Consider the following 122107-nt stretch of genomic DNA (forward strand, 5'->3'; position numbering starts at 1 on the left):
CAAGGCCCTGCTGCAATCTCTGATTCAGAGGAGCATGGTTTAGACTCCACGAGTCTGTGCATTTTGAGAAGAAACCTGATGACAGATCTTGTGAAACGGGGGGGAGGAAGCCACCTAAGCCATGGATAGAAGCTCTGAACTGGATGCAATTTAAAAAAGACACGAATTTCCAAAAGTGCATTTGCTAGTTTTCTTTTCACTTTGCACGTGCTTTAGTATCGGTGGTGCTAATATGCAGCTGTTGCTTTAAACGCAGGAGTTGCCCCGATCCAATTACCTTCAGCCAAAAATATATCGCATGTGGACCTTTAACTGTTCTTTAATTGTGTCCTTTTATGGGAATGTGAAGTATCAAATGGCAGCTTTATTTTGCTGCAGAGATAATGTTCTTGCATGCACAAGTCACATTCGGATCTGAGTTACCACACTTTTAAAACTTTCTTTTATATAAAGTAAGAATCTCAATGACAGTCATCTTGCAGTAAATGTTACTTCCAGATGAGACACAGCGGCTACACAAAGGCTTCTGGGATTTGAAGTTGATCATGTGACCTCTCGCGTTCCGGCGCAGCGAACAGTGTCATAGATGGACTACAAATCCCAGCAGGCATTGCGCGGGCAGCCGCACTGCGTCCAGCGCTCGCCGGTGCCTTCAAGCTGCATGCTGATTGGCTGGTGAGCCCTAGCCCGCCCACTGCACACGATGATTGGGTTAGACTACTAGAGAGCAGACTAATCATAAGCCAGTCCTTGCCCTTCCGCGGTCTGATTGGCCAATGAACAGACCGACGAGCTGATTGATTGCTGATCCACCAATCGCCGCGGAAGATGGGCTCGGGTGTGCAAGTGCATGCGACGGCGATGCTCCGGTAACCGGCGGGTGAAACTGCGGCGAGGCCGCTCCGGTGACCCTGAACGGTGGGCGAACGAGGTGACGGCGGGGTCTCGCCTGAGACCGAGCGCGGAAGATGGTGAGCGGTGAATCCGGGGCCGAGGACGGGCGCAGCTTCACCGCCGCTGCGGCCCAGGATGAAGCGTGGGGGTGGGGAGAGGGGTGGGGAGAGGAGGGGGAGAGAGAGAGAGGGGGGGAGGGGAGGGGGAGAGAGAGGGGGGGGGGGAGGGGGAGAGAGAGGGGGGGGAGAGAGGGAGGGAGGGGGAGAGAGAGAGAGGGAGGGGAGAGAGAGGGAGGGGAGAGAGAGGGAGGGGGGAGAGAGAGGGAGAGAGGGGGGAGAGAGAGAGGGGGGAGAGAGAGGGAGGGGAGAGAGAGGGAGGGGGGAGAGAGAGGGAGAGAGGGGGGAGAGAGAGAGGGGGGGAGAGAGAGAGGGGGGGAGAGAGAGGGGGGGGAGAGAGAGAGGGGGAGAGAGAGAGGGGGGGAGAGAGAGAGAGGGAGGGGAGAGGGGGGGGAGAGAGAGGGGGAGAGAGAGGGGGGGAGGGAGAGGGAGGGGGAGTGAGAGAGAGAGGGAGGGGAGAGAGAGGGGGAGAGAGGGAGGGGAGAGAGAGGGAGGGGAGAGAGAGGGAGGGGGGAGAGAGAGAGGGAGAGAGGGGGGAGAGAGAGGGGGGGAGAGAGAGAGGGGGGGAGAGAGAGGGGGGGAGAGAGAGAGGGGGAGAGAGAGAGGGGGAGAGAGAGAGGGGGGGAGAGAGAGAGAGGGAGGGGAGAGGGGGGGAGAGAGAGGGGGGGAGGGAGAGGGAGGGGGAGAGGGAGGGGGAGTGAGAGAGAGAGGGAGGGGGAGAGAGAGGGAGGGGGAGGGAGGGAGGGAGGACGAGGAGGGATCTCACCCCCCCCCCCACTTCCCCAGAGGTCGACTGGAAGAACACAGAGTCAAGGGGGAGAGGGCCAGACGCCACACCACACGGATCCAGAGGAGGGCCCGGATCCCCTGGGGGCAGGGGTCAAGTGGGGGCACAGACAGTCTCGGGGACGGGCCAGTAGCCGGTCAAGAACCAGACTGTGCAGGGGGCAGACGTTGCCCCATCTGTGAACCCCTCCGCCCATGTGGTGCCACTGCCCCACCTCCAGTCCACGGGTCAGGGGCAGAGGTAAAGCTCGGCCTGGTGGCATCTCTGTGCCAACTGCTCCTCTCGCATCAGGAATAAGTGCAAATTTTGGATATTAATTTGATGTTGAAATCTAAAAAACTGCAGGAAGTTGCTGCAGAGAAATGAAGGAATGATGCTTAACCCAGAAAGTGATAAAGGTGTGGAGCCTGCTGCCCGGGAGTATTTTGGAAGCCTCGGCCTTCGTCACTTTGGGGAAATACTGGGCTTGGTGCTGTCTGTGCTCCATGTCGTGGAATCTGGCATCTTCTCCCACCTGGCACTGATGAGATAGGATTCCACAACTATATATCTTTATAATTCAATGAAATTGCTGCATTTTCCAAGTTTGTGCATATTACTGGGCTGTAAGTCTTGGATTAGTTGTGCATTGACAGGTCATGTGATGGATGTGTCCACACTTCAGTTAATGCTAAGATAGACACAAAATGCTGAAGTAACTCAGCAGGACTGGGAGCATCTCTGGAGAGAAGGAATGGGTGACGTTTTTGGTCGAGGCACTTCTTCAGACTGAAAGTCACGGGAAAGGGAAATGGAACTGACATCTGCAGTTCCTTCCTACACATTTAACGTTGATGTGTTTGGCCCCCTATTTATGTAGCGATTCGTTTTTCATCCAGCGATCTGAGTGGCAGAGGCAGTGGTACAGCACATGTGCTGCTGGCTTTCCGTGACTAAGTGCACTCGGTGTATGTCAGTAGTGCAGGACAATAGTGTGTCCATGTGGTTAATGATAGCAAACTCTGAAAGTGATGGCATTTCAAAAGTATCTTTCCCAACCTCGGTCCATCTCAGTGTAGTACTTAGGCCTTGTAAGGATGGATTTGGGAATAGTTATTAAAAAATAAATCAGTCACATTTAGTCAGAGGAATGGATTGGAACTGCAAGAACCTTGGTGTTCTCCCTATAATTTATGACGTTTGTATCCCACCAGGGTATAATTGGGGTCCAGCTTGTTGTGAGCCTCCTGATGGCATCTCTCATGCAGAAGTTGGTTCCTCACTATTCCATTGGCCGCTGGCTGCTCTGCAACGGCAGGTAAGATCTATTTTCTAAATTGTTTTGGGATTTGGGCTTTCACTTTTAACTTCTCTGCCTTCTGTAGCTGCTTCTTGCACAAGTCCTGGGATTTTCAGAAACCCTCTGACTTGATGGGATTAGATGAGATGTCAATGTGAGGGTCTTCCTGTGTTTGTGGATGATTATAGAAATCCTACGCTGTTATTACCAAGTTCAGAATCCTGGTCCAATATCAATCCCTTGGTCAACTTCACTAAACTGATTATCACATCAAAGTTTTAGTGATGATGCTCAGCAGGAATCTGCTCCTACATTTCTCCCATCTTGCAGAGCTGATTATGTTTCAAAAGGTGCCTCCATTGCACGGAAGGCACTTTGCAATGCCCTGAGATTGTGACTGGTGCACGTCTGTCTTTCAACGGCCTGTGTTCTTCATGCATGAGGCGATGGCACTGCAGCAGCTCAGTAATTTGACTGTGGCAAGCTGCAGAGCTGGTTCTGGATCGCTCCGATATCCATGACTGGAAAACCTTGGAGTGTAAGCAAGACCCTGATCTATATTTGTATGGGACTGCAGTTACAAACAAGCCCGAAGCAAGTAAAGATTCTGGTTCGCTCCCCAAACCAAAAGGTGGGTGAGCCAGCTGTATCTTGCGTGCTATCGTGGAACAGTGAAGTGTCTAACATTTGATTTGATATCCTGGTGTGTTGAATTTGCCATCAGAACAAGAGCAGGGAAATATATAGTAGACTCCTCCACTGCTGAACGATATCCAATGATGAAGCCTACCGCATCCCTGTCCTTCCCATTTGCCCCACCACCCCATCTGCAAGACCCCCCCCCCCCCCCAATAATCCCACAACAATGGCTGGATCATGCAAACACAGAGGTACAGTGCACCTATCGACTTTCTATCTGTTTTGTCATTTTTACATTTAAAGCATCTGTAACCTCACTGGTCCCACAGGTTCATGAGTACCGCTGACTGTGCATTCCATTTTCTTGCAGTCTCCTCCGATTCAGACATCCATCAGATGAAGAACTTCGAACTCTAGCAGGGAAGCAGAAGCCCAAACAGAGAAGAGACAGGTTGGTAAAGCATGCACACCACCACACTCAACCTCGCAGTAATCCCTCTGATTAGATCTGCTTCACTCTGTCCCCACCGACCACGATAATCATCACTGACTGCACTATCTCAGCTTGGACTAACCCTTCACTCTTGGGAACATTAAAATAAAGTAATGGCCAGTTTTTCTCAATCTGAAATCCTTAGTGAAACCAAGGACATTCCATAGAAGTTTGCAGTTGCTAGGGTTAGTTTCATGCAGTGTCAAAGAGCCTGATGGTTGTTAGGAAGAAGCTGTTCTTGAATCTCCTGGTCGTGGTTTTCAACCTCCTGTACCACCTTCCTGATGGCAGGAGTGAAATGAGAGTGTGACCAGGATTGTGTGGGTCGTTGATGAAGCTGGCTGCCTTTTTGAGGTAGCATCTCCTATATAACTTTTCAATGATCTCCACTTCAGTATCAGTCTGAATCCGCAGATTATTGCTTTGGTCCACTCCATAGTCTTGAGCATGGAACCCAGGCCTTCACATGGACGGTGTTGCACTGTTTGATAAGTCGATAAGCAGTGAACCCACCTGTCCTGCCACTTGAAGGTTTAAAATGACATTTAACATCACTTAACTTTGTGAGATTATGTTCAGATGAGTTCCAAGTTTGCTCTTAAAACTTGCTGCACAGGTTATTTATCATGAATTGCTTTGGGGCATTGAGGCCACGATAATAAAATACTGTCTCAATACAAGTTTCCTGCTGCAACATCTCTGCCTCATAAACAACCCAGATTGTGGAAAACCCTTCCCCGAGGAGTTTGTAGTGCTTTTGGGGAGGGTTTCAACTAATGTGGGAGAAGAATTCTTCTGAATTTTAACTTCTTCACAGGAGGCAAAATGGCGTAACTGAGAGCAAACCAGAGACAGTCCCCAAAGATATTAAGCTGTCGTTGGAGTCCACGCCCATCAAGCCTCTTGATGCCTTGGGTAAGCAGCAGATTCATTTTTTTAGTTTAAAGATACAGCGTGGAAACAGGCCCACCAACCAGTGATCCATGCACACGTACACTATCCTACACACACTAGGGACGATTTTACATTAATACCAAGCCAATTAACCTGCAAACCTGTATGTCTTTGGAGTGTGGGAGGATATCGAAGATCTCGGAGAAAACTCACACAGGTCACGGGGAGAACGACCAAACTCCGTACAGACAAGCACCTGAAGTTAGGATCGAATCCAGATCTCTGGTGCTGTAAAGAAGTAGTTCTACCGCTACGCCACCATGCCGCCCCTGATGATGAGTCAAGTTTCACAGATGCCGCACTTGCCCACCTGCACTCTGAAGTTTAGATGGGATGGATTGTGGGAGAGATACCATCCATGTCCTGTCATAATTCTGAAGTTCACAGGCATCCTCCAACACTCCTCCATCTTGATTCTTGCCCATCATTGACCTCCGTAGCCCCTCATCTAAGCTGTTGACCAGTTCAGCACTAAATCCCTTTTGAAATGTTTTTTATCCTGATAGAAGTACGTAAAATTATGAGAGGCAAAGATAGAGCAGACAGTAAAAATCTTTTTCACAGGATGGAAAAAGGAAATACTGAAAGGCACAGCTTTCTGGTGAGAGGGGCAAAGTTTAAAGGAGATATTCGTAGCAAGTTTTTTTGCAGAGGGTGGTGGGTGCCTGGAACGGTGGTTGAAGGAGATACGTTAGTGGCATTTAAAAACCATTTGGATAAGCATATTGATGTGCAGGGTTTTGGGTTATGTGCGGGTAGATAAGTGATGGTCTTGGCATCATGTTCGGCACAAATATTGTGGGCCAAAAGACCTGTATTCGTGCTGCACTGTACAATGTTCTATCCATTCCCTGTTCTCCTGTCTAACTCATCCCCAATAACCTTCCTTCATTCTCTGTTTCTGGCTACCTGGTTTTCCTACATTCCCATTGCCGCTCTGTTGGAGGAAGTCCAACACAATAGTCCAAATGTTGCCCAACAAAAGTTTTATAAAGCTGCGTCATGACGTCTTGACTCTTCCATGCTCAATGTCCCCACCTATAAAGGCAAGCATACCAAATGCCTCCTTTACCACTCCACCTGCTTGTGTTACGACTTTCAGGTAGTTGTGGACTTGGACACCAAGATCCCTTTACATATCAATGCTGTTAATTGTCATGACATTAATTGTATATTTTCCCCTTGTGTTTGACCTCCCAAAGTGCAGCACCTCGCACTTGCTCAAGTTAAACTCCACTAGTTTCTGATAACCCCTCCTGTACAGCTCCTTCAGATGTTTTGCCATTTTGAAAGCATATCCCTTGAGCATATTGATGGTTGGATACTGATTGGAGGAGCACGGGGAGGTGAGAATGTTGTGAATGGTGGGGTTCAGAATACTAGCTGAGTGAAGAACTGGTCGCAGTGTTGCCAGGCTTGACCAGCACGCCAAATGACTTCTGTGTACTTCTGGTAAACGTCCTTCTCCCTTTGTCTCCTTTCTTTAGTCCTGCGCTACTACCTGGACTACCAGTGGCTGGTGGACTTTGTCATGTATGCGACCCTGATTTACGTGTTCACAGAGGTCTACTATAGTCTGCTCAGCGTTCAGGGCGAGGTCAACGTAGGCGTGCTGTGGTGCCTGCTCACATTGGTCTTCGGGCTGTATCCTTGTGTCATGGCAACAACCCCATCCTTCAATCTGTGCGCAAAGAACCTCTCCTGTCAAACAGCTAACAGGCTGACATTACGGAGCAGGTCACACTGAGCACAGCCTGTGGGTGACGCACCGTTTGGGTGAGGTGTACAATTGAGGTCCTGAATACTCTTTCAGCTGAAGGTAAAAGATAGGTATTTACCTATCTTATCTACCGAGATAAGAGGTAAAAGATGCTATTTTCAAGACCAGAGGAACAATGTTCTTCAATGGCCAATCTCTCAGCTAACATGTGTAACAAAGAACTGCAGATGCTGGTTCAAAGGGGAGACACAAAATGCTGGAGTAACTGAGCGGGACAGGCAGCATCTCTAGAGAGGAGTGGGTGATGTTTTGGGTCGAGATGACTGTAATGAATTGTGCTGTTTACAGCCCTACTTGATTCCCTCCTCCAGAAATCGCCAGGGATAAACAAACTCGACCTGCCTCTGACACCATTATAAATGTAAAATAACAGTCAACAGGGCAACCAAGTGGATCAGGCCCTCCCCTGTGACTGCCAGTGCATCTCTGCCCCCCCCCCCATGAACCCTCCACTGCCCCTCCCAATGGATCTCTGCCCATTGAACCCTCCCCTGCACCAACCAATGGATCTCTGTCCCCTGCCCCTCCCAGTGGATCTCTATCCCCTGCACCTGCCAGTGGTTTCCTGCCCCCTGAACCCACCCCTGCACCTGCCAGTGGTTCCCTGTCCCCTGAACTTGCCCCTGCACCTGCCAGTGGTTCTCTTACCCCTCCTCTGTGCCTGCCATTGGTTGCCTGCACCTGCCGCTGGATCCCTAGTGGCCTGCCCCCTCCCCATGTGCTGTGGCCAGGGTCACTGGGGGGGACTGCTGACGCTATTCAGGTAGAGTCTGATAGCAATAGCAAAGTGCCATTTCTTAAGTCTGGGATGTCCCTGGATTTCAAGCTCCTGTATCTTCTCCTAGAAGGTAGAAGAGAGAAAAGGGAATGGCTGGGGTGGCATCCTTGATGATACTTCTAGGAACTGTGAAGATGGACTGGGTGGAAGCAAGTGACAAGCCTGAGATGTTAGCCAAAAGGTAAGATGTGGTCATTTAATTCAGGGGTGTGTAGAAAGTTCTTGCAGTGGGCACTGAACGTCTGGGATTCGCTAGCCCAGCGAGCTTTGGAAGCCAGATCAGGAATATTTAACATGGAATATTTAACATCGAACAATCCCTGTTTCAGGTGTACACTGGCCCTATCCCCAAACTCTACCTCCGCTACATTGACAACTGCATTGGTGCTAACCCACTGTCTTCATCAACTTCACGACTAATTTCCATCCTGCACTCAAATTCGCTTGGACCATCTCCGACATCTCCTGACCGTTTCTACATCTCTGTCTCCATCACAGGAAACAGACTATTGACTGACATCTACTACAAACCTACTGACTCCCATAGCTCTCCCAAACACTTCTTCCCACCCAATATCCTGTAAAGACTCTATCCCCTACTCCCAATTCCTCCGACTGTGCCGCATCTGTGCCCAGGACAAGGTGTTCCATACCAGGGCATCGGAGATGTCGTCGTTCTTTAGGAAATGGGGATTCCCCTCTTTCATCATAGATGAGGCTCTCACTAGGGTCTCGATATCCCGCAGCTCCGCTCTTGCTCCTCCACCCCCCATTCGTAACAAGGACAGAGTCCCCCTTGTCCTCACCTTCCACCCCATCAGTCGTCGCATACAGCATGTAATCCTCCAACGTTTTCGCCACCTCCAACGGGATTCCACTACTGGCCACATCTTCCCACTTCCACCCCTTTCTGCTTTCCGCAGAGACCGTTCCCTCCGAAACTCCATGGTCGGCTCGTCCCTTCCCACCCAAACCACCCCCTCCCCAGGTACTTTCCCCTGCAACCACAGGAGATGCAACACCTGTCCTTTACCTCCCTCCTCAACTCCATCCAAGGACCCAAACAGTCTTTATTTCTCTACATCGGCGAGACCAAGCACAGGCTCGGCGATGTTTCACTGAACACCTCAGTCAGTCAGTCTTAAATTATCTGATCTCCCGGTGGCTCAGCACCAACTCCCCCTCCCATTCCAAATCTGACCTTTCTGCCCTGGGCCTCCTCCATTGTCAGAGTGAGGCCCAGCACAAATTGGAGGAACAGCACCTCATATTTCGCTTGGGTAGTTTACACCCCGGCAGTATGAACATTTACTTCTCTAACTTCAAATAGCCCTTGCTTTCTCTCTCCATCCCTTCTCAGTTCTCCCTGTGTATATTTTAATGCTAGGAGCATTGTAAGAAAGGTGGATGAGCTTAGAGCCTGGATTGACATCTGGAAGTATGATGTTGTGGCGATCAGTGAAACGTGGTTGCAGGATGGTTGCGATTGGCAATTAAATATTCCAGGATTTCATTGCTTCAGATGTGATAGAATCGGAGGGGCAAGAGGTGGAGGTGTTGCATTGCTTGTCAGGGAAGATATCACAGCAGTGCTCTGGCAGGATAGATTTGAAGGCTCGACTAGGGAGGCTGTTTGGGTGGAACTCAGAAATGAGAAAGGCTTAGCAACACTTATTGGGGTGTATTATAGACCGCCAAATGGGGAACGAGAATTGGAAGAGCAAATATGTAAGGAGATAGCAGATATTAGTAGTAAGCACAGAGTAGTGATTGTGGGTGATTTCAATTTTCCGCACATAGAATGGGAATCACATTCTGTAAAAGGGCTGGATGGTTTGGAGTTTGTAAAATGTGTGCAGGATAGTTTTTTGCAGCAATACGTAGAGGTACCTACCAGAGAAGGGGCAGTGTTGGACCTCCTGTTAGGAAATGAGACGGGTCAGGTGACGGAGGTATGTGTTGAGGAGCACTTTGGGTCCAGTGATCACAATGCCATTAGTTTCAATATAATTATGGAGAAGGTCAGAACTGGACCAAGGGTTGAGATTTTGGATTGGAGAAAGGCTAACTTTGAGGAGATGAGAAAGGATTTAAAAGGAGTGAAATGGGACATTTTGTATTATGAGAAGGATATAATAGAGAAATGGAGGACATTTAAAGGCGAAATTTTGAGAGTACAGAGTCTTTATGTCCCTGTTCGGTGGAAAGGAAAGAATAATAAGTTGAAAGAGCCGTGGTTTTCTAGGGAAATTGGACACTTGGTTCGGAAAAAGAGGGAGATATACAATAAATATAAGCGGCAGGGAGTAAATAAGGTTCTTGATGAATATAAAGAATGTAAAAGGAATCTTAAGAAGGAAATTAGAAAAGCAAAAAAAAGATATGAGGTTGCTTTGGCAAGTAATGTAAAAGTAAACCCCAAGGGTTTCTACAGATATGTCAATAGCAAAAGGATAGCGAGGGACAAAATTGGTCCATTAGAGAGTCAGAGTGGACATCTATGTGCTGAGCCGGAATAAATGGGGGAGATATTAAACAATTTCTTTTCTTCGGTATTCACCAAGGAGAAGGATATTGAATTATGCGAGGTAAGCAAAACAAGTAGAGTAGTGATGGAAACCGAGGATCAAAGAAGAGGAGGTATGGACACTTTTAAAAAATATAAAAGTGGATAAGTCTCCAGGTCCTGACAGGATATTCCCTAGGACATTGAGGGAAGTTAGTGCAGAAATAGCAGGGGCTATGACGGAAATATTTCAAACGTCATTAGAAACGGGGATGGTGCCGGAAGATTGGCGCATTGCGCATGTTGTGCCCTTGTTTAAAAAAGGTTCTAAAAGTAAACCTAGCAATTATAGACCTGTTAGTTTGACGTCTGTGGTGGGAAAAGTAATGGAAAAGATACTTAGGGACAATATATATAAACATATGGATAAACAAGGCCTGATTAGTGTTGTGTTCTTTAAAAAGATACAGTGAGTCCGACTGTGTTTTTACGCGAGTGTTTATTCAACCGCCATCTGCTCCGCCGGGCTCCTCCCTGTCGCCCTCTGATGACCCCCTACCAATAGACCTGTGTAGTCTTAAAGGCACATTGCAATAACACCACATCTCCCCTTTCTAGAATCAATCGGTAGACTGCGGTTGATTCACCAGACCTTAGAGGATTATTCTGCCTCTTTAGCTGGAAGGTCTGTTCCTATCTGAACTAAATTAATTCAACATAAGTACATGTAAATACATTGCCTTAGTGAAAAGGATTTTACCCTTTTCACTAAATTAGAAAAACATTTTTCTTTAGAAACTCTCTTTTTTTTTCACTTATAGTTCAACCTATCTGGTCTCACCACTCTTCTCCCAAACCTGGTTCTGGGAGTGGATGGCAGTTCTGGAATGTTCTCTTTTGGTGGCTCTGCTGAGCTCTGCTCTGGAATGTTCTCTTTTGGTGGTTCTGCTGAGCTCTGCTCTGGAATGCAACCCGGGAGTTGCTCTTTCATACCACCCCCACTCTGGTCCGGCAAGGGTTTCATGGGAATTAGATGGCGACGGTTTCGCCTGACCGTCCCGTGAGGTCCCTCCACGATGTAAGAGCGGGGGGGCGGTGTGGCTGCCGATCACAGCTCCAGCTTTGCCTTGATCCGTGACCCACACTTCTTGTCCGGGAAAGAGCCTGTCGAGACTCCGTGCACGATGCCGCAGGTTGTACCGTTGTGCATCTCTGATTCTCTTCTCCTTTTCCTTCCACGCAACCACTTCATTGTCGGGAAGAGCAGGATTCAGCAGAGCTGGAAGTGTTGGTACCGTAGTGCGAAGCCTTCTCCCCATAAGGAGTTGGGCTGGGCTGTACCCGTTTTGCAGTGGGGTCGCTCTATATGCAAGTAAAGCGAGGTAGGGATCCGCCGCTTTCTTCAGGAGACCCTTCACTGTCTTGACTGCACGTTCGGCCTCCCCGTTACTCTGAGGATATCTCGGGCTGCTTGTGACATGGCGGAAACCATACGACTTTGCAAACGCAGCAAAGGCGGTTCCGGCAAACTGAGGCCCATTGTCTGTGACCAATGTCTCCGGAATGCCGTGACGTGCAAACATTGATTTGAGGTGGTGGATTACATCTGTCGACTTGGTGGGGCTGAGTGGAGCGATTTCCACGTATCTCGATGCATAATCCACTACCAGCAGGTAGTTCTTGCTTCCCAGCATGAACAAGTCAGCTCCCAGCTTTTGCCATGGTCGGCCTGGGTATTGTGATGGCATCAGCGGCTCTGTGTGGTTCTGTCTCTCTTTGCTGCATGTCCGGCAGTTGAGGACCAATTCGTTCAGCTGCTGACTTAGTCCAGGCCACCACACTGACCGTCGTGCACGCTCTCTACACTTCACCATTCCCTGGTGACCTTCATGTAGTCTGGTCAGCACGTCGTTCCTCATAGTTGAGGGTATGACTAATCTGTCCCCTTTGAGTAACAGTCCGTCATTTACCGTGAGCAATGCTTGTTCTGCCCAGTACAGCCTGAGTGCCGGTTCACTGTTGCTATTCGTTGGCCATCCTTCCTGACACAGCTGCATTACGCGTGCGCACACACTGTCCCTTTTTAGCTCCGCTCTCAACTCATCCAGGTAGGCAGTGCTTGCCGGCAGGTTCTCTATTATCATGTCCACATAGATGTTTGTATTCTCAAACAACTCCTTTTCGTCAGGCGTTTCCCCCATTTTCACAGGAGCACGCGACAGCGTATCAGCTGTCCACAGACACTTTCCTGGCACATGAGAAATGGAGTAAGAATAGCGCATGAGGCGCATCCGGAAACGCTGAATCCGTGGAGGGAGAGCATCCAGTGCCTGTGACCCCAGCAGACTCAGGAGAGGCTTATGATCCGCCTCCATCTGGAAGTGTTTACCGATGAGAAAGTTGCGGAACCTTTCACAAGCCCAGGTCAGGCCCAAGGCCTCTTTCTCCACCTGCGCGTATCTCTGCTCCGTCTGTGTGAGAGATCGCGACACGTAGGCTACCGGTCTCCATTCCTCATCCCATTTTTGGAGAAGTACACTTCCCAGGCCATAAGATGACACGTCTGCTGAGACTTTGCATTCACGGTTCGTGTCGTACATGGCTAGTACAGGTGGGGATACCAGTGCATTTTTCAAATCTTGAAACGCTCTTGCCTGGTCGACGCCCCACAGCCAGCAGTTCCTCTTTGACAGGAGGTCTCGCAGAGTCTTGTCTCTCTCTGCTAGTTGCGGGATGAACTTCCCCAGCTGGTTAACCATTCCGAGAAAGCTCCTCAGCTCACTCACATTGGTCGGCTCCTCCATCTTCCTTACAGCCTCAGTCTTGCTCGGGTCAGGACTAATGCCACTGGAGGAGAGGACATGACCAAGAAAGGTCACCTCTTCCTTCGACAGGTCACATTTGTCAATGTTAAGCGTAATGCCCGCCTTTTGGATCCTCGCCAGCACAGTATGCAGACGAGCGTCGTGCTCCTCTCGTGTTTGGCCCCAGACCAGTACATCATCCATGTGACAGACGATTCCCTCGAGTCCCTCCGTGACCTCTGACACCATCCTATTTTGAAAATGTTCGGGGGCAGAGGCAATGCCGAAGGGCAGCCGCTTGAAGTAGTAACGACCGAAGGGTGTGATGAATGTTGTGTATTTTGCTGAGTCTTCGGTCAGGGGTATTTGCCAAAACACCGTGTTGGCATCCAACTTGCTGAATATTCTGGCTCCAGCCAGCATCCCCAGTGTTTCCTCCACCGATGGCAGGATGTACTTTTCTCGACACACCGACTCGTTGAGGTTAGTGAGATCGACGCATATGCGTACGGCTCCTGTCTTTTTCGGCACCACCACCATGCCTGAACACCAGTCAGTAGGCTCTTCAACCCTGGTGATCACCCCTAGGCCTTCCATGCGGGACAGTTCTCGCTCGACTTTACCCATCAGCGGCAACGGAATCCTTCTGGGTGTCTTCAATGAGAACGGTTGGGCCCCTGGTTTCAGCTTGATGGCATACTGCTGTCGTACCTCCCCGAGACCGCTGCATAGCTTCGGGTAGCTAGTCTTAAGTGTCTCTATGGTGATGCTGTCTAGCCGAACCACAAGCTCCAGCTTGCCGATAGCAGGCCTCCCCAGCAATGCAGTGTGCAGGTGTCGTGTGACGTACACATCCTCCATCACCCTTTTCTCTCCTTTCACCAGGAACAGCCCAGCGAAGCCCACAACTTCTAGTGGACTCCTCCCGGGTCCCAGTAGTGGCTTGGTTGCTTTACGGAGGGTAGGTGGATCGCTGTCTCTATAGATCTCTTTAAACACGGTGTGGGGTAGGACTGTAACATCGGCGCCGGTGTCAATTTTGAATGACACGTTTTTATCATTTATGTCGATGTTTACCAGGAGCCATGGCTCTCCATCGGCTGTGACGCTGCCTAGGAACATAACATCCTCGTCCTCTTCAACTTCCTGCACGGTTTTGGGTGATCTACACACACGCTTGTAGTGTCCATTTCTCCCAAATAAATGGCATTTCGCATCCTTTGCCGGGCAATCCTGCCTTGGATGGGACGGAGAGCTGCCACATTTATGGCACTGTACACTTTTCCCCCTGCTGTGTTGGGCGCTGTGTTTTTTGAGTTGGTGGCCATAAGCCTGGTGAGGTTTGTTTTTGGCACCTTTACTACTGCTCTTATACACTCTGTCCACAGATTTAGCGTCACTTGTCTCTGTCCTGGTGTCACCTCGCAGAGAAGATTGTTGCAGTTTCACCTCCTCACTCTGCCTCGCCATATTGACGGCCTTTTCGAGCGTCAATTCTGCGTCAAGCTGCATACGTTCGGACAGCCGCTTATCCATCAGTCCGACAACAAGCCTGTCGCGTATCAGCTCGTCGTGTAGCACCCCGTAGTTACAGTGCTCTGCCAGCGCATATAACGCAGTGACAAAGGCATCCACTGTTTCATGTTCTCCCAGCCTGCGCATGTTGAACTTGGCACGCTCATAGATTATATTTTTCTTTACTATGAAAAATTGTTGGAAGCCATCGCGCACCCCTATGTACGTTCCGCTTTGTGCTACTGTCAGGTTTAACCCGCGCAGAACATCGTCCGCCTCATCTCCCATGCAATAAATCAGCGTGTTAACTTGATTATCTACGGAGCTGGCATTCAAGTTACTTGCCAGACGGAACCTTTCGAACCTCCGTATCCATTTGGCCCACTCTTGCGGCTTTGAAAAGTCGAAGGACTCCAGAGGCTGGATGCTAAATGTAGCATTTGGTCCTACCGGGGCCCTCTGTGCGTTGTCGTCTTGCATGTCGCACTCTTCTTTCTCTTTTGCCGTCAACGAGCTCCAAACGATAGTTGTTCGACTCAAAGTACACTTCACGCACCCTACAGGACTTCTGACACCATGTTGTGTTCTTTAAAAAGATACAGTGAGTCCGACTGTGTTTTTACGCGAGTGTTTATTCAACCGCCATCTGCTCCGCCGGGCTCCTCCCTGTCGCCCTCCGATGACCCCCTACCAATAGACCTGTGTAGTCTTAAAGGCACATTGCAATAACACCACAATTAGGAACAGTCAACATGGATTTGTGCCTGGAAGGTCATGTTTGACTAATCTTCTTGAATTTTTTGAAGAGGTTACCAGGGAAATTAATGAGGGCAAGGCTGTGGATGTTGTCTATATGGACTTCAGTAAGGCATTTGACAAAGTTCCACATGGAAGGTTGATTAAGAAGGTTAAATCGTTGGGTATTAATAGTGAAGTTGCAAGATGGATTCAACAATGGCTGAATGGGAGATACCAGAGGGTAATGGTTGACAACTGTATGTCAGGTTGGAGGCCAGTGTCTAGTCGAGTACCCCAAGGATCTGTGTTGGGTCCGCTGTTGTTTGTCATTTACATCAATGATCTGGATGATGGTGTGGCAAATTGGATTAGTAAGTATGCAGATGATACGAAGATAGGTGGTGTAATTAATAATGAAGTAGATTTTCAAAGTCTACAGAGAGACTTGGGCCTTTTGGAAGGGTGGGCTGAAAGATGGCAGATGGAGTTTAATGCTGATAAGTGTGAGGTGCTGCATTTTGGTAGGACAAATCAAAATAGGACGTACAGGGTAAATGGTAGGGAATTGAGGAATGCAGTGGAACAGAGGGATCTGGGAATAACTGTGCATTGTTCCCTGAAGGTGGAATCTCATGTGGATAGGGTGGTGAAGAAGGCGTTTGGTATGCTTGCCTTTATAAATCAGAGCATCGAATATAGAAGTTGGGACGTAATGTTAAAATTGTACAAGGCATTGGTGAGGCCGAATCTGGAATATGGTGTGCAGTTCTGGTCGCCAAATTATAGGAAGGATGTCAACAAAATAGAGAGAGTACAGAGGAGATTTACTAGAATGTTGCCTGGGTTTCAGCACTTAAGCTACAGAGAGAGATTGAACAGGTTGGGTCTTTATTCTTTGGAGCGCAGAAGGTTAAGGGGGGACTTGATAGAGGTTTTTAAATTTTTAAGAGGGACGGGCAGAGTTGACGTGGGTAAGCTTTTCCCTTTGAGAGTGGGGAAGATTCAAACAAGGGGACATAACTTCAGAATTAAGGGACAAAAGTTTAGGGGTAACATGATGGGTAACTTTTTTACTCAGAGGGTGGTGGCTGTATGGAATGGGCTTCCGGTGGAAGTGGTGGAGGCAGGCTCGATTTTATTATTTAAGAGTAAATTAGATAGGTATATGGATGGGAAGGGATTGGAGGGTTATGGTCTGAGAGCAGGTAGATGGGACTAGGTCGGAGAAAGTGTTCGGCATGGACTAGAAGGGCCAAACTGGCCTGTTTCCGTGCTGTAGTTGTTATATGGTTTTAAAAAAATAGTCTTACAGTCTCCGACTACATTCTCTCTTTGTCTCGCCCCCTCCCCTGACATCAGTCTGAAGAAGGGTCTGGACCCGAAACGTCACCCATTCCTTCTCTCCAGAGATGCTGCCTGTCCCGCTGAGTTACTCCAGCATTTTTTGTCTACCTTTGATTTCAAACAGCATCTGCAGTTCTTTCCGACACAGGAATATTTAAAGGTGGTTGTAGATACATTTTTGAAAGATCGAGGAATTATCTCTGACCATTGATCACCTGTTCACACTTCGAAGGTATCACAAAATGCTGGAGTAACTCAGCAGGTCAGGCAGCATCTCAGGAGAGAATGAATGGGTGACGTTTCGGGTCCAGACCCTTCTTCAGACTGATGTCAGGGGGGCAGGACAAAGGAAGGATATAGGTGGAGACAGGAAGATAGAGGGAGAACTGGGGAGAGGAAGAGAGGGACAGAGGAAGTATCTAAAGTTGGAAAAGTCAATGTTCATACCGCTGGGCTTCAAGCTGCCCAAGCGAAAAATGAGGTGCTGTTCCTCCAATTTCCGGTGGGCCTCACTATGGCACTGGAGGAGGTCCATGACGGAAAGGTCAGAGTGGGAGGGGGAGTTGAAGTGCTCAGCCACCGGGAGATCAGGTTGGTTAAGGCGGACTGACGAAGGTGTTGAGCGAAACGATCACCGAGCCTGCGTTTGGTTTCGCCAATGTAAAGAAGTTGACATCTAGAGCAGCGGATACAATAGATGAGGTTGGAGGAGATACAGGTGAACCTCTGTCTCACCTGGAAAGACTGGGTCCTTGGATGGAGTTGAGGGGGGAGGTAAAGAGATAGGTGTTGCATCTCCTGCGGTTGCAGGGGAAAGTGCCCGGGGATGGGGTGGTTTGGGTAGGAAGGGACGAGTGGACCAGGGAGTTACAGAGGGAACGGTCTCTGCGGAACGCAGAAAGGGGAGGGGATGGGAAGATGTGGCCAGTAGTGGGGTCCCGTTGGAGGTGACGGAAATGTTGGAGGATGATTTGTTGGATACGCTTTGCATCCTACACACTAGGGGCAATTTACAGTAGCCCGTTAACCAATTAACCGGCACATCTTTGGTATATCCAGATGCCATTTTCTTTCATCTAGATTAGTAGCGGGAAAGGCCCAGCATGAACGACTTCCACAAGCAAGATACATGGCCACGAAATTTGGTTCTTGTCCGTTCTCGCTACACCTCCCGAACGTGTTTGATTACCAAACTGGGGCAAGTTCATCGACAGCCACTATGAGTGACATTATGTTAAAAATGAACCACAGAATGTCCTTATTTTAGATTGGGTCTTTTCCTACAAATCTCTTGCTTGCCTTGACACTGCATTCAGTAAGGTTCTGGCCTCTATGATGACTCACTACTTCAAGAGTGAGGAAGGAGCAGAGCGCTCTGTCTGCCTGATCTTTGCCTTTCTCTTCCTACTCATCGCCATGTTGGTGCTGGTGGTGCGAGAGGAATATCTGGAATTTGGACTCGAACCTGGTGAGTTTGTTGAAAATAATTTTCATAAATTGTCTGTTCAAGGAGTGTAACGACAGTGCAGTCAGATAGACCTGTGGTTGCTGTCATTGAGTGCTCTGACATTAAGTACATCAGCTGTTGAGGAGACATTTGACAGAAATATATGAAAATTATGAGAGGTATAGATAGGGTGGGCAGTCAGAACCTTTTTCCTCAGGATGGAAATGTCCACACTGCAGGACATAGTTATACGGTGAGAGGGGAAAAGTTGAATGGTGATGTGCGGTTTAAGTTTTTTTACAGAGAGAGTAGCGTGGGCCTGGAACGCATTGGTGGTGGTGAAGGGAGATACAATAGTGCCACTTAAGAGGATTTTAGATAGGTACATGGAAGTGCAGGGAATAGAGGTATGGATCATGTACAGGCAGATGAGATCAGCTTAACTCGGTACACATGTACAAACATTGTAGGCCAGGGGCTCATTCCTGTGCTGTCCTGTTCTATTTTCAATGTACAGAACAACTGAACCCTTGACCCACTGCCTGCAACCCTCCTGATCCATTGCCTGCAAGGACCAGGACAGCAGGTACAGGGGAGCACCCTTTTATAGTTCCCTGTCATCATTGTAGACTTGGATGAGGGGCACTGCATGCCACTTGTGTCAGCTTGCTGAGGTCCATGGGGGAGCTCAGACTGGCATCTTACTTGTCTGCCACCCACTAGACACTGGGTGAAGTAAGTACCAAATGACTGTGAAACTACAACTGCCTCTTGTATCTGCGAACACTGATTGTTCTTTGTCTTTGTTCCCCACACAGGGTTTGCCAACTTGTATGAAAACCTGCAGGTCTTTTTCAGACAGCTAGGACTGGGCAACATCTGGCCGTAAGTGCCCCTCCTTTCTTGTCAAAACAAGTTTTCCCTTTACAAAACTGTTTTTGAATTTTTCTTTCATCCATGGTTTAGAGGATAACGTTCTTCCCTCAGGTGTGGTCATGGGTCACTGCTCGTTGCAGAGATGGGTGGCAGATAGATAGACTACTCTGATGGAGCAGCGAATGTTGGATGTACCTGCTGTGAAGTTATACCTCACATTAAGGCCCCTCTGCCCCTTTGAAGGGAACTCTCTTCCCCCATTGACCCAGCCAACATTTAGTTCTCTGCCAAAGTCACCATAAAGCAACCTAGCTGCTGTAAGTTTGCTGTTTTGTTGTGCATAGATAGGTTGCTACTGCAGAACAGGCAGCACCTCCAAAGACTGCATCACCTTTAAATGCCAACCAGAGCACGATTCCATGATAGGCACTGTGGACACGCAGGTATTAGTAGTGATTTGCACACGTAGGCCAGTTTTTACACAAGGGCACTCCTAAAACTTTTCCCTTTGAGGAAGAAGTTTAACAAAGGCCCCTCCTCTCTGTAACACTTCAAGGTCCAAATGCATTGTCGGAGATGAATGTATAACAATCATTACCTGCCCGCAGCAAAACTGGACAGCACTCAGGCAGGGGATGATAAGCAACAAGTAACAGTTACACCACATCAGTGCCAGAGAGTATGCCCATCACGTTCAGCACTTTTGCCAAATTGAAAAATGGATCGAACGCTTTGATAGTTTGAAGGATGCAATTTGGAAACAGGCCCTGTCATCTCAGTCCATGCCAACCATCAATCACCTGCTCACACTAGATCAAAATTATTCCACTTTCCCATCCACTCTCTACACGAGGGACAATTTACAAATGCCTAGTAACCTTCAAACCTGTACGTCTTTGGGATGTAGGAGGAAACCAGGGCACACGAGGAAACCCACACGGTCACAGGGATAACGTGCAAATTCCACACAGACAGCACCTGAGGTCAGCATTGAACTCGGTGCTCTGGTGCTGTGAGGCAGCAGCTCTGCCAGCTGTACCAGTGTGCCACCCAAATCGACATCCTATAAGTGATCTTAGATTGAACCAGCCATGGGAGTAATGGCTGCAGAAGTTGGTTAAAGGCTGACGCAAGTTCCTTTCCGTTGCAGGTACTCGGTGGCCAGACTGATCTTTAAGCTCTCGCTGGTTGCACTTTCCTCATTCATTGGAGCATGTCTAACGTTCCCAGGGCTCCGCTTGGCTCAGACTCACTTGGATGCTCTGAAGATGACGGCAGACAAACCTCTGACACAGTGAGTAGCACTGCGCAGTGGGATGGGCCCTGTGGGAGAAGCCGATTGCAGAACAGTGAGAGTAGGCTGTTCAATCCCGCACAGTTGTTCCTGTATGGCTCTGTCCAAACGCCTTATGTAATTGAGCTCCAAGTTTGCGAAGGGACCTGATAGGTTCACTGAACCACTGAGCGGCGGCTTCACTGACAGAGGTGCTGTCTGCCAGGTAAAGTAAAACACAACATCTGGATCCCCATTCAGGTGTCCATTAGAACCCATGGAACATTCTTCAACTGATGGTGAAGTAAAGTGAATTTTATTTAGCCTTTAGTAAACTTTTATCTAACCTTTTGCTAATCAAGTATCTAACTCTGAGACAGATAATTAGAGTTAGCTACTTGATTACCAAAGGGAGACATATTTACTAAAGAATGCAAATATGCACTCTAACAATCCTGCTTCAAACCCAGCTCCGGCTCTCCTCTCCCCTACTCGATTAAGTATTTACTTCTTGCCTGCACAGTCTCTGCCTCGGCGGGGAGCTTGCTGTGCTGCCCATACTGTGTGTGGCGTGGTGGGGCGTGGAGCGGTGAGGTGTGAAGGGGTGCGGTGGGGCATGCTGGGATGGGGCGCGGCACGGTGGGGTCTGGCTCGGCAATCCTCACATTGACGTGTCCATTTTCCAGGTTTCTGCTGTACACCAACTTCCTGTCGCCTGTCATCATGTTGTTGCTCTGGGTGAAGCCCATCAGCAGAGACTTTGTGATCAACGCCCCATACGGGAGTGAGAGGATTCAGCTGTGAGTACCTGCTAGCTTCACACTGGCCTTTGCCACGTCAGAAGGGTCTCGACCCGAAAGTCACCAATTCCTTTTCTCTAGAGCTGCCGCCTGACCTGCTGAGTTACTTTTGTGTCTTAACTTCACTTTATCCCTCGGAGCAGGGGAGGGACCACAAGGATAAACTCAACTCGTGTACATCACCCCTGAGATGTTCTCCACAGATGCTGCCTGTCCTGCTGAGTTGCTCCAGCACTGTGTCCTTTCGTACATCAGCCCAGTCCTCCTCCTATCCATGCCTTTCCCACATGCTGCCTGACCTGCTGAGTTACTCCAGCACTTTGGGATCTACGCAGGATTCAAGAATGCAGTTCCTTGTACCCCCAGTGTTTGTGCTCATTCCAATTGTATCTGGAGGGATACTTCAGAAGCCAGTGAATCAGTGAGAGTCCAGAATTGTTCTGGCCATAACTCTGCAAGGGACTATGGTTCTAATGACGGTTGAGTCCATGGTCACTGAAGTTGAGCTCTGTAACTCCTGATATGTTTTTAAATTAATTGATTGGAATTCACCATAATAAGATTGGAACATTGTGACTTGTCCTGGATTTCTCGCCCAGTAATGTAGCCGTTACGCTACAGTTTTTCTTTCCTGGGGTAGTGTAGTGTTCTCTGCATTGTTCCATCATACACCACCTTTCCATCTTCCAGGTGCACTGACTTATAAGACTATAAAACATAGGGGCAGAATTAGGCCATTTGGCCCATCGAGTCTGCTCTGCCATTCTATCAAGACTGATCTATTTTTCCCTTTCAACCCCATTGTGGTCTCAATTTTGACAGTTCCAAATCCTGGGTTCCAACTGTGTGGTGGGCAGAGATGTGTATTGGGTAGGGAGTGTGAATGTAGGCCAGCTATGGGTATGCAGGGATGTGGTTGGGGGAGGGAGGGCTGAGATGTCGCTGAACCTTTGTGCTTCCTGAATGCCCTGACTCTCCTTCGCGATGAATGCCCTGACTCCTCTCAAGGTATTTATTGCTCTGGGCTTTGGCCTCTCCAAACCAGACATGAGTCAATTCCTCTCCTTCAATGCTGCGTGGTTTGTCCCTGCTGCACAGCTCCTGCAGTGATGTGACTGCTCTGACGCTGCCTCTGTTTTTACTCCCGTTCCCGTAGGATGTCCGACTCGACGTACAACACGGCCCGCCTGTGGGTGGTGCTGGGACTTTGCGCGCTGCGTCTACTGATGGTGCGATATCACCTACAGGCCTACCTCAACCTGGCCGAGAAGTGGGTGGAGCAGATGGGGAAGGAGGCTGGATCCATCACCATGATCGAGATTCAGCGCAAGGTACAGTGCATGCCACATTGTGGGAAGGAGGAGGACTTGGCACTCCTCTATACAGAAGCCAGTGTGTAACAATGTGTAAGAAAGAACTGCAGATGCTAGTTTACACCGAAGATAGATACAAAATACAGGAGAGATGCTGGAAAACTGGAGGGTAGCGAATGTTGTACCTCTTTTCAAGAAGGGTTGCAGGTAAAATGCTGGGAACTATAGGCCGGTGAGCATAACATCTGTAGTTGGTAAGTTACTGGGGAGTATTCTAAAGATAGGATATACAGGCATTTGGATGGGCAAGGGCTGATTCGGGATAGGCAGCATGGTTTTGTACGTGGGAGGTCGTGTCTCACAAATCTGATTTTTTTTGTGAAGAAGTGACCAAAAAGGTCGATGAAGGCAAAGCTGTAGATGTTGTGTGCATGGATTTCAGTAAGGCGTTCGACAAGGTTCCACATGGTAGGCTGCTCTGGAAGGTTAGATCGCATGGGATCCATGGGATAGCTGCATGGATAGCAAATTGGCTCCATGGAAAGAAGCAGAGGGTAATGGTGGAAGGTTGCTTCTCAGACTGGGTGCCTGTGACTAGTGGTGTGCCTCAGGGTTAGTGCTGGGCCTATTACTATTTGTCATCTACATCAATGATTTGGGTGAGAACATATTGGGCAAAATTAGCAAGTTTGCAGATGATACATAAGTTAGTGGTTTTGCAGATCGTGAAGATGGTTGTGAACGATTGCAGCAGGATATGGATCGCTTGGGGAGGTGGGCGGAGCAATGGTTGATGGAATTTAATACAGAGGTGTGAGGTGTTGCATTTTGGGACATCGAACAAGGGCAGGACCTACACAGTAAATGGTAGGCCTCTGGGTAGTGTTGTAGAGCAGAGGGATCTAGGAGGACAGGCGCATGGTTCCTTGAAGGTTGAGTCGCAGGTAGATAAGGTGATCAAAAAGGCTTTTAGCACTTTGGCCTTCAGCAGTCAGAGTATTGGGTATAGAAGTTGGGAGGTCATGTTGCAGTTGTATAAGATGTTGGTGAGACCGCATTTAGAATATTTTGTTCAGTTCTGGGCACCATGTTAGAGGAAAAGTATTGTCAAGCTTGAAAGGGTTCAAAAAAGATTTACGAGGATGTTGCCAGGACTAGAGGGTGTGAGCCATAGAGAGGTTATGTGGGTTGGGTCTCTATTCCATGGAGTGCAGGAGGATGAGGGGAGATCTTATAGAGGTATACAAAATCATGAGAGGAATAGATCGGGTAGATGCTCAGAATCTTTTGCCCAGAGTAGGGGAATTGAGGACTGGAGGCCATAGGTTCAAGGTGAAGGGGAAAAGATTTAATACGAATCCGAGGGGTATCTTTTTCATACAAAGGGCGGTGGGTGTATGGAACAAGCTGCCAGAGGAGGTAGTTGAGGCTGGGACTATCCCATCGTTTAAGAAACAGTTAGACAGGTACATGGATAGGACAGGTTTGGAGGGATATGGACCAAGCGCAGGCAAGTGGGACTAGTGTTACTGGGACATTGTTGGCCGATGTGGGCAAGTTGGGCCGAAGGGCCTGTTTCCACACTGTATCATTCTATGACTAAAATACTGGAGTAACTCCGCGGGTCAGGCAGCATCTCTGGAGAAAAGGAATAGATGACGTTGCGGGTCGAGACTCTTCAGTCTGAACATGAGTCTCAGCCCAAAATGTCACCTATTCCTTTCCTCTAGAGGGTGCCTGACCCGCTGAGTTCCTCCAGCATTTCGTACCTCTCCCCACTGTGTAACAAGTTCCATCTCATGAACTTTGTTGATCAGAATTTCTTCTCATTTTTATTTTAATTTGTGCAAAAATTCTGGACCAAAAATCAACTTGACCTCGGTGGAAATGGTGGGCAATTACTGATGAAGGGGAGGGATTAAGAGGGACGTTAGGGGCAACCTTTTCACTCGGAGGGTAGTCCATATGGAGTCAGAGCATGGAAACAGACCCTTGAGCCCAACCCGTCCTTGCCAATCATATGCCCCTTCTAAGCAAGTCCCATTTGCTTGTGTTTAACCCATATCCCTCTCTGTTCTTATCCATGTCCCCATCCAAATGTCTTTTGCATACTGTTATTGTACCTGCCTCAACTGCCTCCTCTGACAGCTCGTTCTATATACCCACCACCCTTTGTGCAGAAAAAATCTGGAACAGAGGAAGCTATAGAAGTATATCCAATTACAAATTTTAAAAGAGATTTGAATAGATTATGGATAGGATGGGTTTAGAGAGCTCTGGGTCAAATTCAGCAGAATGAAACTAGCCCAGATCGTCAACTGGTCGGCATGAACAAGATGGGTTGAAGGGCCTGTTCCCGTGCTGTACAACACTATGACTCTATGAAAGCATCCTTCTGTTTTTACTCTGTTTCCACAAGTATTAGGCTAGTTAATGCACAGCATTATTAATCTCTGCAGCATGCTTAAAATCTAGCACGCTTCCTGTCAACAATATAATTCTTTCTTGTAACCATTTACAATCACTTAGCCAGCATTTCCCATTTAAGCCCCTCATTTCATCTTCCTGATGCAAACGTCAGTGTGACGCTAACAGCGGTGGGCCCGTTGTGCGGCACTAATCCCCAGCTCCACATCCCTGACGTTAAGCAGCTCCAATGTCTCAATTACGCAACGTCTATGCCCCTCTGTGTAAACCTCAATCTGAGCCCAGTGCCTGGGAGCGCTTGGTGGGACTGTGTCACTGTGCAAGGGATACAAGGAAAACATTTACACAATTCCTCCTGAGCAGGCCTGAAAGATCGAAGTTGTGAGAACAATGGTTTCTTCATTGAATTAGTTGATTGAGAAAGTAGTGGCTCTAAGATGATGATGCATCTGGTGCTCGGGCAGTTTCTCTTCTTAAATACCCAAGCTTGGAGTCTACTCTAGTTCTGTGGAGATATGTATAGAATAACTGGTAACCAGGCAGCAGAATATCAATGTCTGGGGTGAGTTACAGGTTGGAGAGTTTCAAGGCTTATGGGGCTGGAGTTGAAGGTTCTGTTAAAACACATAACAAAGACCCCATTGTCAATTGGAAACTATTTGAGTTTGAGATTATTATATTAAAGAAATAGCTACCTGAAGTTGATATTACCTGGTGCTTGTGCCAAGATCTTTGCGAGTCCAGGGATTTTCTGGATCCTTATCCCAAGGGATTCTGATGCCGCTGTGAATCCCTGTGAATATTCTGTCGACAGTGTCTTGTGTTGTGACTAACGGGGTGTGTTTCTTCCCCTTGTGCAGATTTCACGAGTGTTTTGCTACCTGTGTGTGGTCACCATGCAGTATCTGGGCCCAGTAATCCTCATCTTCCACTCCACTCTGCTGCTTAAAGTCCTGGGTAAGGACCTGCAAATAGTCCACGTGTCTGTATTGTCCTTGTGCCAGTCAAATCTCTGTATATCACCTTGACTCTATCCATCTTGGATACGTTCCATCGATGCCCAGCAGAGCCCATCGATCTCCGCCTCAGAAGCTTAGCTCCCTCTTAGAGAAGGGAGTCCTTGATTTTGATCCGTGTGAGTTCTGGCTCAGATTTGTTCTGGATTCTCCCGGCACATGCTGTGTTCACTCTGGGCAGCCTGTGTTGTGGGCCAGAGAGACAGGTTAAATTGTCAGTGCTGCTCTCAGCAGCTGCACCTCCTTGCTTCATCCCAGTCAATCACAAGCCAACCACAACAGGCAGGGGCCCCATGGTCTGCTGAGTGGTTTGGAGACCCGGCATTCCTGCCGAGTCACACAAAGCACAGATTCCCAGTTGGCCGGCTGTCTGCCGACTTTGGTTCCTCCCACACTGGGTGACACTATATTCCCTGCCTGTGGGGAGAGCAATCTCTCAAACTCCCAAACAATGTAATTTCTCTGTACCTCTGTTCTAGTTGCTGCCCCCTTCCTCAGAGACCGTGCCCCTGGATCTGGTTCCACCCAGAACCAGCCATCCTGTCAATCGCTCCCAAATTCAGAGTCTGAACCCACAACAGTACAACACAGGAACCTACAATGTCTTCAGCCCACAATGTCTGTGCCAAACTTGCCAAGTTAAACTAATCTCTGCCTACACAAAATCCCTGTCACTCCATTCCCTGCATATCCACACACCCATCTAAGAGTCTCTTAAATGGCACTACCATATCTGCCTCCATAACCACCTCAAACAACACGTTCCCAGCACCCATCACTCCGAGTATTAAACAAAAACTTGCCCAGCACATCAGCTTTAAACTTCCCCCTCTGGCCTGAAAGCTATGGCCTCTCCTAACATTTCCACCCTGGGGGGGGGGGGGGGGGGGAAGGTTCTGATTGTCTCTCATACCTGATATCATACCTCTCAGAATATTGTATAATCTTCTACCAGGTCTCCCCTTGGTCTCTGACATTCCATAGAAAACAATCTAAGTTTGTTCAACCTCTCCTTATAACTAATGTCCTCTAATCCAGGCATCATTCCGGTAAATCTGAAGAAGGACCCTGACCTGAAAAATCACCTATTCCTTTTCTCCAGAGATGCTGCCTAACCAGCTGAATTACTCCTGCATTTTGCATCTATCATTCTGGTAAACTTCCACTACACAATCACCGAAAACTCCACATGCTGTCTGTAATGGTGCGACCAGAACTGCAGACACTACTCCAATTGCAGCCGAACCAAAGTCCTATAAAGCTGCAGCCTCTTATACTCTGCCCAACCTATGAAGGCCAGCGTCCCATACATGAGTGCGTTTCCCGTCTCTGAACTTGGTGAGCCTGGGGCAGTCAGCTGTTCACTGAAGCAGCTCACCCTGTCCCTGGTTCCGAGCCCAGACATCTGCTTCCCCCTCTCCCTCTGACCCGGCCAGAAGCCTCCTCCCGCTCCCCGGCCCACAGTAATTGTGCGTGTCCCGTGTTTTTCAGGAGACTATTCCTGGGGTCTGTTCCCGGAGACGCCCATGGCTTCACCGGTGGTCGACGTCAGCCCTCCTACCTTGGACGATGTCCCCGAAGAGGAGGGCGACTATCGAATAGCTGTCTCACAGATCATGGCGGCACTGGGCGCCCTGCGCAGTGTCTTCACCCCCCTTTTTTACCGGGGCCTCTTCTCCTTCCTGACCTGGTGGCTGGCGGCTTGTCAGGTGGTGACCAATCTCTTCGGCCTGTACTTCCATCAGTACCTGATGGCCTCATAGGAAGGTGGAGGGACGGCGCAGGACCACATCTGCTCTCAAGTGCCTTCCCTCCGTCTCCTCGCAACGAGCTCACAACAAAGCTCTTCACTCTGTGATCCCTGTCTGCAGCCCCTGCATCTCTCTCCCCAACGTGCTGACTCCTGCAGCAGGACTTCCCCACGGTGCTGGCTGACTTCTCCACCAGTCCCGGCTGCAAGCAGAAGCCATAGGACTGTTGTCCCTGCCTGATGCCCTGGTACTCGAGGCTCCAGGTGAAAGGACAGCGGCTCCATGACAGGCTCTCCAACGGCAGATCTATCTGTCAAACTCCTCCGGCGGCTTCCATCACCCCGTCAGGTCAAGCCAAGGCTGATGGCTGGACGAACAGCGCTGGATGCTCCTGCCGCCCTCTGCCTCTACCCCGTGCCTGTGGGGGGTTGAGGGGGGAGTCAGTGGCTCGAGATGCTTCCATTCAAAGTACATCATCCACCTCAAGCTCGCCTGCTCTCGCACTGGATCTTGGGCCTTGTCCTAAACCATGGGGGCACAAAGAGTCTAAACGTATTCCGGCAGCCGCCTTGTACGTAATTGTGTGGAGGGAGGTATCGCGGGGTGGGTGGGTGGGGGAAGGTATGTGGGAGAGATATTCCAGGGAGGGGAGGTACCTGAGGGGGAGGAAGGAAGGGAATGAGCAAAGTGTCCTGGGGGGGTGGTGTCCCAGTCGGGGAGAGGGAGCATGTGTGGTTGCACCAAGGAGGGGGGGGGGGAGCGGGGAATTGAGTGTGGTTGCCCCAGGGGGATGCGAGTGTGGATATGCTGGTGGGAGGGGGTGGGGGGGAGAGGTTTGAGGCAGTGGTTCAGACTCTCCACTCAGACAGTGGGATAAAATCTGTTGCATTTGTGCAACTCGTTGGTGAGGTTGCACTTGGAGTACTGAGTTCAGTTTAGGTCACTCTGCTCTAGGAAAGATGCCATCCGGGTAGAAAGTTTGCAGAGAAGATTTGTGAGGATGTTGCCGGGATTCGAGTGTCTGAACTACAGGGAGTGGTTGGGCAGTCTATTCCTTGGAGCGCAGGAGGGTGAGGAATGGTGTTATAGTTGTGTATAAAATCATGAGTGGAATAGATAGGGTGAATACACAGTCTTTTACCCAGGGTAGGGAAATCAAAAATTGGAGAACATAAGTTTAACATGAAAGGGGAAAGATTTTATGGGAACCTGAAGGGTAACTTGAGAGGAAGTACTATAGGCAAGATACTATAAACAACATTTAAAAGACATTTGGTAGGTACATGGATAGGAAAGCGATAGGGGCCAAATGTGGGCAATGGGACTTAAATGAAGTATCTTGCTCGCTACGGATGTGCTCGGCTGAAAGGCCTGTTTCTGTGCTGTATGACTCAACCTTGAAACCTTGGCAGCTTATTTTACCCCGAGCAGTTTGGGGGGCTCCGATGGGGTTGTGACCAGAACAGGTCCCAGTGATGGTGGGTTGAACAAGGCTGGAGTCAGAGGTGATTGAACTCCCTGCTGCTCTCGGAGAGAATGGTGGATGGACCTGCCAGCATCTGAAGGCAGTGGAACCTCGGCGTGGTCTGATCTGAGGGCCAGTGCCTCTGACGAGAAGCTGCGACGTTGCACTGCCTGCTGAGGCAGAGGGAATATGTGGGGCGAGCGAGTGGTGTTTACAGTGGCAACTGTCCTTGCCAGCCAGGGATCCCCTCCAGAGAGTGCCATCTTCATGCTGTCATCATGCATCTGTGTCAGATGTTGATTATGTAATTAATCCGTATGGTTTTCAAACCAGGTCTGTGTCTGAATGTGCACCTGTAGTTGTGGGTATTACTCACACTGGTCATATAATAGAAGGGGAAATGTTTCCTTAACAGCTTTGCATCAGTCTGTACTAAACAAAGATGCAGCATCTTGTAAGGTCATCACTGGTGGTGTGGCTGCGAAGAAAGGGGATGCAGGTTTCTGCAGCAGAAATGGTCACCCTGCTCCTTTCCCCTCTATATCATCTCCCATTCCCATGTTTCCTATTTCCTCTTTATCCCTCCCTCCCTCTGACTTCACATTTCACTCCTCTTCTTTGACGCCCTTTTTGTTTCCAGCCTTTGTCACTTTACCCATTTTCTAATTGCCTCCCTCGGCTGTATCCACCTATCACTTGCCAAAGTTTGTCCCACCCCTACCTCTTTCCAGCTTTCTAACCCCTCCCTCCTCCCCCCCCCCCCGCTCTCTGTCTGAGGAAGGGTCCCAGCCTGAAAAGTCGTCTGTCCATTTTCCTCAACAGATGTTGCCTGACCCGCTGAATTCCTCCAGCACTTTGTGTTTGTCTCAGGATTCCAGCCTCTGCATTTCCTTGTGCCTCCACTGCAGTCCTGCCCTCTGCCCAGCCGGTGGCCGCTGGTTAGATCTGGGGCTCCAGGGAGATTCCTGCTTCCACACGGTGACTACTCGGGCTGGGTTCGGGAGGGGTTATCTGTCCGGAGCTGCTGACCAAGGCCTCGCCTGTCTGCTCCCCCCTCCCCCCGGAGTAGGAGAGGATGGAATGTGTTCTCACACTGACCACTCACCCTGAGGCCCCCGTCTCCCTGAACATAAAACAGTGCAGACCGACCCAAATCATCACCAATCCATGTTCTCCAGAGATGTTGCCTGACCTGCTGAATTATTCCAGCACTGCATGTCTCTTTTTTGTACACCAACATCTGCAGTTCTTTATTTCTACATAGAACAGTACAACACAATACCAGGCCCTTCAGCCCACAATGTCCCTGCCTAACACGATGCCAAGTTTAACTAATCTCATCTGTCTGCACATGATCCATATCCCTCCATTCCCTGCATATCCACGTGTTATCTAAAAACCTCTTAAATGCCAATATGATAACCGCCTCCGCCACCACCTCCCGCCCACCAGGCACCCACCTCCCTCTGAAATAAACTTGCATCTCCTTCAAATCTTGCCTCTCGTCTTAAAGTTATGCCCTTTAGGGGGATAGCACGACAGGTGTGGTCACGACCCCTGACTCCTACTGTCGCCACGCAACGCCCACTGGGGGGCAAGCCGTGTACTGCAAGCAATCACTATGGCTTTCAGTGCAGCTTTGCTTAGTCTTTTTCATCTATTTTATGTTTGGAACGTCTTCTGCTGCGGAACAATTTGTCAGTCCTAATTTGAGAGGGTGTTGCAGTTGAATGTTGCGGCTGCACTTAGCTGCAGCTCGGCTTCACCCGTCTGCACGTCTCCGGCGCTCCGTGTCCTGACCCCTCTCCCCGTTCCTGCGCTCCTTGCTCCTCCAGGCTCGGCGCCCCTGCTCCGCGCCTCGCTTCCTGCGGTTCCTGCCGGGCTCCGCTTCCACTTGACGACGCTTAACACCTCGTGGCTGGGGCCGCCGAACAGAGCCGTGGCCTGGTCCTCTGCTCCCAGCGCCCAGCCTACGTTCCTCGTCCTCCGCCCGATCCTCCAGCTTCCCCATTGTTTACAGCACAAAAATAGACAATTTTGGCGTTTTTGTAAAGGTGAGAATGTACCTGTTGCATGTGTTGCTAGTGTATGCCGGAAACGGCTATGTCCTCCAGAAGGCTTGTGCATCACCCCCTTTGACCTTGCGTGCAATCCCCCTATAGTCTAACATTTGCCACCCTGGGATAGAGGTTCTGGGTGCCTTGAGACGCGATGTGCTGGAGTATCGCTGTGGGTCAGGCAGCATCTCCAGAGAAGTTGCCTGACCCGCTAAGTTATTCCAGTACTTTGTCTTTATCTGTAAACCAGCATCTGTAATTAATTCTTTGTGTCTCCCCAATCTACGCCCCTTAGCCTCATACGCTCCAAACCAAGTTTGTCCAACCTCGTAGCTAATACGCAGCCGGCTCTCGGTAGTGTGATTGCCCTAATTGTAAAAGCGCACACCTCTTCACTTCTGAACGTCTACTGTAAAGCAAATTGCCTTCAGTTCGGGTTCAGTAAACCATCTGATCCATGTCCCTCTGAGACCCTCTTGTGTGTGTCAGTGTCTGTGCAGAAGTCTCTGTCTCCGCCCTCTAATGTGTGTCTGGGGCACTCACTGGTGTTCAGAGATCAGCCCATACAGACTCCCGGAGGACTCGCATTTCACCGATCTGTCTGAGTCCCGCTCAAATGACTTCATTATGAAGCTGTGTGTGTGTGTGTTGAAGGGCCAGTCCGCCCCGGCCAGAGGCACATTAAATATTAATCCCTCCCATTAGTCGCCCTCTGCCGCTGCATTTCATCTTCACACCCCACTCGTGGTGCTGCTGGGATTGTCTGAGCTACGGGGAGAGGGAGGGCTTGTGTGTGGGTGTGTGTACTCCCTCTGGGCGAGGGGTGTGTGTACTCTCTGGGCGAGGGGTGTGTGTACTCTCTCTGGGTGAGGGTGTGTGTACTCCCTCTGGGCGAGGGGTGTGTGTATTCTCTCTGGGTGAGGGGTGTGTGTACTCTCTGGGTGAGGGGGGTGTGCACTCTCTCTGGGTGAGGGGGGTGTACTCTCTGGGTGAGGGGTGTGTGTACTCCCTCTGGGTGAGGGGTGTGTGTACTCTGGGTGAGGGGGGTGTGTACTCTCTGGGTGAGGGGTATGTGTACTCTCTGGGTGAGGGGGGGTGTGTACTCTCTCTGGGTGAGGGGGGGGTGTGTACTCTCTGGGTGAGGGGTGTGTGTACCCTCTCTGGGTGAGGGGTGTGTGTACTCTCTCTGGGTGAGGGGGGGTGTGTACTCTCTGGGTGAGGGGTGTGCGTACTCTCTCTGGGTGAGGAGTGTGTGTACTCTCTCTGGGTGAGGGGTGTGTGCCGTTCCGCTCTGTCCCAGCCATGGTCGCACTCACTGGTTTTAACACGAAGGGATGAAGAATTGCAGGCATTTTTACAGTGCTGTGCGCGTGTGTGTGTGTTTGGATTAATTTAAAAAGTATAATATTTTGAAATCTCGAGTGAGTTCTCATCATTTTTCTCCGCTCTGTTACACCCGGGGTGTCCCAATAGCGAGGGAGCTGAGCTGGGAGAGACTTCTTGGAAACATCTGTCCATTCCCTCCACAGACGCTGCCTGACCATCTGAGTTTCTCCAACACTGTACCCCGTTGTTTTGGGTGCGTTGCTGACCGCCTGGCCACTGAGGTGTGACAGAGTGGCACAGCTAGTAGAGCCGCTGCCTCACAGCGCCGGAGACCCGGGTTCGATCCTGACCTCGGGCACTCTCGGTGTGGAGTTTGCACATTCTCCCTGTGACCACGTAGCTTTCCTCTGGGTGCTCCAGTTCCTTCCCACATCCCAAAGACGTGCGGGTTTATAGATTAATCGGCCTCTGTTAATTGTCCCAAGTGTGTAGGAAGTGGATGAGAAAGTGGGATAACATAGAACGCCTTATCTCTAAACTGTCCAGGTGAGACAGAGGTTCACTGCTCCTTGTTTCATAAAACTAAACTGGGTTGTGTGTGTGTGTGTGTGTGTGTGGTTGGGGGGGGGGGTGGTGTGGGGGTGGAGGGAGCATTCACCTGTGCTGGTTAACGGAGACAGTAGCTGTGGTGTTTGTGGCCGGGGTCTGATGTTACGGATGGTGGCTCGGGTTCAGTTATCCCGGTCTCTCTGTGGGGCATCTGACGGCGGCACCTCTGAGACTCTGCGCCTCCCTCCGTCTGCCAGGTTCTGTGACCCACGGAGCGGCTCCGGCTCTTCGTTGCCTCCCAGACTGTCCGCTCGGGCCGAGGGTGAACCACTGAGCAGCGCTGCCCGTCCCTACTGCATCGTGAGGTTAATGTCAGCCGCTCCTGTCCACCACCCACTCCCTCCCAACCGCTCTGAGAAGAACCAATAACCCCCAGGATTGTCGCACTGGGAGGGGGTCTCTATGCACTGGGTGCAGGAGATGGGATGATGGTCTGGGTGAATCAGACTAGCATAGATGGGGCATCTTGGTTGGCATAGACAAGTTGGGCCAAAGGGTCACTTTCAGTGCTGAATGGCTCTGTGACTGGGGAAGGGACTGGAACAAGGTATCTGCCCCACCAGTAGGATGTGAAGGCCTGAGCTACAGGGAGAGGTTGAACAGACCTCTTATTCCTTGGAGCACAGGAGGATGAGATGTGGTCTTACATAGGTGTACTGTATAAGATCATGAGAGGAATAGATAGGGTGAATGCCTTACCCAGAGTAGGTGAATCACAAACCAGAGGACATGATTTTAAAGGAAGGGAGGGGGGAGATTTAATAGGAACCTGAAGGGCAACATTTTTCGCACAAAAGGTGATAGGTGTATGGAACGAGCTGCCAGAGGAGGTAGTTGAGGCAGGTACAATCGCAACGTTTAAAAACATTGGGACAAGTACGTGAAAAGGTAAGGTTTAGAGGGAAATGAACCAAACACAGGCAGGTAGGACTATCTTGGAGGGGGGGACAGACGGCCAGTGGGTGACGCCACTCGCGGCTGAATAGCTGGCGTCAAAACCGGCCATAAAGGTGCTGGTTGAACTCAGCGGGCCAGGCAGCATCTGTGGAGGGAATGGACAGGCGACCTTTCGGGTCGGGGCCTGTCTTCAGACTAATGGAGTGGGGGAAGAAAGCCTGGCAACTGATGGGTGGATACAGGCGAATGGGGTTTTAGAGGGAGGTATCGGTGGTGTTCACACAGACCCACGAGGGATGGTGGGGGATCGGGACGGGATGGGGTCCGGGGGGATCGGGACGGGATGGGGTCCGGGGGCATAAATCCAGCGATGGGGCAGAGAGCAGACTGACAGATGATGACCGCTACAAAGAGCCTCACACTGAGCGTGGGACCGTCTGCGCTTCACAGATCATTTATAAGCGGGTGTTGTTCAACATCAGACATTGATTTAGAGCGTCACAATAGTGTGGCCTCACACACACAGAAAGGCCGGGCCATTCTTGCAAATTAATTAGATTACCAGCAATACTTTCAGACCAGTTTAACTCAGAAAAGATGAATTGCTGTCGCCTGATTTTAATATCCCTTATTTATCGCGGAACTGAATTTGCAAAGTAAATCCAGGCTCTGGTTTGTGGCGGCGAGGTGGGATTAGGATGAAAGTACTGAGCCCGGCGAGGACTCCAGGCCCCCGAGTCTGCAGAGTTTGGAACAAGAACGACGTCCTAATTTCACCAAAGGAAACAAATGGCAGGTATTTTTTCATCAGCTGCTGAATGACAAAACCATGACATCACAGTGTTGGATCATCTACAGTGCAGATTGACTGAGCAGGAAGAGTGGGGTGGAATGGGAAGGCGGGGTGGGGGGGGGGACCAATCTCACTCAGTAGGCTGGGCCTGTGCTTTCCTGGATCCTCCTGGCCTTTGGACCAAGGCCTCACCAAGCCTGTGTTCACCCAAGGGCCACCCTCCACCTTGTTGGTGGAGAGTTCTCCCAGGTCTCCTGATCCCTAAGACATCACAACAAACCATGGACACGCATATCTGATTAGTTAGTTTAGAGGTACAGCGCAGAAACAAGCCCTCCTACAAAATCCATCCACACATCAACGTTCCTGCTGCTGCTGCGCTGGCCAAGAAGGCACAGCAAAGACTGTTAGAAACATAGAAAATAGGTGCAGGAGTAGGCCATTCGGCCCTTCGAGCCTGCACCGCCATTCAATATGATCATGGCTGATCATCCAGCTCAGTAGCCTGTACCTGCCTTCTCTCCATACCCCCTGATCCCTTTAGCAAAAAGGGCCACATCTAACTCCCTCTTAAATATAGCCAATGAATTGGCCTCAACTACCTTCTGTGGCAGAGAATTCCACAGACTCACCACTCTCTGTGTGTAGAAATGTTTTCTCATCTCGGTCCTAAAAGACTTGCCCCTTATCCTTAAGCTGTGACCCCTGGTTCTGGACTCCCCCAACATCGGGAACAATCTTCCCGCATCTAGCCTCTCCAACCCCTTAAGAATTTTATATGTTTCTATAAGATCCCCCCTCAGTCTTCTAAATTCCAGCGAGTACAAGCCCAGTCTATCCAGTCTTTCCTCATATGCAAGTCCCGCCATCCCAGGAATTAATCTGGTGAACCTTCTCTGTACTCCCTCTAAGGCAAGAACGTCTTTCCTCAGGTTAGGAGACCAAAACTGCACACAATACTCCAGGTGCGGTCTCACCAAGGCCCTGTACAACTGCAGCAGAACCTCCCTGCTCCTAAACTCAAATCCTCTTGCTATGAATGCCAACATACCATTCGCTTTCTTCACTGCCTGCTGCACCTGCATGCTTGCTTTCAATGACTGGTGCACCATGACACCCAGGTCACGTTGCATCTCCCCTTCTCCCAATCGGTCACCATTCAGGTAATACTCTGCTTTCCTGTTCTTGCCGCCAAAGTGGATAACCTCACATTTATCCACATTATATTGCATCTGCCATGCATTTGCCCACTCGTCTAATCTATCCAAGTCACTCTGCAGCCTCCTAGCATCCTCCTCGCAGCTAACACTGCCACCCAGCTTCGTGTCATCCGCAAACTTAGAGATGTTGCATTCAATTCCCTCGTCCAAATCATTAATATACACTGTAAATAACTGGGGTCCCAGCACTGAGCCTTGCGGTACCCCACTAGTCACTGCCTGCCATTCCGAAAAGGACCCGTTTATTCCTACTCTTTGCTTCCTGTCCGCCAACCAATTTTCTATCCACCTCAAAACTGAACCCTCAATACCGTGTGCTTTAAGTTTGTACACCAATCTCCTATGTGGGACCTTGTCGAAGGCCTTCTGAAAGTCCAGATATAACACATCGACTGGTTCTCCCTTATCCACTCTACTAGTTACATCCTCGAAAAATTCTATAAGATTCGTCAGACATGATTTGCCTTTGGTAAATCCATGCTGACTTTGTCCGATGATTTCACCACTTTCCAAATGTGATGCTATCACATCTTTAATAACTGACTAGCATTTTCCCCACTACCGATGTTAGGCAAACTGGTCTATAATTCCCCGTTTTCTCTCTCCCTCCCTTTTTAAAAAGTGGGGTTACATTAGCTACCCTCCAGTCCTCAGGAACTACTCCAGAATCTAAAGAGTTTTGAAAAATTATCACTAATGCATCCACTATTTCTGAGGCTACTTCCTTAAGCACTCTGGGATGCAGCCTATCTGGCCCTGGGTATTTATCTGCCTTTAATCCATTTAATTTACCTAACACCACTTCCCGACTAACCTGGATTTCCCTCAGTTCCTCCATCTCATTAGACCACCGGTCCCCCGCTACTTCTGGCAGACGGTTTATGTCTTCCTTAGTGAAGACAGAACCAGAGTATTTGTTCAATTGGTCTGCCATCTCCTTGTTCCCTATGATCAATTCACCTGTTTCCGACTGCAAGGGACCTACATTTGCCTTAACTAATCTTTTTCTCTTGACATATCTATAAAAAGCTTTTGCAGTCTGTTTTTATGTCCCTTGCCAGTTTTCCCTCATAGTCTATTTTCCCTTTCCTAATTAAGCCCTTTGTCCTCCTCTGCTGGACTCTGAATTTCTCCCAGTCCTCTGGTATGCTACTTTTTCTGGCTAATCTGTATGCTTCATCTTTTGTTTTAATACTATCCTTGATTTCCCTTGTTAGCCACGGATGCACTACCTTTCCTGGTTTGTTCTTTTGCCAAACTGGGATGAACACTTGTTGTAGTTCATCCATGCGACCTTTAAATGCCTTCCATTGCATGTCCACCGTCAACCCTTTCAGCATCAATCGCCAGTCTATCTTGGACAATTCACGCCTCATACCCTCAAAGTTACCTTTCTTTAAGTTCAGAACACTTGTTTCTGAATCGACTTTGTCACTCTCCATCTTAATGAAGAACTCTACCATATTATGATCACTCTTGCCCAAGGGGCCTCGCACAACAAGACTGCTAACTAACCCTTCCTCATTACTCAATACCCAGTCTAGAATGGCCTGTTCTCTCGTTGGTTCCTCGACATGTTGGTTTAGAAAACCATCTCTCAAACATTCCAAGAAATCCTCTTTCTCAGCACCCCTGCCAGTTTGGTTCACCCAATCTATATGTAGATTGAAGTCACCCATTATAACTGCTGCACCTTTAGTGCATGCATTTCTAATTTCCTGCTTGATGCCATCCCCAACCTCACTACTGCTGTTAGGTGGCCTGTACACAACTCCCACTAGCGTTTTCTGCCCCTTAGTGTTTCGTAGCTCTACCCATATCGATTCCACTTCCTCCAAGCTAATGTCCTTCCTTTCCACTGCTTTAATCTCCTCTCTAACCAGTAACGCTACCCCACCTCCTTTTCCTTTCTGTCTATCCCGCCTGAATATAGAATATCCCTGGATGTTGAGCTCCCAGCCTTGGTCACCCTGGAGCCATGTCTCCGTAATCCCAACTATATCATAATCATTAATAATTATCTCCACATTTAATTCATCCACCTTATTACGTATACTCCTTGCATTGAGACACAAAGCCTTCAGGCTTGTTTTTACAACTCTCTTACCCCTTATACAATTATGTTGAAAAGTGGCCCTTTTTGATTTTTGCCCTGGATTTGTCTGCCTACCACTTTTACTTTTCACCTTGCTACCTGTTGCTTCTACCCTCATTTTACACCCCTCTGTCTCTCTGCTCCTGCTCCCATCCCCCTGCCACATTAGTTTAAATCCTCCCCGACAGCACTAGCAAACACTCCCCCTAGGACATTGGTTCCATTCCAGCTCAGGTGCAGACCGTCCTGTTTGTACTGGTCCCACCTCTCCCAGAACTGGTTCCAATGTCCTAAAAATTTGAATCCCTCCCCCTTGCACCATTTTTCAAGCCACGTATTCATCTGAAATATCCTCCTATTCCTACTCTGACTAGCACGTGGCACTGTTCTACCTAAGAACTGAAAAAGTCTGGTCTACCCCGACAGCTGCACCATAGAGAGCATCCTAACGCATGGCATCCCTGTGTGGTACCTCAGCTGCACGGAGGCAGAAAGGAAAGCTCTTCAGCGGGTAGTCCATAGAGCTCAGAGGACCATCGGAACACAGCTACCAGACTTGGAGGGCATCTACAACACACGATGCCTCAGAAAAGCCACCAGCATCCACAAAGACTCTTCACACCCCTGCAACAGTCTGTTCGAACTCCTTCCATCGGGCAGATGATACAAGGCCTTCTACGCCCGCACCTCCAGACTCAGGAACAGCTTAATCCCCAGGGCCATAGCTGATATGAACCGCACATCGCACAGTGATCCGGCACAGATCTACTTGCACTTTATTCTGTCTTAAAACTGCTACAATTTGTTTCGTTGGGTTGTTGTTTAAATTAATTAAATTATTGCATCGTATGGGAGGCGCATTCCCAATCTCGTTGTACCCCTGTACAATGACAATAAAGATATATTGTATTGTATATTTGGCCCAACGATAAGTTCTTGCTAATCCTGGTAAGGCTTCCAAAGGCCGCGCTTTCCCCGGCTGCCCAACTGCTTGGCCCCATCAAACTGACTTGCGTTCATTACTGATAAAGTCCTCAAATTCTGCTATGAATGCACGGTAGTCATTTGTAGCTCCCTAGCGATTTTTCACTTTGCTTTGCCCACAATCACCAACGGATTAGTTATGGCAACAGGCCCGTCCCCCAACCTACCCATGCTGACCAAGATACCCATCTAAGTTAGATCCATTTACCCATGTTTGGCCCATATCCCTCTTAACCTTCCCTATCCATGCACCTGTCCAAACGTATTTTAAATGCTGTTATAGTACCTGCCTCAACTATGTCCTCTGGTACCTTGTTCCATATACCCATCACCTTCTGTGTGAAAAAGTTGCCCCTCAGGTTCCTATTAAATCTTTCCCCTCTCACCCTAAACCCATGTTCTCTGTTTCTTAATTTGCCCTACTCCGGTTAAAAGACTCACCCTGCATTCACCCAGTCTATTCTCCTCTTGATTTTCTTATGCCTCTATAAGATCACACCTCATCCTCCTGTGCTCCAAGGAATTAAGTCCTAGCTTGCCCAACCTCTCCCGTTAGCCCAGGTCCTCGATTTCTGGCAACATCCTCATAAATCTTCTCTGCACTCCTTCCTGCTTTGTCCCGGTGACTCCACTGGAGATTTATATTTAGTTTTGGAGATACAGCGCGGAAACAGGCCTTTCGGCCCACCGGGTCCGTGCCGCCCAGCGATCCCCGAACATTAACACTATCCTACACCCTAGGGACAATTTTTACATTTGCCCAGCCAATTAACCTACATACCTGTATGTCTTTGGAGTGTGGGAGGAAACCGAAGATCTCGGAGAAAACCCACGCAGGTCACGGTGAGAACGTACAAACTCCGTACAGACGGCGCCCGTAGTCAGGATCGAACCTGAGTCTCCGGCGCTGCATTCGCCTTAAGGCAGCAACTCTACCGCTGCGCCACCGTGCCGGAGGTTGGCAATCAATAGACTTCTTCAGTGCTCAAAGGGTTAACAATGTTGCCTCAGCCTGGGCTTCCACATTAAAAGCATCAGTGTTTAAGTTAATGAAATGCTGGGACCCCAGTCTCCCCCTGCTTGGCGAGGTTAAATGGTGCATCTGTTTTTGGGCCTAGTTAGGGGTTTGTTGTAGCGACGGTTGCTAGGGTGGGGGCAGCAGGCGTGTCTAACACACGTCCCAGACAGTATCCCCTGGGGGTAGCACAATGAACCATCCACTGTCTGGAAAAATAAAAAAGAGTTATAATCTAATCGTAGATTTTTAATGCAAGCTCCATTATAACCCAAACCCATCAACTCAAAACATTTGATGCCACTGTGGAATAAAACCCCAAGCAGTGACGTTTTTATGGCCACCTGAGCTTTGTGCAGTTGGGGGGGTTCCAGCCACGATATTTCACCTGAGCAAAGAGAGCCTTGACCCAGACACAGCAGGGTGAGTCCCCCTCACGCTTTCTCAGTGTCTGTAAAGCAGGAGAACAGATGAAGTCTGGAGCTGACCACTCAGCCCCTCAAGCCTACCCTGCCTTTCAATATGATCTATGCTGGCTGGCGATGAATCAAAGACATGTCCCAACCTGGTCATTCTTTCTGCTCCCTGCTCCGTCCAGCAGAAGGTAGAGAAGTTTGAAAGCACGTACCACCCAACACAGGAACAGCTTCTTCCCCTCTGCTATCATTCTTCTGAGTGGTCCTGCCATAAGCTAGGATACTGTCCAATACATGCAGAGGGTTGTGGGTGTATGGAACGAGCTGCAATAGGAGGTAGTTGAGGCAGGGACTGATGATTCGCATGGTCAATTGGTTGTTCATTGGGATGGAGAGAAAAGCAGGGTGATCGTGGCACTTGCCCGTGATAATTGGACTGCTCACCAGTTCAGTTTACATTTCATAGCAAAATTTAAGCTACATGAATAGGAAAGGTTTAGAGGGATATGCACCAAATGTGGACAGATGGGGAATCTTAGTCAGCAAGAGCAAGTTGGGCCGAAGGGCCTCTTCCTGTGCTGTATGACACTATGTATGATTTTACCCCGTTGTGGACATAGGACTTTGTCCCTGGAACTGGTGCGCAACAATTCTGAGAATTATATTCTGCACTTTGTATCTTCTCCTTTGCTCCACCTATTGTGCTCAAGTTTGACTTGATTGTTTTTATCTTATCTGATTGGATAGCATATCAAACAAAGCCTTTCCCTGTACCTTGGTACACATGACAATAATAACCCAAAACCTCAACTCTTCTTCTTTGCCACATTTGCAACAACCCTCAAATCATTGAAAAACCAAAAAAATATCTGCTTCGTTTAATGCCCCCCAAAGATCCAGCCTCCCCAACCCTGTAGGAACATAAAACTCAGCACTGAATTTGGGTAGGAAATTTGTTCATGAACTCCATCTCCCTGTCCCCCACAATCAGGAATGCATATGGGCTTCACTTCTTTTTTTAAATCAAGATATATGGTGTAGGGAATCTTGTCCCACATAAGTAACAATGGTGCAACGTTCTCTCTCAGGACAACCTTTTAGCAGTTAAACTGGCCAGGAGCTTACAAAGATGATGTCTGAAATGAAGGCTTAGCATTGGGACAGTCCAAGCGAATGGAGGGCTTCACGATGGAAGAGAGATGATCAAAGGATGCCAAAATGTCCAACAGATTACAGAAGGGTTTGAGGAGATGGTACTTGTGGGGCAACCAGACCATGAAGCAGGGAGTGATTGATTGCAATTGTAAAGATACATTGAAGGGAAACCTGGATTAATTTGGGAAAGAGGGAGAGAGGGATAAAAAGAATATTGGCAGGGTGAGATGTGGGTCAAGAACACCATCAGATGGACAAGGGCAAGGACAAGTTGGAGGTCAGAAATGCCATTGATGTAGTTCTGTAGGAGTGATGTGGTCATGCGAGGACTGTTGCTGTTATCTTAAACTCTTTCACCCTTGAATTACATTTAATCAAAATTAATATTTTCTGTCAAAGTATATTTAGTCTATCACTCTGCCCAGGCCATTGCAGAGCCACACCTTAAGACCACATATTAGTGAGTAAGACATTGGGCCAAATCATGCAGATGCAATCCAATCCGCATTCTCCAACCACACTTTATGTCCTATTTTTTCAGATTAATATTTAAAACAGAAAATTATATGGCCATGTGGAATCTCTCCGGTATCACAGTTCATGTATACTGCTACACTGAGACAATATACTTCCAGCAGTGTTTCGGGATTGCTACATAGACTACCTGCTTACATAGACCTTACTGTAATTATTGGAGATGGATTTATTACAGGGCAAAAAAGATATATATGTATATAAATTTTGCAAGTGTGGAGGTTTTGAAGATACCAATGATTTGAATGCTAGTTTCCATTTCTTGCTCATCTATCACCTGTCTCTACATAAAATTAGAACAAGTACGCACTCCCTCAAGTTTGAATGCATCAAGTACTTCCTGCTGGGTAGTGAATAAGGTTCCACTTGTCCTGCCTTGCAGTAGCCTCATGGCATCCAGAAACCAATCAGGTATCAGCAATAACTATATGAGAGAAAAGAAGAAAACAGTTTTCATTTGCACAGTATTCTGAAGACATTCTAGAGGGATATGGGCCAAATGCAGGCAAATGGGAATAGCCCAGTATGCGAACTTGGTCAGTATGGACAAGAAGGGCCGAAGGGCCTCTTTCCATGCTGTATGCCTCGAAATCTGGGAACATCAATTTCATTACTTGGCTACAAAACTGCAGCATAATGAAACAATTATTACATGCATTTACATAGTGCAATAATAAAAGGTACCTGAGAGGAAGTATAAGGTGAGGGGGGATGATTTGAAAGAGACTCGAGGAACAATTTATTCACGCAGTGGGTGATGTGTAGAAGGAACAATCTGCTAGAGGAAGCTGCAGAAGTGGATACAATGGCTCTGTTTAAAATACATTTAGACCGGTACAAGGATAGGAATGATTTAGCGGGAGATGGGGTAAATGCAGACAAATGGGACTAGCTCAGCTATAAAACAATAGACAATAGACAATAGACAATAGGTGCAGGAGTAGGCCATTCAGCCCTTCGAGCCAGCACCGCCATTCAATGCGATCATGGCTGATCACTCAATCAGTACCCCGTTCCTGCCTTCTCCCCATACCCCCTCACTCCGCTATCCTCAAGAGCTCTATCCAGCTCTCTCTTGAAAGCATCCAACGAACTGGCCTCCACTGCCTTCTGAGGCAGAGAATTCCACACCTTCACCACCCTCTGACTGAAAAAGTTCTTCCTCATCTCCGTTCTAAATGGCCTACCCCTTATTCTCAAACTGTGGCCCCTTGTTCTGGACTCCCCTAACATTGGGAACATGTTATCTGCCTCTAATGTGTCCAATCCCCTAATTATCTTATATGTTTCAATAAGATCCCCCCTCATCCTTCTAAATTCCAGTGTATACAAGCCCAATCGCTCCAGCCTTTCAACATACGACAGTCCCGCCATTCCGGGAATTAACCTAGTGAACCTACGCTGCACGCCCTCCATAGCAAGAATATCCTTCCTCATGGACAAGTTGGGCTGAAGGGCCTCTTTCTGTGCGATATTACTCTATGAATCTAAACAACAGAAAACAAAAGATGCTGAAAGTCCTAAATTTAAAAAAACAGAACAGTCCGCAAAAACTCAGCAGGTCAGACGGCATCAGTGGAGAGAGAAAACGTTCATGTTTCATTTCTGGGATCCTTCCTCAGGTCTGAAAGAGGAGGAACATTAGTTTAGATGCAGAAAATGTGAGAGGTGATGGGTGAACCATCGTGGTGGGTGATTTCGTGGTGGGTGAAATCATATGACAGTTAAATTCAGATTAAGTTTTGTTGTTTGTGTAATGTGTTGTTAATGTGGTTCCCAGGTCATGCAACGTTGTCTGCAGCCTCGTGAACTATGACAGACTGTGCAGATGAAGGAAAAGCAACAAAGGACAGCAAGCAAGAATGCCTGTTTGCAGACAAACAATAAGAAAGTATCTAATCCAACATACATTGTTGTAACATTGAAGTCTCCAATTTTAAGTAAACCTCCCTCCTGACACACACCCATTTGTCCCCACTATCCCACCCCACCCCTCCCCATCCCCTTCCCTCAATATCCCTCCGACTTTATATTTTGCTCCTCTCCTTTTCTGACACCCTTTTTCTCCTTTTCCTCCTTTTCACCCCTAACCTTTTGTCACTCACTCTGTCCATCAATCACCTCCCCCCCCCCACCTGTACCCACCTCTCTTTTACAGCTTTCTCCCCCCGCTACAATAACTGAAGGTCCCGATCTGAAATGTCTGTCCATTTCCTCCACAGGTGCTGCCTGACCCGTTGAGTTACTCCAGCGCTTCGTGTTTTCCTCAAGATTCCAGCATCTGCAGTTCTTTGTGTCTACACCTTCATAAGAGCTTGGTCTTTATCTCAGATTTCCAGCATCTGCAGTTTTCCAGATTCTCAGGCCATGTCCTGTGAAACAGTGCCCTCTGCTGTTGAGCAGGCTAAGATCTGGGGCGGCGAGGTGATTCACCAGCACACAGCCCTCTCACTCCAGGGGCCCTGTGAAGGTCTGCAGTTGAGCCTCGTGCTGTGTCGACCGACTGCCTTACCCCTCTCCTTGTCAGCCTTACACTTATCCAAAACTCTGCTAACCCAGTCAGATGTGCACCAAATCCCCCTCCCCTCCCCATGGACAGCACCAGCCTGGCAACAGCTTGAATTGGGAGTGTTGATCCTTGTTTGCATTGTAACATGCCTACCACTAACAACCCACAACCCCCCACACCGACTAGATTTCTGCTCAACCACCTCTGTAATTGCACCCACAGCTCCCTCTACAAACCTGAATATTACACTGTCATTAACAAAGACAGAAAGTGCCAGAGTAATCAGAGTCTGAACAAGGGTCTCAACCCAAAACGTCGCCTATCTGTGTTCTCCAGAGATGCTGCCTGGCCTGCAGAGTTATTGCAGCAATTTGTGTCCTTTTGCTGGAGTAACTTAGTGAGTCAGGCAACTCTGGAGAACACAGATAGGCGATGTTTCAGGTCGGGACCCTTCTTTCATTCCTGCTTTTGGACATTTTAAACTCAACCCTGTTTTTGGTTACCGGTCGCTATCATCTCCACCATGGTTCATTGTCGAAACGTGGCCCATCGTAGCACTTTGTGTTTGGTTATCCTTGTCCCAGTGTCTCCACTAGCCTGGGAGGAAGAGCCCAGATTTGTTGATCCCTTCACCCCACTGCCACCGCTTCTTTGCCCAGGGGTGGCACCAATGGCAACTCCAGCGATGGGATGTGAGGACAGGCTCGGTATTCACTTGATAGATGGGCAGTCGATGGTGACAGTAGGGTTGGTGCAGGTGACCCCGGTGGGTAACAGTGCCAGAGGGCAGCGTAGGTTCACTAGGTTAATTCCCGGAATGGCGGGACAGTCGTATGTTGAAAGGCTGGAGCAATTAGGCTTGTATACACTGGAATTTAGAAGGATGAGGGGGGATCTTATTGAAACATATAAGACAATTAGGGGATTGGACACATTAGAGGCAGGAAACATGTTCCCAATGTTGGGGGAGTCCAGAACAAGGGGCCACAGTTTAAGAATAAGGGGTAGGCCATTTAGAACGGAGATGAGGAAGAACTTTTTCAGTCAGAGAGTGGTGAAGGTGTGGAATTCTCTGCCTCAAAAGGCAGTGGAGGCCAGTTCATTGGATGCTTTCAAGAGAGAGCTGGATAGAGCTCTTAAGGATAGCGGAGTGAGGAGGTATGGGAAGAAGGCAGGAACGGGGTACTGATTGAGAGTGATCAGCCATGATCGCATTGAATGGTGGTGCTGGCTCGAAGGGCTGAATGGCCTACTCCTGCACCTATTGTTTATTGTCTATTGTCGGACCGCGGTGCCCATCAACCCTCAGAAGGTTTTACCTGTAAGGAGAGGTGGGACAAACCTGGATTGTTTACTCTAGAATGTCGTAGACTGAAAGGAGACATGATAGAAGAATATTAAATTATGAGAGACATCGATAGGGTAGACAGTCAGAACCTTTCTTGCAGAGTGGAAATGTCAAAGCCTAGAAGGCATAGCTTTAAAGTGAGATGAGCAGAGTTATTTGGGGCAAGTTTTTTTTACAGTGAGAATGGTGGGTGCCTGGAATGTGCTGCCAGGGGTGGTGGTGGAGGCAGATATGATAGTGGTGTTTAAGAGGCTTTTAGATAGGCACATGGAAATGTAGGGAATGGAGAGGGATATGGATCATGTGCAGGCAGAGGAGAGCAGTTTAGCTTGGCATCATGTTTGGCACAGACACTGGGCTGAAGGGCCTGTTCCTGTGCTGTACTGTTCTATGTTTCTTGGTATTTTTAAACAAAAGCAAGATTTTCTTTTATTTAAATAATTTTATTTTGTATTAACAAAAATCATTCAAACAGTTGCATACAGTTTAACACTTTGAATTGAAGCCACTTCTGGGAAGGCAAATCCCCGACTTCTCAGCCTCCAAACCTCCCAGAAGATATTGCACTCAAAACCAGCTGATGGGCGGTAACCACCATGATATCGTGGAACAGTAGCACTGCTCCACACAGCCAGCTCCCACAAACAGCTACGAGATCAAGGGCGGGTTCAAAGTCACAGTGCGAGAGGCTGAATGATGGACATTGATCACAACATACAGCACCTCTTCCCCTCAGAGAGCAGCCACACCTGTAATGTTTCCCACCGTTGGGCACCCCTTGAGTACCAGCCTGGATTACTCTGCTCTGGATCCTTGAGTCACTGAGTTACTGAAGCACGACTGACACCACCTTCCACTGCCCGGTCTTACCATTACTCTGATAAGGGAGAAAGTTCCCTCTGACAGCTCTCATTCCTGTCGTATCATTAAGGTCTTTTGAGATGTGGTCCGTTCTACACAGAAAACAGTTTACTCAAATTAGCTCCCCAACAAAGCATTAGCCGTAACCCAGTGTGACCTCAGTGAATGTAGTTGGTTCAAGCCAACAAGGGAGGGAGTGCTGCCCTGTCAGAGGTGCTGTCTTTTGGTGAAGACTTTAAACTGTATCCCCACATTCCCTCGCAGAATCCAGGCCATTATCTATCCCTTCACATTGCTGCCTGTGTGCAAGCTTCATACATTACAATGGCACAGAGGTACATGACTGGTTATAAAGGACTTTGGGATGTCTCGAGCAGTGAGTGGCACATGTAAACACGGAACAGAAGGAGGAGTTACTGAGAACAGGAACTCAGGAGTCATTGACCTCCAGAAGAGGCCCATCAGGCATTGAGCAGCAGCTTGCCCCCAACAGCAGTACCTTCACGTGACCCGACTCCTCCGCCCACGCCTGGTGACATCCCCATTGCTCCGCACAGCAATAGTTACCAGGTCCTCTTGATATGCAGCTCCACTGCTGGCTGATGAGAAGCATTGGAGTCCACCCTGTTTCCCGACACAGCCACCTGAAGGCACATTCCAGCCACAGACACTAATCTGGCAGCAGCAGGCCTGATGACCAGCCCAGCCCAGCACGCTCAGGACAGCTGCTGAGTCACGAGGTGGCCGTTACCAAAGTGAAGATGCCAAAGATTCCTTAAAATGTCAACAGCTCCTGAAACTTAGTGTTCTACACAAGGTCAGGTCAAGAGCTTGACAAAAAGCCCTTACCAAATACCAAATGTTATTAGTGCAATTTCTTACAAAATCTTTCAACCAAGAGAGGCAAATGTTTGGCAACAATAAATGTTTTATCACAAGTGGGAGAACGGAGTAAGAGGCAATTACTGGCTGCTTGTACGGATTGAAGTAAAAGTCCAAAATGGAAAGGTTCAGGTCAGCCACCACATCGACCACTTCAGGAGAGAACTTTGTCCAGTTCACAGTGCAGTCGGGCAGTATGTAAGTAGTTTGTAAAACTAAAATAAATTACTTTAAAACCAAAATAAAGATCAGCTGGAGAACTGCACCCTGGCATCAGTCCACTCCTGCAATGGGAACCTGCAAACCCTTCACTTGAATGCCTCACCCTAATCAATCCAGGCCCCTCTGAAGGCATCGAGTGCGCCACTGGGATACAGCAGTAGAGGTATTAGTCCTCAGGAGCTGGTTCGAGACCGAGGGCCGTGGCTGGTGCGATTCTCCCACTCAGCCCGACAAACAGCGGCCATCCCTCTCCTCCCCAGTCCTCACCCTCCTGCAAAACTAAGTTGCTGGTTGGCGACAAACCTGTGTGCAAAACTCCAAGCCGCCCCTCCCTTCACAGCTGGGCTAGCAGGGGAGCCACTCCCTGTCACTCAGAGCTGCCGGGAAGTCGTGCGGGGAGCGATCAGCATTCCAGTATTATTTTAACTCATTACAACTTTAAATTGAAAAGCTGGCAACCGAGAGCCTCAACAAAGATCAATACTAAATCAGGTTATGTGATTGTGCTCGGAGGAATGTGCTACAAGAGCTATCAGTACCACCGACCTCCGTAGCACAGCACACTGTAAATCCAGTTGATAAATACCGGTCCAGTCATTGTCAATTCCCACCCTGGACACTGTAGTGTACACGTGCGGATGTTGATCCAGTTCTCGGGTTCCTGAGGCCTTGGCCTTCCCATTACTACCTCTACAAGGTGTGGTGCTCCTGATATTTGCGGAGCAGGATCTGCATGAGGTCGAAGGTGGTAAAGCTGGTGCCCACAGCAATGGGGCCCTTGACCCAGTTCATGCTGAGGCCTTTGTACAGGCCACCGATCAGACCACCCTCCTTCACAATGTGCTTCATGGTCTCCACAATGCCGCCTTTCATGTGGCTCTTCACACCCGCTGTCTGCATCCGCCGCCGCACTACGTCCAGCGGGTAGGAGGCTGACTGACCGATCAAGCCAGCACAGGCTCCGAACAACAGCCGCTCATGGGGGTACGGGTGCAGCCTCTCTGTGTACTCTGAAAGCAAGTGTGATAAAGAGTGGCACAGTGGGTTAATGCTCCAAAACACCATAGAGTCATCAAACATGGAAACAGGCCCTTTGGCCCAACTTACCCATGCTGACCACAATGCCCCTCTACATTAGTCCCACCTGCCCGTGTTTGGCCCATATCCCTCTAAACCTTCCCTATCCATGTGCCTGAGCAAATGTCTTTTTAATGATGTTATAGAACCTGCCTCAACTACTTCCTCTGGCAGCTCATTTCATGTACCCACCACCCTCTGTGTGGTAAATATGTGACAGTGTGTCCCATTTACTCCCCACTCCTGGGGCAGTGTGTTCCAGGTATTCGCCACTCCCTGGGGCAGTGTGTTCCAGGTATTCGCCACTCCCCGGGGCAGTGTGTTCCAGGTATTCGCCACTCCCTGGGGCAGTGTGTTCCAGGTATTCGCCACTCCCCGGGGCAGTGTGTTCCAGGTATTCGCCACTCCCTGGGGCAGTGTGTTCCAGGTATTCGCCAATCCCCGGGGCAGTGTGTTCCAGGTATTCGCCAATCCCCGGGGCAGTGTGTTCCAGGTATTCGCCACTCCCCGGGGCAGTGTGTTCCAGGTATTCGCCACTCCCTGGGGCAGGTGTCCCATTTACTCTCCACTCCCTGGGGCAGTGTGTTCCAGGCATTCCCCACTCCCTGGGGCAGTGTGTTCCAGGTATTCGCCACTCCCTGGGGCAGGTGTCCCATTTACTCTCCACTCCCTGGGGCAGGTGTCCCAGGTATTCCCCACTCCCTGGGGCAGGTGTCCCATTTACTCTCCACTCCCTGGGGCAGTGTGTTCCAGGTATTCGCCACTCCCTGGGGCAGTGTGTTCCAGGTATTCGCCAATCCCCGGGGCAGTGTGTTCCAGGTATTCGCCACTCCCCGGGGCAGTGTGTTCCAGGTATTCGCCACTCCCTGGGGCAGGTGTCCCATTTACTCTCCACTCCCTGGGGCAGTGTGTTCCAGGTATTCACCACTTTCTGGGGCAGTGTGTTCCAGGCATTCCCCACTCCCTGGGGCAGTGTGTTCCAGGTATTCGCCACTCCCTGGGGCAGGTGTCCCATTTACTCTCCACTCCCTGGGGCAGTGTGTTCCAGGTATTCCCCACTCCCTGGGGCAGGTGTCCCATTTACTCTCCACTCCCTGGGGCCATGTGTTCCAGGTATTCGCCACTCCCTGGGGCAGTGTGTTCCAGGTATTCGCCACTCCCCGGGGCAGGTGTCCCGTTTACTCCCCACTCCCTGGGGCAGGTGTCCCGTTTACTCCCCACTCCCTGGGGCAGTGTGTTCCAGGTATTCGCCACTCCCTGGGGCCATGTGTCCCATTTACTCCCCACTCCCTGGGGCAGTGTGTTCCAGTTATTCCCCATTCCCCGGGGCAGGTGTCCCATTTACTCCCCACTCCCTGGGGCAGTGTGTCCCATTTACTCCCCACTCCCTGGGGCAGTGTGTCCCATTTACTCCCCACTCCCTGGGGCAGTGTGTTCCAGGTATTCACCACTCTCTGGGGCCATGTGTTCCAGGTACTCTCTACTCTCTGGGTGAAAAGTATCTCCCCCACTCAGATCCCTTCTGGATTGCTTCCTCCTTACCCTAAACCCAGATACCCTAAGATTTATCCACCTCTGATATGGGGAAAAGTTTCTTGCAGTCTACCTTAATTTTTATATACAGACCCAGGGAGAACAGACTCAGCCTCTCCAGTCTCTCCTCATAACTGAAACACTCCATCCCATGCAACATCCTGGTGTAAATCAGCTGAGTTACTCCAGCGCTTTGTTTCTTCTTTTATAAACCAGCTTTTGCAGTTCCTTGTTTCAATGTCCAAGTGAATCTCCTCTGCAGCCTCTCCAGTGCATCACATCTGTCGTGCAGGGTGGTGACCCGAACTGCATGCAATACTCCAGGTGAGAACTGAACAAGGTTTTATAAAGCCGGAGCATAACCTCTTTACTTTTGTATTCAATGCTCCAAATTACGATGGCCTGCATCCATCTGCCTCACTAACCATGTGGGCTCTAGTGCGTTGTCAACTTCTTCCGGGTCTTTGACGTACTCCGAGGTCTCTCTGCCCCTCACTGCTCCAACACCCTGCCATTCATGGTGTCTGTTTCAGCCTCATTAGCGCTCCATTGCTGCCACCATGAAATATTTATAGAAGCTTCTGCCATTATTTATTTCCCATCGTATTTTATAATCTAACTTCCCAATCTATCTTGGCCAGCTCATCCCGTCTGCTAAATGCTTTAAGCATGTGTTTTTGGTTTGTCACAGTAAATGGAATTCTATATTTCGATTAGGATTACCCCTTACGACCCAATGCCATAAAATTACAAATGATTCCTCTCTCAGTACACTCAGCCACATCTAAAGTAGCCTCTACCCTGGTTAGATTCACAACTTAGTTCCAGTGAACTGCAGATGTTTATTGTTAAATTAGCATGCATGGGATATGGATGTCACTGGCTCCCTGGTCCTTCACCAATCCCTGGAACATCTGGTTAGCTGGGATGCCTACGTCAGTCTCCTGTTTATTGACTCGAGCTCTATCTCCCAACCAAACTCATCTCCACACCCTTTGACCTGGGAGTCCGCCCTCCCCTCTGCAACTGCATCCTTGACTTTCTGACCTGCAGACCATAATCAGTGAGGATAGACAACAACGGAGATGAGGAAGAACTTTTTCAGTCAGAGAGTGGTGAAGGTGTGGAATTCTCTGCCTCAGAAGGCAGTGGAGGCCAGTTCGTTGGATGCTTTCAAGAGAGAGCTGGATAGAGCTCTTAAGGATAGCGGAGTGAGGGGGTATGGGGAGAAGGCAGGAACGGGGTACTGATTGAGAGTGATCAGCCATGATCGCATTGAATGGCGGTGCTGGCTCGAAGGGCTGAATGGCCTACTCCTGCACCTATTGTCTATTATCTCGTCCACAATAATCTTCAACACCAGTGCCCAGCAAGGATGCACATTCAGACCATTACTATATTCACTATACTCATGACTGCGGCCAAATTCTACTCCAACTCCATCATCAGGGCTCTGAACTCAAAGCCATTCCCAAAGCCCAAGGTCTCACAAGCTGCTGCCTTACCTGCATGTAATTTCTTGCATGTCTCATAAGTGAAGAAGCTGAGACCAGAATAAGGAATGACTCCAAGGATGGTTGGTGTAAAGCCGCTGTACAAGGTCTTCACTCCTTCTTCTCGTTTTATCCGGATGAAAACATGCAAAATGTTACAATACCTGTGGGTACAAGTCACAGACACAACATAGTTCCAGCAGGAAGCCACGATCAGTTGATAACCAAGAACTGTTTCTTGGCGCACAAGAACGGACTCCAAAGACAGTTCAAACGATATTGGCAAAACAAAACCAGATGTGGCGTGTGCAAATATGCTGCTCACACGATGTGTGAAAGAGCAAATGTAGATACAATAAAAACTTTCAAGTAGACTGTGTGGAAGGTTGACAAAGTATACAGCGAGATATAGATCTGTTTTGCAGAAAATGGGCAGATGGAGTTTAAACCAAGCTAGTGTGGTATGGCACTTCAAGAAGTCAAATCTAAGGGGAAAGTATACAGCATAGAGTAATAAAGAAGGCATATGGTATACTGCCTTCTTTGGTCAGGGCATTGAGCGTAAGTGTCAGGAAGTCATGATGCAGCTTTGGTTCGGCTGCATTTGGTATATTGTGTGCATTTCTAATTGCCCCATTACAGGAAGGATGTGGACACTTTGGAGACAGCAAAAGAGGTTTACCAATAGTGGATATGAGGTTTTAGACAGGCCCATGGATATAGATGGAATGGAGGGAGATGGATCATGTTCAGGCAGACGAGATTAGTTTAACCTGGCATCATGTTCGACATGGACACTGTGGGCGAAAGGGCCTGTTTCTGTGCTCTACTCTTGTATGCAAACACAACATGAAAGCACTTTGAGGGCTGTCGGAAAAGAGCAGGAAGGCATTTAATGCAATTATTGCACAGGCATCACGTAGTGCTGTACTTAACCCACTGGTTAACTGAGTAATTAAAACTGCCATGTATGAACACACACCAAGTGCACCTTGTAAATTTCCCCGGTGTGGGACGAATAAAGGAATATATTATTGCAGCCTGATTTAGGTGGAGCCATGGCAGGGAGCAGTAGAACGGGCATCCTGTCATTCCGAATGCTTGGCCACAAGAGATGGGAATGTGAGGGGCAGGTTGAGAAGGTAGATCATGATCACAGAGACAGGGAGGGGGTTGAATGTGGAGAAGCTGACTTTCTGCTGGCTGGTTAGCACGCAACAAAAGCTTTTCACTGTACACGTGACAATAAACCAAACTGAACTGAGAAATCGGCGAAAGAGAATGTGACTGTTTAATGCGGTTGTTGTGGGGAACAGGGGGCACGGTGAGTGATCAAGGCTCGGTGCGAGTCGGTGCGTGGTGGATGCGCTCAGGTTTGTGATAGTGTGAGGGTTTGCTGGGCAGCTGCAGCTCACAAAGTTATTCACTGACTACTCACATCTCCTTGGGGGTGATAGCCATTCGTGCTCTCACCAGGTCCAGTGGGTAGGTTAGTGTGGTGGCAGTAGTACCTGCCATTGCACCCGCCAGCAACCGTGGTAAAGGAGGGAGCGGCCTGGCACAGAGCAAAGGGATAAATAGAAACTCAATGTTCTGTCACAGCCGTCGAGGATCACATAACTCTAAAATGGCATTGAGACAATTATAAGCTCTACACTCTTTCCTTCTACATATCAGGTAGTGTCACAGATGACCTACAAAATCTGGCACAATGAAACAACTCTGGAAATTCTCTCCAAACTGAGGGAACATTTCAAAGTAATTCAGGAGCAGAGTTTGAAGGATAACCCAAGTCTTCTCACTGGAGGTGCTACTCCACAGTTACGGAGGGAAGGATTTGTACTACTGGGCATCCAATGGGTTTACATTTCTCATTCCCACACAAGTCCCTGACTTGCAGATGGAGGTTACTAAGTACAGATGCCATATCTGTCACTCCACCCTGTCGCTAAACTCTATGTGGAGTCCAACAGCAACACATGGGCTTGCACCAAATCTGCCCGACAATGCTACATAGGCAGACGGGCAGCGTTTTGGAAACTACACACCCCAATGATGATTCCCAGCCCAAGGAAAGTGCTTTTGTTATTATTTTACTGCAGTACAAACATTCCTTACTTTGTAAATGTTTCCTCATTACAGCTTTTTTAGTCTTGGATAAAAACAACACTACAGGCCATTGGTCACAGCTCCACCATAGATTTCCCTGTGTTATGGAGTCAGAGACAGATACAGCACGGAAACAGGCTCAATGGCCCACTAAGTGCCCTCTGACTGTCAACCAGTCACAGTGGCGTAGCTGGTAGAGCTGCTGCCTCATTGCGCCAGAGACCTGGTTTGATCCTGACCTCGGGTGCTGTCTGCGCAGAATTTGCACGTTCTCCCCGTGACCGTGTAGCTTTTTCTGGGTGCTCCAATTTCCTCCCACATCCCAAAGACGTATGGGTTTGTTGGTTAATTGGCCTCTGTAAATTGTCATCGATGGATTCAAAGACAGGCTCACTCCCAAACTCAAAGGCTGGTAGTCCATATCCAAGGGAATGTTGCACAGGTCCTTTCTGTTGGATAGAGACTGTGCTGCTGTCTGTGGGAGGGGTAAAACTGTATTGGAGAGGGCTGTGGAAGGGAGGCATCGATGAGCTGAAGAGCTACTGTCTTGTGAAACGCAGCTCTTCCAGACGTACACTTGAGCCCGGTCACACTTATGGTGGCTACATCTCACACACTTTGAACGTGCAGTAGGAATCTCCACTGACATGATTACATTGGATGTTGAGGCTGGAGTCAAACTTTGAATTGGGAAGCAGAATCAGATTGCTCCCCACTGTCACCAAGTGGCCAAGATCAGTACTGCAATGCGATAACTGACAGATGCAGCGGTTTTAAAGTTGAGCACAAATCAGCTCCAAAAACTAATGAAGGAAGAATTATGGATGGGGAGTGTAAAAACAAGGAACTGCAGATGCTGGTTTACAAAAGAAACACAAAGTGCTGGAGTAACTCAGCGGGAGAGGCAGCATCTCTAGAAAACATGGAGGGGTGATGTTTTGTGCTGGGACCCTTCTTCAAACGATATCCCTTACCCTTCGTCTGAAGAAATGTCCTAACTCTAAACATCACCACATAAATCCTCCCGCATTCCAAAGACATACAGGTTTGTTGGCTAATTATCTTTGGTAAAAATTGTAAACTGGCCCTAGTGTGTAGGATAGTGCTGGTATATAGGGTGTCCCTGGTCAGCACAGACTCGGTGAGCCAAAGGGCCTGTTTCCGTACTGTATCTCTAGAGGTCTAAAAGAATCTAAAGACACAAAATGCTGGAGTAACAGCAGTTCAGGCAGCATCTCTGGAGAGCATAGATAGGTGACGTTTTGGGTTGAGCCCCTTCTTCAGACCTGGAACATTCTAAATATCTTCCACCATTAACCCCAGACAGGACAACAGAATTCAGACGGTATATGGGAAAGGGCAGGCAGGCAGTGTGACTGAACGGCAGCTCCAACCACAGGGGGAGTGGGCAGAAGGGTACAAGCGATCGCCTGATGAAGACCTCCCAGTGACAGCCCAGCCCTGTACTGACCTTCCTTGGGTTCCGTAGTAGGCTCCTAGAGCGTGTTTGTATTGTTCGTGAGAGCAGAACTGAATGGCAGCGTAAGGGATGACGCGGACCATGGTGGCAGAGTTTCCTCGCCACAGGCTGAAGAAACCGTCTTGCCTGTACGTATTGTAAATTAGCTTCACAACCTCCTGTGGCAAACAGCAAGAACAACAGTTACTCTCTGATATGCAGGAAGAGGGAGGTAGGTTATGGGTGGGGGGGGGCACTAGTTTTGGGTTTTGGGGTTCAGTCAGTGGTAGTTATCTCATCGGAAGGGGAGTGGTGGGAGGGGGGGGAAATAGGTAGTTCATCAGTCAGAGGGGGGAGATGGAGACGCTGTCAGGGAGGCGGACAGTCGGGGAAGGCAGCAGGTGGTACGTGGAGGTGAGCCTGGAAGAAGCCATTTTAAATTATTTTTACCAACCATGAAAAATTACAGAGACCCTGGAAAACCAGAGGGTGGGTGCAGTAAGGGTGGGTCCAAGAAGGGAGGGTCCATGAGAGGTGGGTGAGGGGAACTGTAAGAGAGAAGGTGGGGATGCTCAGGAAGGAGAGCACCAAGTTGGGTTGCCTTGTCCTACCTTTACTTACTCAACCTGCCTACTACCCTCCCACGTAGATCACCACTGCAACTTCCACTTTAGCACCCTGAGAGACATAGTTCACAAAGACAGATTAAGCTGATGTGGGAACAATTCTTTAAAGGCTGCCGAGCTGATGTCACTGTGGCTGGCATTCTAGCAGCAGCCACACTCATTTGCTCAGGGTCTGAGACTTTCACTGAAAAGTCAGTTCACATTACTTTTGTTTATTTCTAGAGTCAGAACCGTACAGTACATAAACAGGCCCTTTGGCCCAACTTGTTCATGCCTACCGAGACGCTAGACTCTATTTGCCCCATTTATCTCTTCCTGCTAATTACCCAGTTCTTTGTCGATGCCAATTATCAGTAACACCATATGATGCTGTCCTGACAAAACCTCTTGCATGGTCCTTGTCAAACATCTTTAGAAAATCCAAATCTATTACACCTACCTGTTCTCCTCTCTTCATTCTTTCTGATACTTCCTCAAACAAATCCTCATAAATGGCATCCAGGTCAACATAGGCAAGTTTGGCCAAAGGGCCTGTTTCTATGCTGTATGACTCTATGAATTTAATTGTTCAGCAACAGATATGCTGAATGATAAGAGTGGGTCAGAGACCCGAGCCACCAACTCCTGTTCCTATTCTGGTTTTTTTTTCTACAAGCTGTCACAAACGCTTGGTACCAAGGTACACGTTGAAAGAATAGCCAAGTTCGGAGTGCAGACTCATCAGGAAATGGCAGTCACATCACCAGTACACCACCGAGCAAGTACCAAGGCTGTGCTGTGTTCCCACAGCTGCCATCTTGCACTAAATGCTGTACCCTTTAACATTTATCTGTAAATTGGGGATGGCTTGTAATCATGTACAGTCTTTTAGACACAACAAAAGCTTTTCACTGTACCTTGGTACATGTGACAATAATAAACTAAACTAAATTGTTCAATGAGATGCTAAACCAAAGCCCCATCGTCTCTCTCGGATGAACATAGAAGACCTAATAATGCAGTGAACATTCACGCTTGTTTTGACAAGTGGCATATAACATGTACAGCCACAGTTCCAATAGCCATCTCCAACAAGGACGTCCAAAATGATGCATTATTACCATTGCTAATCCCTCTCTCCATCCGCCACATAATCAAACGTCACCAGTAAACTGAAACCTAACTGGATCAGCTACCTAGACTTTATTTCTACAAGGCAGTTACAGGCTGAGCATTCTCTGGCACCAGCTATAGGTTCACCCAGTCTCATACTATTTTAAGCTTAGTTTAGTTTAAATTTGCAGCGTGCAAACAGGCTCCTTCGGCCCACTGAGTCCAGGCCAACCAGTGATCACCTGTAGACTAGTTCTATCCGACACTGTAGAGACAATTTACAGAAGCCAATTAACCTACAAACCTGCATGTCCTTGGAATGTGAGAGGCAACCAGAACGCCCAGAGAAAACTCACGTAGTCACAGGGAGAACGTGCAAACTCCATACAGACAGCACTCGTAGTCAGGATCGAACCCAGGTCTCTGGTGCTGTAAGGCAGAAACTCTACCACTGCGCCACTGGAAATAAGTTACTAAGTTTGAGTCTAACTTCAGCAACAGGTATGTAGGTTAATTGGCTGGGTAAATGTAAAAATTGTCCCTAGTGGGTGTAGGATAGTGTTAATGTACGGGGATCGCTGGGCGGCACGGACTTGGTGGGCCGAAAAGGCCTGTTTCCGGCTGTATATATATGATATGATATGATAACTCCTCAGCCAGCAGCACTGTGGACTGCAGCAGTTTACCACCATTCTGAGGGCAATGGGGGATGAATAATAAATTTGGGCCACCTGACTGAAGTGTCCTTGGTAAATATTCATCCTTCAGTACATCAGCAACAAAACCCTCATCGTATCATTGTTGCTCCTGAGCTCCCTCTGCTGGAAACATACTGTACAATTTACTACAATATACAAGAGCAAGCAGATTTCTCACGCAGTTTATAGCAATAAAACTATTGAAAATTACTCAACAACATAACAGTTAGACCTCTGCCCATAACACCAATCGTTATTCTAATCTACCACCTCTTTTCATCACCTTCCATTGTCATTAACCATTGGCCCAGCACAAACTATGAACACTACAAACTCCAACTTTGAACACTATGAACTGCAACTAAACTCCGAACTACAGACTGCCTGGGTTGCACTAAGGACTTTTTGCTTTGTTTTGTTTTTGCACTATATTGCTTTTTAAAAAAATTTAACTTATTTTTGTTTGCTTATTACATTTCCTATTGAGTACTGTTTTCAAATTTATTGTGCTGCTAGTAACTTTCATTGTTCTTTATCGATACGTATGATAATAAAAAAACTCTCTCTCTCTCACACACATACCACTGGGTAAAATTGACCGAGATGATTCAAGACTTCATGACCTAATTCCTGCCTCTAACATCATCCAGCTTCACCTTGCTTCACCCGGATGCTATGGAAATCCTCATTCATTCACAGCACAGCTCCGCAGACTCCTATCTACAGAAGTTCTCTGACGACTCTGCCATCGTCGGCCTCATCACGGGCAACGAGGACAGGGCGTACAGAGAACAGATCAAGGAGTTTGTGGACTGGTGCCAGCGGAATTGCCTCCGGTTCAATGCGGGGAAAACCAGGGAGAAGGTGGTAGATTTCCATGGGTGCAGCCAGGTCCCTCCGACACCGGTGAACATCCAGGGAATGGACATCGAGAGGATGGATTCTTATAAGTACCTGGGTGTCTACCTCAACAATAAACTGGAATGGACTGAAAACACCAATGCGCTATACAGAAAGGGCCAGAGCAGACTTTATCTGCTAAGGAGACTCAGGTCCTTTGGAGTGCAGGGAGAACTCCTAAGGACCTTCTGCAGCACGGTGGTGGCATGGCCATTTTCTATGGAGTGGTCTGCTGGAGCAGCAGCATCTCAGCGGCGGAAGGGAAGAGACTCGACGAGCTGGTCAGGAAGGCCAGCTCTGTCCTAGGTTGCCCCCTCGACTCAGTGCAGGTGGTGGGAGAGAGGAGGATGATGGCAAAACTAACATCGCTGCTGGACAACGACTCCCACCCCATGCAGGACACTGTCACTGCACTGAGAAGCTCGTTCAGTGACAGACTCCTTTACCCCAAGTGCGTGAAGGAGAGATATAGGAGGTCCTTCCTTCCCGCTGCTGTGAGACTGCACAACCAGCACTGCTCCCAGCAGATGAGTCAACAATAACAGCTAGAACACACAGAAAACTGATAACAATTTATGTATCTTTTATTTATAATGAATGATCTCTTGCTATCCACTTTGCTGCTGTAACACTGTAAATTTCCCCGGTGTGGGACAAATAAAGGAATATATTATTATTATTATTATTACCTCTAGATTTGAGTAACCAAACTCACACGGCCAGCCAGTCTTGTTCTTTTCTATGGAAGCTTAGTGATACAAAACTATGTTGAACATGTTGCAAGTTGCAACATCCCATTCAATCGTCCTCAATAAGTATGCAAAATTCTCGCACATTTAAAATAGTTTTAGGATATCATTCCGTCCCTTCTCCCCAACTATATCCTCAATACCTGCGTTCCACTAGTTCTAGTTTCGAGTGCCCACAACTGTAATTGCTCTGCCAAAAAAGGTCATGCCTTCAGTTATCTGGGCATAAAACATTGGTACCCCCTCCCGCTCTCCTCATTTAAGAAACCCTTTAAAACCTAATGTTTTGGTTTTAGTTCACCTACCCTAAAATTTCCTGGGGTGGACATCAATCAAAGGCAAAAGTTGCTATCACTTTCCCCATACATTTTCTACGTATTTAATCTGAATTTATTTCCAGCAGCCTTGCACATCATAACTATTTGGTCTCTAAAGACATGCCTTACCACCTCACTTTCTGCCAATTTTCATAAATCTGAGCCCTCTTTCACTACCAACTGCTTTTTCTTATTTATTCTCACTAAAATCATTCATGATTTTGAATATACTACATTTTCCTTATTCTTCTGGGCTCCAAAGTTGAACAATCATATCCTCACTAGCCTTTGCACAGCACCAAACTTCATTGCTCACTTATTTTCAAGTCTGCAGACTCTCCTGATCCCTGCCAACCTTCCTAAAGTGATTCCCACCACAGGGCAATTGTCCAACTGAGGGATAACCAGTGTACTATAAAAGTTTGAAGTAAAAACAAAAAAGTGGAAATACCCAGCAGGTCAGACCACATCTGTGAGTGAAGGGAAGTTAAGGTTTCAGTTTTCTCTTCCCACAGACATTGCCTGGCCTGCTGATTATTTACAGCATTTTCTGTTTTTACTTCAGATTTCTAGCATCTGCAATTTTTAAATTTTCATTTGTAAATGTTATAATTCTATTCATGTTTCTAAAAGCATATCAAACGTGTATACTGCCAGATATCCATTTTTGGAAGGATACGGTTTGTAAACAAATTTCTAGTCAAAGAATCAGACATCACAGAAACAAAGTTCCAGGCCACTCTATACCTGAATCCGCCCTGAACGAGTCCCATTCCCATCATTTGGTTTTCTGTTCCCAGGCATTTCAAGTGTTCAAATAGCTACTACTAAAATGTTGGGGGAAGTTCCTGCCTTCAGTAACTCCTCGGGTAGCAACCACCCCAGGATTCAACTACACTTTGGATTTTTTTTAAATCTTCCCCTCTAAAATTCCTACCTCTCACCTGAAACCTGTGTCCTCAGGAAATAGACGCCTCTGCCAAGGATATACGATTCTCACCATTCGTCCAATCTGTGCCCTCACAATTTTGTACACCTCAATGATATGCATCATATTACACTACTGAGAAAGAGGTGTGTCACTGTATGGCCACAAGGCCAAATGGCTGCATCATCAGTTGCTCCAGGACTGATTCTGTCAATGGAGGACTTACAAGAAGCCACAGGAAACAACTGTCTCTCCTATGTTTTAAAGCAAGATGATTTTATATGTAACAAAATAAACAAAGCAATGGGTGAAGTGAAGAAAACAGAGAGAGAAGGAATAGAAGATACTCTCACCTTAGCCGAGAACTTGGTTGAAGATACTGTGACGAGGGAAAAGAAAACAGTTAGTCATAATAAAATGGCAACAATCCTAAATACGCACGCGGATACACAAACAAACTAGAGACAGATAGCATGAACCAAACCATCCACTTTAATTCCAATCACCCTCATGCAAGGTGCCGATCAAGGGCCACATTTCCCATTTATTCCCATTCCCCAAGTCAGTTGTCCGCTGATTAAGCAGTGAGTTAAAGGTGGGTTTTATAGACCCACCTCACGGACTGGTCTCTGAATCATTACTCACAAGGGTGGGAAAGGGGGCTCAGGTGGGAAGGATAGTTGAAGAGGAAGGAAGGACATAGACACACAGGCAGGACTTGACCAGGATAATAATTTCCCAGCACAGATGCCCTTAGTACAGCCTTTGCCCCAAATTACACGCACCTCCCTGCAACCACCTTTGGGTTTGGATCTCGCAACCACAACAGGCAGTGATAATTTGCACGACCACAAAGCTCAGACACTTCCCAACCTTAACACAAGGTTGTGCCTCACTTGCCACACCTGCAAGCTCGCATTCTGGCCATCACATCAGGCCAGCCTGCAGCATTTTCTTTGATCAAAGCACACAGAGAGGCAACCATTTCCGACGTGGCAGGCTCCCCTACCTTGAAATATTATTTTGGTTCTGTCCAGCGGTGCCACTGTTGTCTTTGCCACAGCGCCAGCAATTGCCCCAGAGATGAGAGAATTAATGATGTGCTGCTTCCCTCTCACGTCCTGGCAAAGTCAGAGCAAAAGGAACATCAGGACAGCAACATCCAGTCTCCTATTGACTTTATTCAAAAATGTTGTATCAACAAGGCAAAAATTGAAGCAATTTTACTTTACGCACTAAGCATACGGCACAAGTCAGAGGGTGGTGGGTATATGGAACAAGCTGCCAGAGAAAATAGTTGAGGCAGATACTGTAACAACATTTAAAAGACACTTAACAGATACATAGATTGGAAAGGCTCAGAGGGATAAGGGCCAAATGGGAGTCATTAAATGGGGCATCTTGGTCACCATGGAGGAATTGGGTCAAAGGGCCTGTTTCCGTGCTGTATGACTGCATGACTCTCTGGCTCCAAGTCACCCACACAGGTGAAATACAGTGAAGCAATCCGAGTCCCAAATACTCAGGACAAGAACAGCACAGGTTCTGATTAGCCTGCAGCTCCTGACCTTTGGCCTCCCAAAGTGGAAATGGGTGGGTTGGTCAGGATATCTCGTTAGTCTGTTCCTCAGCCTAGCCTCACTGGCCATTCACAGATCCAGGTACGAGTCTATCAGGAGGTCTGTCCATGTTGACTGCCTGATATTCACATGTTCTCCTCTTGCCAGCTGTCCTGAATAGGGAACAAGAAGTGTCTGCTGGCTTGGTGGAAGTCTTCTGGGAATCAGGGGGGCTGGGGTGTATCACATGAAGACTCCATAGTTATTTTGAAACCATAAAACAGTTTTAACATAGAACAGTACAACACAGGAACAATAAAACATGTGGCAACCATGATGCCAAATTAAACTAATCCCTTCTGCGTGCACGTGATCCATACCCCTCCATTCTCTGCATATTTATGTGTGTTTGGAAGTTCCACTCTGTATTGTACCAACTCTGTGGTGTTGGGTGGGATGCTATAGTCATCATCCCATCCAACAACACAGGACTGATATAATAGAGTTAAACTTCAAAAACACTGACCCAGAAGATCAAGTGATGTGGGCATTCAGTTACCAAAAGATATCAAGTTGAATAAGACCCACCTAAAAATAAACTTTTATAGTTTACAATACCAAGAGTAGAAGAAAATAAAAGCTGTTGTTTAAATGAAATCGTAGCTGGTGTGTATAAAGTTCAGAGCGTCACAGAAAGGACATCAATCCAACGCATGATTTTGTTGCAAATCCACACCACTAGCATAATAAAATGCCAATATTGTTAGATTTGAGGGAAATTTTGATCTACAAAAAGCATGTAATAAATAAGCAGGCATATTCTGTTTTTAAGTGGCATTGCCCAAGGATAAATTAGCTAAAACTCTGAAAGTAATGTATTCCTCAGAATTTTTTTGAAGTTCCCTGGAGCTATGTTTGACTTTGGTTTATGATCTCATTCAGAAAACATCAAACCCAAGAACGCTGTGGTACCTTGTTTCTGCAATGAAATGTTAGCCCAGATCATTCACATGTGCAAAATACAAAGTGCTGGAGGAAAGTGCGGGTCAGGCTGCACCTGTGAAGGGAATAGACAGGCAATGTTTTGGGTCAGGACCCTTCTTCAGACAGATCGTGTCTGAACTTGGCTTTGAATCTGTGACCCTCTGAAGCAGAGCTAACACTGAGCAATACCCTACCATAAGAGGCTTGTGGTTAAAAGACCCCGACTGAGGGGGAAATGGCTGCATGTGCATTTAGAATAGAGGCACTAATCATTTACTTTTAGAGAGATTTAAGGCTGAAATGCAGAGCCAGCGTTAGGATTTGAGGCAGAGATCATGTTTTGCATGAGAACAGGGTTCAAGGAAAAGGAGATAAGTGCATGACAGAACATGACAGGCAAATGAGATTAGAATTATCTAACAATTATCTACCACTTTGGTGATAAGAATAGGAAGGCAGATTATTATCTGAATGGTGTCAAGTTAGAAAATGGGGACGTACAAAGAGATCTGGGTGTCCTTGTTCATCTGTCACTTAAAGTTAGCATGCAGGTACAGCAGGCAGTGAAGAAAGCTAATGGCATGTTGGCCTTTATGACAAGAGGAGTTGAGTATAGGAGCAAAGAGGTCCTTCTGCAGTTGTACAGGGCCCTATTGAGACCGCACCTGGAGTACTGTGTGCAGTTTTGGTCTCCAAATTTGAGGAAGGACATTCTTGCTATTGAGGGCGTGCAGCATATCTTCACTAGGTTAATTCCCGGAATGGCGGGAATGTCGTATTAAGAGGAATCAAGACCCAGGGCTGAAGATAGAATCCGACATAGTAGGTGTAAGACCAACTAGAATTTTGAGTCTATCATTCACATCTCAGGCCATTGGAATATACTTTCACAGACAAAGTACATTTGAAATCTGGTTACTGATGTAATACGGGAAAAGGTGGCAGCCAACCTGTGCAAAGCAATCACCCACAATCTAGTAACTGCACAATTCAATAAAAAATGGGACAGGGCTCAAGTAATGGTTACAAGCATAAACGTGAAGAAAGAAATACTATTTGTTTCATCAGCCTCCCGTGGCACAGATGCTGCATTTGTTAGGAAACGTGCACAACTTGGTGAGAGGGAGATCGGCAGAGGAATACTTCAATCCACAGTCGGCTATTTTTATGTCTGTGTTAAATCCATAAGTGGTTTCACGTTTCTCAACTGTTAACACGAAGAGGCAAATGTACATACTGCTTAAGATTGCCTGGAAATAACACACAGCAAGCAAAGCTTGCATGCACACGGGACAAGGTCCATTTTATTCCATTTACATTTGGAACCAATCAACCCTCAAAATGGATCAAAGTTTAAATGCAGAAATAAAAATATTACAATATGCAAGTAAAAATGATAATGGAAACCACAAGAGTGTTTATCCTTCAGCGTTGCTCTGAAATGATTGTTGTTTGTGAAGAATTTTCAGCATAAAAGCAGCCTATAGAGCTAAACTCTGCAGGTCAGTGCCTATCTCCATGTGAACCACCACCTAGTTCCATTACTCCATCCATAACAAAAATGTTCATCGTTTCCTGAAGGCACTGTAACTTGCTACAGTACAGTTCACGGGTGCCTCTTCTCCGGTTGCATCTGCAGCACAATCTAAGCTATTCTCCTTCCCCACCTCCTGTTATCTAATAGTTTTCTATTCAACTGTGATAACCCAACCGATCGCTCTCGCTACACCTGGCTAATATCAACTCAGTCAACACAAAATAAAATTCAAGATGCCTTGGTCTACATGGGTCCTTCCTATACCAGAAGCTGCTGTTGTTTATTAAGTTACCGAGATGTGTCCTTACTAGGTCTGTAAACTAATATGCATTACCATTGAATGAAAGGTCACCATTTTCCACTGTGAGCAAAGAAATCTCACATTGCCATTTTGGACTCCAAGATTTGATCAATAAGTTGATCAATGCAACCTCCGCTTTAGAGCCTCGTGAACCTAATACGTCATCCATTCTTACCGTCACTTGACTAGGAGCAGTTTCAAGAGGTTTCTTTGCAACATTCTCCATACCAGTGCCCCTCACACATACAGAGCAGTGAGGATTACAGGAGTCCTGAAAAAGATTAGAAAATTCATATTAATTACTCATTCAAAGTGAAAGGCAAGAGGCAGCGTCACAGAATAAATAAACACATGGTCTTCCATAACCTTCATCAAAACATCATCTTTGCAATGTGGAGTTTTAAAAAAACTAGTATTCGCATAGTACATTTAGCTGTAGGTTAAAGTACTCTGTATGTTGTTCTATTCATTTTGGATCCAGTATAAAAAGCTGTGTAGAAAAGGTCAGGAAATATTATATTTTGAAGAAAAATAGAATTGCAATTTTGCTGTACACATTATTATTGTCACATGTACCGAAGTACAGTGAAAGGCTTTGTTTTACATGCTATCCATTCAGATCAGATATACCATACATAGATACAATCAATTCAAGCTCAAGTACAATAGGTAGAGTAAAGTACAAGATACAGAGTGCAGAATATAGTTCTCAGCATTGTAGCGCATCGTCCAGAGACAAAGTCCAATGTCCACTATCCAATGAATCGAACAGTACCCTAGTTTATGGAAGGACTGTTCGGAAGCCTGATAAGAGAAAGAGAAACAGAAAGATAACAGAAATAACAGAAACTAGTTCCCAAGTCTGGTGGTGGCATTTTCAAGCTTCTGTATCTTTTCCCGATGTGAGGAGGGAGAATGAATGAATGAATGAATACGTTTATTGGCCAAGTATGTGCATATACAAGGAGAAGAAGGAATGACTGGGTGAAACAAGTCTTTGATTATGTTGCTGCTTTTCCAAAGCAGCGTGAAGTATAGATGGTGTTATTGGTGGGAAGTCTGGTCTGTGCGATGGACTGGGGTATATCGACAACCTTCTGCAATTTCTTGCGGTGTTGGGCAGAGCTTTTTCCAAACCAAGCTGTGATGTAACCCAACAGAATGCTTTCTATGGTACATCTGCAGAGGTTTGTAAGAGTCATTGGTGACATGCTGAATTTTCTCAGTCTCCTAAGCAAGTGGAGGTGTTGGTGTGCCTTCTTGGCAGTCTTGGCAGTCGTATCATTGTGGTTGGTCTAGGGCAGGTCGTTTGAAATTTTCCGCTTGTGATCTTTGGTTCTTTGCAGCATTCAAGACAAATGACCTGCACATGATGAAACTATCCTCCCTATTCAGCACTTCACTAAACCTTCAACACATTCTCCACCCAATCTTCATTTAATAAGTTCAGTTGCACCTTCACATCCAAATCTCCGCCACTACAATTATCCTGCTTTTCTGATTGTCAATTAAAATGTTACACCCAGAGCCTGAAGCTGATATTTAACATTTGGCAACACCAACAAACCTACTTGAGAGAGGAACTGACCGGGGAATGCACAATATCAAACCAAGAAATAAAGCAGGAGAAAGTCACTCGGCCCCTTAAGGAGATACAAGGAAATGTAGATGCTGGAATCTTGAGCAAAACACATATTGCTAGAGGAACTCAACAGATCAGGCAGCACCTGTGGAGGCAGACACAAGAAATTGCAGGTGCTAGAACCTTCAGTAAAACACAATGCTGGAGGGGATGGCAGACAATGTTTTGGGTCATGTCCTTTAAGCCTAACCTGCCATTCAATGCAATTATGCATTATCAGCCCCAGACCTCATGGCCTTCAATTCCTTTCATCTCTCATCATTTATCTATAATTTTTGCTTTTCAAATTTATATTATTTCTAGCATTTGCTGTTTTCATTTCATCTGGACTAGATTGATGCTATATCATTTGATGCCTCTAAAAGCAAACATTTATCCTTGAACACAATCCAACTTGTGACAAAGGTCAATAATGTCAATGCCTTGCAGTGTCAGGCAAACGATGCCAGATTCACGTTCGCTGTTGCTGAATATTTTGAAATGACTAATGTTGAATCATATTCCATCTGCTATCATGTCTGTGCAATGTCATCCCTGCGCACAGCTGATGCCATTTCATCTGAAAACTAAATGACTGGCTAGTCGTCTCTGAATATGAACTCATCAAAGTAAGAAGTGTTACACAGTCTGGGACAGGCTTTCACATAGCACTTTCCATGATCTCAGAAGGTTATAATGAGATTTACAGTTAATTTGATACTGCTAATCAAGGTTTCGAACCAAATGCTGGTAAATGGGATTAGTGTAAGTAGGTAGTTGGTGGTCAGTGGAGATATGATGGGCCAAAGGACCTTTATCTGTCCTGCATGACCTTTATTGGTGAAATTGACTTGAACACTGATCTTTCATCACTGGAACCTGGTGTAGATTCTGCCCTCACTGACAACATAACAATTCAATCTCCAATGGCAACAGGAGCCCTACAAAATAAGGAGGCAGCAATGGATTACGATTAAAATCAAAGGTACACGTCTCCCCATGGTCAAAATATTTACCCTCAGCTTTTGTCCACAGTCCAGTACAATGTACAACAATCTGCACAGGACAGAAAACAAATATTTGCACTCATAAGCCCATGTTTGAATGTTACATAGGTCTTATTATATTATAGTTTATCTACAGTATACTGCAGCTGCTATGTGTTTGCTTCCTCATTCAACTTGTCTAAATAAGTGTGAAGTTTCTCTGCATCCTCCTCAGCGCTCACAATCTCCCAGTTTTGTGTCACTGCAGTAACTGCAGTAGAACAGCTTGGCGAGAGATGGGGCTGCTTTCAGGGTGCAGGGAGCTGCAGGAACACAATGGATACAGAACAGAATGTTTTCTGGTCTTTCGGCTTTTTCTTGGCATGGTCTCCTGTGCTTAAATCTCTATGATTTGAACATCAAGAAGAATGCGACTCTACATATTAATGGACAAGATGAACAATACACAAAGTCTGTGGTTCTCAGATATGCAGGCATACGTATGGAAGTATAACAAAGTAATGACTAGGGTGAGAGTCAGAGCCATTTAGTGAGGAGACCAGGCGTCACGTTCCACACAATTTCCAAAATAAAATCACCGGTTGAGAACCTTGACATATTTTCTACTTTATTAAAACTGGCAAGTAGGAAAACTGACGGACACATTTAAGCACAGGGACGTAACAAGGAGAAACACTAAGCACAAATCACTGGCTGATCTTTGATTCGTGCTCTTTTCCATAGTGGGCCATGCATTTACCAACTGACACATTTTAGTATGTATGATCATTTCAATTTCCAATCTAATTATGTGGTTCAATTAAATACTAATTAACCATCTTCATTTTAAACCTAATTAAATTAAAGTCAAAAATGTTGGTGATCATTCCGTGGTGCTGCTACTCTGAACAAAACTCCCTTTGTGAGCAGCATCACTACTTACGCTGAGCCAGGCTGTGATGAAGTTTTGACTTTCCACCAGTTTTCAGTCTGGCTCTATGAGAGGTACCAATGCCTACCTCAGTCACGAGTTGGGTGGAATATACACGACCTACATGAGTTAGTGATCTCAAACCATGCACATGAAACTGAACATCTAGAACATAGACTGGAACTCTATCCGCCACCTGAAATCAGTCACCCCGCCTTCAGACCGTCATGGTTGTGAGTGTGTGCCATCAACACAAGAATTTCCAAACCCACAACCATTTTCAGCTACAAGCACAAATCAACTGGCATCTGGGTACACCACATCTGCTGCAAAGTCCCACACAAATTTGACACGGTGCCAAACTGGAAGAGTGCCAGTTGGAGCTTTAATTGCAGCCAGTTAAATATTCTGGAACTTCATCATTGTAGCAGCTCACTGCCACCTTTCCTATGGCAATGAGGGAGTAGCAATAAATACTGACCTTACCAGATTCATGGACACTTTCTTCCCAGCTGTTATCAGGCAACTGAACCATCCTACCAACAACTAAAGAGCAGGACTGAGCTACTATCTACCTCATTGGAGACCTTTGGCCTATTTTTGATCTGACTTTACTGGACTTTATCTTGCACAAAACATTATTCACATTATTCCCTTTATCATGTACCTGTACAGTGTAGATGACTCGATTGTAACCATGTAACTAAAATAGTCTTGAAAGTTGGAAAGTAACCATGTAACTAAAATAGTCTTGAAAGTTGGAAAGTACTCACTTGCAAGGTCCAAGAAAGCACAAAACTGACACGGTTTATATTGCTACTAACTATTAAATTAAACAGCCCTTTCAATCACATGGTTCAAGAGATAACCTGGGAAGGAAAATGACTCGGCAATAATAGCAACTCACCACCAGGCAAAAAACTAAGCCTTTATGTACCATTTCTAGAATAAAGAATCAAAGGATCCACTATTATAAGTCAAATGAGATGCACAGTATTCTGATGACTATTTTTAGCAGTGGTACACTTGCATTTTTCAATCAAGGGTCCCAATTAGGTACAACTAATGATGTCTTTTGAAACATGCCGTAATTATTGTTATAATCAGGACAGATCATTTGAATGCAGCAAACTCCAAAGGATAACAGTTTAACAATGGCCAGACAGTTTGTTCTGTAAGATAGGTGGATGGGTAAATATGGGCCATAAACCAGGAGCAACTCCTTACTCTTCATCATAATGGGATATATTCTGTCCATCCAAGGGGAGAGAGTAATTTTAATATCCGTACATAATGTTTAAATGTGTAGGAAGAAACTGCAGATGCTGGTTTACACCTAAGATATGTACAAAATCGAAGGGCCGAATGGCCTACTCCTGTACCTATTGTCTATTAAAATGATGGAGTAACTCATGTTTAATGTTTAAATGTGCTTAGCTTAGACTTTTCATCGTGCCCCAGGTTAGTGAATCAAGCAGGAAGAATAACTGATCTGCAATAGAAGAGAGACAAAAGTGCTGTCCATAAATACAAGCTTTGGTGCCACTCCTGGTTTACAGGCCCTTTCTGATAACTCTGTCAATATTACACTTGCAGCAGACTGGACTATGAACAAAATCCAATGATCTCACGTAAACAAGCATGGACAATGTGCTGTCAAATATTGGAAGAACATCAGGATAAGGACAGTCTTCGATTATAAATAGTGAACCTGAACAAATTACATTGTATGTATTGGACTTTGTGCCACAGATAGAAACTCAGATTAAAGAAGAAAATACTCATACATCAAGAATGGAGAGAGAATAGTAGTTGTGTTTATATTGTAGCTATTAAATCACCGAACACTTCACACCCAAGAGTTATTAAACTTTAGTAAATAAGATAGTATAAGAAAATAACTGCAGATGCTGGTACAAATCGAAGGTATTTATTCACAAAATGCTGGAGTAACTCAGCAGGTCGGGCAGCATCTCAGGAGAGAAGGAATGGGTGACGTTTTGGGTCGAGACCCTTCTTCAGACTGATGTCAGGGGGCGGGACAAAGTAAGGATATAGGTGGAGACAGGAAGATAGAGGGAGATCTGGGAAGGAGGAGGGGAAGAGAGGAACAGAGGAACTATCTAAAGTTTGAGAAGTCTATGTTCATACCACTGGGCGAAATAAGAGGTGCTGTTCCTCCAATTTCCGGTGGGCCTCATTATGGCACTGGAGGAGGCCCATGACAGAAAGGTCAGACTGGGAATGGGAGGGGGAGTTGAAGTGCTCAGCCACCGGGAGATCAGTTTGGTTAACGCGGACCGAGCGCAGGTGTTGAGCGAAGCGATCGCCGAGCCTGCGCTTGGTTTCGCCGATGTAAATAAGTTGACATCTGGAGCAGCGGATGCAATAGATGAGGTTGGAGGAGGTGCAGGTGAACCACTGTCTCACCTGGAAAGACTGTTTGGGTCCTTGGACAGAGTTGAGGGGGGAGGTAAAGGGACAGGTGTTGCATCTCGTGCGGTTGCAGGGGAAAGTGCCCGGGGATAGGATGGTTTGGGTAGGAAGGGACGAGTGGACCAGGGAGTTACGGAGGGAACAGTCTCTGCGGAACGCAGAAAGGGGAGGGGATGGGAAGATATGGTCAGTGGTGGGGTCCCATTGTAGATGACGGAAATGTTGGCGGATGATTTGTTGGATCCGTTGGCTGGTGGGGTGGAAGGTGAGAACGAGGGGGATTCTGTCCTTGTTACGAGTGGGGGGAGGGGGAGCAAGAGCGGAGCTGCGGGATGTAGAAGAGACCCTAGTGAGAGCCTCATCTATAATGGAAGAGGGGAAGCCCCGTTTCCTGAAGAATGAGGACATCTCTGACGCCCTAGTGTGAAACACCTCATCCCGGTCGCAGATGCGGCGTAGACGGAGGAATTGGGAGTAGGGATAGACTTTTTGCAGGAGACCGGGTGGGAAGAGGTGTAGTCATAGAAACATAGAAAATAGGTGCAGGAGTAGGCCATTCGGCCCTTCGAGCCTGCACCGACATTCAATATGATCATGGCTGATCATCCAACTCAGTATCCCGTACCAGATAGCTATGCGAGTCAGTGGGTTTATAGTAGATGTCAGTCACTAGTCTGTCTCCTGTCAGCTGGAAGGACATGTGGGAGATGGAGGCGAGCAGGATAAGCTTCCTTATTCGGGCAACCTATGATGTCCTTCCTAGCCCAAAAAATCTCAACCAATGGCTGGGCGAAGATCCATCATGCCCCCTGTGTTCAACACCAGCCACGCTTAAGCACATCCTCACTGGGTGTAAAGTAAGCCTCTCCCAAGGACGGTACACCTGGAGACATAATCAAGTGCTCAAATGCCTGGCAGCGATTCTGGAAAGCAGGAGAACAACCAACAATGCCCTGCCGCCCAGAACAACCAACCCAGTTATGCCAATTGCCTTTGTTCGGGAGGGGGAACAAAAGCAACGGAAAATTCCACCAAGGACAAGGTTTGGACAGCTGGAGGCACCCTGGGACTGGCAGATGCTGGTGGATGTGGACCAACGGCTTACAGTTCCACCAGAGATAGCCATCACCAACTTGAGGCCTGATCTTGTCCTCTGGTCCAACTCTCAGCGCATGATGTATTTTGTGGAGCTCACAGTCCCTTGGGAGAATGCTGTGCAGGAAGCCTTTGAAAGAAAGAATGCGCTACACAGACCTTGCAGCGGAGGCAGAACAGCGGGGCTGGAGAGCAAAGATCTGCCCGGTAGAAGTTGGATGTCGAGGATTTGTGGCAACATCTACCGTAAGACTGATGAAGGACCTTGGGATCAGCGGACAAGCCCTACGCCAGGCTATCAAGGAAACATCACAGGTGGCAGAATGGGGTCTTTCGTCTTCAGCCAGAGCCATCTGGTCTCCCAAATAAGCCGGCTAGGCAGATGCAGAGGGGGGTGGTTCTGGGACGCCAGAATGCACTGCTGAGCCTACTGGAGACGTCGTAGGTCCAATCAGCGAAACGTCGATGAAAGTAGGTGCCCACTTGATAACCCCAATGACGTGTCCGCCTAGCCTTTCTCAACATCGGAGGAGCATAGGTGAGTGCATAAGCCTCCCATTACCACCGGGAGCAAATTGACATTTGGCACTTTGGATTTCTAACATCTTGTCCTGTGTATTTGGAAACACCTGTGATGGAGATGGTGAGGTCCAGAAACGGGAGGGAGATGTCGGAGATAGTCCAGGTTTTCCAGAAACGGGAGGGAGATGGGAGATGAGGGAAATAAGATGATCAGTGTACTTTGATTTATTTAGAAAAGTACAAATAGCCTCTTCTTCCTTAGCTTAGTATGACTACACCTTTCAAATCAATATGAACAAGCCACCAGGAGTACATCGTAAGAAATACTTGTTTTTATCTAGATGCTTTCATTGTATATACTATAATGTCTGACTATACTCTGCTATTATTAGTGGGTTTTCATTAAAATGTTATCAGCAGCAACTGATTAAAAAAATTCTACTTTTTAACCTCAATTCCTGATTCAATCCCTAGTTCCAAAAGTAGGGATGTTCACAAACTGGCCTTACCATGTGCTTTTTAAAAAAAAACTTCCTTACCATGTGTTTTTTTTAAATACTTTAAGTCATTCTGAAATGTCCTATAATTCCTTGTTCAGCTTCATAAACTAGTCAGGCAGAGTATTTAGAATCATAGAATTGTATAGCAGAGAAACGAGCCCTTTTGGCCCACCTCATCTATGCTGATCAGTTCTCGTTATGAAGGCCAACATGCCATTTGCTTTCTTCACTGCCTGCTGTACCTGCACGTTTACTTTCAGTGACTGGTGTACAAGGATACCTAGGTCTCGTTGCACTTCCCCTTTACCTAATCTGACACCATTGAGATAATAATCTGCCTCCTTGTTTTTGCCGCCAAAGTGGACAACCTCACATTTATCTACATCATACTGCATCTGCCATGCATCTGCCCACTTACTCAATTTGTCCAAGTCATCCTGCAACCTCCTAACATCCTCTTCGCAGTTCACACTGCAACCCAGCTTTGTGTCATCTGCAAACTTGCTAGTGTTACTTCTAATTCCATCGTCCAAATCATTAATATATATTGTAAATAGTTGCGGCCCCAGCACGGGCCTTGCACACTCCACTCGCCACTGCCTGCCATTCTGAAAAGGACCCGTTTATTCCTACTCTTTGCTTCCTGTCTGCCAACCAATTCCATGTCAATACCCTACCCCTAATACCATGTGCTCTAATTTTGTTCAACAACCTCCCATGTGGGATCTTATCAAAGGCTTTCTGAAAGTCTGGATACACTACATCCACTGGCTCTCCTTCGTCCATTTTACTTGTCACATCCTCAAAAAAATCCAGAAGATTAGTCAAGCTGGATTTCCCCTTCATAAATCCATGCTGACTTGGATCAATCCTTTTACTGCTATCCAAATGCGCCATTATTACCTCTGTAATAATTGACTCCAACATCTTCCCCACCACCGATGTCAGGCTAACTGGTCTATAATTCCCCGTTTTCTCTCTCGCTCCTTTCTTGAAAAGTGGGATAACATTAGCTACCCTCCAATCCACAGGAACTGATCCTGAATCTACTGAACATTGGAAAAAAATCACCAATGCGTCCACAATTTCTAGAGCCACCTTCTTGAATACCCTGGGATGCAGATCATCAGGCCCTGGGGATTTATCAGCCTTCAGTCCCATCAGTCTACCCAATACTATTTCTCGCCTAATGCAAATTTCTTTCAGTTCCTCTGTCTCCTTAGATCCTCTGTCTTATAGTGCATCTGGGAGATTGTTTGTGTCTTTCTTAGTGAAGACAGATCCGAAGTACCTGTTCAACTCTTCTGTAATTTCCTTGTTACCCATAATAATTTCACCCGTTTCTGCCTTCAAGGGACCCACATTTGTCTTTACTAATCTTTTTCTCTTAACATACCTAAAGAAGCTTTTACTGTCCTTCTTTATATTCTTGGCCAGCTTCACTTCGTACCTCATCTTTTCAGCCCGTACAGCCCTTTTTTTTGCTATCTTCTGTTGTCCTTTGAAAGTTGCCCAATCCTCTGGCTTCCCGCTACTCTTTGCTATGTTATCCATCTTTTCTTTTAGTTTTATTCCATCTCTAACTTCCCTTGTCAGCCACGGTTGTATCTTACTTCCCTTAGAATATTTCTTCCTCTTTGGAATGGCATCTTCTGGATTATGCCTAGAAATTCCTGCCATTGCTGTTCCACCGTCATTCATGCTGGGATCCTTTTCCATTCGACCTTGGCCAGCTCCTCTCTCATGCCTTCATAGTCCCCTTTGTTCAACTGCCACACTGATATTTCTAGTTTAACCTTCTCCCTCTCAAATTGCAGATTAAAACTAATCATATTATGGTCACTACCTTCAAGCAGTTCCTTTACCTTGAGTTCCCTAATTAAATCTGGTTCATTCGACAACACTAAATCCAGAATTGCCTTCCCTCTGGTAGGCTCTAGTACAAGCTGCTCTAAAAATCCATCTCGGAGGCACTATGCAAACTCCCTTTCTTGGGGTCCAGAACCAACCTAATTTTCGATTCCTATTACACGGCCATTCTCTCCTATTCCTACGTGAGCCTTGTCCCGTTAATTCTGGGGTTTTTCTTAAATTTTCCTATACTCTCTTTCCCTTTAACTCCATCCTTGTCTATCCCATTTGAAACAGCCCCCTCCACTATTTATTTTAAAACCACCCGTGTAGCAGTGGCAAACCTGCCTGCCACAATGCTGGTCCCCCGCCTGTTGAGGTGCAACCCGTCCCTTTTGCACAATTCACCCTTACCCCAAAACAGATCCCAGCGGTCTAAGAATCTAAATCCCTGCCCCCTGCACCAGCTCCTCAGCCACACATTCAGATCCCGTATCTCCCTGTTCCTGCCCTCACCAGCACGAGATCTGGGATGAAGATATTTAGTTCCTTGAATGTGGCGTCACAGGTAGATAAGGTGGTCAAGAAGGCGCTCAGCACATTGGCCTTCATCAGTCCAGGGATTGAGTACAGATGTTTGAACCAGAGGACATAGGTTTAAGGTGAGATGGGAAAGATTTAATTGGAAACTGAGGGACAACTTTTTCACACAGAGGATGGTGGATATATATAACGAGCTGCCAGAGGAGGTAGTTGAGGCAGGTACTATAGCAATATTTAAAAGACATTTGACAGGTACATGTATAGAAAAGATTTGGGGGCAGGTGGGACTAGTGTAGATGGGTCATCTTGGTCAGCATGGGCAAGTTGGGCCAATGTGCCTGTTTCCGTGTTGTATGACTCTATGGCTGTCTGACCTGTAGATTAGCTCCATTCCAACAGGAAGCTTGTTGGGGGTGAGAGGCAGTGTTGTAGTGAGAAAGATTTGACAAGTTTTGGGGAGATGTTGCAGCCTTGCAGGCACAAGATGGAGACCAATTTCTGTGGGCCACCAGTGGATTTCAGGACGTACATAGATCTCTATTTGCATCTCCATGCACGTTAGGGACAGCACAGTGGCTTAGCTAATGAAGCCGCTACTTTGCAACGCAAGCGACCAGATTCAATCCTGACCTCTGATGCTGTCTGCTTGGAGTTTGCACGTTCACCGTGTGACTGTGTGGGTTTCCTCCAGGTGCTCTGGTATCTTCCACATTCCAAATACATGCAGGTTGGTAAGTTAAGTGGGTGCTGTAAATTGCCCCTTGTGTATGGCTGAGTGGTAGAATGTGGGAGGAATTGGAGAGAAGGTAGATATAATTTTTAAAAAGCGGGATTAATGCATGATTATTGTAAATGAGTAACTAACTGTTGGTTGGCATGGACTTGTGTGCCAAAGGGCTTGTTTCCGTGCTCTATTTCTCTAACACAGAGAGTTAATGATGAATGACTCCATCAGCCAGTTGTCAGGATACGTCAGTGAGAGCTCAGGCACAACTTTCTTCTATTCCTCATTTGGAACAAATGGGCAATAAACAGATCTGCAACTACTCGAGCATTCACCATTTGCTGCTGCTCGCCACTCACCTATGATCACACAGACCACTGACAGTAAACTCTGCGCTGAAAGAAATGTAAGTCCTACTAATAAGACTCCACTAATGAGAATCCATGAACAACAGAACCAACAGCAGGGAGTCACTAGATTGCCCATAAAACATTATCATCGTTACTTCTGTGTTAAGGCCAGTTTATCAGAAACTTGGAGAGGTTAGTTTAGTTTAGTTTAGAGATACAGCGCGGAAATAGGCCCTTCAGCCCACCAACCAGCAATCCCCGCACACTAACACTATCCTACACACTCGGACAATTTACAATTATACCAAGCCAATTAATCTACAAATCTGTACATCTTTGGAGTGTGGGAGGAAACCTGAGCTCCCGGAGAAAACCCACGCTGGTCACGGAGAGAACGTACAAACTCCATACAGACAGCACCTGTAGTTACGATCTAACCCGGGTCTCTGGCGCTGCAAGGCAGCAACTCTACTCCTGCGCCACTGTGCCGTGCCATTCTCAGAGTCTCAACAAAAGGGAGTTCAATGTGTGTCGAGCACTAAATATATCGTTGGCTAATCTACGAGACATAGTCCAGCATCCGGCATATATTGTATCCACCAGTGTCTCACAGAGTGAATCTTTAATTAATGGCGGGCTGTCACAAGCCAATTCTTTCTTTCACTAACCTTTGCTATTGCTATTTCCCCAAGGTAGGAAAGTGCTAATGAATAATTTCCCATTCTACAAACAGCCCCCATAACATCTGATTCAATGCAGCATGTAATACATTACAACCTGTTTCTCCCCAAGAAGCCAAGCAATTCATCCTCAATGTCACATCTTTATACCACCTCACGGTGTGCAACTGATTGAAGGCAAAAGTAGAAAATGCTGCCAATGCCAATGCACCTGCAAAAGCAGAAACTGTTATTGTTCCACGGCAATGTGGAGAGTTTTGAAAACATGCAATTTTTTTAAAGTAGAGTGAGAAGAACAAAGCAAATGCATGTGATAGGATGAAGATGAAGGAAAAACAATGATACGGATTGAAAAAAATCAGATTTCCAATGGTTGAAATTATTTTCTTTAAAACTTTATGAGCAGAAGGTACAGAGAAATCCCCCCTTAGTTGGATCCGCACGATTTGGATAAATCCAAGCTGCTATCTGTGTGGGTGCAGTTAAGCTAAAATGATTGTTTTAGATTCATAATTATACAGCAACAGGTCCTTCAGTCCAACTCACCCATGCTGACCTAAATGCGAGGCTAATCCCATTTACCTGATTTTGACCCATATCCATAGTAACTTTCCTATCCATGCACTTGGTCAAATGTCTTTTAAACACTCTAATTGCATCTACGTCCACCATTTCCTCTGGTTCCATTTATCCACCACCCTCGATGTGATAAACATGCCTCAGACCTGTTTAAGTCTTTCAGTTCTACCTTAAACCTATGGCCTCTAACTTTAGACTCCCTTACCATGGGAAAAAAACTGAGTATCTACCCTATCTATACTCATCATAATTTTATAAATCTCCATGATCGCCCTTCAGCCTTCTTCGCTCCAGGGAAAATGTCCCAAACTATACAATGTCTCCTTAAAGTTCAAACCGTCAGGACTAAAATAAAAATTTTAAATTAAAAGTTGAAACTTGAGTTAAGGGTTGGATGTACAACTGTGGTTATTGTCTCCCGGATCTACTCCCTTTAATTTTTATAGTTATATATTTTTTTAATCCTCTTATTCTCTCTTCCCAATAGTTTATAGTTTTTTTTTTTTTTTCTTTCTTCTTAATTTTTTATTTTCTCTCTTTAAAAATTTAAAAATTGAAGCTATGTAAGAAATCTGTAACAAATGTGTCTTCTATTTCTATTTGTACATATATTTTTATTTATCATTTACAAATTAAACCAGACAAAATGATAACAACAACGATTGTTATATATACATCATTTTAAAATTAACAGGCCTGATCAGAATTCAAGGAATTAAAGGAACTGGATACCAGGCAATAGCTTTAAAGGGCAGGTTACTTTTGCCCCCACGCGCCACCATCCTTTCTTAAAATACTGAGTACATCTGAATTACAACAACAAAATAACATGCCGTCTGGCTGCAGAGAAAGAGAATAAACCCTGTGGTGATCCAAAACCAACAAAACAGTAAAACACAAAATGTTATCTATGGAGGGAATGGATAGGCGATGTTTCGGTCGCGACCATGCGTCAGGTTAAGGGCTAGGGACATTAAAATATATGACAATTATACCAGTAAAAACTGTCACAGATGACACATCACATGTCTATTTGAAGTCCCAAAACGGGACCTGAAACGGCATCTGTCATTCCCTGTTCAGATGCTGCTCGGCCCGCTGAGTTCCTCCAGTTTTGTTTTTTCCCCCCTCAAGATTCCCGCATCGGTAGTTCCTTGTGTCCCCAAAATAAAACAGTAAACAAGAGACACAAGGAGCGGCAGATGCTGGAATCTTGGGCAAAACACCAACTGCCGGAGTAACTTAGCGGGTCAACATCTGTAGAGGGAATGGACAGGCCTCGTTTCGGATCGGGACGGTAATCAATATACCAAAAATTAGTTTCGTTAAAAGCCTCTACAATTTAAAAAACCGTCTCATTCCTAAATGCTAAGCCCATTTCTCTTCAAACTCCGAAACTATATGAGCATTATTTCCACTTATTGCACGCATTTGTTCAATCTTCAGCAGAAAAGTAAATAGCGAAGGATCGTTTACTATCAACAGGAGACGGACTTTCACTGGACTTACCGTGGAGTGAGTGGGGGGGTGGGACAGCTGCTTGGTGAACCCGTCTCAGCTCTGCCTGAGCTCAATTCAGCATCCTGACCGACAGCTCCGGCTTACTCTGCCTGGCTGGGCGATACCACGGCTCGGCCCTGCCACACCCACCCCTCCCCTCACTCAGCCACCCCCTCTTCTTCACCTGTATCCTCCCCCCTTCGCTCTCTACCCTGGCCCACCGCCCACCTCCTCCTCAGGACATCCTCACCCCTCCCACAACCCGGCAGCTGTCCCCATACCCCACCCCCTTCACACCAGCCGACCCTCCTCCCCCCTCGGCTTCACCCCCTCACACCGGCCGATTCCCCTCCCCCCTCCCTCACAAAGGTCGTGGCACTAACCCGACCCCTCCCTCAGGCCGATCTGCCCCCTTGCCCCGGGCTTTGCCCAGCTACTGTTCGGCCCCTCTACTCTAGCCTAGCTGTCACCCGAGCGGTGCGGCGCGGCGCGGGGTTTGTGGGATACTGGCGGACCAGCCCGGAGCCGCAGCACGCGCCGAGCTTCGCCCGCCCCCACGGGGCCACGATCCGATTGGTCGAGCGCGGAAGGAGTCCGACAGATTGGCAGCGCAATTGACCAATCGAAAAGTGGCTCTGAAACATCCAGCGTCGGATTAGTTGACACCTGGACCACGTTCTTCAACAGCCATGGATAAGACCAAAGATAATAGAGCGGAGCAAGATGGACCACTCCGTCAAGGTCGCGAGACTGAAGTGTAGTACGCAACGGAGCGGAACGTCCGCCATTTTAGGAAGCAAAACCCGCCGACCGTTATGCCTCTGGCAGTGTAATCAGTGTTGTGGGGGAACATTATGTGGGATGATACCATAAAAAAGCAGAATATATCTCATCTATCAATTCAGTTTTTAAAATTATTTTTCTTTTTAAATGTTTCCCCTGCTTAATCTCTCTGATTTTATTATTTCTGTTTCTGCCCATTTCCCATCCTTCCTCCCCAGCCCCCTCTTTAGTGCAGTTTCCCTTGCATTGCTCCAACACACACTCTGCACAAATGTAACTTATATATATATATATATATATATATATATGAATGTGTGTGTAAGAGGCAAGATAGAGATAAATAGATCTCAAAGTTCCTTCTCATGGATCAGAAGCAACTTTGATTTAAACCAACGCTCTATTTTCTCCCTTTATCTTATTTTTCGCATGATGTACATAAACCATAAAAGCGATTTGACCTTTATGGTTTATGTTTATGGTTTAATTATATATATATATAGTTCTTGCAATTTCCTCTAATTATTTGTTTAGCAACCTGTTTTGTAATCAATCCATTACAAAGTATTAGGTGAACTACAAAGCAGGCTGTAATCAGTGACTGCAGTCCTATTCAAATCCCGGACTGGAGTACCTGGTGGAATGTGTATCATGCATAAGATGTGTAGTGAAGGTTATATTGACAGAGGTAAATGTGGTTGATCCTTCCTCTTAAAGAAGCAAATCACAATTAAGCAAACGTAAAGTGGAGTATATAGAAAAACACTCTCCAGCCTGTGCCATCACGCAACAATACTGAGGATGATTGGGTTAAGGTATCAGGAGTGTTTGATGGCTATGGGCCTGTACTCACTGGAGCTTAGAATGATAACCGGAAGAATCTCATTGAAACCTAACAAATAATGAAAGGCCTCGATAGAATGGATGTGGAGAGGATGTTTCCAGTAGTGGAAGAGTCTATGACCAGAGGGCACAGCTTCAGAATAAAAGAACAAACCTTTAGAATCGAGATGAGGAGGTATATCTTTAGTCAGAGGGTGGTGAATCTGTGGAATTCATTGCCACAGACTGCTGTGGAGGTCAAATCATTGGGGAATTTTAAAGTGAAGATTGATAGGTTCTTGATTAGTAAGGGTGTCAAAGGTTATGGGGAGCAGGCAGAAGAATCGGGTTGAGAGGAAGAGATAGATCAGCCACAAACACATAGAAAAGCAAGCTTGTTGGGCCGAATGGCCTAAATTTGCTCCTACGTTTTATGATCTAAGCTCAGAGCTGATCCACTTCACCCTGTTCCTGCATTGTCCTCAGAAACCATGACTCCTTCAACATCTAAGTTGCCGGAGCTTGGTGACTCTTTGTGTGCTGGTCCCAGAGGATGAACTACTATTAACCGATGTAATAGCCCTACTCTTTTAAACTTCATGTAATTCTCACACCATTTCTAATTGTTACACAATGCTGAGGACTGTATTCTGCATTATGTATATTTCCCTTCAAGCTACCTATCGTACTTGAGTTTAGCTTGATTGTATTTATGTATAGTATCTAATGATTGGATAGCATATAAAACTTTTTTTACTGTTCCCTAGTACACATGACAATAATAAACTTAACCTCCGCCTGAAAACTGCTATTGAAAAGTCAAAACAAACTGCTGAAGTGGATTCTTTGAAATGGAAGCAGAAAATGATGGAAGCACTCAGCAGGTCAGGCTGTATATGTGGTGAGAGGATCTAATCCAGAGACTCCATCATAACCTCCTGTGTTGACAGTCAATTAGATATTTTAAAAACTTCAGATGCTGGAAATTTGAAGCAAAATCTGAAAAACTTGGAAACTCTCCGTAAGTCCGACATCATCTGTGGAAAGAGAAAGTGTCAGTGTTTTAGGTTGGTGACACTTGGTAACTGAGATGGTTCTTTCCACAGAGGTTGCCTGATGTGCTGCCGTTTTCTTGCATTGTCAAAGATAGTCAAAAAAAGAGCTGATTATAACCAAGTCCCTCATTGGGAATGGGTAGAGAGTGAGCATATTGGCGACCCCATGCTGCTGGGGATGGACGGGGTGTGGGTGGGGGTTGCACTCCTAAAAACGGTTTTTTACTGCAACTTTCAGTAACATCATCTGCACACATAGAACATGAATTGAAAACATTTTTTTATTTATTTTTTTCATATAAATTCCATGAGAATATTATTCTGTATTCACACCTTAAGGTGTAGGGATTTGTGAATTCTATTAGAGCAAATATTCATTACCCAATGGCTATTCTGAAGTGGGACATAATCCCTCAATGCCCCTGCAATATCTGGCATTCAGTGTGCAAGGAAGTAGAATGGATTATTCTTTTTGTTTTATCCTTGTCCAAATCTGTTCAATTTTTCCCAGTTGTGCTGGCTCCAAATTTGTAGATTATTTTGCATTATGTCCAGAATTTCTGTGTCCAACCTCTCATTTCCTGCATGTCAATGTAACAGATAGTGTTTAGTGGGGAAGCTCTTACAGCTGTGCATACAGTCCCCCCCATCGTGTTTGGGACAAAGACCAATCATTTATTTATTTGCCTCTGTACTCCACAATTTGAGATTTGTAATAGAAAAAATCACGTGTGGTTAAAGTACACTTTGTCAGATTTTATTAAAGGGTATTTTTATACATTTTGTTTTCACCATGTAGAAATTACAGCTGTGTTTATACATAGTCCCCCCATTTCAGGGCACCATAATGTTTGGGACATGGCTTCACAGGTGTTTGTAATTTCTCAGGTGTGTTTAAATGCCTCCTTATTGCAGGTATAAGAGAGCTTGCCGCACCTAGTCGTTCCTCCAGTCTTTCCATCACCTTTGGAAACTTTTATTGCTGTTTATCAACATGAGGACCAAAGTTGTACCAATGAAAGTCAAGAAGCCATTATCAGACTGAGAAACAAGAATAAAACAGTTACCAAACCTTAGGCTTACCAAAAATCAAATGTTTGGAACATCATTAAGAAGAAAGAGAGCACTGGTGAGCTTACTAATCGCAAAGGGACTGGCAGGCCAAGGAAGACCTCCACAGCTGATGACAGAAGAATTCTCTATATAATTTTTTTAAATCCCCAAACACCTGTCCGACATCAGAAACACTCTTCAGGAGTCAGGTGTGGATTTGTGAATGACCACTGTCTGCAGAATACTTCATGAACAGAAATACAGAGACTACACTGCAAGATGCAAACCACTGGTTAGCCGCAAAAATAGGATGGTCAGGTTGAGGTTTGCCAAGAAGTACTTAAAAGAGCAACCAAAGTTCTGGAAAAAGGTCTTGTGGACAGATAAGACGAAGATTAACTTATATCAGAGTGATGGCAAGAGCAAAGTATGGAGGAGAAAAGGAACTGCCCAAGATCCAAAGCATACCACCTCAACTGTGAAACACGGTGGTGGGGGTGTTAAGGCGTGGGCATGTATGGCTGCTGAAGTTACTGGCTCACTTATTTTCATTGATGATACAACTACTGATGGTAGTAGCATAATAAATTCTGAAGTGTATAGACACATCCTATCTGCTCAAGTTCAAACAAATGCCTCAAAACTCATTGGCCAGCGGTTCATTCTACAGCAAGGCAATGATCCCAAACATACTGCTAAAGCAACAAAGTTTTTCAAAGCTAAAGAATGGTCAATTCTTGAGTGGCCAAGTCAATCACCCGATGTGAACCCAATTGAGCATGCCTTTTATATGCTGAAGAGAAAACTGAAGCGGACTAGCCCCTAAAACAAGCATAAGCGAAAGATGGCTGCAATACAGGCCTGGCAGAGCATCACCAGAGAAGACACCCAGCAACTGGTGATGTCTATGAATCGCAGACTTCACGCAATCATTGCATGCAAAGGATATGCGACAAAATACTAAATATGACTACTTTCATTTACATGACATTGCTGTGTCCCAAATATTATGGTTCTCTGAAATTTATATGTATAAACACTGCTGTAATTTCTACATGGTGAAACCAAAATGAATAAAAATGGCCTTTATTAAAATCTGACAATGTGCACTTTAACCACATATGATTTTTTTATTTTACAAGTCTCAAATTGTGGAGTACCGAGGCAAATAAATAAATGGTGGGTCTTTGTCCCAAACATTATGGAGGGCACTGTAGTTCCCCGAGGAGATATAGGACTCCTGTATCTCCAGTTCCAACACCATTGTTGCACTGGAGACTGATAATATAATTTCAGGGCCTTACCGGGAGCCTAAAAATATGAACAGGAAGCCCTAGAAATACTTGGTATGCCAGGCAGTATCTGAGAGAGAGGGCTTAATGTTTCAGCTCTGAACCAAACAAAGTGTTTATAAGTAGGTTTAGAAATTGGGAAAATGCTTTGGAATAGCGTGGGGACCAGCATAGAGCATTAGGGTGGGTGTATGTTAGTGTGCCCAGGGAATTAACGGCAGTAGAATAGTGACGGTGGTAGTAATGCAAGGGTGAATGATAATTGTGGATTAATACCAATAGTGGTTATGTGGAAAAATGTCGGTAGTATTCTTGCTCTAAAAAGTTTGTTTATTGTCAAATGCACCAGAACAGTGAGGCACAGGTACACCAAACCATCTTGTGTAGTCAAGAACTGTGACCAAGACTCCCTGCAGCCAAAAAGGCGTTGGCAGGAGTGAAGAAGTTCTCAATGGGACTGGGGGGAAGTCACTAATCACTCTCCTCTGCCTGTATACGTAAATAAATTCATACAGCACGGAAACAGGCCCTTCGGCCCAACTTGCCAATGCCAAACAAGACAACCCATCGACATTAGTCCCATTTACTCACGTATGGCCCATAATCTCTCCAATTTTTCCCTCCCTTGTTCCTATCCAAATGTCTCTTAAATGTTGTTATAATACCTGTGGCAGCTCGTTCCATATACCCACCACACTCTCTGTGGAAAAATTCGCCCCTCAGGTTCCTGTTAAATCTTGCCATAATTCAGGTCTCAAAAGATTCCCACATCAACACATCCTTCATCCCAGACAAATTCATTCAATATGCAGTGGTCTTGAACTCACTTTATGATTGTTGTTGAAGTGATTCGGATGAAGGCACACGGAGAAAAGGGAACAGGTCACAGTTCAGTCATTATGTTACTGAATAATGGAACAGGCACGAGGGACAAGGGAGTATAGAGTTCCCTCTTGCTTCCACGTGCTGTGCTTCCTGCTGCCACCAAGCAGAAGAGGAGACTGAGGTCTGAGCGGGAAGGCAACCGACAAGAATGGAGACTGATAGTCCCATTAGCAGGAAGTGTACAGCAGATGAGTATAATTTGGACTGAAAGGCTCTAATAAAACATAAGCACAAAAAAGATTTCACCAAGGCTTTGTTTTATGGAGATACTTGAACAAAAATGCTCAAAGGATTATCCATTGACAATAACGTAATAAAACCAGCTGAAATTTAAACATGAAAACATGTTACAGCAGAACTTGCTCAGGTTTTAAAACATTTTCAGGTGAAATTCAACTGTTTGGTTAGATTTTCAAGGATTTAGATTCAATGATGATGGCGGAAGGGCAATGCATTTCCAAGTCAAGGCAGTGTGAAGCATACAGGTGGCTTGTGCTCCCCAGGTACTACTGCCCATGTAGGTGGAAGATTTACAGGATGGGAGATAATGTCCAATATGCCACATAAGCTGGCTGCAGGCATTCGTCGATGCACCACTAATAGAGGCTGTGAATGTTTACGGTCTGCTAATTAAAGCATCTGTTTATTCAGGGCACTGAGATCAGCTGTAGTGTTACATGATTCAGTGATGGGGGTGAGTACTTTTTTGTCACATTGCCCAGGTAACAGGGTGCTGCCCACCTTCCTGGAGCACGCGTGGTACAGCGGGAGCTCCGTCACGCAGAGGCCGGGCCCGGCTGCTCCTGCCTTGTCAAGTGGGCCAACCCCAAAACTCCGGCGGCATTTCCATTCATACTTCGTCTTTGAGCAGCTAAATAAGAGTGAGGAATGCTCCAAACCAATAAGGTTCCATAGTTATAGTCATAGAGCAGGGAAACAGGCCCTTTCACCCAACTTAGATCCACCACAACCAGTCTGAAGAAGGGTCATGACCCGAAACATCTATGTCCACCATAAATGTTGCCTGACCCGTTGAGTTACTCCAGTCTTTTTTAGTAAACCAGCATCTGCAGTTCCTTACACCACCATTTAGAATCCAAGTCAAGTCAAGTCAAGTCAATTTATTTGTATAGCACATTTAAAAACAACCCACGTTGACCAAAGTGCTGCACATCTGACTAGGAAAAAAAAAGAAACATATCCAGTCGAGAGAAAGTTTCAGGAGTTTCGCATTAACGTCAGAAATGCAGTCTGACACAGTAAGTCATAGAGTGATACAGTGTGGAAACAGTCCCTTCGGCACAACTCGCCCACAATGTCCCAGCTACACTAGTCCCACTTGCCTGCGCTTGGTCCATATCCCTCCAAACCTGTCCTATCCATGTACCTGTCTAACTGTTTCTTAAATGATGGGATAGTCCCAGCCTCAACTACCTCCTCTGGCAGCTTGTTCCATACACTCACCATCCTTTGTGTGCACCCCTCGGATTCCTATTAAATCTTGTCCCCTTCACCTTGAACCTATGTCCTCTGGTCCTTGATTCCCCTACTCTGGGCAAAAGACTGTGCATCTACCCGATCTATTCCTCTCATGAGCCAATTTGTTATGCATTCAGCTATCTCTCCTTGGATCCCATGCGATCTAACCTTCCAGAGCATCCTACCATGTTGAATCTTGTCGAAAGCCTTACTGAAGTCCATGTGCACAACATCTACAGCTCTGCCCTCATCAACCTTTTTGGTCACGTCTTCAAAAAAATCAATCAGATTTGTGAGACACGGTCTCCCACGTACAAAACCATGCTGACTATCCCTAATCAGCCCTTGCCCATCCAAATGCCTGTATAACCTATTCTCTCAGAATACTCTCCAATAACTTACCAATTACAGATGTTAAGCTCACCGGCCTATAGTTCCCAGCATTTTCCCTGCAGCCCTTCTTGAAAAGAGGCACAACATTTGCCACCCTCCAGTCTTCCGGCATCTCTCCTGTATTTAAGGACGACTCGTACATTTCGACCAGGGCTACCGCAATTTCCTCTCTAGTTTCCCGCAATGTCCTCGAATATCTCTGATCAAGACCTGGAGATTTGTCTACCTTCAAACACGACAGGACTTTCAGTACTTCTTCGACAGTAACCTTGACTGCTCTCAAGAACTTCCAGTGACTGCTCCAATTTCCTCCGTCCTACTGTCTTTCTCCCCGGTAAATACAGAGGAGAAATACTCATTTAGGACCTTGCCCATCTCCTGTGGCTCCACACAGAGGTGACCGCTTTGAATCCTGAGAGGTCCCATGCTCTCTCTAGTTACCCTTTTCCCCCTTATGTATTTATAAAATCTTTTGGGATTGTTCTACCCAAAGATTGTTCTACCCACCAAAGCTATCTCCTGCCCCCTTTTTGCTTTTATGATTTCCTTTTTTAGTACACTCCTTAGTTCCTGAAACTCCTTCAGCACTTGATCCCAGCTGTCTATACCTGTCCCATGCATCCTTCTTGTTTTTGACTAACGTTTTAATTTCCCTCGTCAGCGAAGCTTCCTTACATTTGCCTGCTTTGCCCTTCACTGCAACATGGATGTACTCGTCCTGAGCTTTCTTCAGTACATTTTTAAAAACATCCCACTTGGCCGATGTTCCTTTCCCCTCAAATAACCTGCTCCAGTCAGCTTGAGCGAGACCTTCTCTCATACCCTCAAAGTTGGCCTTACCCCAGTTGAGCATTTTAACATGTGGACCCTCTCTGTCCCTATCCATAACTATCTTAAACCTAATCGACCTGTGGTCACTGGTCCCAAAAGGCTCCTCCACACACACTTCATTAATCTGCCCCTCCCAATTTCCCAATACTAGATCCAGTGTTGACCTCTCACATGTGGGGGCCTCCACATACTGCTTAAGAAAACTCTCCTGAACACCTTTGAGGAATTGCACCCCAGTATTTCCAGGAGTCACAGTCCTTTCCTTTCGAGTCCTGCTCTATTTGTACTGTTACCCAAGAAATGTCTAATTTCATAGACTCCCAGGATCTAAGGAGAGATTTCGGCATTTTCTCTGGAAATGTTTCTTTTAACTAGTCATGTCCCTTCATCATTTAATCTTCTAACCTCGCAGAACAAAAGTAATTGAAAGGCAAGTGCTACACCCCTCCCCCATCCCCCACATTCCTTGTACACAGGAAATTCTGGGAACTGAACAGTGCAGCCTATGGGCTAGAACATCAATTATAACACAACTTATCTCCATCACCACCACCCAGATTTTTGTGCCCTGAATCACCTAGTCAAGCCAAAATCTATTAGGATCTTTCTTAAGGTTTCATTTGTCCCATAACCTCACCAACCATTCTGTGCAGAGTTCAAGACTTCCCCCAGTTTGTGAAGGGCATCCAGTCATCACCTTTGTATGGCCTGGCTTTCAGACTCCTTCAATAGCCAGAAGAGTATTCCCATGAAGGCAGGAGTTTATGTTTGTGCTTTTATGCAAGTCCCTCACCCACCTCAGTGAATGAGTCAGGTTAGACTCTGGTCTGCAGTTATTTTTGCAACTCATGCTGACAAAGTGCAAACATCTGGGTGAGAGTTACACTTATAGATCTGCCCAGTGTGTCCGCTGCTATTTTTAGTACATCAGATGATTTGCTGCTGTGTTTCGTCCTTCAGAACAGAACAAGAGCACATACAGCAAAGGAATGTCAAAGGAACAGAAACAGGCCATTCAGCCCCTCCAGCATGGTCCAGCATTGTGAAATCAAGGCGTTAACACTTTTACCTACAGATCGACTGGCTGCGTACCCTCACCTGGATACAGGTTTGATATTTTAACCCATTTACGCCCTAGAATTATGCAAATTATAACACACAAATACAACTATTTGCTGTTAATAGGATGAAGGAGGTCAACTATTCCAGCACGTTTGCAATAAAAATAGGTAAGTTTCAGTTGCTACTTACTTTTGATATAAAGATGTCACTGACACTTCAACTTCGTTCCACAGAATAATGGAGGGTTACTCTTGTGATGAATCTAATATAATAAGTGCACATTTGATGTACAACTGAAAATTAACCTGACAGCATCAAGCACTGACAGTCGGTACAGTGTCGGGGCACTCCTGCTAACTGGTGTTGGGGCCACCTATGCCATCATCAGAGTGCACGTTGTGACATCTTGAAGTAGCAACCTCAGTGAACAAATTCCCAAGTTCTGAAAAGACTTCATCTGAGTAGCTTATTTTGATAATGCAGCATCCTCATTTGACAACTACAATACAATATATCTTTATTGTCATTGTACAGAGGTACAACGAGATTAGGAATGCGCCTCCCATACGATGCAATAAATTAATTAGCTAATCAGTATTAATTTAAACAACCCAATGAAACAAATTAGAAAGTTTTAAAACAGAATAAAGTGCAAGTAGATCTGTGCTGGTTCACTGTGCGATGTGACCATCTGGCTCAGCAGGACCGGTTCATGGCAGCTATGGCCCTGGGGAAGCTGTTCCTCAGTCTGGAGGTGCGGGCGTAGAGGCATCGTGTGTTGTAGATGCCCTCCAAGGCTGTGTTCCGATAGTCTTCTGAGCTCTATGGACTACCCGCTGAAGAGCTTTCCTCTCTGCCTCCGTGCAGCTGAGATACCACTCAGGGGTGCCATGTGTTAGGATGCTCTCTATGGTGCAGCAGTAGAAGGACATCAGCAGCTGTTGGGGTAGACCAGACTTTTTCAGTGTTGTTAGGTAGAACAATCGTTGCTGCGCCTTCTTGACCAGCGCAGCAGTGTTATTGGACCATGTTAGGTCCTCCGAAATGAGAGTGCCCAGAAACTTGAAGCTGGCACTCTTTCCACACTGACCCCATTGATCAGGATCGGGGCGTATTCCCTGTTGTGTGACCTACGGAAGTTAATGATCAGCTCCTTTGTCTTGGAGGTATTTAGGGACAGGTTGTTATCAGAGCACCAGTCCGCCAGGTTCTGCACCTCTGCTCTGTAGTTTGTTTCATCATCGTTGGTGATCAACCCGATCACCGTTGTGTCATCTGCAAACTTGACAATGGTGTTGGTGTCAAATGCAGGAACACAGTCGTGTGTGAATAGGGAGTGGAGCATGGGGCTCAGAACACAGCCCTGTGGTGTGCCGGTACTCAGGGTGATAATGGAGGACAGGTGCGGGCCCATTTTCACTGCCTGCGGTCGCTCCAGCAGGAAGTCCAGGATCCAGTCGCATAACGACGAGCTGAGGCCTAGCTGGTGGAGTTTGGTGATGAGCTTGGTGGGGATGACCGTGTTGAAGGCAGAGCTATAGTCAATGAATAGCATCCTCACGTACGTGCCCTGTCTCTCCAGGTGAGTCAGGACAGTGTGAAGAGCCAGAGAGATGGCGTCCTCTGTGGATCTGTTTGCCCTGTTACCAAATTGATGTGGGTCCAGTGAGGCAGGGATGCTGGATTTGATGTGTGAGAGGACCAGCCTTTCAAAGCACTTCATGACTATAGGAGTTAGGGCAACCGGACGGTAGTCGTTCAGGTTGGTGATTTTTGCTTTTTTGGCACTGGCACTATGGTAGCCGACTTCATGCACCTGGGGACCGTAGCCAGAGATAACGACAGGTTAAAGATCCTGGTGAATACCTCAGCCAACTGTTCAGCACAGTCCCTAAGTATCCTTCCTTGAACTCCATCCGGACCTACAGCCTTGCGTGGGTTGACCCTTCGCAGAGCGCATTGTACTTCCTGTGTGTTCAATTGCAAGACCTGTCCCACCGCCTTGGCTGGGGTTCTTCCACTCAAGGTGGTGTTGCCAGTTTCGAAGCGCGCAAAGAAGGTGTTTAGCTCGTTGGTTAGTGTGACATCCCTGTGGGGGCAGGCAGGGCTGCTCTTGAAGTCAGTGATGTCCCTGACACCCTGCCATCTGCTTCTATTCTCCTGCAGGCAGGGATATGGAACCCACTACTAGAAAGGGTGGTGTCGGCAGAAGCTTGGACAAGTACCTGATTAAGCTCCCATTGTGCCACAACCTATACGTGGAGATGTGGGAAGTGAGTCCAAGCTGAACAGCTCTTTCTCAACCAGTGCAGACACAAAAGACTAACCCACCATCTAATGTAGTGTTTCTTTCTGATTCTGTGATGTTCTGTATTCCCTTAAGCTTGGGATCACCGCCTCATTGCTCAAACGATCCAGCTTTATCCTGACCTCAGGTGCGGTCGTGTGGAGTTGGCACGTTCTGCCTGGAACTGCAGGGGTTTCCTCAAAATCCCCAGCGTGTCAGTAGGTTTAATTGATCAGTTGACCCCTGTGTGAAGATGAGTGGTGGATTTCTACAGATGCACCATAGAGCATACTGTCAGGTTGCCTCACAGCTTGGTTTGGGAACAGCTCAGCCCAGGATCTCATGACCTTGCGGAGAGTTGTGGATGTAGCCCAGTCCATCATACAGACCAGACTTCCCAGCATTTTTCCCGAGGCAGCGTGCTGTAGATGGAGTAACAGCCAAAATAATCAAAGACCTTTCCCACCCGTCATTCCTTCTCCCTGCTCCCATCGGGCAGCAGGTACAGTAGCTTGAAAGTGTGCACACCAGAGTCAGGAACAGCTTCATCCCCTCTATTATCAGGCTTCTGTGTTAGAAAAGCGCTATATAAATGTAATGCATTATTATTATTATTATTCTGAACTGTCCTTCCATAAGCTAGGGTACTGTCTGATTCACCTCTACCTCATTGCAGACATTGAGCTATGTATCTTGGGCCAATTCCTTATTGCATCTCTCTGATATCTGTTTGTATATCTGTTCCTCTACCACCTTTTGTTGACCGTTAGAAGCTGTTAAAGCATTTCAAAGTGACAATACTCTTTTTGCTTTTATTCACTACCCATATGTCTTTATTTGTTTGAGGATATCCTCTCTCAATATTGAAGAAATGCATTAGTTGACTCACAGTGCCATGCCATCTCCTCAGACCGTCTATACTCCGAGTCACTGAACTGCCACATAAAGCTCCTTCAACCAGCTCTCAGTCATGGTAACAGTATTTTGTTTTACCAGATAAACTACTGTTTTGAGTTTGTCTACCTTACTGGTTAAGCTCCTTGCATTAACATAGATGCAACTTAGGTCTGAATTCCCCTGATGTGCACTTACCCACTTCTTCTGTTGACTGGGCTATGTCTCCTCCATGGGATTATCCATCCCTGTGCAAATATCTCCCTGGGCCCCCTTCCTCTGCCAAATCAGTTTATACCTACCCCATCAGCATGAGCAAACCTCCCAACAAAGATGTTGGTCCCATTCCAGTTGCAGTGAAAACCCATCCCGCTTGTACAAACCTCACTTTCCCCAGACATGTCCCAATAATCCAGCAACCTAAAGCCTGCTCCCTGCACCATCCCACAGCCACTAATTCACCTGACCTCTCCTACTCCTGTACTTTACTAGCTCAGGGGGAGTAGGCATGGTTTTTTTGCAGGGGAAATCTTATCTCAAATCTGCTTGAGATTCGTTGAGGTTACAAAGAAAATTGCAGGTCAAGGAGATGGGCGTGGTATACAAGGACTTTAGCAAGACTTCTGACAAGGTTCAAGCATTGTGGGCTGATCCTGATAGTTAAAGAGCACGGGACAGGAGGTGTGTTGGCAAAATTGGCCGGGTAAAAAGAGGCAGGGGGCGAAGCAGGAGGGTTGCTTTACTGACTGGCAATCTGTAACCAACGCTGTATCAAGGATTGGTGCTGACACCTTTATTGTTGGTAATATACAAAAATTACTTGATGAGAAACTAAGTGGTATGATTAGTAAGTTTGCCAACGACATGAAAATTGGTGGAATAGTTGGGAACAAAGAGGTTGTCTCAAGATGCAGAGGAACATTGATCAGTTTGAACTGCACGGATTGCACTGTGAACTCTGGGCTCTGTTTTTTTTTGTTGCACAATATCGGTGTTTTTTTAATTGAAAATGTTTATGTTTATGATCTTATCTATTGATAAACCTGTTGTGCTGCTGCAAGTAAAAATTTCATTGAAGTGCAGGAGGTTGAAGGATGAACTTACAGAGGTTTATAGAAGTATGTGGAGCATCGGTTGGGTAGATAGTCATATTTTTTCCCAGGCTAGAGGAATATAAAACCAGACAGCACAGATTTAAAGAGAGAGGGGAGAAATTTAAAGAAGGTTAGAAGAGCACATTTTTCACACAGGGGATGGTGGTTATATGGAAGGAACTAACTGCCAGATAAGGCAGTTGAGGAAGAAATAATCAATAGACAATAGACAATAGACAATAGGTGCAGGAGTAGGCCATTCAGCCCTTCGAGCCAGCACCGCCATTCAATGCGATCATGGCTGATCACTATCAATCAGTACCCCGTTCCTGCCTTCTCCCCATACCCCCTCACTCCGCTATCCTTAAGAGCTCTATCCAGCTCTCTCTTGAAAGCATCCAACGAACTGGCCTCCACTGCCTTCTGAGGCAGAGAATTCCACACCTTCACCACCCTCTGACTGAAAAAGTTCTTCCTCATCTCCGTTCTAAATGGCCTACCCCTTATTCTCAAACTGTGGCCCCTTGTTCTGGACTCCCCCAGGTTTAGAAGATATTTGGACAGATACTTGGATGAGAAAGTAGAGGGACATTGGTCAAATACAGGCAAATGGGATCAGCATAGATGGGCATCAAAAAGGGCCTGTTTCTGCGCTGTATTGCTCCAACAATGAAGTTACCCAACAGCCTAAGTCACTATAATTTACAAACATCTGGGGGCGCGCACAATGACAGAGTTGTTGTCTTGCAGCGCTACAGACCCAGGTTTAATCCTGACTACGGGTGCTGTCTGTACGGAGTTTGTACGTTCTCCCTGTGATCGCGTGGGTTTTCTGTGGGTGCTCCGCTTTCCACCCACAGTCAAAAGACGTACAGGTTTGTAGGTTAATTTGTTAAAATTGTAAACTGGCCCTAGTGCTAGTGTACGGGGCAATCGCTGGTCAATGCAGACTTGGTGGGCGAAAGGGCCTGTTTCTGTGTTGCATCTGTAAAGTCTAAATCTGAAAAATATTTGTTGAACTTCATTTATCAGACTGAGAAAGCTGTGACACAATAGTTTTTCTAAAAACAAAAAAGATGGGGATGAGAAAGGTGCACTACGCATTGAACCTTTAATATCAAGGTTATTACTGATGAGTTTGTGCAGACAGTGGGTCAGGTTGAGAGAAAGAGACTGAAACCTGTTCATCTGAGCTCGAGATAATGTCTTGGCTTGTTCAAATGTGTTCTCTGGAGCGCATTACTGGGGGATCCCGCCTTTCTGCCCTGTCCAGAGCTCCTGAAGCACCACTTTGCAGCCGAGGTCTCTCAAGGCAGCTTTGGCCAGGTCTCCACAGTCCTGGTGCGTGGCCCTCGCCTGTTGAATCAGCACCTCTGCTCCCATCTCAAGGATCAGCGCCGTGAAGTCAGGGTTCCGCGCCACCAGGTTACGGAGCAGCATGCAGGCCTGCTTCTGCAGACACAAAACATCAGTCATCGCTGAGAGAGGTTCACAGATCATAGAGCAGTACAGCACAGGAACAGACCCATCGACCCATAAAGTCCGTGCCAAGTCAATTAAACTATAAAACAGGCAAAGTGCTGGGGTAACTCAGCGGGTCAGGCAGCATTTCTGGAAGACATAGATTGGCAACATTTCGAGTTAGATTAGTCTGAAGGAGGGCCCCGATCTGAAACATCACCAATCCATGTCTTTCAGAGATGCTGCCTGGCCTGCTGAGTTACTCCAGTGCTCTCTTTTGGTACACCAGCATCTTTTATGTCTACATATACTAATCTCACCTGTCTGCACCTGATCCTTATCCCCCCCCCCTCCCCCCCATACCCATGCAAGATTCAACAGTGATCTCTTTCACAGATCCAACCACTCCACCAGAATATCCACTCGCCAGTTCCCTCGTCCATTATTCCAGTCCCCGCACCCAAAACAATGTCGTCTCACTGCCATTTTATCCCTGCATTCCATTCTTTTATTTCCTTCCTCCTAATTTCTTCTTACCCCACCCCCTCAGTTGCCCCTTTCTTCCCCCAACATCCCCACTCTCCATCCTCAGCCTTCCCCCCACTCTCCCTCCCGCCACCATACCTGTACGTTCAGTTCCGACGGGTGGGACTTCATTGCCTGCAGTGCCAACAGAGCACCCCCGTCTTCCATGATCACCCGGCAGTTTTCCGGCTTCCGCAAGGCAAACATTCCCAAGGCCGCACAACCCATCTCACAGACCTGCAACAAAGAGAGAAGTGTAAGCGGCTGCATTTCTACCTCTCCCTGCCACCTTGTCAGGGCAGCAGGGGAAGTCTCAGAGCTTTCATTATGGATCACAATTTGTCATTCCACATTCCAAGTTTTGACACCGTTGAAAGGTGTGGGGGAAATCAAAAAGTAAAGTCTGTCACATTTGTAACATATTGGGCCTGGACTGAGTGTTTGGAGTATACTCAAACAGCAGTTCAGTACTGTGGCACTCTGGAGGTTGAATGGTTCTGTGTGCCTGCTGAAATAATCGCGAGAAAATAATCTTGATCCTCCCAAAACCTCACATTAAGAGAGCTCAGGCTGCCTTCCCCCACTGCACCTCTGTTGCAGTTCTGTACCTGTGGGCTTCCCATGTGACGGTTCATTGCTAACACAATCAGGTCCGTTCCGCCAGTGTTGACGATCGCATCTTTAACCTCATCATTCCCTGCAATAGCTCGTAATGCACCCAACACCTGCTTCACTAGCTCCTGCAGTTTGAGAGAAGAGACAGAAAAGTCATAAATATTTCTGCAACATTGGTGCACACCAACAAGTGAACAATGGTGCAAGTTACATTATGACAGGGACACCGTGGTAGAGCACACTGTGGCCGGCAAGAGCACACTGTGCCTGGCAAGTAGGGGCCAGTACATTATCACACATATATACCGAGTTACCAACTTCAACCATTCTAGCATGGGTTGAACAGGGGCTAGTGCCTCCCTTCAAATAAACTGGTGGTTAACCATTCCCCCAGGTAATCCATTGCCAACCAGGGACAGTGCATTTGTCCCGACAGTCTCAGACCACACTGCTGGAGGAGGAGGTAGTTAGCAGATTGGCCTCTGGTTCTAGACACGGAATCACAACTTCTCCCCTCCAAAGTTCCTCATACTCAGGGGCCACCACCTGTGCCTTCCTTTCTTTCAAAGTGCCAACTTCAAATATTTCAAATCCAAATCATTTTTCTCCACTCCAGCCATGTATCTCAATCACTGCCCAGTCACCTAACCTTTCCTCTTACTCCAGCACCAAAAGATTTTCCAAATGCCGTCACATTCTGCAAATGCCTTTTTCCCCCATCGCTTTCCACTACCTTCAAAAGGTCTCAGTTAACCCCTTTCCATGAAGCAAACTTGTGATGCCCCCCAAGTAACCCTGTACTTGGGAAATTTGTTAATTGATTTCACGAGAGAGGATTAATCATATTACCACCACATTACATGCACGAAAGTCTGAATGCCCTCCCTTCACCAATAAGGGTACTATACAAAAGAGTTATTTGTAACCTTCCCCAACCAGGTTCCCAACACCTGAGAGAATTGCCAAACTTGTATTAATTCCTTATAACAGCTGCAAACTACAACATGAAAAAGCCGAAGAGGTCCGAATTATTAACTGAGCCACAAACAAATTAGCATTGGGTAAGAAAGATCATAAGACTGAATAAACGAGGAACTGCAGATGCCGGTAAATACATAAAAGGACACAAAGTGCTAGAGTAACTCAGCAGGTGAGGCAGCATCTCTGGAGGACATGGATAGGTGACGTTTCGGATCGAGACCCTTCTTCATTGGACTGAATATTTATTTCAAATGATCACTGTCATAGTATCTCCCACATTTAAGCCATTCCCCAAGTTAAATAAACCCTCCAAAATTGCAAATCAGATTTATCAATGCCTGCTGTCTATTCTCCTGGCTCTGGTCAATCCCAGAAACAGCATCATCCTCTCTGTATCCACCCACTCAAACCCTTGCTTAATTCTGAGGCGTTCTATCGTATCACCTCTTCTCCTGCTCTCCTAGAGTAAGCACCCTGGAGTGGAAGGGGCTGTTCCGTACCCGATGATCGATGCAATCGGCCAGTAGAGCCACCATGAAATTCAGACCTCCCAGATCCACAATCTCCTGGCAGAACTCGTTCCTGACCGCAAGTTTTGACAGGGTGGAGCACAGCTCACGGAGGACAGTGGGATTTTCTGCGAAAACTGAAAGGGGAAAAATAATTAGTTATGAAGCATCTTTCACAATGTTTTGCAACCAATGCATCATTGTAATCCCAGTTTAATTTAGAGATACAGCATGGAAACAGGCCCTTCTGCCCACCAAGTCCACGCTGACCTTCGATCACCCATTCACACCTGTTCTAAGTTATCCACTTTCTCATCCACTCCCTACACACAGGGACGATTGATAAAGGCCAATTAGCCTAGAAACCTGTACGTCTTTGGGATGTGGGAGGAAACTGGAATACCTAGAAGTAACCAATGAGTCACAGGGAGAACATGCAAACTTCACAAACAGCCGCAGTTGCCTCAGTTATAGAATGTACAAGATGATAAGACAAAGCCATACATAGAGAAAGTTGCTGAGGCAATGCTAATCTTGTGCTGGATACTGTAAGATTTGAGAAGTTTTCCCTCATTCTGAAAGCAACACCAAACCAAAGAGCTGCAGTTTGGACATTTTAAACGGGAGACTGGGGCTGATAGCGGAGAAAGGCTGCGGTCAGTTTACCAAGGGATGTCACAATCTGTGGGTCCTAAAATGGCCGCAGGACCTCGTGACCAGCCACAAGAGCAAAAACCTTACAGCCCAGTCTCTAGGTTTCTGCAAAGCCACAGCCAGAACAATGGATGGGTATTGGCCATGCAGAAACCTGCGAAACCAGGTCGAAGTCCAGACACTGGGGCGCTGACATCAGCATACTCACAATGCCCCAAGCCGACCTACACAGTTAATCTCGTTAAGGGGGCACAATAGCCCATAGAACACTACCTGGTAGGTGATGGGAAACCAGTTAAACCCATCACCTCGCAACGAAATACCAATTAACACCGTCTGGCCATCCCTGGGGTACCCCCGGACATAAGCGCAGATCAGAGAGAAAACTCATACATATCTTTTAAACAAAGAGATCCCAAGATCTGGTGGGAGATAGGACGGGTCAGAATAGTATAACTGGCCACGACTTTTGGGTTTTAAACTCAAGTCAAACGAATGCAGGAGGAAGAAAAGACAGGCAAGAAGAAGCGAAGTGCAAGAGAGAGAGGACAGGCACGCAACTCAAGAAGAAATACTGCAAGAAAACCTGCAAGGAACGCAAGCCAGGAGGAAGACGAAGAGACAGGCAAGAAAGACACGCTCGCAGCAGGGACAGCAACGCTCGCAACGACTGGCCAGGAACGCAAGAAACGGAAGGAAGAAACTCAGGGGACAAGCACGACCCTCACGGAAAGCAGCGGAGAAGCAGCACGAACAGCCAGTAACCCCAGTAATAGCCCCATGGTGAGCATGTACCCCGATCCTGCACATCCTGGACATTGTTTTAGTGTAGAGGGGAGGGTGGTTTGTATAAACGTGGGTGTGTAAATGAATATGTGTTGGTCAAGTTTGCGATGTGTCGTACGTTCCCCATCTTACAGTCAAGAATATGTCTAATAGAACTGTGTCTAAGTATTCGTGTAGTTATGCATATGTCTTTTAGAACTGCGTCAAAGTGTTCGTGTAAGTGTGCATACGTCTAGTAGAACTGTGTCTAAGTATTCGTGTAGTTATGCATATGTCATTTAGAACTGTGTGTAAGTATTCGTGTAGTTGTGCATATGTCTAATAGAACTGTGTATAAGTATTCATGGACAATAGTCCCAAGCGCTCAATGAAAGCCTTTTCCATTTAAACCCTGGTCTTCAAATCTGGTCTGGTTGAGTTTTTCCTGCACTATCAACGCTCCTGCATCTAAGTCCAGTGTCTAGAACCGTAGGGGGTGAGTGGGTCGAACCACTCACGGGGAACCAGTGTGCGAGGTCTGGTCGAAGGACCAGAGCAAGGCACGGGGACCTTAGGTCGGGCGAAAGCTCGGCGCAGAAACCCCTTACAGATAATGGCGACCACGAAGGGACACTGGCAGCAGGACGATAGTGTACCAGAAAAGGATTTTAAAACTAGGGATGTAATGGACGAGCGCATTGCGGACTATGTTTTTAGCAAGGTGAATATCACCAAACAATGGATGTGTGGTTTGTTAGAGGACAAGCGCCCACTGGATGCAGCGATCCGGTGGACGGCCAGTAAAGCCCACAAGAGATCTGTAGAGAAGGCGGTCTGGCTGACCTGCTATAAAAAGCAGGTCCAGCTTTTGGACCGCGTGGTTGTGGCACAGGCAGCCCAGATCAGGGACCTTCAGGAGCAGGTAGAGGAGAAGGCTGCGGGTGGGAACCAATTGATTGAGGCTCTGGACTCTTTAAACAAGGAGCGTCGGGTCGTGACCAACCGCCACAAGGCCAGGGTAGAGCTGATGGAGTGCCAGATCACTGAGGCCATGCTCAGTGAGGGCAGGCTCAGGGAGCAGTGCGCTTCCCTGAGCCGCCAGCTGGAGACCCAGGAAGAGAACCTCAAGGGGGTTAGGGCAGCCTACAAAATGGTTTTGGAGGACAGGTCGGAAAGGGCCGACCACGGGGCCTGCCGCAGGAGATAGAGGGTCTGCGGAGTGCTTTAAATAAAGCAAGCGGGCTGGTCTATCTAATGAACCCCCCAGCGAGCCAGTCGCTGGCGGTTGCGAAGGTCCCGGTTCCGGTCCCCAGAAAGACCGTGGTGGCTTCGGCCCCCAGACTCCACAATTCCCCTAGCTACGAGGCATCCTGGGAAAGGGGTAGTGTAGGGGAGAGAGAGAGAGAGGAACTCCCGGTCGAGGACTCGGCACCGGCGCCCATGTGCCCGGTCCTGGAAACCAGACGGGGACCCACCGCGCTGAATGGGGACGCCAGACCCATTCAAAGCGAGATCGTGGTGCCCCACAGCTCCCAGCAGTTAAGAGCCATGATCGGGCATGTAATGAAATTGTCCGAATCAGGGGACCCTTCGCTGCATTTTAGGGAGGTCGATCAAACCGCCGCAATCAACGGTTGCGACGAGGGAGAACGGGCAAAAATGTTGCTGTTCTCCCTCGATCCTCCAATGCCTCTCAGATGAGAGTAAAAGAGGGACCAGGACCTACGATCTCCTATGGGACGAGGTCCTGGAAGTTTTGGGGATGGGCGATGAGGGTCCATTTGCCCGATTGGGGAAGACCCTCCAGATGGAGGGAGAACCCCCAAGGGTTTTTGCGGCGCGACTGTGGACAGTGTATCAGAGCAGCTGCCCGCACGTCCCCGCGCGGGATGTCCTGGTCGGGAATGGGAGAACCCAGTGGCTCCGATGTTTGGTATCAAACAGCCTGGTGGCCGTCAGGGAGCAGGCGAAAGCCTGGTTTGATCCCACAAATAGTAGAGGAGGCGGTTTTGGACCGTCTCACGGTAGGGTATAGGAACACCCGGAGTACGTCTACCCGACTCGTAAAAGGGAAGGTGCACGTAGCGGAGGCTACTACACCGACCCAAAAGGAGTGGCGACAGGAGGGTAACCCTACCGCACAGTCCAAGTGTTTTAGGTGCGGTAAGGTGGGGCACTGGCGGAAGGATTGCAGGGCCCACACCAAGGAAGATAGGGTTAGCAACACCCTGCGCGCCGATGTCCCAGTTAAGCCCGAGATCATCGAAACGATGATCGAGGTGATGCGGTCCCTCATGACCGCACAGGGGAAGGTGGCAGTCGCTACCGGCTCCCCGGGTGCGAGGGGGGCACTGGACATTCCCCAATGACATCAGCCCGCGCAGCCCGCCTACCTGTGTCCTCTCCGCTACGATGCATGGAAGAGGCCGCTTGTGGAGATGGTAGTGGAGAGGCAAAGGGGCAATTACCTGTTGGACACGGGGGCTTCATGCACCGTGGTCCACACAGAGGAACCCTTTGACTCTCCCCTGTCCACAGGGGTCCCTTTCGCACTGGCGGGGTTCACAGGGAAGGAACAGGCTGGCGCACGTTCCATCCCGCTGTCCATTCATTTGGGGGCACTCCATACCACATGGGAGTGTATCCTGATGAAGTGGACAGAAGGGGGTGGAAAGGGGATCATTGGATCCGATTTTTTGGTAAGCCATGAGATCCTCATGGACTTACGGAACCACTGCCTTTGGGTGGACAAGGGCGGTAAAGGGGAGATAATAGTAATTAGGGGAAAGGAGGGGAAAGGGACTCTGCACCATGAAGCCGCCCGAGGTTACGACCTCGAGTGCATGGTGGCGGAGGTCCCGGCCGAACTACAAGAGTGTGTGGGGAGCAACGTGAATGCGTTTGCGACCCACAAACACGATTGTGGTAGGGTAGTGGGGTTCGAGGTCAGCATAGACGGGGACCCCATGATCAGACCCCAGAGGCAGTACAATTTCCCCAAGGAGGCGGAACCCGATTTGGAGATAGCCACTGGTGATCTTCACTGGTGCAGCAGGGCGTGCTGAGGCCGATAGCCACACACGTGAACTCTCCATTGTGGCCGGTTAGGAAACCGGATAACTCATGGAGGGCCACGGTGGACTACCCGGTCCTCAACAGTAATATCCTCGCCTGCGCACCCACGGTGGCAGCAGTTGCCGACCTCATAGGAAGTATCCCAGCATCCGCGACCACGTTCACGGTGCTGGATATTTCAAATGGGTTTTGGTCCATTCCGCTGCGGCGGGAGGACCAGTACAAGTTTGCCTTTACTTTTAAAGGGCAACAGTATACCTGGAACTGCTTACCACAGGGTTTCCACAACAGCCCCAGCATTTTTCACCAGTGCATGGCGGATAGCCTGAGGGAGTTTAGCCAGCGCCACCAGGTCGTGCAGTATGTGGACGACCTCCTCTTGTTCACAGACACAAAGGAGGAGCACGGTCCACTGCTGGCCGAGCTGCTAGAGCTGCTGGCTAGGAAGGGTTTTAAGATAAACCCGAAGAAGGCACGGATCGGTCTGCCAGAGGTAAAATTCTTGGGTTTGACCATCCGCGCCGGGGAAAGGGCTATAGATCAGGCTAGGAGAGAGTCAGTGCAGGAGTTGCCGATTCCCTATACAGTAACGGGTGTGAGGTCTTTCCTGGGACTGACCGGGTATTGCAGAGACTTCATCGAGGACTACGCGGCCACCGCAGCCCCGCTACTCCGACTCCTACACAAGGGAGTGGAGTGGGCTTGGGATGAGGGTTGCCAGGCCGCGTTCGAGAAGTTGAAAGGGGATCTGCAAACCGCACCAGCCTTAGGAGCCATAGATGGGGAGAAAGGGTTTTCTCTGGAGGTGGCAGCCAGTGGGGGCAGCCTGAGTGCCGTGCTGCTGCAGGAACGGCACGGTAGGCTGCGACCAGTGGTGTACTCCTCCAGGGTGCTCACCGATGTGGAAAGGAGTTTCTCCAATTGCGAGAGGTACCTTTTAGCCACGCATTGGGCTGTGAAGAGGGCTTTAATCTTCACAGGTACCTCTCCAATCATTCTCCTCACCCATCACACACCCACCCAGATGCTTCTGGATGGAAGGATCAAGGATGGGACTGTCAGCAGCGCCCGCATCGCGCGCTGGACCCTCCTCCTTTCACAGATGAATCTGAAGATTGAAGGTTTGTGCGAGCCCAAGCTCGCGACAAATTTAGTATATCCCGGAACGGCCCATCGGTGTTCCGTGGAGGGGGTCTGGGACGTCGACATGGGTCTACGGGTTGGGATCCATCCCACAGGCCGGGAGATCTATGTGGATGGCTCCAGTACGGTGTCAGCTGGTGAACGACTCACGGGATGTGGAATTTATGATCCCAAGGCAGGCATTGCCTTGGCAATTAAGCTCCCCAGTCTCATGAGCGCGCAGCAGGCCGAGCTGTCCGCAGTGGCGTACGTTGTCACCCACCCAGAGAGGTTCCCAACCCCGTACACGATCTGCTCGGACAGTATGTTTACCTGCAATTCGTGTACCGAGTACCTGGCCATCTGGTCCCGTCGCGGATACACTTCCTCAGACGGGAGGCCTTTAACTGTTAAACCCCTGCTAGAGCAGATTTTGGCCGCAGTAGGGGAGAAAGGGGAGGTTTTTATTCATAAGGTGAAGGCCCATTCCGCCACAGAGCCCCGGCGGGAGGGCAACAAGCAGGCGGACGCCCTGGCTAAGGAGGGCGCCCGCAGTGGCATTTTCTGGGACCCCTATGGGCACAGGCAGATAGCAGCGATCCAGGGTAAGGAGGGTAATGTTGGGACCCCAAAGGTTACATTGCCTCTGGACCTGAGGACCGTCCAAGCTCAGGATCCTGCTTTAAAAGCCGTCCTCAGAGCTGTTAGTGAGGGCGAGCAGGTAGAGGGTCTCTACGGTAAGGCGACCCTCTCCGTAAAAGAAGGCATGCTCTTCCATGCCGAACAGTGGGTTGTGCCACAGCAGCATAGGAGGGAGTTCCTCCAGCTGGCACATGAGGGTCCAGGGGCAGGGCACCCCGGACCGGAGGTTACGTGGCAGCGGGTAGAGCAGGCGGGATGGTGGTCGGGGCTTAGGGATGAGGTCCATGAGTTCTGCGCCAGCTGCCTCGTCTGTGCTGCCAATAACCCAGACCCCCAGAAAAGGAAAGCGCCCATGGGACACGTCAGGAGGGTGGAGGGACCATGGCAGTCGATCCAGATCGACTACATCGGGCCCTTGCCCACCACCCAAGGAGGCTATAAGTACTACCTCGTCCTCATTGACGTGTTCACAAAGTGGGTGGAGGCTTTCCCCTGTAAAGCAGCTACGGCACTGGGTACTGCTAAGATCCTGGTCCGGGAGGTGTTCTCACGGTGGGGGCTCCCTCGTTTTGTGGAGTCCGACCAAGGGAGTCATTTCACCGGACAGGTAATGCAGAACACCCTCATGCTCCTGGGAATTGAGGGGAAGTGGCACGTAGCCCACAATCCCCAGTCATCAGGGATTGTGGAGCGCATGAATCAGACACAGAAAGAAAAGTTGAGGAAGGAGGCTATGGGCTCGCCCCAAAAATGGGCGGAGGTCCTGCCCCTAGTCCTCATGGGGATCAGGGCCAGCCAGTCTAAGAGCACGGGGTATTCCCCGTACGAGCTGATGACTGGCAGGGTTATGCGCACTCCCACCCATGTTCTGGCCCCGGTGCTCACGGAGGGTCAGCTCGAAGAGGTTAAGAGGGACAGGTTTGTCCAGAACCTCTTCGAGCATCTGAAGCAGGTCCACGGGCAGGCGGCTGGGAACATGGGAAGGCAGCACCTGGGCAACAAGCTGTTGCTGGAGCCGCGCAAGCTGCAGGAGTGGGAGGTAGGAGAACTGGTAATGGTTCGGAACTACGCTAGGGTAGGTAGTTTCGAACCACTCTACACGGGGCCATACAGCATTGTAGATAAAGCCAGCCCCATGGTCTACGCCGTGAAGATGCCCCGGCGGATTAAGTGGTTTCATATCAATCAATGTAAATTGTACAGGCCGGGAGTACAGGGGTCAACCACAGGGGCCAGCCCTGTGAGTGGGGACTCACAGCCAAGGATGAGGCAGGTCACGCAGACAGACAAGGTTGCCTGCGTGAGGGGGGAGGACATTCTCCAGGAATGGAGAGTCTCGCGTTTTGGGTGGGATTCAGACGAGGAAGAGCCTGATCAGCTCGACCAGGGGCTGGATCCCATTACGGAGGAGGAGGAGTCGGAGGGGGGCGACAGTAACGTCCCCGACTCAAGCACCAGGAAGGCGGGGGTAGCGGGCGGAGGCTCACCACCTGTAGGTACAGGCAGGGTGAGGCCGGATGCCGCGGGTATACCCAGCACCAAGGGGGCAGCGCTGGATGAGGCGGGGCCAGGGTCGGCAGCTGCGGGGGGTACCCGAGCTGCGGCACGGCAGGAACCGGTCCTCAGCCAGGCTGTCCAGGGGGCAGTGCCTAAGGTGACTCTCCGTAGGTCTAGCAGGGGACCCCAACCTAGAAAGTTTTGGCCAGAGGTCAATCACGCCCCGAGGTACCGGAGCCAAGTAGGGAGGAGGGAGCTAACGTTTCAGAGGAGGTTTAGCCCCCGCCAGGCAGCGACAGGCTGCGGAGGATCAAAGGTGGGAGACAGCGTGGTGCAGCCACAGGAGACAACCCGCTGCAGCCCTGACAGGGATTAGCTGAGTCGCCCTGGGAAGGCGGCGCTGTATTATATTTTAGATATAGATAAGGATTAGGTAATATAGATAAGGATTAGGTAATTAGATAAGGATAAGTAATTTAGATAAGTTTTGTGGGGATAGTTGTAAATAAAGTTGATGCGTCCAGGATGTGTGGGTGTGGGGTGCAGGCTGGGGGTCAAGAGACCCGCCCGCAGAGGCGTTAACAAAGCCAAACGCTCCCCAAGAGGCTGGCTATACCATATTTTATCTGTTTTTCTGGAGTGGAAGGAGGCACTCGTATGGTGGATCGTTGCCACGGCGATCGGATGTGGGTGGGCCTATCGGGGCCGCACCAAGGACATCATCATTTACGGCTGCTCCGGGGACACGGCTCCCATCGCGACCGATGGGACTGGAAGGAGAGAAGCGGAGGAGACCGCAGTTCACTTCCATGAAGGCCGGTGGCCGGGGTGGCTGGGATCGAACTCTTCGGAGTATTCCAGCGCCTCAGGCTTTGCTTATCGGGACACTTCGTTATTGTGCCCGAGAGTCAAAATCGTCGCCCAAAGGGTAAGCGCCACCGTTGGAAAAGGGATCTGCCTGGTATGCACGGGGAAGGTCCCCGCGAGCAGGCGATGGTGGCTGAGGAAAACGAGCCGGACAATGGCCAACTCCACTGTTGAGTTGGAGAGACTTATCAACGACACTCACAGGACTTTTCTGGGACTAATGAACAGTTGAGTGTGTGTTGGGACAAATGGTGGGAACCGGATGAGGGGATTTATATGTGTATGTGGGGTTCGAGGTATCGCTGACGTGCGGGTGGGCGAGCAGGACCCAGCCGCAAGCTGCTAGAAGGTCGGGCCCCCTCCACACCGAGTGAACTGTGTTTTGCATTGTCCTTTTTCAAAATTATATAAAGAATGATTGTGTTGAAGGAATGTAAAAAAATGTATCGTTTTGCTGTTGTGTTGTTTTCATGTCCTACATTAAAGCTGACACCAGTAGGAGGATGGCGGAGGCATCGGCCTGGGACAAGGTGTAGGTGTATATGTCTGACATGAAAATGTACATACTTGTAATATAGTTTTGCCCGGGACACGGGCAGTAAAGGTCAGCCTAAAAGATGGGGACTGTACGTTCGCAATGGAACACTAGTTTAGTTAAAACCTCAGGGGTCTGGATGTGGAGAATCAGGAAAACATTGCTCAACCACATTATTTAATTGATTCGATAAGCTGGGGTTATGCAAATCAACAGGAGGGACTGTAAGATTTGAGAAGTTTTCCCTCATTCTGAAAGCAACACCAAACCAAAGAGCTGCAGTTTGGACATTTTAAACGGGAGACTGGGGCTGATAGCGGAGAAAGGCTGCGGTCAGTTTACCAAGGGATGTCACAATCTGTGGGTCCTAAAATGGCCGCAGGACCTCGTGACCAGCCACAAGAGCAAAAACCTTACAGCCCAGTCTCTAGGTTTCTGCAAAGCCATGGCCAGAACAATGGATGGGTATTGGCCATGCAGAAACCTGGGAAACCAGGTCGAAGTCCAGACACTGGGGCGCTGACATCAGCATACTCACAATGCCCCAAGCCGACCTACACAGTTAATCTCGTTAAGGGGGCACAATAGCCCATAGAACACTACCTGGTAGGTGATGGGAAACCAGTTAAACCCATCACCTCGCAACGAAATACCAATTAACACTGTCTGGCCATCCCCGGTACCCCCGGACATAAGCGCAGATCAGAGAGAAAACTCATACATATCTTTTAAACAAAGAGATCCCAAGATCTGGCGGGAGATAGGACAGGTCAGAATAGTATAACTGACCACGACTTTTGGGTTTTAAACTCAAGTCAAACGAATGCAGGAGGAAGAAACGACAGGCAAGAAGAAGCGAAGTGCAAGAGAGAGAGGAACAGGCACGCAACTCAAGAAGAAATACTGCAAGAAAACCTGGAAGGAACACAAGCCAGGAGGAAGACGAAAAGACAGGCAAGAAAGACACGCTCGCAGCAGGGACAGCAACGCTCGCAACGACTGGCCAGGAACGCAAGAAACGGAAGGAAGAAACTCAGGGGACAAGCACGACCCTCACGGAAAGCAACGGAGAAGCAGCACGAACAGCCAGTAACCCCAGTAATAGCCCCATGGTGAGCATGTACCCCGATCCTGCACATCCTGGACATAGTTTTAGTGTAGAGGGGAGGGTGGTTTGAATAAACGTGGGTGTGTAAATGAATATGTGTTGGTCAAGTTTGCGATGTGTCGTACGTTCCCCATCTTACAGTCAAGAATATGTCTAATAGAACTGTGTCTAAGTATTCGTGTAGTTATGCATATGTCTTTTAGAACTGCGTCAAAGTGTTCGTGTAAGTGTGCATACGTCTAGTGGAACTGTGTCTAAGTATTCGTGTAGTTGTGCATATGTCTAATAAAACTGTGTATATGTATTCATGGACAATAGTCCCAAGCGCTCAATAAAAGCCTTTTCCATTTAAACCCTGGTCTTCAAATCTGGTCTGGTTGAGTTTTTCCTGCACTATCAACGCTCCTGCATCTAAGTCCAGTGTCTAGAACCGTAGGGGGTGAGTGGGTCGAACCACTCACGGGGAACCAGTGTGCGAGGTCTGGTCGAGGGACCAGAGCAAGGCACGGGGACCTTAGGTCGGGCGAAAGCTCGGCGCAGAAACCCCTTACAATACGGAGTGTGGTCACAGATGACACTGGGCTATGAGGTCAGAATAATTCCACAAGACATTACTCGTAATCGCGATTAAATTAATTCTAATTATATGAGTAGCAACTAAGAACTGTGTGTAGGGGTTTGCAAGGTGTCTTGGACGTTGCTGGGATGGGACTGGCCAAGGGGAGATGGGATAGAATTGAAGTACGCGTTGAGTTAGGCAGGAGCAGGGTGATGGGTCTGCTGAGGTAGTCCTCTTTGTGGAGATTATATATATGTGTCAAATCCAATAAGAGCTGCTTGTATTTTCTCATTCAGTCAGATTGATCATATTCTGGTCAGCAATTTCATTGCTGGGAAATGAAACACTAATGCTTTGAACATTAGCATTAAGTTCCCTCAATGATCTTAGTAAATCCCTCTGCCACCGTCCAGTTATGGCACAGATTAAATAGTAGGATATGTAGAGAGATTTACTCTATGCCTAACCCAATTTTACCTTCTCTTTTATCTCCTGAGTCTAATCCATGTTGAGCCTGCCCTGGCAATGAATAACAGGAAAGTGTAGGGAATGTTTTACTCTGTATTTAATGCAATATCTGCCCTGTTATTGTTTTGGGGAACAATGTGCAGACCTGTTTTTAACCTGTGTATTGTTTCTTTTGTAGAAACAAGGAACTGCAGATGTTGGTTTCCACAAAAGGACACAAAGTACTGGAGTAACTTAGCGAGTCAGGCAGCATTTCTAGCGAACATGAATAAGTGATGTTTCGGGTCGGGATCCTTTTTCAGTCCGAAAAAACATCACATACCCATGTTCTCCAGAGATGCTGCCTGATTCATTGAGTTACTCCAGCACTTATTGGTTCTTTTCTTTGGTTGATGGAATACTTCTTTGTGCAGAGGGAAACATTCCATGTCTAAACACATATTCCTCAAATTATTAGCAGATTTTTAGTGACAATTTTGGTAGATTAACTGGCGGGAAGTGTGGAGGAAACTTGACTCCATTTGTAACTCGTACTATAACTTTTCCTGAGGTTATCTTTCCTTCAGTGGATGAGCTGGTGATATTATTATCCGTACAGGTTTCTGCCTCCTACCTTTTGCAGCATCGACGATGATCTGAAGTCCATTGTTCTCCATCACGATCATCCTTGCGTGATCATGGGCCCGGCCAAAGGGCACCCGGATGTCGTCATCGTAGGTCATGACCCTCAGGGCAGAAGCTGCCTCTCTGACCACATCGGGGCTGGTGCCGTGATTCACAATGGCAGCCGTCAGCAGTGGCAGTGCCCCGTACTGCACCAGGTCTTGCCGGTTCTGCTCGTGCTTCAGGCAGCCGTGGCGGATGGCGCGGATGGTGGTGGCGCTCAGCTCCACGTGTTCTCGGTGCTGCTTCAGGATCTCGAGGAGCAGGTGCTTGCCCTCCGAGTCGAGGAGGTCTGGTTGGCCGTCCAGCAGTGCCGCCAGGGCTTGGACTCCCTTCAGCAGGCCAAGCCCATCGGCCATCAGCGCTCTGCAGCAGGACAGGACCGTGGCGTAGGCGGACTTTTCAGCCGCCAGATGGCGGTGTGCAAAGTCAGCACTGCACTGTTTGGTGAAATTACTCAGGTGCTCCCCCATTTCGTCAAGAGCCAAGATATCCAGGGCTTTCTGAAGTGCATCCAGAGCCTACAAACACACAACATCTCAAATTGCACTCTCAAGGAACTTGTGGGCAAAATTTGACATACTTTGTGTCAGGTTAAATCAGCATCTTTAAGGAACATAAGGCAGGGAGCTGGAGAGACTCAAGACCTGGAAAGAGTGCAGAGAAGATTTAGTCTTCTCTGAGAGCATCCATTTAAGACAACAAGGTCATTGAGGAGGGCAAAGAGTGACCAGAGTTGTATGATTGCTGTTGCGAGAGATATAATCAGCAACCCAGGCTGCAAATTGATCAGATACACTACCAGAACCACAGAACTCAGAAGCAAAGAGTTAAAGGAGGAAAGGCATTTCACAATGAAGGTCTATTGTTGAAAATGGACCTTTTAGTTTAGTTTATTATTGTCACAGCTTTGTTCTCCAGTCAATCCATACCATACATAAATACAACAGACCCTTTTCTGGAACAGCATGCAGAGAGTCGCCACATTCTGGTGCCATCTCGCAACATCCAGATTAGGCCAGGCAGTGACAACATAGTTGCTGGGTGAGGAAGCTTAACCTGTGTCTCTATGACTGGTAGTCAGACATCTGGTAGGAGGGGTGTTGGGGGAAGAGCACAGAATTTCCAGTGTCTGAGGTGAAAAAATATTTCAAACAAATGGAATTTACTTTTAGAAGAGGTAAGATTAACACGGGACCATCTAGCAGAGGATAGGTTTATCTTTATTTACAGTAGACGTGAACCTTGCTGCCCTGTGCACACTCCATTACCTGTAGGACATGGTGCTTCGGGTCGCTGCTTTCGGCTGTGGAATTCTGCACAGTTTTCACCACATTGACAAGATCGACACCTGTAAGGAAACGGAAAGAGATTCTGGAGGAAAGTCGAGGTTTCTAGCAGTTTACTGAGCAACTCCAATGTGTATCTGGCCCAATGAGTATCTGTACAATCCCTTTAGTCTGAACATTGATAGCTTTGATTGATTGATTGAATTGATTGAAAGATCCAGCGTGCAAACAGGCCCTTCAGCCCAACCAGTCCATGCCGACCAGCGATCACCCGTTCACGCTAGTTCTAAGCTATCCCACTTTCTCATCCACTTCCTACACACAAGGGGCATTTTACAGAGGCCGATTAAATTACAAACCCGTACGTCTTTGGGTTGTGGAAGGAAACCGGGGAACCCAGGGGAAACCCACTGGTTCACAGGGAGAATATGGAAACTGCACACAGACAGACCCGAGGTCGAGATCAAACCTGGGTGTCTGGTGCAGCGAGGCAGCAGTTCTACCAGCTGCTCAACTTTGCTGCCATTTATCAAAATTTTTAAATTGCAGATGATGGAAATCTGAAACAAAAACAGAAGATGCTGGAAATACTCAGCAATTCAGGCAGCATTGATTGACTGAAAGAGAAGTTAATTCATCAGAAGTACGAAAGAGAGAAAACAAGTTTGTTTTAAGTTACATGGAAGATAGGGCTGGACAGAACAAAAGGGAAAACACAAATAACCTGACGCACTTGGGGTTTTGGTGATGTTGGATTATCAGTTTTTCCAGAATATTGAATGGTAGTTCGAAGGTATCACAAAATGCTGGAGTAACTCAGCAGGTCAGGCAGCATCTAGGAGAGAGGGAATGGGTGACGTTTCGGGTCGAGACCCTTCTTCAGACTTCAGAATGGTAGTTCGATTAATATCCTGACATCTTCCTTATGATTTTATATAGAGTCATGGAAACCGACCCTTCGGCCGAATATGCCTCTGCCGACCAAGATGTCCCATCTACACTAGTCCCACCTGCCTGTTACACAGAAGAACAATAAATATTCTAAAGAAACAGGTGATGCTGCCGCAAGCAAAGTTTTTTGACATAGTTATGAGTAGGAAAATAAACTCAACTTGACATGACTCAAGTTTATGGGACCAGCAAGTCAAGTCAAGTCAAGTTTATTTGTCACATGTACATACACGATGTGCAGTGAAATGAAAGTGGCAATGCCTGCGGATTGTGCACAAAAAAAAATTACAGTTACAGCATATAAATAAAAGTTAATACAGAGAAGACAAAATTTAGTCCCTGGAGTTATAAAAGTTAACAGTCCTGATGGCCTGTGGGAAGAAACTCCGTCTCATCCTCTCTGTTTTCACAGCATGACAGCAGAGGCGCTGGCCTAACCGTAGCAGCTGGAACAGTCCGTTGCTGGGGGGGGGGGGGGGGGGTAGGGGTTCCTCATAATCTTGCTTGCTCTCGATCTACACCTCCTGATGTATAGGTCCTGCAGGGGGGGGGGCGAGTGTAGTTCCCATGGTGCGTTCTGCCGAACGCACTACTCTCTGCAGGGCCTTCCTGTCCTGGGCAGAGCTGTTCCCAAACCAGACTGTGATGTTGCCGGACAGGATGCTCTATACAGCCCCAGAGTAGAAGCAATGAAGGATCCTCAGAGACACTTTGAATTTCCTCAGCTGTCTAAGGTGGTAAAGGCGCTGCTTTGCCTTACCCACCAGTGCGGCAATGTGCGTTGCCCATGTCAGATCCTCTTTGATGTGGACTCCCAAGTATTTAAAACTGCTCACCCTATCCACAGTAGACCCATTTATCTCCAGTGGCGTGTACATTCTTGGATGTTGAGCCCTTCTAAAGTCCACAATCAGCTCCTTAGTTTTTTTGACATTCAAGAGGAGGCTATTGTCCTGACACCAGAGTGCCAGATAGAAACATAGAAACATAGAAAATAGGTGCAGGAGTAGGCCATTCGGCCCTTCGAGCCTGCACCGCCATTCAATATGATCATGGCTGATCATTCAGCTCAATAGCCTGTACCTGCCTTCTCTCCATACCCCCTGATCCCTTTAGCAAAAAGGGCCACATCTAACTCCCTCTTAAATATAGCCAATGAACTGGCCTCAACTACCTTCTGTGGCAGAGAATTCCACAGACTCACCACTCTGTGTGAAGAAATGTTTTCTCATCTCGGTCCTAAAAGACTTCCCCCTTATCCTTAAGCTGTGACCCCTGGTTCTGGACTCCCCCAACATCGGGAACAATTTTCCCGCATCTAGCCTCTCCAACCCCTTAAGAATTTTATATGTTTCTATAAGATCCCCCCTCAGTCTTCTAAATTCCAGCGAGTACAAGCCCAGTCTATCTAGTCTTTCCTCATATGCAAGTCCCGCCATCCCAGGGATCAATCTGGTGAACCTTCTCTGTACTCCCTCTAAGGCAAGAACGTCTTTCCTCAGGTTAGGAGACCAAAACTGCACACAATACTCCAGGTGCGGTCTCACCAAGGCCCTGTACAACTGCAGCAGAACCTCCCTGCTCCTAAACTCAAATCCTCTTGCTATGAATGCCAACATACCATTCGCTTTCTTCACTGCCTGCTGCACCTGCATGCTTGCTTTCAATGACTGGTGCACCATGACACCCAGGTCACGTTGCATCTCCCCTTCTCCCAATCGGTCACCATTCAGGTAATACTCTGCTTTCCTGTTCTTGCCGCCAAAGTGGATAACCTCACATTTATCCACATTATATTGCATCTGCCATGCATTTGCCCACTCGCCTAATCTATCCAAGTCACACCTCCTCCCGGTAGGCCTTCTCATCGTTGTCGGAGATCCGGCCCACCACCACAGTGTCATCAGCAAACTTGATGATGGAGTTTGAGCTGAACCTGGCCACACAGTCATGTGTGTACAGGGAGTACAGTAGGGGGCTAAGGACACAACCCTGGGGGGGATCCTATGTTCAGGGTGAGGGGGCTAGATGTGTGTTCTCCCATCCTGACCACTTGGGGCCTGGCCGTGAGAAAGTCCAGGACCCAGGCACACAGGGGGGTGCTAAGCCCCAGTTCCAGCAGCTTTTCAGTCAGTCTGCTGGGGACTATTGTGTTGAAAGCTGAACTAAAGTCAATGAACAGCATCCTCACATAGCCCCCCTTCTGGCTGTCCAGATGAGAGAGAGCGGTATGCAGAACCTGGGAGACCGCATCATCCGTGGACATGTTCGGACGGTATGCGAACTGTAGTGGGTCCATGTTGCGAGGAAGGAGGGCATAGATGTGCTTCTTGATTAGCCTCTCGAAGCATTTCATGACAACCGAGGTGAGGGCCACCGGTCGGTAGTCATTTAAACAAGCTGGAGAGGCATTCTTTGGCACCGGTACAATAATGGATCTTTTGAAGCATGCAGGGACCACGGACTTTGCCAAGGAGAGGTTAAATATTGTGGTGAGCACTGGAGCAAGCTGAGTAGCACAAGATTTTAGTAATCGCCCAGATATACCATTTACCAAGAGAACCTGGTGAATTTAAACAGGGCTTGAAAATAAGGAACAGGGTTAGTTTAAAGGGAGCGAGAAATGGAGTCCATGAGTTTAAAGGGAGCAGGAAGCAGAAACCTTTAACTAATAACAGAACATCGCCGTTAAATAGAACGGTGAGTTTAAATGGAGTAGAAAATAGGGAGTAGGTGGAGTGGGAGCACAGAAAGCAGGGCCCTCGAGTTTGTGAGAGGAAAAATTAAAGATATGAATTAAAGAAAATTAAAAATTAAAGATCTACTTGCACTTTATTTTAAAACTGTTCTAATTTGTTTCATTGGGTTGTTTAAATTAATGCTGACTAGCCAATTAATTTATTGCATCGCATTCCCAATCTCGTTGTACCCCTGTACAATGACAATAAAGATATATTGTATTGTATGTACTTTGCATGTTGATAAGCAGAAAACAATTCATTTGACTGGACATCATGGCTGATCCCAATGAGTGAGAGCTAACCCACCATTTGGATTTCTAAACAATCAGATGTGGGATTACTGGAGAGCTTTGGATATGGCGAGGGCAGGGTGAAAAGCTGCTGAAGACAACATCCAATAGATAGTTGAACAAAGTGTAGAAACAAGGAACTGCAGATGCTGATTTACACAAAAGGACACAAAGTACTAGAATAACTCAGCAGGTCAGGCAGCATCTCAGGTGAGCATGGATAGGTGAACTTTCGGATCGGGACCCTTCTTCAGACGGTTAGAATAGTGGGGGCCATACTGGGGAAAATTGGGGGTGGGGCAAAGCCTCCCAAGTTATAGGTGGATACGTAATGGGGCTATTTGATAGACACATGAGTGCAGTCAGTGACAAAGGATGGAGGTGAAAAGGAGACAAAACCGCATCAGATAAAGAGAGAAGAAAAGGAGTGGAATGTAAAGCTAGAGGGATGATAGGGGATAGGATATGGTCAGCAACTAGGAGATGCAGCACACCTTGGCATACAGAGCGCAAGTGTTCGGCAAAATGGTTGACTAGTCTACACTTGGTGTCATTGATGTAAAGGAGGCCATTTCAGTAAGTCAATAATACAGATGGATAACTTAGCAGAACTGAACAATTCTGAAACAGAGTTCCCCAAACTCATTGAATTCAATATAAAGTTGCAAAGGCCTCAACCTTCCTGTCTGGAAGATGTGCTGTTTCAGTGTAAGAGTGCAGGAGGCCACTGACAGGCCAGGCTGCAATGGGATGAAGAATTAAAGCGGAGGCTGATAGTCACTCTGTTGTACTGAGTTCAGTGTCTACAAACAGAACACCCAATATGTGCGTTTATTCGTCCAAAGCAGGGAAGGTATTAAAACGATGGAAAGCAGTGATTAACAGATCTACATACCTTGTGATTCAAACTGTTGTATTGCTTCTTTCAAAGCCTCCTCCGGCTCCATCTCAAACTCGATTATGTTCTCTTGCACAACATTATCAAAGGTCTCTTGAGTAATCCGTCTGCTCACCATTTTTCCACTACCTCACCAACAGCAGTGACAAAAGTGTAAAGTTAGATGTGTATGAAGGAAACCCTCCTGTCATGTGGAAGATACAAAAGCACGAAAGCATGTACAAGATTCAAGATCAGATCCTTACCTGCTGTTATCAGACTAATGATGGGACCTTCTCATAATCTAACAGTGTAGTACAAGTCTCCCAATCTATCTCATTGCAGAATTTGCACTTTTTAAAATCTACACTTTCCCTATAGGATTATAACGCTATATTCTGTACCCCGGTATCCTTCCCTGTTGAACTTGTGTAAGGCTTGATTGTGCTCACATATAGCATAAATTGACTGGTTAGTATGCATGTATTCACTGTATCTCATTATACATGACATAATAAACCAATACCAATAAATGCCATTGTCAGTACTGGTCGCCACACCATATAGGAAGGATATGATTGCACTGGAGAGGGTGCAGAGGAGGTTCACCAGGATGTCGCTCGGGGAGGGAGTATTTCAATCGTGAGTAGATTAGCTTGACCGGGTTGCAGCAGAGATGCGAATGGGATTGACGGAGGTCCCTGGGGTCCCATTTGGCCGATAGTTTTACGCTGCGGGATGCGGGTGGGATGGTCCCTGGGCCCCCATCGACTGACAAGGATAGTTTTACGCTAAGGGATGCGGATGGGATTGTTGGATGGTCCCTGTGCCCCATCGACCGATTGTTTTATGCTCTGGGATTGAAGGACAATCTCTGCGCCGATTGTTCTACGCTGCGGGATGTGGATGGGACTGAGGGACGGGCCCTGGGGGGGGGGGGGGGCGCGGCTTCAGTTCGGATACAACGCATCCCTCGCCCGGCCGCAGAGGGGAGGCCCCGCCCCGCCACACCTCGCACTCCGCCATCACCCCACCCCACACCTCGCCGCCGCCGCCGCCGCTCCGCTGCGCTGCGTTGCGCTCCCTCCCCAGTCCCGGTGTCGCCGGCATCCCCCGCTTCACCCACCTGGGCCGTGCCGCACCTTACCTTCCCCCGAGGCCGCGCAGAGGTTCCGTTACCAGGATAACGCCGCCCATTGGTCCCTTCCCGAGACGGAATCCTTTTCCTGCGCACCCACTTCCGGTAATTTATTTTGTCTGACTTGGAATAAAAAACATATTGCAAACAAAACTGTGCAAAAACTCTTCAGACATTTTCAGTGAATATTGAAAGTATTGAATAATATTGAACTATTAAGTGGTCTCGCCTAATTTTAAAGAAACACCCTTTCCACTCATGTGCCCACCCCCCCACCCGTTTGCAAGATTAAAACAAGATTGATTAGCAATGTAACTCCTGTGTCATTAAAACATGGATACATTTACAATCTAACTGATATGATAGAAGCAAATGCCTCCTGATTGCTTTTACACTCTGTGCTGTTATTTTCTAAACTGGACCTGGGTCCTGACAACAATCAGGTGGGAGTGCAGTAAAGTAACTGGGATGAGGATGGAGGATACAAAGCGAAGCAAATATCAGTCACCTCCAGTGGAAGATGTAAACCAGAAATCCCAAACCATTACAATGTCAGACATCGGAGTGTTTATAATGGGGAGCAAAGAAATGGCAGAACAATTAAACAAATACCTTGATTTTGTCTTCACTGAAGAGAAAGAACTTGCCAAAAATGCAAGAGAACCAAGAGTCTAATGAAACGGGGGAACCTACAGGAAATTAGTATGAGCTGGAAAAAGTAAAGGATGACTTGCTACAGTTTCTAAGGTCTTGGTGAGGCCGCACTTGGGATATTGTGTGCTGTTGTGATGTGCCTGTCATGGCGGGAGTGCAGCAAGGATGTATTCGACTGATTCCAGGCGAGTCTGGTGCACGAGGAGCACCTGGGTTGACAAAACTAGAGTTTAGAAGCAAGCAAACTTCTGACAGGGTTTGATGGCTGGAGAATGTTTCCCTGTCTGAGTCGCCAAGAGTCTGTGATGGCTTGGTTAGGACTAGGATAGGGGGAGATTTCCTCACTCACGCATTCTCTGCCACAGAGGACTGCAGAAGTCACCAAACATCATTCTTCACATTAACAACTCTAACCAACTTCTACAGATGCACCATAGAAAGCATACTGTCGGGATACATCACAGCTTGGTTTGGGAAGAGCTCTGCCCAAGACCATGAGAAATTGAATAGAGTTGTGGATGCAGTACAGTCCATTGCACAGATTAGAATTCCCATCATTAATTCCATCTACATGTTGCCTCATAAAAGCAGGCATATAATCAAGGACCACTCACACCCTGGTCATTCCATCTTCTCCCGTATACCGGACAGAAGATGCAAATGTTTCAAAGTGCACACCACCAGACTCAGGGACATCTTCCCCCGCTATTATCAGAATACTGAATGGTCCTTCCTCAAGCTAGGGTGTAGTCCCGATCTTCCAACCTATTTCCTTGCAGCATGAGCACTTTTTCTCTATAACTAACGCCATTACACCACAACTTTATATTCTGCAACTTGGTAATTTTCTCGTTACACTACCTGTTGTACCTGTGTATCGCTTGATCGTACTCATGTATAATATGATGACTGGATAGCATGCAAACAAACTTTTCACTTGATCTTAATACATGTGACCCTAATAAAACAATACCAATATTTAAGATGGAGATGGATGAATTTCCAGATACAAAAGGCATTGAGGCTTATGGGGAGACAGCAGAAGACACTGAGATAGGTCAGCCACGATTGTTTTGGGTAGCAGAGTAGATTCGAAGTGCAACATGAATTCTAAATACGTTTCCAGGCCTCCCAGTTTGGGCCCAACTAGGATCTAACCTGATACCTTTTTGTCTCCTTTTCATCTTTGACCTTTATCACCTATTCTACTTATCTGCCAATTAGCCCCCTCACCTGTATCCACCCATCACTTGCCATGCTTTGTCCTTCCCCCTACCCTCCCCCTAGTACAATCAGTCAGAAAAAAAGGTCCCAACCTGAAACCTTGTCTGTCCAAGTCCCTCCACAGATGCTGCTTGAGCCGCTGAGTTCCTCCAGCACTTTGTGTTCTGCAAAAGATACTCCAAGCTTGATTCCAAGCGTAGATACTGTGCTGTAGGTGCACACCTGGCCCATGGTCAGACCCATACTTCTCCGGTGCCTCCTCAACGACCTGTGCTTTTCTCAGTGAAGTTGCCATCAGATTTCCCACAGCTGATGAGGTAACCCTCCCCTCCCCTGCCTGTCAAACTGTGATGTCACAGTGACCAGATGTGTCTGACCCCCAGCATCAAAACCAAAGGTCACCTGGTGTCATCTACAGAGAGCTAAGATTTGGTTATCAAACATCATTAGCACTGGAACAAAACCACTAACCTGTAGAGCAGATCATGCAGATAGATAACAGGAGAAATAATTAAAGAAATAAACTCAGATTTCTCCAAAATCCAGCTGCCCCTTGCAGCTGGAGGTATTTACTCAGCCTGGTGTGCCTGCAAAATAATGCAAAGCTTCTTAGACATTGCTCCTTTATCGTTCAATTCTTCGCGGTCCAGTTCCCCGTCAATCATGACAATCCTTGTAGAGATTCTCAGAACTGAAAAGATGTAACTTCTCTCCAGATTTCAAAACGTGTTTCCCATGGCCACGTCTATAAATGGCTGCAGGGTTCATGACGCCTGCAAAAACTTCACAATTGAAAATTATTACAGCACTGGTGTGAACTGGTTTACACATACAGCTACCCCTCAATAAATTGGAAAAAAACATGGCCATGCACCATGTCTGGAGACACATTTCTGACAGAGTTAGGATATAAGCTAGGGAAGACCATTGGTGAGGGCAGTTACTCCAAAGTTAAAGTAGGCAGTTCCAAGAAATACAGGGAGAATGTTGCTATAAAGGTGGTCGACAGGAAGAAGGCTCCCCCGGACTTTGTTAATAAATTCCTGCCAAGGGAGTTGGCCATCTTGAGAGGGATCAAACACCCTCACATTGTTCAGGTCTATGAGTTCATTGAGGTTTGCAATGGGAAGCTCTACATTGTCATGGAGCAGGCTGCCACCGATCTGCTGCAGTTGATTCAGCACAGAGGCCACATTCCATGCAACGAAGGCCGCCACCTCTTCTCCCAGATCGCCTGCGCAGTCAAGTACCTTCACGAGCACGACATTGTCCATCGCGACCTCAAGTGTGAGAACATCTTGCTGACTGAAGAGATGCAGGTAAAGATCACCGACTTTGGATTCGGGAAGAAACTTCACGGCCACCCTGACCTCAGCAGCACCTACTGCGGCTCAGCTGCCTATGCTCCCCCCGAGGTCCTCATGGGCGTGCCTTATGACCCCAAGAAGTACGACATCTGGAGCCTGGGGATCATCCTCTACGTGATCGTGACCGGCTGCATGCCATTTGATGACTCCAATATCAGCAAGTTGCCCAAGAGCCAGCAGAAGGGGGTAGTTTACCCCGAGAGCATCCAACTAGAGGAAAAATGCCAGGCCTTGATCAGGGAGCTGCTGCAGTTCTGCCCCTCAGGACGGCCATTGGCCAGCCAAGTCATCAAGCACGCCTGGATCAGAGACAACAAGTAGGAGCACAGCCCCAAGGGCAGCCACTGTTAATTTCTGCGCAGCGTTACCATAACGACCTATCTAAACCATTCTCAATTAAACCTTTGAAAGTGAACAAACTTATTTCGTAAGTTGTAATTAAACTTTGATCACACACACCACTTCCCAAGGTAAGGTGGAGCGGACTCCGGGCTTTCTTCCCACAGATCCCCATCGCCATGGCTGCATGGTAGTGCAGTTGGTAGAGCTGCTGCCTCACAGCGCCAGAGACCCAGGTTCGATCCTGACTAGTGGGTGCTGTCTGTGTGGAGTTTGTACATTCCTGTGACGGTATAGGTTTCCTCCAGGTACTCTGGTTTCCTCCCACATCCCAAAGATGTGCAGGTTTGTTGGTTAGTAGCTTCTGGGAATTGTTCCTGTGTTTAGGGAGTGGATGAAATGGTGGGATGACATAAAACTAATGCAAACAGATGGTCAGTATGGATTCCTTCGCCATATGGCCTTTTTCCACGCCCTTTTTCTGAACTGGACTCTAAACCATCTCCTTCTATCATTCATGTAAGAAGGAACTGCAGATGCTGGTTTAAACCAAAGATAGACACAAAAAGCTGGAGTAACTCAGCAGGACAGGCAGCATCTTTAGAGAGAAGAAAAGGGCGACGATTCGCGTCGAGACGGTCTGAAGAAGGGTGCGGGCCCAAAACGTCACCCTTTCCTTCTCTCCAGAGATGCTGCCTGTCCCACTGATTTACCCTAGCTTTTTGTGTCTATCTTCCTTCTATCCCTCTCTCCCATATGTTTGTTCTTACATCCTGCTCTACACTCTCTGCTGTTCTCTCTAGACCCTCACTGTGGGATGAATCGCACACTCGCCTCACTCACTGACCGGATCGGTTTGACCTCAGAGGTCCTGATGGAGTTTATTGGTGTTTACTGTACTCTGGACCTCGGGAGCCAAGCAGGCACTTCAGTCCACGATGCTCATGTTGAACATGATACCAAGTTAAACTCTCTGCCTGCATATCTCTCCATTCCCTGCATATCCATGTCCCTATCTAAAAGCATCTTAAACATCGTTATTGTATATCTTCCTCCATTACCAGTGCGTTTGTAGAAACAGAAAACCAGAAAGTAATTGTCAGCTCAGGGCAGCCGTGACATGCAGCGCTAGGAGCAGGGAAGTAAGGGATGTCTACGTAGTCAATCTCTGGTTTACATAGACACAAGGAGCTGAGTGGCCCAATGCTGAGATCTCTGGGGGACTCCAGCCGGTCTGTCCGAGAGCCAGTCCTAGAGATGCTGAGGAAAACCTCGCGGCCAGGGTTGTCCACACTAGCCAGTGGAGGGACATCGAGATGGCCCTTTCTCAGGTGGGCCCTCTGCCATAGATATTCACCATCAGAGTCTTGTTCAATGTTCCCAGGGATGGCACTGGAGATGCAGGGACCACCCACCAGCCAATTTGGAAAACTGTTGCAGATATTAAACTGCATTCTTATAGCACTCAGGCACTCCATTGCCAGATAGGTTCAATTTTATTATTGTCACCTGGTACAGTGACAGGTACAGTGAAAATATTTATTTTTCATGCTATCCAAACAAAACAGATAATACTATAGATCACTACAATCAAGTCAAACTCAAGTACAATAAATAGAAATAGCAAAGGGATACAGAGTACAGTAGTACTCAGTAGCTCAGTTTG

The 122107-nt window shown here is 47.3% G+C and overlaps 4 protein-coding genes across 8 annotated transcripts; 2 read left to right on the forward strand and 2 right to left on the reverse strand.

Annotated features, from left to right (window-relative positions):
- The first annotated feature begins 828 nt into the window (after positions 1–828).
- tmem161a (transmembrane protein 161A) lies at positions 829–28118 on the forward strand. The gene is made up of 12 exons (XM_078423510.1): positions 829–971; positions 2991–3094; positions 4086–4166; positions 5026–5123; positions 6650–6806; positions 17944–18095; positions 18893–18959; positions 20101–20244; positions 20910–21023; positions 22180–22354; positions 25624–25720; positions 27271–28118. Exons 1-12 carry the CDS (start codon positions 969–971, stop codon positions 27540–27542), a joined length of 1464 nt encoding a protein of 487 aa, XP_078279636.1. The 5' UTR covers positions 829–968; the 3' UTR covers positions 27543–28118.
- An 18279-nt stretch (positions 28119–46397) lies between these two features.
- On the reverse strand, positions 46398–79759 carry slc25a42 (solute carrier family 25 member 42). Its single transcript, XM_078423732.1, has 8 exons — positions 79608–79759; positions 65456–65551; positions 61909–62020; positions 61253–61278; positions 55602–55768; positions 53460–53576; positions 52034–52185; positions 46398–48928 (listed from the first exon to the last, which is right to left on the reverse strand). Exons 2-8 carry the CDS (start codon positions 65504–65506, stop codon positions 48609–48611), a joined length of 945 nt encoding a protein of 314 aa, XP_078279858.1. The 5' UTR covers positions 65507–65551; positions 79608–79759; the 3' UTR covers positions 46398–48608.
- Positions 79760–94041: 14282 nt separating this feature from the next.
- Positions 94042–116917, reverse strand: armc6 (armadillo repeat containing 6). Of its 5 annotated transcripts, none has more exons than XM_078424245.1 (8): positions 116867–116917; positions 115738–115869; positions 110843–110922; positions 109522–110092; positions 97608–97753; positions 96120–96251; positions 95611–95748; positions 94042–94977 (listed from the first exon to the last, which is right to left on the reverse strand). In XM_078424245.1, exons 2-8 carry the CDS (start codon positions 115856–115858, stop codon positions 94765–94767), a joined length of 1401 nt encoding a protein of 466 aa, XP_078280371.1. In that variant the 5' UTR covers positions 115859–115869; positions 116867–116917; the 3' UTR covers positions 94042–94764. The 5 variants fall into 5 exon arrangements, with proteins under 5 accessions (XP_078280371.1, XP_078280372.1, XP_078280370.1 ...); XM_078424246.1 differs by having other exon boundaries at positions 115738–115865; positions 116867–116890; XM_078424244.1 differs by having other exon boundaries at positions 94043–94977; positions 115738–115865; positions 116846–116888.
- Positions 116918–119610: 2693 nt separating this feature from the next.
- LOC144606984 (testis-specific serine/threonine-protein kinase 6-like) lies at positions 119611–120423 on the forward strand. The gene has a single exon (XM_078423485.1). It carries the CDS (start codon positions 119611–119613, stop codon positions 120421–120423), a length of 813 nt encoding a protein of 270 aa, XP_078279611.1.
- The last annotated feature ends 1684 nt before the right edge of the window (positions 120424–122107 follow it).

Source organism: Rhinoraja longicauda, chromosome 28, assembly GCF_053455715.1.
Source record: "Rhinoraja longicauda isolate Sanriku21f chromosome 28, sRhiLon1.1, whole genome shotgun sequence".
Classification (NCBI taxonomy): Eukaryota; Metazoa; Chordata; class Chondrichthyes; order Rajiformes; family Arhynchobatidae; genus Rhinoraja; species Rhinoraja longicauda.

Excerpts from the sequence above, each read along its gene's own strand:
- tmem161a (XM_078423510.1), top strand. Across the intron at positions 21,024-22,179 it reads GGGAGTGAGAGGATTCAGCT|GATGTCCGACTCGACGTACA; the intron begins GTGAGTACCTGC and ends CCGTTCCCGTAG. Across the intron at positions 22,355-25,623 it reads TGATCGAGATTCAGCGCAAG|ATTTCACGAGTGTTTTGCTA; the intron begins GTACAGTGCATG and ends CCCCTTGTGCAG.
- slc25a42 (XM_078423732.1), bottom strand. The coding sequence starts at position 65,506 with ATGGAGAATGTTGCAAAGAAACCTCTTGAAACTGCTCCTAGTCAAGTG. Across the intron at positions 61,279-61,908 it reads AACCAAAATAATATTTCAAG|TATCTTCAACCAAGTTCTCG; the intron begins GTAGGGGAGCCT and ends CCCTCGTCACAG. Across the intron at positions 48,929-52,033 it reads ATGCAAGAAATTACATGCAG|AGTACACAGAGAGGCTGCAC; the intron begins GTAAGGCAGCAG and ends ACTTGCTTTCAG.
- armc6 (XM_078424245.1), bottom strand. The coding sequence starts at position 115,858 with ATGGTGAGCAGACGGATTACTCAAGAGACCTTTGATAATGTTGTGCAA. Across the intron at positions 95,749-96,119 it reads GTCACATGGGAAGCCCACAG|GTCTGTGAGATGGGTTGTGC; the intron begins GTACAGAACTGC and ends TCTTTGTTGCAG. Across the intron at positions 94,978-95,610 it reads CGTCGGAACTGAACGTACAG|AAGCAGGCCTGCATGCTGCT; the intron begins GTATGGTGGCGG and ends TTGTGTCTGCAG.
- LOC144606984 (XM_078423485.1), top strand. The coding sequence starts at position 119,611 with ATGTCTGGAGACACATTTCTGACAGAGTTAGGATATAAGCTAGGGAAG.